This window comes from Vipera berus, assembly GCF_964194415.1.
Source record: "Vipera berus genome assembly, chromosome: 2".
NCBI lineage: Eukaryota > Metazoa > Chordata > Lepidosauria > Squamata > Viperidae > Vipera > Vipera berus.
This window is the reverse complement of record NC_138203.1, coordinates 206,895,863-207,017,758: the sequence shown is the minus strand read 5'-3', so window position 1 is coordinate 207,017,758 and position 121,896 is coordinate 206,895,863. Positions and strand designations below refer to the sequence as shown.

Below are 121,896 nucleotides of genomic sequence, written 5' to 3'. Positions count from 1 at the left end.
ATTGGAATCCTTAATGTAAAAAGAGGTACATTCTCTCAGGCATGTTTCTCTATTCCTTGCTCCATATGGAAGGGATAGGAAGATAAATTGATCTAGTATAGATTTGTGGAAGAAACAACCCGGCTTGACCCAGCTCCTACTTCTTTATTCTTTTTAGTTTGATGGATATTGAGTATGTTTCATGCTTCAGCAACTGAGAACATCAGTTCATGTCAAATCCTATTTGTCAAAATTGTGTGCCTAATAACGATATAATCAAATATTATTAGATCTCAAAGACCAAAAGTCATATTAAAATTTATGGCCCAGGGCCAGGCATGTCAAACTCGTGATGTTGAGCAACACACCATGACTTTTTCCCCATTGCCGACAATGGGGTGGGCACAATTTCGGCATGAAGTATTCGGCCCATGGGCCAGGAGTTTGACATGCCTGGCCCGGGCATTGTTAAACCCATGCTTCCCAATCTTTTCCTTCAGGCAGACCACAGCATTATTAAATATTTTGGAGGTTCACCAGAGACGCCACAGTTGGTATCACAATGATTATGGGTGGTGTAACACATATGAGTTTCTTAGATGATGACAAGCAAGGAGCCAAAAACAAATCTGATTTTTTTTCCAAATAAACAATCTTGGTAGATCCTAAAATTGTATAATCGTTTGTAAGAATTCCTTATAAAATCTGAGGAAGAATTCCTAAATCTCACCATTTTTTCAAGCAAGAAAAGTAAGAGCGACTGCAATCATACCACCTTGCATGTGCAAAATATTCCAATATCATTCCAGGCTGAAGTCCACCTTTAGCCATTAAGGTTTTCTAGGTGACTAGTGTCTTTCCATTTAATCTTCCTGTCAGGGTGATTATGGTAAGGAAGAATAGTTGTGGAGCACTCCAAAGCTGTTGCATAATAAACAGCTGTTATTTCCAGAATCATCTGTTCATGAGCCACAGCAACTTTTGGTTAAATATGTGACAAAATTCACAATATATATATAATTAGAATCTGTGTGTGTGTGTGTGGGTGTGGGTGTGGGTGTGGGTGTATGTGTAATTTTCTTAGCAGGTTAAGTGGCTACACACAGTTTCAAGAAGGCAAGGGACTTGCAGTTCTATCAGTTTTCCCACCTCTCACCTGTTTGGAAGGGCCAAGAGAGGCTTCGCTTTAAAGAATGATTCTCCATAACTTGTGAAAACTTGGCTGAGCATATGTATCATAAATAAAAAAACCAAGGTCACTATAAACAAATATGCTTCCCATCCTCTACTTCCCATTTTCAACTGCTGATAATGCTGAAAAATTGACCCAGGAAGGTGAAGTATGCTATTACCCTGTTTTCATGCCCTTTGTTCCCCATCTTAGCCTTTACTGTCACTAGCAAAAACCTGCAGTTTGCCATAAATCATCTGTGATCCTAAATCAGCCTATATTATCATAGCTCAACCTTCCCACAAACTGCACATTTTATATTATCATATAAGGTAGGGTTGACCTCAACCCTCATTACATATGAAAGCTAAAAGAGGTGCAATCCAATTGTCTTGTGCTGCCAGTTGGAGAAATCTCAGTCAATAGGAAGTAGCCATCCCTGGTCACCACAAAGTTAGTTTGACAGAATAGGCCCCCATAGGCACCCTTGAGGGCCGCATCAGCATTGCAGTTGCCCTCGGGGGGGGGGGCTGGGTGGGTGTGGCTAGGGTGGGCATGGCCTACTGGGTGGGCATAGCTGGAATGCGTATGGCCTACTGGGTGGGCATGGCCAGCTCTACATCATTCACGTCAAGGGTGCCTATGGCGGCCTAGGCAGGAGTAGGACAGATCTGAGGGTCTCTGGCAGAAGGAGATGGGACCAGGACAAGTGCCAAGGCATGGTCCACTGGAGGAGCCTCACTGTTCCTCTCATGCCACATGCGGGGAGGGGCTGAACCGTGGCACGGAGGTGAAATGCTCAGCGCTGAAGCACCTGTGGCACTAAGCCCAGCCCCATTTCCCCAAGGGGGTGCCCAGCTGCACTTACCTCCTCCTCAAGGCTGCTGCTGCTTTGCTTGCTCTCTTAGCCAAGTTGCTCATGATTGGTACGAGGGCAAAGTCAAGAGGGAGGCCCACTCCCTCTCCATGTGAGGAGACCTGGCTTTGTATCCAAAGCTTCCTTAGCAATAGGATGTGAGACCCCCCAGGATAGGCCAGGAGGAGGGGGCAAGGGGATGGTGAAAGGGCAGCAGGGCAGGACTAAAGCAGGACTTCCCTCAGACCCTCTTTCTCCTTCCTTCCTTCCTCCCTCCCTCTCTTCCTAAGAACAGAGTGGTGGGAAAATATTTGAGATGAGGGAGGGAGAAAAACAGGCAAGAAACGCAGCTGGGGAAGCGTCATCCTTCATGAGGAATGAAGAAATGCACCGTTGCCTGGAAGTGGCCAGCACATGGCTCTTGCCTACTTCACATATCCAGCTTGGTGGGCTCTGGGGGAGGGATGCCACGAGCAGCATGAGAGTTGATGTTACCTGCGCACTGCTGTCCAGCCCCCAGCCTGCCCGGTTTTGGCAGGTAGTGGGGTGCTCTCCTCAGTGCCAAGAGGCTGAGCTGGGTGGCACAAATCTAAAGAGAAGTGCAATGCTTCCCAGCCCCTAGCCTGCCTGAAGTAGGCAGGGCCATGTGCGGGCCACTTCCAGGCAACGGTGCATTTCTTCATTCCTCACAAAGGGTCATACCTCCCCAGCGTGTGCCCAGAGGGCAGCACCCTTGCTCTTTCCAGATGGCCTTGTGAAGCTAAGACTGAATGTATTTCAGCATAGATGACTACCAATTGTACATTGGCTCCTGGCCAGCCTGGGTCAGGCCAAGGCAGCCGGGGTTGTTCCCTCACTGTTTCCAGGATGGCTTTGCGGGCCATATGAAACCACTTCACGGGCCGGATCCAGCCCCCAGACCTTGTGTTTGACTTGTCTGGAGTAGAATAACAAAGTAAGAAGGGACCTTGGAGGTCTTCTAGTCCAACCCCTGCTCAAGCAGGACACCCAATACCATTTCAGACAAATAGTTATCACTTCCTGCCACTGAAAAAAAGTGATGGTTTAACTGGGATCAATACTATCAAAGATGGTGTTAGAGGAAGGTTATCCACTCCCAACCTTTGTTAAGTGATAACATCTGGTTTCACTGTTGTTCAAGTAAAGCTTTTGCACAGGCCAAGCTTCTCATGTTTTACCCAACCCATAAAAATGGAGGAAACTACAAAATAGAGTTCATAGAATTTATCTGCGATGGAAGCAGGAAATTCTTGTGTCCTATTTGGACAATGTGGCTGATATTAGAGGATTGTCCACATGTATGATGGAGCAGCTGTTTGCATAGTACAGATCTCTACCATTCCCAAAGATAATTCCTGCATACTATCTAACTTTCCCATTTGGGCAATTTTCATCTCTCTTCACTGGATGCAACTTGTCCAATTCCAGATGGCCCCAGTCCTGATACCTTTTCCACATGGGTCAACTTCAAAGTTGCTACTCCTCATTTCTCTTCAAAAGTCTGGTTTTACTGTGATTCAAGTAGTGTTTTTGTACAGACACAGCTTGCATACCCCGATACTGAACGTCCCATGTTCATTATAATCAAAACTTTCCACTCAAATTCCACCTTTTCTTCTGTGCCCTGGGCACCCTCAGCTTTCCTCTAGCTCAGTGTTTTTCAACCTTTTTTGGGCAAAGGCACACTTGTTTCATGAAAAAAATCACGAGGCACTCCACCGTTTTCCGCACCGTTGGACCTCCCCATGGTCGCTACACGAACGGTCGTAAGTCGAGGATGGCCTGTGTTCTCAAGGGGTTGGATAGTCTAGCTGGCCATGTATGTGAGACAGGTGGCATTTAATTTCAAATAAACACTCACCTAAAGTTGTCATTTCCCTCTATTTTGCTTCCAGAACTGGTTACCAAAATATACCTTATATCAGTGTATCAGCAAACAAGACACCACGTGGTATACACCCTGCTGCAAATTAATCTCTGTCCATTTAATAATAATGTAATGTAATCGTTCCTAGGATTTCCTCAGATTCTCAGGAGGAAGGGGAGGGCAGATTCACCCATATTCATTGAAAAATGATGTAACCACACTAAAAATACCTGAAAATATAAAGTTAAGGGATGATTTTGGGGGGAATCACTATTCTGCATATTTGGGACCTTACTTCAGGCAATATTCTTCACTTTTAGCATTGGCCATTTGTTCCTAAATAACTAAGTTTAATGAATATGAACGAACCTTTATTGTCAAAGTACAACCATGTATACATTGAGATTGGCTGAGCCTCCCTTCATGACCCCCGAATTGTAGTCTTAATGTAGGCCATGTGCCACGGATTTGCCCAGGCAGTGAAAACATCCAAGTACAGCACTAAAATATTAACTTTTTGGGGAGAGAAGGGAGAAATAGCCATAGAAAATTTATTGAGGCACGGTGGTCTATGTATTTATACAGAGTATTTGTACCCCATGATAATCAAAATGCTCCTTAGTAGTTTACAATCCTCATTTCATAATCTACTTTTGCTGCTTTCCATCCTTCTATTCTTTCCTAGGAATTTGAAAAAGGAAAGGAAAAAATGAAGTATAAAAATGTTATGGAACTCTTTTTGTCATCATGTTTTCTATCTCATGAGGGTTACTTGAAGCAGTATGACTTGATTTTACCACAGCATTTTAAAAAAAATTCATATATAGTATATCATTTCATTTGTGCCTTTCTAAATCTCTCTTCTAAACTAGGCTGGTATAAAGCTGAAAAGCTGCACTTGCCAGCTCTGGTAGCTCTGGTCTCAGCCTTCACCTTGCCAAACTTCCACCTGCATTGCAGCCATGTCCACTTATACGATAGATCACGCGCATCAGAGCCCAATGTAGATTTAACCTCAGCATTCCATCACTCCAATGAATGTCAACTATATTCACTTTCCTGCACAGTCATGAAAATTTCAGACCTCTTGAACATGTGTGGTTGCATCAGGACAAGTAGATACAATTGCACATGCTCCCCCCCCCCCCCCCGTGCGCTGCAGATTGTCTCTAGGTGAATGCCTGAAAAGGAGGTGCCATTCACAAATTATCTTTTCTGATTGCAAATGCAAACCAGCACTGTTGGAACGTGATTGAAGCATTCTTTAAAAGAGTATTTTAAATGGGGCCTCCTTGAGCTGTACCTCCTCTCTCCTCCCTTCTATTGAGTGTTCATGACACACTCTTGTTCTTTTTTTGGAGCTAGAAATTTCCTAACTTGTGGTCTTTTCAGAAAACGAGAAGTGTCTTCTTCTCCAACAGGCAACCAGGCACAAAGAATACACAACTGAAGGATTAGCAGCTTTCGTTGCCTCATTCTTTGTTTTCCACTAAGAAAGATTCTCTGGACCAAGACACTGGCATTATTCTCCTATAGCACAGCACAACTGACTTATGCTTGGTGAATACCTTCATTCCAGAGCAAATGGGCTCGCTTTTGGTTCTGATAGCAACAGCTATCTGTCAAGGTAAGTCTTCTTGTTCATTCCATTCACACATCAGTAAACTGTAGCAGCTGGGAAGAATGTCAACTTTTCTAGCTGTGACCAACCAGACAACATAATGGATTATGACTCTCTTCAGCCCCAACCTTAAGGCCACTTGTTCTTAAGGCCATTTGCCATGTTTGTTGTTGTGATGGAAGTTGCAATCCGATATCTCTGGAAGGTTCCAAATAAGGAAAGTTGGGTTTTAAAAGCTTTAAGTGCCCTTTTATATGCCCTGCAAAAGGATAAGAATCGAAAATTTCTGTTGAAGGAATTTGTTGCTTTTTATTGGTATGATGGCCAGTTGGATACATCCAATGTTGCGTTAATGCCTACAGTTTTACTTTTAAAACTCTTGATCATTTTCTTCACTCTTCACTCTTTTTTGAATACATTTACACTTGAATATTCAAGAAACTAGTAATGTTAGCTTTGTTTATACAATGCCCATTTTGGGGGGAAAAATAAGATCTGGGATTGGGTGTTTGTGTTTTGTTTTGTAATCGTTAAGTGATTATTCGAATAGGATACTAATCAATTAAAGAAGCTGAAGCAGGTTCAGTTAGGACAGATATTTCCTGCTCAGAAAATCAGCAATATGTTATTCCATTTGAAAGTGAAGAAAGTTTTTCTCCAAAAAATTCTAATTTTAATTCAGTTTATAATTGATTTTTAAGTGTACATCAGTCCTGTATAGCACCTTCAGCATCTAAATGTAGATTTGATCAAAATATTTTAAAGGATAAATTAGAAACACTTTATATGACCATGGAAAGCGTGGAATGGTTTTTGTTTTTTTTTAAAAGTCTGTAGTCTTTTCTCAAGCTTTAACACGGATAGTTTCTCACTCCACCATAAATGGTACAACTAACTTGTACTATGATTGTCAGTCTGCTTTGTGGTAAATATTTTAACTAAAGGGAAATGGGGGAGTGAGTTTTCATCAAGAATTTAGCATATTTATGCATGGATTATTCATTAATTACAGTTAATATAATGAAGCTACGCTAGTAAATTGGCAGCATTAAAAGTTTACAGCTACAATGGGGTTAAACTGGAAAAGTTCACGCTGTACAAAAAGTGGATTGTACTTCTTTTAGTTTCTAAAAGTCAAGAGGAAGAAGTCTCATGCTTAGGCTTAGTGGAAGAAAAAAATTACATGCTTCAGACTAGAAACCAAAGGTCACTATTATGCAATACCATGATGTGGTAAAGTGGCCAGTGATTACTGAAAATATGAGGGAAGTAGGCCATGATCCATCTTAGCAATGTTCTGAAATTCCATGGAAAACTTCATATATCTCAGCATTGGAACTGGCAAGAAAGTCTTCCATACTTTGAAGAAACTAAAAACTGGCTTTGTATCAGTAGGGTTACATAGTAACACCATAACTAAAAACTAATAGTAAAATTGAATATAAGAGTAGTTGGGTTTGTATAATAGAGACGATTGTTGCACATTTCCCTATGCTGCCACTGATTGTTACAAACTTCATGCATTAGTATCAAGTACCAGTACTTAATTTTACAATGTGCCAATTCTACTGCCCTTTGATCCATTTCTGACTGTTCTTGCACTCAAAACCTCACTTTGAAACTGCTGTACCACTTTTACTTTGCTCCTTTCATCTGGCCTTCACCATTTCCTGCTTAAGTCTTCCAATCTTGTCCCCAATTCAAGAATCCCTTCACATTGTCAAATGTGTAGCTCCTAAAATTTAGTCTATAGGTGTAGGAAATGATACCATGCCTTTATAGGATTATCTCTTGAATATGGAAGTAGTCCATTATTTCTCATGGTGGAAGACTACTATAAACTCTCAGTGTCTTTCCAGTTAAACATGGAGAATTCTGATCACCCATTCACCCTCAGGAATTTACAAGAGGTAGCAACTCTTTCAAATATGATAAAATAGGCTTCCGTTTTATCAAATTGGATTTTATTTGTATCCTGCATTTTTACGAAAAAACTCAGGGTGGTAAACATATCCAACATACCTTCCTCCTACTTTCCCCACAACAACTACCCAGTGAAGTGAGTGGGCTGAGTGTGACTGGTTCAAGGTCACCCAGGTGGGCTTTACACATTTGGTTGATGCACTCTTTAAGCCCATCAGTCCCTTCAACTCATCTCTTCTTGCTTCACTCTTTTCCCATCTTAGTTTATCTTTACTCTCTGCCTCCTTCCAAAGCTGATTCTTTCTCTTTAATTAGCAGAAACATTTCCTTTTGCTGTTGTTTTAATATTAGCGATATTGGTTTAAGTATTTGAGCCTAGCTTCATTTCTGGCTGGTCTATATTTGTTTCAACTACAGGCAAAGGGTGGATACCTTAAGTTTACCAAGGTAGTAGTAGTCTTTTCTAAGGGAGACTCCATCCCTTCTACCTCTGTGTGGTGTAGGTTCTGGTAAGAAGTCTGGTTTCTACAGCCAGGTTGTTGATCATTTCCTGCAAAGTCTGACTTCTGTGAGGACCAAACTCTTTTCCTTTTGTATCTAGGTTTTTTTTTCATGGAATGTTTAATGAACTCTTGAGTTTAAGCCATCTCCATTTGTGTGGTTGCCTATGTTGGCTCTTCCACTTTTTTTTTACAGATATCCAACCCTGCTTCCCCCCTTTTGTCATGGGTTCTTTTCAGTATACCCATTTTGGTGGGCTCCAAATAAGCCAACAACAACACAGGTCCAACACACACAAACATTCATAGGCCATTATGCACTACTCACCCCTATTCCACTCTTTCCCACTTCTACTCCTACAACTCCAACTACTATTCCTTCTGCAAACTACTACTCCTTCTGAGTACTACTAAGGAAAATTACATCTCTCTGGCTGCTTTAATTCCACACGCAGAGACACTTATTCCCTCTCCCCCATATCCTGCCGCTCTGAGCTGGCTCTCAGCACAGCTTTTATAATCAAGGTGGCCACCCTGGCTGGGGAGAGGGCTTAAAGAGACAAGCGGACAGCAGCACAGGTGCAGCCTGTTTCCTCAGACCAGTAAGGAGAAGATGAAAACTCAAAATCCAATTGCCCAATTCCAAGTAAGAAAGTTCCTTCATGCTTAGTTTTGTTGCACAGATGAAACCCATTCTATCTCTGATGCTTTAATTTTCCCCATATTTTACACACTCCCAAAGGATACTTTGGTAGCAAGCCAGCTTTAAAAGCCAACAAGAGGGCTTTAAAAAAGATCTAAATGGGCTTTAAAAAAGATCTAAACGTTTTGTTCCTCTACTCAGTGTTGTAACCCCAAATTTCCGAGCTTTGTCCTTTTAATATCAGAGATAGGAAAGGTGAACCATGGTTTATTGTGTGCCTTGTTTTGAAACGGACTGTGCGGAGACCTCTTTAATGAGAATATCTGAACACTTACTTCAGTGTAAGTGAAGGTCATGGAACTAAATATTGGGAAGGCAGCCCAGTTCAGATCTCACAGCCCATCTTTCCTTCCTCTTCAGATAAGCTCTACTTAATGTCTTTTATGGATACTGCTATTGATAAAACAATGATGAGAATAGATTTGATGGACAGATGGATGGGGAAAGCTGAAGGATGGAAAAGGATATGTTGATCCCATATCAATGTACATGCTGGCAGGAGATCTTCCCATCTTACTTCACCGTCATAAACTAACTCCACAACATTTTTGGACATGATGAAATGATACTGCTTTGTAGCAATCTCCTGTTGCCATACAGTTGATTTGAGCAGGAATAAAAAGCCAGTAGGAAGCCTTCCCTCAAGCCCCGGAGGCAAAAATTCTTACCAGTCTACAACTGCTACTGAATTTGCTAGAGGGATTGTCACCAAAACGTTAGTGTGTGCACCTCTATAATCCTGATCTCTGAATCAAGAATAGTTTTCTAGTAAGCCTTACTTCAGAAAGATTACACAAACTGAATTGATGGATGGATGGGAAAAGTCTGCAACCTATTCCTCCACTTATAAGAATCTGATATTTCATAGTAAGCAACTTCAGTGCTGATAAAAGATTACACATAAATGTATACACACCCCCAAATACAAACACAAACCTGTTCATATTTGACTTCAGATTTGTTATCTGATATTTGTTAAATCAAATATCCTCCCCTATACCAAATTTCTGTGTCTACATGAAGTGGTTCTATATGTTACACTAATACTCATTAACTTAAATGTCAGTGTTCCCTTCTGCTATAACTCTTTTAAAATCATGTTTTATTAGATTTTCTTTAAATCTGAAAGCTTATTTACTTATTACCCTAACCCGGGGACGCGGTGGCTCAGTGGGTTAGGACGCTGAACTTGTCGATCGGAAGGTGGGCAGTTTGGCGGGTCGAATCCCGAGTGCCGCGTAACAGAGTGAGTGCCTGTTACTCGTCCCAGCTTCTGCCCACCTAGCAGTTCGAAAGCACGTAAAAATGCAAGTAGAAAAATAGGGACCACTACAGTGGAAAGGTAACAGCGTTCCGTGCGCCTTTGGCGTCTTTTAAAATCATGTTTTATTAGATTTTCTTTAAATCTGAAAGCTTATTTACTTATTACCCTATTGCTGTCCAAACATGTTCTTAATCCATTAATACCATTGGGATCCTTCAGTCTCGAGAGACTATGATATCGTGCTCTGGAAAGAGGTCCTAAAGGAGCATCTGGTGCGGCTAAAAAGGCCAATTCAAGAGTTGCACACTGAGGGCAAACACAATCTGTCCCATGTGCAGCCCCCAGATTTCGCTGGTTCTGGGACTGCCTCTTTGCCTCAGCCTGCTGCACAAGTGTCTCTTCGAATTGGAGAAGGCTATGGTGTGTCTTTAGCCTCCAGGCTGAACGATCAGAGGTCAAGGTTTCCCAGCTGTTAATGTCAATTCCCAAGGCCTTTAGATCCCTCTTGCAGATATCCTTATATCGCAACTCTGGTCTCCCTCTGGGGCACTTTTCCTGCACTAATTCTCCATACAGGAGATCTTTCGGAATCCAACCATCAGCAATTCTCACGACATGCCCAAGCCAGCGTAGACATCGCTGTTTCAATAGTGTATACATGCTAGAAATTCCAGCACATTCCAGGATTGCGCTATTTGGAACTTTGTCATGCCAGGTGATGTCAAGAATACGTTGGAGACAGCACATATGAAAGGTGTTTAACTTTCTCTCCTGCCGTGCATAAAGGGTCGAAGTCTCACTGCAGTACAAGAATGTGCTCAGGACGCAGGCTCTATAGACCTGGATCTTTGTATGTTCTGTCAGCTTCTTATTAAACCATACTCTCTTTGTAAGTCTGGAAAATGTGGTGGCCACTTAGACAGTTGCAGGAGAAATGCAGGGAACAAAGACAGTCACTTTTCGTAGCCTTCATAGATTTTATGAAGGCTTTTGACTTGGTTAGTAGCGACGGCCTTTATAAAATTATCCCCAAGATTGGATGTCCACCTCAGCTCCTCAACATCATCAGGTCCTTTCATAAAGAAATGAAGGGCACTGTAGTTTTTGATGGCTTAACATCAGATTCCTTTGACATTCGAAGTGGAGTGAAGCAGGGCTGTGTCCTCGCACCAACTTTATTCGGGATCTTTTTTGCTGTCATGCAGAAACATGCTTTTGGAACTGCAAGAGAGGGTATTTATCTCCGGAGCAGATCAGACAGAAAACTCTTTAATCTCTCTAGATTGAGAGCAAAGTCTAAAGTCCAGCTGAAATGCCTACGGGATTTCCTCTTCGCTGATGATGTTGCCGTTAATCCGTTAATAACCCTTTCCAATTATAGCAAATATGACCTGATTTTTTTATCTGTTCTTGATCTCTGCTCTGCTTTATCTACTATACATGATAGCCCTACACATTAATCTGTTGTGTTCTAGGTCTCATTCCTGATCCAAATATTTGGTAGATTTCAAAATTAATCTTTATCTAGATTGTTCAACTCTTTATCAAAGAGTCAACCTAAATTCAGTTTGTTCCGGACTGGACTGAAAACTCAAGAATTCTTTGGAAGCTTAAGAAATTGAGAACAAATTTACCAAAATAAATGATTCTTATAGATGATAAAATCAGCCATTGTGAACTGTTCTGTTCCATTTCAGTTTACCAAGATGACCAGTAGGTCTTTTTGAACAATCCATGGAATCTTCTGTACAAAATGAATTAAGTGTTCCTTGGCAAAATAAATATGCAAAGAAATAAGACTTGAAATAGCTGAATGTCTAGGTACCATTTAGGGTTCTGATTATTACTTGTTCTAAAATGTTATATAATGCATTGGCCTTTGCACTTCTTTCAACTTGCTCACATAAAGATGCTCCTGGGTTATTAAACACTGAGTAATACTAAATGTTTTGTGCCACGATTAATTTATAAATTTAGGGTCAACAATCTATATTAGTTTTGGTTTCATAAAGTCATACTTCAATATCAATTACTATACAATTACTTTTTCTTACTATTTTTTTACAGTTAGCAAGTATGGTGATTATTCTTTAATAATTATTAGTTTTAATTATTTTTAATATTTTATTATTGAAATATGGAAATTTGAGAATGATGCCTTGTTAATCATGTATCAGTTTATATGAATAAGTATGATCTATGTTTAAATTCTTGTCTGAATAGATTATTTTTAACGATTTGATTAGAACTCTACCAAGTATTTGTTGTTTTAATCTGGGATAAAATAACTTTAAATTATGCAAAATATTCTGGTATCCTTCTCCTGAGCATCATCAGTGTTCTGCTTTTCATTTCTTGTCACACTGATCCCAATGAATATAAAAACCAAAAAATTAATATGCAGTTGTCATAGAGATATATCAGAATTGGCTCTGTGATTATATCATGGAAATAAAACAAAGCTGATTGTTAATGTGGTCACCATCAAATACTGGTATATATTTCCAAATTAAGACAGTTCCATTGAGACAACTAAGATAATTCCAAAGCAAAACAATGCCATTAAGACAACTAAGATAATTCCAAATTAAGTCAAACTTGGAAGCCCAGGGAATTGATCTCTGAGATATTAACAGAGAACCCACAATTTTTGGTGTTGAAGATTCTGGGATCTAGGGATCCTGGATCAGGAATTTAGGTACTCCGTAACGATCATAGATGTATCTCAAGTAATCTTGAACCCAACATGTGTAGATGTTCATTTATTGGACCTTGTTTTTGTCTCAAAGAAGATGTTAGATGATGTGGAAATGAAGGGGATTTCTAGCACTCCATTGCCATGGTCAGATCATGCCTTGATCAAGTTGCAATTGTTAGTCACTTGTGATTTCTGCAGAACCATATTCAGATGGTCCACCCCAGATGCCTATTGGATCAAATTGGTTTCCAAAGGGAAATTTTCCAGTGTTCTAGGAAGCCGTTCTGTGAAATAATCTGATAAATAACTGATAATGGGAGGAAAATTGGGTGCTGAACAGTATTGTTCTTCCCCCCTAAGCCACCTCTTTCTGGAAGCCTCTCTCAATTGGTGACTGAAAATTGCAGGCACATGTCAATTGGAACATCCATAGCTTCAAGAAGCAGGGTGTTCAATACCTTAGTAGCTCAGGAAATTATTTCAAGTCTCACAATAAAGCTTCGACCCATTGGTTCTTGACCTCCAAACCATTAAAAGATGTCACAGGGCAGAGGATGTTGATTTATTCTGCAGAGCATCCAAAGGTAAGAATTTTTTTACTGTTCCATCACTGGAAGTTTTTAAGAAAAGACTGGGCAGCCATATGTCCAGGGCAGTAGGAGAATTCTTGCACTGGGGAGGCAGTTGGATTACACCTCCAAGATCCCTTCCAATGCTATGATTCTATGTTGCTTTCAGCAGGCTGAAGAGCAAACAAAAGCTGAAAACAGAGAAGTGTTACTTGCAAACGGGTTGTGATGGGAGCTCCCCGATACTCCCATATTACACCCCTCCTGCGTGAGCTGCATTGGCTACCAGTTGCCCTCCGGGTGAGATTTAAGGTGCTGGTACTTACCTTTAAAGCCCTACATGGCTTAGGTCCGGGATACTTGCAGAACCATCTGCTGCCGGGAACAAATTCCCATCGTCCAGTACGCTCACACAGAGAAGGCCTCCTCAGGGTACCGTCAGCTAGGCAATGTCGGCTGGCGACCCCCAGGGGGAGGGCCTTCTCTGTGGGAGCGCCAACCCTATGGAATCAGCTCCCCCCTGAGCTTCGGATGGCCCAAAACCTCCAATCCTTTCGCCGCGGCCTCAAAACACACCTGTTCCACCAGGCTGACCTAGACTGACAGGCATTTTAATTAATTTATATTTAGTATTTTTAATTCATTTTTTAAATTCTCTAATTTTAATTTACTGCACTGATGTTCTCAATTTCATTTTTATCTTGATTTCTGTACTTATTATATGTTTTGTTGTTAGCCGCCCTGAGTCCTTCGGGAGATAGGGCGGGATATAAATCCCATCAATAAATAAATAAATAAATAAACACATTTAATTAATATTCCAACTCAGATACCAACCAAGCATAATCAGTTAGCCATATAAAGCAGAATAGTAGAATAACAGAGTTGGGAAGGGATCTTGGAGGTCTTCTAGTCCAACCCCCTGCTCAAGCAGAAAACCCTGTACCATTTCAAACAAATGGTTGTCCAATCTCTTCTTTAAAATCTCCAGTGTTGGAGCACCCACAACTTCTGGAGGCAAGTTGTTCCATTGATTAATTATTCTAACTATCAGGAAATTTATCCTTAGTTCTAGGTTGGTTTTTTCCTTGATTAGTTTCCATCTGTTACTTTTGGTCCTACCTTCAGGTACTTTAGAAAACAGGTTGACCCCCTCTTCTATATTGGCAGCCTCTTAGATATTGGAAGACTGCTATCACATCAGCCCTAGTCCTTCTCTTTGTTAGACTAGACATTCCAGCAACCATTCATCATATGTTTTAGCCTCCAGTCCCCTAATCATCTTTGTTGCTCTTCTCTGCACTCTTTCTAGAGTCTCAACATCTTTTTTACATCAGGGTAACCAAAACTGGACATTTTCGCTCTACCTAGAACTATCAGAAAGGGTATTTTTTATTTAATTTTCTTTTCATTTTATAGGTCATCAAATAGTACAGTTAACATTGGTCTGGTTCTAGCAAGACACAAACAGATAAAGGAGTTGTAACATTCACATTAATATATGTTTTCTCCAAGACAGGGGGCATGATTGTGTTCTAGTTATCACTGCTCCAAAAGCTGCCTCACCCAAGTCTACATCCTGTTTCAGAAACACCAAAGTATTTCTTTATTAATCCATCAGCATATTAATCTTTATTAATCCATCAGCATATTTCAGCAAGCTCAATCAATAGGCCAGCTAGCTGCACAGTTTCATCTCAATCCATTGAGTTCACTGGGATTGGTTCAACCTTTAAGCGAGAACAGCAGCCATGGATAGCAGCCATGACACTCTGAGAAGGTTTTTTTTTTTTTGCAGAACTTAAACTAGGGAATTTTGATGTCCTCTTTGACACTATGTGAATCAGAGCTTACACATTGGTCGATGCTTAGGCTTAATCATATGTATATATGTATATATATATATATATATATATATATATATATATATATATATATATATATATATATATATATATATATATATATATATATATATATATATATATATATATATATATATATATGTGTGTGTGTGTGTGTGTGTGTGTGTGTGTGTGTGTGTGTGTGTATACACACATAAATAACAAAAAGTTCCAACTGTTTAAAAAAGGTTATAAAAACATAAAAAGGAAACATCACAAACTAAGAGCTGAAATCTAAGGGGAGTCCTCCCTGAAGTATTAGCAGAATTCACTTCAGGGGGCTGCCATCCCACCCCACTTGCTCCCCCAGTCAAATACTAAAAAGCAGAAGTGAAAGAACAGCAAAACTGAAGAGCTAAAGTGGGGAGGGGAGGATGAGGCAGGGAAGACAACCACAGAAGAGGGACAGAGACCACCAGTCTCAATGTGTTTCCTCTGTTGCTGAAAGGGACTATAAAGTTTGTCTTCTCTGATGCCTTCCTCAGCAGATCTGACTCACAGAAATATTTCTCACTTCCCCATCTTTCCCTTATAAATATATGTGGCAGTCAAAAGAAATCACTGATGTTGCAAAAAAAAAAAAGAAGGTTGGAGGAGAGAATAGTCTTATGGCTCTTCTAAAACTTGAAGCCTTTTTTTTTCTTTTGTTTCCTCCGTGAAAGTCATTAAAGGCTGTCGTTGATCTTTTGGAATCTGATATTTTGTTTCCTTCTTAATGCTCCATACATAATTCCAATTTTCCTTTCTTTATCTTTTCATGGGACATTGTTCCTTAAGACAATGTTTTTCAAACTTGGCCACTATAAGATACGTGGATTTCAACTTGCAGAATTCCCCTGTCCAGCCCACCCCCCAGAACATGGAAGACAGGTCTCTGGAGCCAGAAAGGTTGAGGGGAGGGGACTGCTTTGCAGCACTCTCTGAGGGTTTACCCCCAACAATCTGGGTCCTCATTTTACCAATCTTGGAAGGACAGAAGGCTGAGTCAACCTTGAGCCGCTCAGGATCAAACTTGTGACTGTGAGCAGAGTTTGCCTGAAATACTGCATTCTAACCACTGTGTCACCATGGCATCTTCATCATCATCATCACCACCACCACCATAATATTAAGAACTATTTTTTTTCTTGATTCCCCACTGATCCATCTCTCACTATCAAGCAAGTGAAATCTGTTCAGCTTTTGACCAGGGTTATCCTAGAGTTGTCGTCTAGTCCCCTAGTCCTGGGTAGTAGGGATAGCCAGACCTACAAAGGGAAAGGGCCGGTATAGCCATCAGTTATAAGTCTCTCACCCTTTGCCTGCCCAAATTAGCATGTGCATCATCTCTTTGTCCCTATTTTGAACACCAGGGCAAATGGCAAGACTTAGATAAGGGGGAGGGTCTTCACAGACTGTCCCTGCGTCTGTTTCTCACTGGCCTGTAAATCTGTAAAGGAGTCTCTGTGCTTGAGAAATAAAGGGAACTTCCTGTTTCTTTCTTGCTCTTTCTTAATTTTGCATTGGAGTGTTCTGTTTACTTCTAAAATATTCTTTCAAAACAAATATGTTTATTTCATGCGTATTCATGAGCTTAATCTAGCTGCCAATAAATGTAGAGAAATAAAGTAGGCAATTAGGACTTGTATTTCTTTTTTATGGATTATCTCTATATACATTTGGCCAACAACTTCAAGCAGCCAAGATACCTGTGCACAAAATTATGTGCACCAGACACTTTTTATCTTTGAAAGATTAGGAACATAAAGCCCTTTTTCAGAAATTTTTGAGCTTTGCCAAGTTATTGAAATACAAAGATTCTCTGGACACAGGGAGCGTTTAGGAAGCCCAAACAGAGAAAGTCTGCACACGTATGAGAAATGTGAAAGATTTTTTTTAAAAAAAAAAATCCATTCAGAACCATAGGCTCCATCTATATGTCTGAAACAATGTTCTCTTTAAGAATGTAGGCTAACACAGAGACACCACTCAGACCACCAGAGCAAAATTCGCAATTTAAGAAGGCTGCTGAAAGTAATGAAGTTATTTCAAACTTAGTTGTTTCCTTTCTGATGTCTCTGCCTTCATGAAACGAACACAACTGTTCAAAAAAGCCTGAATTTGGACCAGATATATCCAAAATATATGAGCAGAAATCCCAAATGGGAACACACCAAAAAAATTATCCCAGCAAAGAAAACCCTCTGTTTCACTGTAAAACTGCAAAAGCAAATTATATCTGAGAGCATTCTGTCTCCAAAGAGACCAGCTGGCTGGCCAGGGCTCCAGAGAGGTCAATGGGGGAACAGAGAGGGATCTTCTCTTACTGGAAAGGGAAATGGCCCAAGTGGCAGGAAAAGGCTGGAGACGAAGGTGAGTTTCACCCCAAAGGGAGAGAAACATTGTGTTCTAGGAAAAAGAAGGGGGTACCTCAAAGAAGGGTGATTGCCAGAACCCCTAAAGATAAGGCTTTTCTGAACTCAGTTTGACTGGCCAGGAGAAAATTCCTCCAACATTCAAAAATAAAGATTTCTTTGTTGATCTCTTGGATGAAAAGGGCAGATGAAAAAGAAGAACAAAAGTGGAGGCTAGACACTGCAGAGGCTGTACAGGTCCTCGACTTACAACCATTTACGTAGTGACCGTTTGACGTTACAGTGGCACCGAAAAGTGACAACTGGTCCTCACACTTATGAATTTCACCTCATCCCTATGGTAACATGATCAGAAGTCAGCTGCTTGGTGACGGCGTGTATTTACTACAGTTGCAGCTTTTCGTGGTTACATGGTTGTCATTTGCAACCTTGTCAGCCAGCTTCGACAAGCAAACTCAAAGGAGGAAGTTGGATTCACTGAATGACCTTGTGTGGTTTATATGACAACTTCAGTGATTCACCAGTAGCCCTAGTGGTGCAGTGGTTAGAATGCAGTATTGAAGGCTAACTCTGCCCACTGCCAGGAGTTCGATCCTGGCCAGTCAAGCTTGACTCAGCCTTCCATCCTTCCCAGGTCGGTAAAATGAGGATCCAGATTGTTGGGGGCAATATGTGTGACATTGGTAAACTGCTCAGAGAGTGAGGTAGCGCTATGGAGAGAGAGCTATTGCTATTGCTGATTGTCATTTGCAACCTTATCAGCCAGCTTCAACTAGCAAACTCAAAGGGAGTAGCTGACTTTGCTTAATGACCTTGTGTGATTTACTTAGCAACTGCAGTGATTCACTTAATAACCATGGCAAAAAACGGTTGTAAAATTGGGTTTGACTCAATTAGCAACTGACTTGCGTAGCCATGGAAGTTCTGGTCCCAATTGTAGTTGTAGGTCGAGGACTACTTTGAATAAAATGCACTCTGAATGATGAAGTGACACTTGCTTTGCACCCACTGAATTCTCTCCAGTTTACTGAGTGTTAGTTATGCATGGCAAAAAAGGACATACAGTTGATTTTTCATTGTGGGATTAAGAAAAGGAAGAGAGAAACTGGACTGTAGAACTGAATAGGATATCATGGTTGGTTATGTAACTGTGACCAAAAGGCATGAGATTGTGGGTCCATCCACTGGAAGAATACCAAAAATAACCATGGCTTTCTTTGGTAAAAGATTAAGGCCAGCTGGGGCCCAGCAACCATGAGCAGACAATGTTATTTTGTGATTCCCTCTGTCTTTAATTTCAAACCAGAACTGCTATGAGAGAACTTACGAAGGATAGTGAGTTGATGTAAAGTGCAGAAGTGAAGTCTTGTGGCCCAGAGATTCAGACAGCCCTGATCCTTTTAGCCTTTTGTAAGACTCTGAAGATCTGGCTTTACCCAGATCTTTACAAGCTTGGTTGTTAATGTCATTTCAGGATTAGATGATTTACCTAGGGAATTATGGTGTGTTGTTTTTAACTTTTTTTTAATCTTTGTTTGCTACCCAGAATCACTATTGTGAGAAGGGCAGCCAAATTGTGTGTGTGTGTGTCTCTATGTGAGTACAAAGCAACAGCATTCCAGCCATCCTGACTCACTTTTTAAAAAAATGTTTCTCAGAATGAAGAATTGGAAGATAACAAAAAATAATATTCTTTTTCCTCATTTTAGGCCTAGCTTCTCCCACCATCTACCCTAATCTTGATATTCTGAGTGTGGAGCTAGAAGACTCAGTCAAATTATTTTGCTCAGGGAATTTCCCTGTTGAGTGGATCGGTATCCAGAATGGGTCCACCGTGATCGTGTACGACAATGGCACCCTCTACTTGCCAAATGCTAGTTGCAGCCACATGGGAAGCTACCAGTGTGCTTATATCAACAAGCCAGAAGAGGGGATTAGAACTATATATCTGGCTGTGACAGGTAACCAGATTTCTCCTTATTATCTGTCATATTCTTTGAAAATAAATCATTGCACATGCATAAGTAAACAGTGACTGAGAATTAGGGGAGTAGATGGATTATGTTCCCCATACCTCCATTGTCAGCTGTCAGTGTTTTAACAGAGGATGGAGGGGGTTGTAAAGTGTGGAGTGTTAAGCCTGCTGTGGATATATTAGCGTCTTCCTCCATCAGGGGGCAAAGACAATTGGTGAAGCATGAAAAACTTAGGCCAGCAGGATTAGAAGCTGACCCCCTTTTTGAGTAATTTTTTCAGTAAGGCTTAACTATACCAATATTTTTTCACATTTGAAACAAAGCAATCATGGGGAAACCCTGCTGCAAATTTGTCCAGTTCCACCATGAGAAATTAGCTCATTTGGATGACTCATAGAATGGAATCTCTTCAAGCAAAAAGAGCCAGTTGTTAATTCAGATGACTACAATCCTAGGAGATTATCAACTCTTGGCCAGATTGTGTCCCTAGGAGAATATATGTACCTGCCATTTGGGAGTCTTTTTTTGATTCACAACTGGAATATCTGAAGGATGAGGTTGCCAAGCAAATCATCCTTGGGAAAATATACAGCACTGATGTATTTTTAAGAGTCAAAACTGACTTGATGGCGTATAATAAATGAGTCTGTATTCACAGCTTCTGCTGGGTGAGCAAATGGTGGGCACGGCCAAAATATTTGCCCTTGAAGACCACACAGAAACGTGAGCTGCTTCAAAATGCATTACTGCTACATTGCACTACTGCTTTGAAGCTGTTACCTGTGCATTTCTGAGCATGGTTGAAGGTGCTAGTTATCACATATAAAGCCCTGTAAGTCTTGGAGCCTGGGACCAATTTAGGGCCTATTTATTCAGTGAGGGAGACAGAGACCTGCTGAAGATCCTTTCCTACCATGAGGCACAATGAGAGGAACGACCTGCCCTCCTGAGGCAAGACTGACTTTACAGATATTAGTGGAGTCAACACCAAGCTACTTGATATCGATTAGGTACTATACAGTGTGCATTGTTATTATTTTTGTGAATGAAGGCAATTATACTTATCCCAGGATAATGTTGCAGGATCCAATCTGGATCACCAGAACGTGAGAGATGAGTTCCCTGAGAATGAGCTCCAGCAAGAGTCCATAACCTCAGAAGGCTAAACCTCTGGTCCCGGTGACTGGCCCAGAGTGGATCCTGTTATTACTTCTATTATAATTAATATCTGTACATTGTCTAGAGTGTATGCTGGGTTGAGGCAAAAGATGTATTTCATAAACAAAGATATATCTGATACACCCCCCTACACACACACACACAGTGAGAGAGAGAGAGAGAGGCATACCAGAGGCCTCTACTGACAGAGAATACCTGAGCTCAGAGATTTTGCTCTCACCACCAAGTCAGCGGCAGACAACCTTATTTTAGATTGCTTCCAGCTGTTTTTCTAGGCATGCCAAGCTACCATATGGATTCATAACGTATTTCTTCTACAGATCCTGACTCTGTGTGGTGTGGCCTTCAGAATGCATATTATTCTGTGGAAAAGGGCAGGGATGCCTTGCTTCCATGCCTGATTGCCGACCCAACATTCACAGGCAACATGACCCTCCTTAAAGAGTATTCTCCAGTGGATTCAGAAGTCTCATTCAGACCTAAGGAAGGAATATGGATTCACAAAGTAGAGCTGAGTGATAAAGGGTCCTATGAGTGTAAAGCCCAGGTTCAAGGAGAGTGGGTGATTTCGCCCAGAATTACCCTTTCTATTTATGGTAGGTTGAAACTGCTCTTTTGTAACTACTTGAACATGTGTTTACAAGCCTTTTGGGACAGGTGTTCTGGCAGCAATTAGAAAAAGTGCTCCAGTGCATGTTGTTCGTTTTTTCAACATGGAGAGGTTGATTCCAAATTTTATCTATTCATTCTGCTGTGCAATGCTGGATCAATATCAATCAACAAAGAACAATTGTCCATATTGGCAGGGCAATGAATAGCTGCTTCAGTACATTGGTTGTCCTTTACTGTCATTGCCAAACTGGCTTGAAATAATTTAGGTTGAAATGGGAACACACAAACGAAAAACTGGGATAACTTCTCAATCCATTGTGTCAAAAGGTTGCTGGAAAAGATGCTGAAAAGCTTAAAACAGAAGCTTAACACAATGCAATGTCATTAGGCAGAAATAGCAAAGGGAAGTGTAAAAAAGATGAAGACATTAGGTTTCTTTTACTGACAAGCCTTTCTAGCTCAGTGTGTATTTAACAGGCTTTTCTGACTTTTTCAGACAACCTTCAGCCTTTAACAGTTACTATTGAAGCAAAAATGGACCAAGTGCGGATACAAGGAGAACCTTTCAACATTTCCTGCATTGTACAATATCACTCTTCTGCATATGATGCCAAATGGATCTATCCCCCTACTGCAAACGTAAGCCATTTCTAAGGGTTTTTAATGTGAGCCTTAGCTTGTGTTGACTGTCTTGCATGACCTCAGAGATTCTTGTGGCTTATTTAAGCCCGTTCATGCAAGGACTTAGACCTGTCTTCCAGAGCTGTTGAACGACAATGTCTACCATCCCTAACCAGCAAGTCATTCATGAGTATCTGAAGATCTAATATGTGCTGCAATGTCACAATGAAAACTCTGCCCCTTAGATATTTGGGTGCAATATTGTGACAACAACTAGAAAATGGCAGAGTTTGCAAAATGACACATGTGTCATCATTTTGGCAACATCATGGCTAGGTCCAGGCATCATGAGGTTATTGGCTGGCTCAGGTGATGGGAGTTGTAGTCTTGAGGCAATCAAATTGAAGAAAGCTGCTTCAACTGTATGTTGTACATTAAACTTGCAGATCTCCAGATTGATTTGCTTTAGCATCCTAATCATTTAATCCAGGTTGTTTTTTTAACAATTTCTTTGTGTCTTGAATCTTGCTTTCTACATACTTTAATTAGCTTGTAAAACAATTTATACTTAAGTATATTTTTATATTTAACTAATACAGATGTGAAACCATTATTTCGTAGCCTGTTGTTTAGGAACTAGCATAATATGAAATATATCTGAAGCACTAATTAACATAAACAATTGGGGTTAACAAAATATAAGTGGAGGACCAGTGGTTTCTCAGCCCTATTCAAGGAAAAGCCCTACAGTCTGGAACAGGTTTAATTGAAAATAATGGGGACAAAGAGCTCCTATCTCCAAATCAGCACAATAAAATCTGCCTTTTCTTACTACAGGTCAGCAAGAATACAATAGAACTCGATACTGGATTAGCTAAGTCATACGCAACTGATTTTACCCTAATCATTCCAGCAGTGCAGTTACAAGACAGTGGAAAATATACTTGTGTTGGGGAAATTTTACAAACAGTTGTAAATGCTTCGGTTACTCTCCAGGTATTAGGTAGGTGAAATTATAAGGAAAACCTTCTTCCTCTCACCAATAAAAATAGGTTTTGTGTATCCAAAACACCATTCCAGTTTTCATTCTGTTTCTGTGGAGTTTTTATATTGTGTTAGCTGACTGCAGGGTTTTTATGAACAGAAATATGGAAAATCAGTTAAATCAATCAGAAATGAATAAACACAGTGCATGAGAATAGAACAGAACAGAACAGAATAGAGTAGAATAGAATAGAGCTGGAAGGGACCTTGGAGGTCTTCTAATCCAGCCCCTTGCTCAAGCAGAAGTTCCTCCTTAATTCCAGGTTGCTTCTCTCTTTGATCAGTTTCCAACCATTATTTCTTGTCTTGCCCTCTGATGCTTTGGAGAATAATTTGACCCATCTTCTTTGTGGCAGCCCCTCAAATACTGGAATACTGCTATCATGTCACCCCTATTTCCTCTTTTCTTTAAACTAGCCAAACCCAAGTCCTGCAGTCATTTTCCAGAGAAGAATTATCAAACAGTATATGAAAAGAATGATCAAACATGCATGAGAAGAATTATCAAAGATTGTCTACCATTTAGTATCCTAGTCTCTCAGTAAGGAAGTTACATGATAAAGACAGAAATTCTTAATATTTTCTAAAATACCAATATGTTATATAAGAATCTTTCTTTATGATTCAGGAAAAATATACAGCTATAAAATATCAAAATTCCCAGGTACTTTGGATTAATTAGTATAACTACTACAAAGTTTTCAGATGAAATGTAGCATTGCTTTCTACTCTCTTTTAAAATTCAAGATAGAATACAATTTCTAATACTTTCAAAAATGGATGTTTTAAGGACATAGATATTTTGTTTTCCCACATACCACATTTCCATTAATCATTCCAGCATTTTGAATGACAAGTTTCTGGGGTGATTCAACTACTTTGCTCCTATCGAATTTTGTCCATAAAGTCCAGTATCGGTGGATAAGTCCAATACATTTATGACCAATTTTTCTGCCTTCCAGATACACCTAAAAGAAATCAAAAGCTTAGACATTCCCATCCCAACTCCAGAAACATGAAATTAGTATTGTGTCCTGGTCCTTTCATCAGTTCATGTTCATGTTTGCTTCTTTCATAAGCCCATCAATTGTCTGTCTACTGGATTTTGTAAATCACTTTCAGGGTTAAAGATCAGATCAGAATTCTTTAAATCAGCTTTCCCGAACAGGGTGCCTTCCAGCTGTAGTGGCCCAATCATTCACATGGGATTGTGGAAATAATAATCCAATGTATTTCAAAGCCACCAGAATGGAGACAATGAATTGAATGAAGTCCTTCCTGTGGGATTTTTAAATTCTGCATACAAAAGCAACTATTTGCTGTGGCAGGTAATGAACGATGGGCATGCAATTTGTGCATCATGTAGCATTATGGCTGCTCCTTGTGAATATGGGTTTGGTCTACCCTTCAAAATGACCCTCTGCAATCAAAACAGGCTCATTGGTCATTCCTGAGTAGCTGAAAGGCAGGAACAGCTTTAAGTACTTTATTTTTGCTTTGGAATGTGCTGTTTTTCTGCTGGACTCCTCGGTGGTTATTATCCTCATTATCCATGTGATGAACAACTCTACTAAGAATAAAGCTATTTTCCTCAAGGAAATAGCTTTCTCCCTTCACTTCCCTAGAGATTAACATCCTACTTTGCTTTTCAGAGAAAGGATATCTGCGTTTGTCCACATTACAGAACAGAATTCAGGAGACAAACATGCATCAGAACCTGAACCTTCAAGTGCTCATTGACGCTTATCCTAGACCTTTAACGTATAGATGGATACATTTACACCCATCAGGAAAGTCCACAAACATTGGCCGTATGATTTTTGGTCATCTAAGGTAAAGGCTATGTGACATTTTCCTTTCCTTTAGAGTTGTTTTTTCCCCCAAATCACAGCTTTGGTTCCAGTCCTAATTTTCAGGGAGAGGAAGACTGTCCTATGAGGTTTCCCCATATAATTTCAGCAAAGCCAGCATTTTGTTTTATTGAGTCTTTTCCTGAGAAGATCAGAGATAGATGTTAGACACACCAGAGCCTTTTAGAGCAGAATTGGAGAAAAGGCAGAAACTTGCACATATACCCACCCAAGGAATTTCCCTAACTGGTCCAAGAAGAATTTTAATTTGGACTTCCCCATACTGATGCATGACTTTATGAAAAATCTCAGACATCTAAAACCCATTGAGTCTGTTTATCTTCAAATTTCATGTGATTTGCTGTTTAAAGTTGGTCCACTAATGCATGAACTGGAATGAGCAGATCACAATAATGCATTAAATTACCCCAGTTTAGGAGATGCTTCAAGGGTCAGTCTTGTCTTCTCTGCTTTTTTGCATCTATGTTAAGCCCTGGGAGAGGTAATTCTATGGTTCATTTTGTGGTATCATGCTCATGTGATAATACACAATTGTACATCACTAGCCCCATGAAGAGATGCTATCTATTTCTTTTCCTGGTGCTAGGAAGTTGTCAGGGAGAGAATAAACTGAAGCTGAGTCCTCCCATGTCACCATCCTCTGTCATCACCAAAGGTATTCCTTGATGGTCAAACACTACCCACCAGAAAGCAGGTTTGCAAATTGGGGGTCCTTTTTAACTCAAGGTTCTTGTTGAATAAGCAAATGGAAACTATCCCTACTATGCTCAACTCTGTTTGATGCACCAAGTGTGCTTATCTGGGTTAGGAGGACTTAGCTACTCATGCTGTCATTACCATCTATTTTGACCAAGGCAATCCACTTATACAGAAGAGTGCCCTTAAAGAATATTTAGAAACTACAGCTGGTTCAAAATGTAGTGGCCTGCATAGTTTCAGCTTCAAGACTGGAAGCACATAACATCAGTTTCGCAGTCCCTGCATTGTTTGCCATTTGGTTTTCTTGAATAATTAAAGTACTGGTTTTAAACTACAAATGTTATCCCTGGCTTGCCAGATACTCCCAGGACTTACTTCTCCAGCCAGCTTTGACTCTACCAGTTAGATCTAACCAGGAAGAAGCTGCTGCAAGTTTCAATATAGTGTGCCCTGAATTGAATAGTAGCAGATGAGAAGGTTGTTTTTTTTTAACTGTCTTAGACATAATTTGAAGGATGTTTTTTTTCTTTCCTATTTCTGTTCAATGTATTTTTGAAAGCTAGCTGACCACAAAATAAAACTCCCAAAATATGTCATCTGTCACTGCATTACAATTGCTTCTTAACATTTTTACATGCATATCTGCTCTCTCTTTTGACAGACACATCAATACGCTCAGGCTGAATTTGATGGGGGAAAGAAACAGTGGCGAATATATATTTTTTGCAGACAATGGGGAAGCCAATGCATCCATTCATTTTTACATCTCTGTGAAAAGTATGTTCTGCACTACTCACTTTTTGTAACGACATGTGGGAATGACCTTGGGAACCAGAGATGCAGCCAAGGAGGTGGATAGATAAGTGTTGAGATAAAAGAGAAGCAGCAGAATGTGGATAGGGCAAGGAGCTCAGAAGGGGTCCTCCCTCATTTCTTGGCTGTAAAGGAGATGGGGGAGGGTAGAGGGAGATTTGAGATGTACAGTAAACTTACAAGTAGTGTAGAAGTAGTTCTTCTGGCCATGCTACCTGTCTGGTGTTTCTGGAAAGGCTGACATTTTCCAATCTAGAGTGCTAGGAAACTCAAAAGCTACACCAAAGTCTTTCTAAAGGAAATCCAGTTACCCTTAAAACCAAACATATCCATGGTTGCTCTTAACTATATCAGATCTCAGGGTAGGTAAGCAAAAGGAAATTATCTTCTTTTTTGTGGCAAAACAAACGCCAGCTACACTTCTTCCAAAAATTCATATTTTATGACTGTTGATATTGTCCTAGAAGTGATCCTGAGTTCTTATCAGAAGTAACTTTTCCTAGTCATAATTGAGTCAATTCACTCAGATGGAAAAATAATTTGACTTTATGCCCCTGTATAGAAAAGGTGATGGGGAGCTAAGTTGCAAAGAGCATGGTATTAATCTGATTTGCTGCAATTTCCATTTTTCAGTGTGCTACCATTTTTAGTACTGCTAATGAGATTTGGAATGAAGAAAATACGCTACTGTCTGCTGCCTTTAATGGTTCCTTTGTATTTGCTTTTTAGCTAAACCAGAAATTAAAAGGTTGACCGACAATTCCAGTGATCTTCAATGTGAAGTAACTGGCTATCCTCCTCCACATATTCAGTGGTACAAATTTCCCTCCAACATTCATGGGTAAGTAATAGAATCACAGCACAAGCCAATACATTTCTACTTAAAAAGGCTTGCTGTGACTTAGGGGTATAACAGCACTGCAGCTTTCATATACCACCATTTTAATTATGGAACTGATTCATCTCAGTTCTCAACATGTTGACTCTGTAAACTGTTTAGAGAGAGCTGTAAAACACAGAGAAATGGCATATAAGTCCAAATGCTATTGCTATATTTTATAACTATATTGAAGGAACCCCACTGGGCTGATAGTTTTGATTTTGGTTTCTTTAAAAATGCAACTTCCTATAATGCAATTTCTGGAGCAGTTAATTTACACTATTAAAATTATTATTATTATTATTATTATTATTATTATTATTATTATTATTATTGTTATTATTGTTATTATTATTATTATTAATTTTATTTGTATACCGCCCTTCTCCCGAAGGACTCAGGGCGGTGAACAGGGCAGTACATATTAAAAAACAAGATACAAAAATTAAAAACGATTAAACAAAATGCCCATGAATAAGTTAAAACACATTAAAAAGTAGGTTAAAACAGATTAATAAAACCCAACCCCATCCCATCAATTATATTATATTATAGTTGAGGCAATCAATCAGACAAAAGGGTATAGGGAAAATGGGTTTATGAAGTTGAGTGCCATAAGAAACTATTGCTGATTTGCAAATTGTTCTTATTTCTGAATGATTCTCATCCATTTGTTGTTTCTTTTGGGCTGTTATGTTCATTGCACAATTTTGGAATTTGTGACAATTGCTGCTAATTCAAATTAGCAGCAATTATCTAGACCCGTACCAATCGGGTTTCAGGCCCGGGTACAGCACGGAGACGGCATTGGTCGCGCTGGTGAATGATCTCTGGAGGGCTCGGGACAGGGGGCACTCCTCTGTCCTGGTCCTATTAGACCTCTCAGCGGCTTTCGATACCATCGACCATGGTAACTTGCTGCGGCGTCTCGGGGGATTGGGAGTGGGAGGCACGGTTTTGCAGTGGTTCTCCTCCTATCTCCAGGGACGCTCGCAGTCGGTGTTGGCAGGAGGGCAGAGGTCGACCGCGAGGTCTCTCATTTGTGGAGTTCCTCAGGGGTCGGTCCTCTCGCCTCTCCTGTTCAACATCTATATGAAACCGCTGGGTGAGATCATTCGTGGTTTTGGAGTTGGGTATCATCAGTATGCTGATGATACCCAGCTTTTCTTTTCGACCCCAAACCACCCCAGTGATGCCCTCACCGTGATGTCCCGCTGCCTGGAGGCGGTTCGGGTCTGGATGGGGAGGAACAGACTTCAACTCAACCCCGACAAGACCGAGTGGCTTTGCATACCTTCATCCCGGGTTTATTCGGACATTCCACCTCTCGCTATGGGGGGCGAATTATTACCCCCCGTAGATAGGGCTCGCAACTTGGGAGTCCTCCTAGATTCACGGCTCACCCTGGAAGACCATATAGGAGCTGTGACTAGGGGGGCTTTCGCCCAGGTTCGCCTGGTGCACCAGTTGCGGCCCTATCTAAGCCGGGATGATCTATGCACGGTCACTCACGCGCTCGTGACCTCTCGACTAGACTACTGCAACGCTCTCTACATGGGGCTGCCCTTGAGGACCACCCGGAAGCTCCAACTGGCACAGAATGCAGCCGCGAGAGTTGTGTTGGGAGTCTCCCGATACTCCCATGTCACACCTCTGCTCCGTGAGCTGCATTGGCTGCCAGTTGTCTTCCGGGTGAGATTCAAGGTACTAGTTATGGTATTTAAAGCCCTACATGGCAGGGGGCCGGAGTACCTTAGGGAACACCTGCTGCCGGCGTCAACTTCCCTCCGCCCTGTGCGTTCCCACAGAGAGGGACTCCTCAGGGTGCCACCGGTCAGAAAATATAGATTGGTGGCCCCCAGGGGGAGATCTTTCTCTGTGGGTGCCCCAGAGTTATGGAACCAGTTACCGGTTGAGCTCCGGACGGCGCCCGATCTTCGCTCCTTTCGCCGCGATCTGAAAACATACCTGTTCGAACAAGCCGGCCTGGCCTGAGGGTGGGATTGGTGGGGGTTTTTTATTATCATTTTATTGGGGGTTTTATTAATGTATTTATTGTTTTTATGGGCATGTATTTAATTACTTTTTAATTTTTGTAACTTTTTGTTTTTTATTCTTGCCCTGTACACCGCCCTGAGTCCTTCGGGAGAAGGGCGGTATAGAAATATTTAACAAAACAAAAAAAAAATTATCTAAAAAGATAAAGATCAATGGCAGTGAGATCAGGAATGGTAGCACCTAACCCATGTGTTAGACGAGAGGTCCCCAATTCCTAGATTGCAGACCGGTACCAGTCTGTGGCCCATTAGGAACTGGGCAGCACCAGCAAGCAAAGCTTCATCTGTGCATATACAGCATCTATATACTGCACAAAATCACTCCCCCCACCCCCGCCAGGTCCATGGAAAAATTGTTTTCCATAAAACCAGTCCTTGGTGCCCAAAAGGTTCGTGACCTGGACAGTATCTCTGACAAATTAGCTCTTTCCTCTGTTGTTCTCATCATTTGCACAATGGTAAGAAAAACCTTTGATACATCAATTCCTAGAAATTCCAGCAAATAAAATTCTCATGCACCTGGCATACTAATATCTCTGACATTTTTGTTTGTCTATCAGATGTGGTCAATATGGGTTCCTGATTTTGAATGACTCCAGTTCAGAGATCATGAGTGAAATTCCCTTTGGAAGAGTGTCATTGAAGAGTGTCCTTAAGGTGGAGATGGAGGACAGTATGAACTTTTGCTGTTTCGCAGTTAATAGTGCTGGAAATGACTCCCATATCCTTACAATCCTTCGTAAGGTTACTGGTAAGATAAATCAAAACATTCATTTGATTAAAAAATTAGTTTTCCTGAGGCATTTCAGTAATTTCTCAATGTAATTCTAATTATGTGATTTCATCTCCATCTTTTTTTTAAAAAAAATCTATCATTCTTCCATTCACTTAAAGCGAACATTTACTGCAAAAATTTGAGGGGGTTTGAGCAAATTAAACAAGAGTAGTAGATTTATTCAAAAATTCAAATGTACAAAAAAAAATTAAAGGAAAAAAAAAGAATCCAAAAGGAATGGATTTCTAATATTTCAATTCCTATGTTCAGGGTTTTCTTTGTTTTTTGGTAATTTACTGGAACAAAACTATTGGATGTTTTTAGCAATAAATGCACATTTTTCACCTCTAGTTTCTGCTCCCCAGACTAGTTTTTCATCTTTTTATTATGGACTAGTATTTTCAAAACTTGGGGGAAGAGCTATGTGCTGCATGAATATTTATTTCCACCTTCCTCAACTGTTTTGGAAAATACATCTTGCCACCATCACAAATACGTCTTACTACCTTATTTTAAGTTTAAGTTTAAGTTTATTGAATTTACATATTTTATTGCACCAAAAGGAGTAGGAAGTCAATTATTTTCTTTTCTCCCTTGTCGTACACTTTTCTCTCTTCTCTTTTCCTCCCTTATTTTCCCCTTATTTTCATTTTTCTGCATTTTACATTTTGATTAAACTAATAAAAAATACTATAAAAAAGGAAAATACATCTCATCATCCCCATCAATCTGTGAACTATTGTCCAAAATACCTGGATAAATTTTCAGCATAAATTAACTCAATACCATTCATAAAGATACAAAGCACGAAAGGCTGGTATATGACAAATTTAAGAGTCGTTTGATTCATACATCCTGGCAAATGATGATTTGTTCAATTAACCCCAATAGTCTGGGTTAGCACAACACGCTGTGGCAGAAACCAATCAACTGCCTCACAGCTGAGTTTACTTTGCAAACTCAGCAATATTTCAGAGTGCTAGAGAAAAATTGTGGTGCATACTATTGTCATGTTGTGATTATATTTACCCTAGTTTGACAAACTGACCACAGAACCTGCTCCTGTTACTCTCGAGGAGGTTGGAACTCCCTGCAATTGTTCTCTTCCTTCTGCGTTTTGTTTTTCCAGAAAATAAAAATGAAACCCCCAAACTACTTTTTGCGGCCTTTGGAGGGGCAATGGGTTTTCTTCTTCTGTGTATCGTCTTCTTAATCTATAAATATAAGCAGGTAAGCTTTTATATTTAAGTATGGAAGGAAAACTAATGAAAAATATTGCCCAAGAAACCAAAGAAGCTCTGAAACTCAAATGACTGGTGTCATTTGGATATGTTTTGAACCACAGTCTCCATCATCCCCAATGAATATGGAAGCTGGGTGATCATGGGAGTTGCAATTCAGAGAAATAATGTTACTTAGAAAGCACACATATACCAGTAGGCTGAAGAAAAGAGAAAACAGAATTTTTCAATACGTTTCTTTTCACCACCTCCCCAAAAGGGGTAAAGGAAGAAATATATTCTGTGTGAAACTCAATTAAAACAAACAAACCCCTTAAGATTACAATATAGACAGTTATTAGTACAACACCAGAAGTAAAATACATATGGCATGTTTGCGGCAAAACAGGTTTTACCAAAACTGGCTTAATTTCTTTTACATATGGTCCTTGCTTAACAACCACAATTGGCCCTGGAATTTTGGTCATAAGTCAGGGCACTTGTTAAGCAGGTCACATGTGACTTGATTTTCTGACCATTTTTCCCAATGGTCATAAAGTGAGTCACCATAATTCACAAAAATGTCACAAATCACAGTCATGTGACCATGTGACACTGCAAACAGTTGTAAATGGGAGCTTGTTGCTAAGTGCCCAAAATGTGGTCATATGACTGCGGGAGGTAGCATGATATTTTAGGCTGCTGGAAGTGCTTTACAAATCATAAAACACCCTTTGGGAGGCTGTCATAATATCAACCGGTCATTAAGCAACTGGTTGTTAAGCGAGGAGAATCCGTATATTTATTCTGGGAATCTAAAATCAGAGTGAGCGCCTGTTACTCGTCCCAGCTTCTGGCAACATAGCAGTTCGAAAGCACGTAAAAATGCAAGTAGAAGAATAGGGACCACTACGGTGGGAAGGTAACAGCGTTCCGTGCGCCTTTGGCGTCTAGTCATGCCAACCACATGACCACAGAGACATCCTTCGGCTTTGAAACAGAGATGAGCAGCAGCCCCTAGAGTCGGAAACAACTAGCACGCATGTGCGGGGGAACCTCTACCTTTACCTTTTACTAAAATCAAAATATTTTGAAACAACATATGATTCCTAAATAATTTTTCTTCTCAGAAACCAAAATATCAAGTCCACTGGAAGATTATTGAAGCCTGTGAAGGAAACAATTACATCTTTATTGACCCCACCCAGCTTCCTTACAATGAGAAATGGGAATTTCCTAGAAACAACCTGCAATTTGGTGAGACCACCGCTAAATTTTTATCTCTAACCAAAAACTCTTGAATCCAGTTTTCATTCACCCAACTGCCAACGTCATCAGAGTAAGAATAGGAGATCTGGGAGTTTGCCTATATAGCCGGCTGCTTTTGCACCCTGCTCATTGAGCGGGTCATTGGTCTATAAACTTCAATCGGCCGTAGTGTTTCTAAATGTCCTGCATTTCTTAGCGTGTTTGCAGTATCAAAAGTTGTTTTCTTATTCATGGTCGCTCCCCTGGTGAGCGTATACACATCAGGGAGCCGATTACCCAGCCGCAGTTGCTTTGTACCTCACCCCCTACTCTTTTTTGGTCGACCCTGAGCCTCCATCTCAAGACCTAAAGCCAGGCATGTTGTGGATTCATCCTTCCTGGGGATCATTGTTGTGACCATGCCCTCCAAATCGGGATCTAATACAGGACATGTCCCAGAGTCTGACACAGGGCACATTGAAGATTCATCCTTCCTGGGGATCGCTGTTGTTCTGCCTGTAGCAGCATTGTTCAGGTCCTGCAAAGAGCAGGCTCATTGTGCCCATCGTAAGTCATAGCATCGGTCCTCCCATCCCCTGAGTGTCTGATAAGCAGGTAAGAGGTCTATATGACGGTTAATGGAGTTTTTGTCGGATAGCCAGGCCTCCTTGAGCAACCGGCTGCCCTTGGTGTTATCTCGGGCTATGGCCTCAGTGTTGGCAAAATCAAACATATGGTTGTGACTAGCCATATGTGCCCACACCTGTGAGCGTTGTTCTTGTCTCAGCTATGGCCAATTGAAGTTAATAGACCAGTAACCACTTAATGAGCAGGGTGCAAAAGCAGCCGGCTATGTAGGCAAACTCCCGGATCTCCTATTCTTACTCTGACAATGTCGGCAGTTTGGCTGATGAAAGCTAAGTGTTTTGCATATTAAACAGTTTATTTTTCTATCCTGGTGCTCAATTCTTTTCTTTCTAACATGCACACACCCAGGATTCGTATTTTTAGTCTTATTAAGGATATAAATACATACATATATATATATATATAATGTCCAGATTGTATAACCAAAGCTAGGCATAATGGAAAAATAGAAGTGGCTTTTGAAAATCTCACCTTGGCCATATTGACTTACTCACTATTAAGAGACTTGGCTAAAAAATCTTTTCAAGATCATGCTTTCAAGCACATACTCTCACCCACCCATAGAGAGAATTAAAATCCTATTTATTCTGTTGTGTTTCCATATTTGTTATTTATTTATTAAATTGGTGTTCTGCCCATTTCATCCAGAAGCCACTCTGTGAGGTTTGCAAGCATCAAAACCACTAAACGTTCAAAGGGATAAGACAATAAATAACAACAACAATAATAATTTATCATTAAAAGATGGGGAGGAAAAGAGAATTCAAAGAACATGTGAAAGGTGAGGTCTTTTAATCTAATAGCCACCTCCAGATAAGACCCCCTTGTTGGGCCCCAGGCAAACTGGCAAAGCCAAGTCTTTAGGACTTTGTGGAAGGTCAGGAGGATGTGTGAGGATCTCACCTCAGGGATAAGGGGGTCAGGACCCATGGCTGAAAAGGCTCTTCTCCTAGACCCCACCAGCTGAAATTCCTTGGCTGCTGAAGTCTGTTCTGCTGGCACAAGTGGGGCCAGCCAATCCCAGTGGGGTGAGAAAATTATTCGGAGAGCCTGAATCCATAACATGCAGTGCTTTAAATGTGATAACCAATACCTTGAATTGCACCCGGAAGCAAACCAGCAGTCAGTGCAGCTCGTGCAACAGGAGTACAACATGGGCCAACTTAGGCGCCCTAAGAATTGCCTCTGCCACAGCATTCTGCAACTGTTGTGGCTTTCCAATACACTTCAAGGGCAGCCCCATGTAGAGTGCATTTGCAATAGTGCAATTACGTCAATTAACACCCTAAATGACAACAATTTTTTAAAAAATCACTTCTTGAAAGTGCCGAAGGAGGCATTCTGATTCTTCAAAATGTGATTTTTCCCCCCCTATAAATGTGGACAAATCTGATTTTATCTAAAAGTATTTTTGTTCATTTGAAATTGCCTCAGAGCTATAATAAATGCTGAAACCTGAAATCATTTGAAATGTTTTTTTCATTCTTACAAGTCTGCAGAAGATGAATTGTGGCTCCAACTTCTTTTGGGGTGTTTTTAAAAACACAAGAAGCCAAGGTCATGAATATTTATGACAGAAATCTACTTATATGAGGAAAGAGACAGGAAAAAGCTGCCTCTTTCCCCTTCCTTATTTTGATTGGCATTAGAGTCTCTGGTAAAGAAGGTATGCCAAGAAGAAAAAACTGGAATTAAATTGGAAACTCAGAAACTGAAATAATACACTATTGATGTTGTACTTCATATTGCTCAGCCAAATGTTCTGTGTTAAAATTGATGACAGAATACATATAGCAATATATTTCAATATCAGATTATTTTATCAATAAGGGCAAAGGCTGCCATGGAAGAAAAGCAATATTTGTATCAAGTAACAGGATTGAGTCCCAATACTAAAATAATTAAATACCTGGGAAATTACTAATAAAACTACTAAAGGTTAAATTTGACTAAATTTAAAGGTTTTATGATACAGAGTATTTGCTGGGCCTTATATAGAAATTGTTGATGAAATATAACCCAGACACCAAACAAGTTAAAAACTGTATAATCAAATAGTGCAGAATTTTGGTACAATAACTAATAGGCAACAGTGATTAATTCAGTTGAAGAATAATATTAAATTCACATGGGATATTCTAGTTAGAGAAAACTGGTATGTTTAACTTGTTTTAATACTCCTGTACTGATTGCTAAAATGGACCACTCATTTTGTAAAAACCTGATCGAATCATTTCTCCATATTTGGTAGCAATCTTGTAAAGCTCAACAAAATTTGAAGTTCCTTTCCAACCTATTTGTCTATTAAATGTCATTACTGTAAATGGTACTTTCCCATAAAGTATATAGAATTAAATCTTCACCTGTTTTTTTAAATAATTCTATGATGCCTGTAAATGCCTTGTTTATCTACTTTGTGCTTCTCCACCCACTTTTTTATTTTTTCTCTTTTTTCTTTGTCTATTTCTTTACTTTTCCTGATCTTAAATGTGCATCATTAAAACTACTGCATACAAATGCATATTTTTAATATTAATTTTAATAAAAAAATAAAAAGACAATATTTACTTCACAGGAAAAGTCCTTGGAGCTGGAGCTTTTGGGAAGGTGGTTGAAGCTACAGCTTTTGGGCTAGGAAAGGAGGATTCTGTCTTGAAGGTGGCAGTGAAAATGCTGAAATGTAAGTACCAGATCAGACCAGCTCCTAGGAACCAGACAGGCTTTCTTTTTTCTCTCTTGCCCTACCAATTTCAATTTTTTCATATTTACGGGAAAAAATTCTGATTTCTATCTATGGCACTACCCAGTTCAATTCTTTATTTATATTTACTAAGATTTTTCTGTTTTTTTCTATATGTTTTCTCTTCAGCCTTACTCACTGCATTTTTAATGTATATTTACTAAATATACTAAAGTTTCCTTTCTCTTTTTTCATGCACTCTTCTTTTTTATTTTGATTTGTCTTTTAACATATGAATGTTAATCAAAGTTTCCTTTTTGCTAAGAAATGTATAAGTGATTTTGACCTTTTCAACAGATGATTACACTCTTATTGCCTTAAATATTTTACAACACCCTTTTGGTCCACATCTTTCTTAATCTTCAAATCCATAAATCATCAATTCATTTTTCCTCTTTCAGTAAATATATAAGGTTTTCAGTCTTTCAAAAAAAACCCACCATTTTTCTTGTTTGTTCTCTGAGCAAATAGATTATTCTTGCCATTTCTGCAAGTTCTGACGCTTTCACAATCCATTCCTCCACCGTGGGAATCTCATTTTTCTCCCATTGTTTGACCCACCCACTTCAATGACTCAGAGAGAGCCACAGAAGAATATTCGGGAAGTATGTATCCCTGTTGTAATGTATGTGGATGCCCACAGTCACACTTTCCCAACCATTACTGTTGCAGAAGTGGGCTTCTACACTAGCTAAGGTTTGCAACTGAGTGATTCTAACCTGGAGCCTTTCCATCATCTGGTGCTTTCATTTTAGGTGTCATGTCTATTTCTTATATCCTGCTCCCATATTTGACTTCAAATTAATTGTTCTCATGTTGGATTTCAGCAACTGCGCATACAGATGAGCAAGAAGCTCTTATGTCTGAGCTGAAAATCATGAGCCATTTGGGTCACCATGAGAATATTGTCAATCTTCTAGGAGCATGTACCCATGGAGGTAATTATTCTTCTCAGCATTTCCTTTCTGGTTCACAGAAATGTGTTTCCTTTCTTTCCTATCATTGGTTGAATTATAGGTTTCCAAGTGAAGATGACAGTCACTAGTTCAATAAAAATTTGTTTAAAAATATCAGATTCCCATCAAACTATAAATGCCACCAATGGTTTAATTCAGGAACTTAAAACATATAACGTACCAGAAATTGAACTCAGCTTGAGAGATCCTTTATTTTTATATTCTCCTTCAGAGCTGTCTGAGTTGAATGAATGAGAGATTAAAAAATAATTCCACCTTCACATTTTGAAGTTGCTAAGGCTGAGAAATACTAGTCTAGTGGATCCTATTCTAAATAAAGGATAGAAGTAGGTGACCCATAGGTCATTCTAACTATGTGATTCTTTCAGTGGACAGCACTTCACTGATCAATGCTGCTGTGTAGGAGAAAAATGATTCTACTTTCAAGTGATGTTTCTTTTCTGTTTTCTAGGCCCTGTCCTTGTAATTACTGAATTTTGTCCATTTGGGGACTTGCTGAATTTCCTGAGAGAAAAAGCTGAGCATCTCATAATTGAGGGTTTAAACCTGGAATCCACTCTTGATAGCATGATGGCCGATTACAAAAACATCTACCTTGGAAAAAAGTACGTCCAAAGAAGGTAATAAGTTAGTCATCAGTGACCTCCACTTATATGGGTTGTAAAACTGTGTTAGCAGTTTGTTAATACAGCTGACATTGAGTGACAGCATATTTAAGTGTACAAAAAGTTGCCCAGAGTCACTTTGGAGAATGAGATGGATGGCATATACATTTAATTAATTAAAATAGCAAGAAATTATTCTGTTGCAATCTCCAGTAGAGACTCCAATTTCTATTTTAAGACAGATATGAGGGTATTCTGAAATTCATCTAAACTCATATGTAAAACCCAAATCTCCTTTTTTTAGATGCTAGAGATCATTGCAACCATAACTGACAAAAATCTCCTGGCCTACACCAGGGGTAGGCAACCTGGGCTCTTTTATGACTCATGGACTTCAACTGGCTCAGGAATTCTAGGGGTTGAAGTCCATGAGTCATAAAAGAGCCCAGGTTGCCTACCCCTGGCCTACACCGTTCCCCAACATTTTAAGTCAAGAAACACATGGAAAGTCTAGCCTAAACTTGATCTATGTACAATTCAGAAAGAGTCCTTTACTTACTCCAGGGATGAGAGAGAAACTCTTGCTTGTTCCTGTATGGGAAACTGGCCTATTCACTTCCTCAGTAGACCTTCTAGAATTAAACCAAAACTTAATAACTATTTGGCAGGATAGATCTGCTCTTAAAACTGATAAAAACTATTAATGTTTTTTCCCTCTTTTGATCTCTTTCATTCAGCGATAGTGGATTTGGATGCCAAAGTGTTGACAGTTACTTGGAAATGAAATCGGTCACCACATCTTTGCCTATGCCAGCACAAGGTAATGCTCAAAGATCACTGCCAAGAGAAAATTTAGCAACATTATTAATATTTTAGCTAAATTGCTGTTTGCTTATTACTATGCATTTCTCTCTTTGGAAAAGTCAGTGCAACCTGGCCTTCTTATCTTCATAATCATTATGTAAGGTAGGCTTAACTGGCTGAAAGTTGTTTCTGGCCAGGATCTAATCAGCCAACCAGAAGTTTAGATGTAAACCCTACACTCCCAATCATACTAATGTCTTCTCACTACAGCTGCCAATGATCCCACTGTCTCCCAATTTTCCCAATATCTTCCTGCTGATGCTATCAATTTTTTATCCAGCCTACTCTCTGATCTTTCTAGGGTCTTCTGGCTACTACTGACACACTTACTGCCAATTTGTCTCCTCATCTTCAGTTCTAAAAGTTTCATGTATTATTTTATTCAGCATGGAACAACAAAAGATTAGATATATTTCAGGGGGAAAAATGTGAATCTACTAAATAGCTTGATATCGTGCCTGTCTCAGTGACCAGAGACCCTCATTTTGGAACTGGGGGCAAAACTTCCTAGTTTAAATCTTAACCATCTCACGATTTATTAGTAAAGGTAAAGGTTCCCCCACACATGCGTGCTAGTCGTTTCTGACTCTAGGGGCCGGTGCTCATCTCCGTTTCAAAGCCGAAGAGCCAGCGCTTGTCCGAGGACGTCTGTGGTCATGTGGCCGGCATGACTAGACACCAAAGGCACACGAAATGCTGTTACCTTCCCACCATAGTGGTCCCTATTTTTCTACTTGCATTTTTACATGCTTTCGAACTGCTAGGTTGGCAGAAGCTGGGACGAGTAACAGGTGCTCACTCTGCTACGCGGCACTCGGGATTCAACCCGCCAAACTGCCGACCTTCTGATCGACAAGCTCAGCGTCCTAACCCACTGAGCCACCGTGTCCCTTTTCATGATTTATTAGCTGAACTCAAAAAAAAATTCTGATTTCCGAATAACTCTTTGTAAAACATAAAGATATTTTATGTAGCTTGTCAAGAGAAAACTCCATATATTTAAATGTATGAAATTCAGCAAAATGCATTTTTAAAATCTGGAAATAAGAAATTAAGTTAAACACTAATTTTATTACAAATTTAGTAATTTAGTTCCCTTAACACTGCAGTCTGCACAAGATCTAATATACTAGGGCTCTACTCTGATGTGACCAGAATAACAGATTTGAAAGGGACCGTGGACGTCTTTTAGTCTAACCCACAGGTCTGCAACCTGCGGCTCCGGAGCTGCATGCGGCTCTTTCAGCCGTCTCCTGCGGCTCCCAGTCCTCTGCCACGTGCAGCCCCCCCAAAAAAAAAGTGGGACTAAAAAAGTTCAACCAATCAATTCATATGTGCATATCTCGCCTTGGCTCCACTCTTCAGTCAAACCCTGTTCTGCGCATGTGCGCATGTATGCACGTGCGCACACATTTTTTGCGGCTCCCAGTGTTTCCTTTTGTGAGGGAACCGGTTCCGAGTGGCTCTTTCACTGTTTCAGGTTGCTGACCCCTGGTCTAACCCCTTGCTCAAGCAGGAAACCCTATTTCAGACAAATCCAAACTCAGCTGAATCATTTGAGACAGGACAGATTTCTCTAATTCAAATCTTCTCCCTAATTCAAATTCTTCTGCAGAATTTGGTCTTAGGTGAATCAAGTGTGAACTCTGCAGACTGCAAAGAGCAGCAATGTCTTTCTTTTTTTTAATTATACTATGGGGCCTGCTGGAGTTTGCCTTTGGAGAAAGGCAAATTTAATGCAGGGATAATAATTATGTCCCCAGCTGCCATTTTGTGGATTAGTAACAAAACTGTGGAAGTTGGACAGCCAGAAAGGCATTTATTTGCTGTTCTGGCACTCACCACTTCATTGTTATCCAGACTGTATCTGAATAGTTCAGTTGCTGTGTGGTGATGTGTCTCTTACAAGAGATCTTTTTTTAAAGAAGATCCTTCAGTTTGTCTATCCAACTTTCCATTTCCTTTTTTTCTTCCTAGTTCTTCCCTTACTTAAAACAATATGTTATTTTACAACCTTTTTTGTTCTTTAATTATGTATCAATTGAACTAAGTTTTACTTACTCATTCTGCCTCATTGCTCCTTCCTGCAAATATTTTATAAATTAGCACCTATCTAAACTGTAAATACACCATAGGTCTGCGCATCTAGATTCTCCTTCCCCCTCCCTTTTTTTCCCTTTTGCTTTACAAGCAGTGTTCCCTCACAGCATAAGGTTTTTATAGAACGGCTCCTGCTGGTGGCCCATTCATTGTGGGTTTTGGCCAAGGACCCTTATTAGTGGAATGGCAAGCACTGGATAAATATGTGCCATCTGGAGAACTCTTAAAGCATTACATTTGTCTTCCAAACCATGCCAATTTGGCTGTTCTCTGTTTGGAACACTAAAAGTAGCCGCCTATTCTGAATGATTTATTTCTGGAAATTTTTCAGGCCAGCCAACTCAGTGTGATCCAGGAAAAAGGGAACATTTCATCTCTGGGATGACTGGGAAGTTTAATACTTAGCTACTACCTATAATTGTAATTGTTAAATATTCCCAGTAATGCATATGGACACATAATAATATGTGTATACATTGTACAACAATAATACAGCAGATATAGATGTTAAAATTATATTGCCATAAATAAAGCTTGTGCATTGTTGCAATGTTCTTTGTACAGCTCTACTTAAATTCCTCAATTTCAGACAGGACACAGATTTCAATGTGTGCAGGGTATGCATTAGATCATTGCTCTCAAACCGCTATCAGAAAAGCCAGAACTGGACATGATCCTTCTATATGCTGAGGGAGGGAGTGGGGGGGGGGTATTTTATTACTTTCTTTTTCTTTTATTTTGTAATATTTATAGATTACACCATTCAGTCGGTCTTTACTCGGTTCCTCAAGTTTATTGTAGGATCAGCTTGTTTCATGGAGACTGCATGTCTACCTAAAAAAAATTTTGCTATTTTACATGCTGCATTAACTTTAGTGAGATGTTTTCCTAAAGGGGCTGCAACTTTTTTTTTCAGACTCATGCAGAAAACAATGAATAATGACAAGCTGCTTTAAGGAAGACTGTTCACACAAAATTGGAAGCGCCTTTTCCAAATTCTTTTCGAAGCATGTGTAACCTCACCATTTTCATATGGAAGTCATTTTGCATGCAAATCATTGTTCGTGAATTGCGTCTTTACCCCTTGCACCTTTGTCATTTATATTCTTTAATCATCATTCATTAAAGTGAATTTCACAATTAAAGCTGCTTTGGGTGTATACATTTTCTGGTCCCAAATCCTTTCCAAATATAAAACAGTTCCAATAAAGGAGAATATTTGAAGCTCTGGTTTGAAATGAGGGATCTTTGGTACTCTCTGAGCTTGGTTATTTTCTTACAGACATTTCAATACCCAAACTAGGTAACATCATCAATGCTAGCAAACTCAGAAAGCACCAAACAGCCCTCATAAAGCAATTCTTTATATGTAAAGCCCATAGATAAGCAAAACCAAGCAATTATGGATGAGCAAAGAGAACAGAACTATTAAATCTCCTTCTGCTCAGCAATTTCCAGTTCATTCTTGCAAATGCCTACCACAAATTAATTCCATTAGTTCCTTGGGAGTTACTTATATTTAGTCTCTGGGTAGGTAGGCCTTTGTTATCATGAGTGATTTGAGATTCAGAGTGTTCACTTCTCTTGAGAATTATATTTTTTTGACCTTTCTTATTTTAACAGCTTACTGCTAAATTGCCTTCATGGCCCTCTTTGTGGCTATCGTTATCTATCAAAGGCATACCTTCAGTGACCTCTGTGAACTTTCTCCCAATCCAGGAAGAAGTTTGGTATCAGGTGAAGGAAAAGAAGACCCACGTTCTCTTGATCTCTTTGTTTTGCTGCAGTTCTCCAACCAAGTAGCTCAGGGAATGACTTTCCTGGCTTCCAAAAATGTGAGGACATTCTCCTGACAATGCATATCATCATCCTAAAAGGAGTTCAGGCCCAAGCTTGTTTTCCTGTATTATCGTCCTACCAAGAAGGAATTTTGTTGTTATTACACAGAATAATATACAATCCTATCAGTTCATAGTGCTGTGATTCCTGAGACAATCCTCGTATAATCTAAGAATTTGTTCTTAGGAGAGTATACTACTTTGAAGTATTTTTTGGGATTATATCTTTAAGGCACAACACTGTATGGCTTTTTTTAAAAAATAGGGTCTGTGTGAGAGCGAGTATACAATCCTGTTAAAGATAATATGAACATTTTCTCTCTTTTCTAACCAGCATAAAAAGAAGCATTTTGATTGGTTGGTTGGTTGATTGGCTGACTGATTGATTGATTGATTTTATTGATTGATTGATTGATTGAGAAAAATTATAATGGTTGCCCATTTAATATACAAATTTGGGCATCCATTTGAATATGTGTTTGCTTAAATGTTGTAGGAAGCAAGGGGCAATCTGACATAAACTTTAGTTTTAGCAACAGCTGTCCTTTTTCCTCCCAGTGGGGGGAGAGAGGGGAACCAGCCTGCCACTCGCACAAGTTGAGTGGCCCCCTGCTTACACAAGTCAAGTTGTGTGTGTGTGTGTGTGTGCACTGGCCCACCGCTCGTGCAAATCGAGCTGCATGCATTGCAAGTGTGCCAACCAGCCCCTCACACAGCCCAGTTGCAAACAGGGCATGGCCCCATAGTGGGCCTTGGGCCGGTTTTTGAGGACCCCTGTTATAAATCATGTTGGCAAGAGCACTCTCTTTGGTTCTTTATTACAGCAGAAGTTGTCCAAAAACATTATATTCAACAAAAAATCCAGTGGCTGAGACACAGATTCTATAAAATAATAGATCTTTCCATCTCTTCCTATACAGAGTTTATACAAATGTTGTGTAGCTAAGTACCACTGCCTATGTGGTACCCTAATAACTGTCAACCTTTAAATAATGAATGCACTGAGACAGGAAAAGCTGCAAAGTAACATTTATAAGAAAGGAAAGAACAACCAAGTGTATTTGTATTATTTTGATCTTTTAATATCCACCTCCATTTCAAGAGAAAAAGACAATGGAAGAGTTCACAAAAATAACTTTGCAATAGTTAATTCAAATAGTTGAATTAGCCAAACATATCCACAAATGATTAAATCTTTTATAGATATATTGGCACAATCAGAAAGATGATTTTTTTTGTATGAGGTGTCCTAAATCAGAGATCCCCAACCTTGGCAACTTTAAGACTCATGGACTTCAACTTGGCTGGCTGAGGAATTCTGGGAGTTAAAGTCCACAACTCTTTAAGTTGCCAAGGTTGGAGACCCCTGTCCTAAATGGCACTTCTTTTTCATTTGTTTGTCCTCTGTAAATTTTCAGGATTACTATAGTTTCCCCATTATTCTAGATTGCATTAATTCCAGTAACCTAGACCACATAAAAACATTTGTAAGTACCATACAGTACCCTTGCACTGGCCAAACTGGGCTATATCTGCCTTGCTACTAATCAAGTTGTAGGATCAATAAATTGAAACAAAGAGTTCCCATCCTGCCTTAGGTATGAAAGCTTTTCTGGGTGATCTTGGGCCAATCACTTAGTCTCACCTTACATGGTTGTTTTTGTGGGGGCAATAAGAGGAGGAATGAGAGTTAGGTATGTATGCTGCCTTGAGTTATTTATTTCTTTTTTTTTTAAAAAAAAGGTAAAAATAAATAAGAAGAAAATCAATTTGTCCCTTTCCCCTTTTTTTCTCTCTTTCTTGAATCCAGTGCATCCATCGAGATTTGGCAGCACGGAATGTGCTAGTGGCTGATGGACTAGTGGCCAAGATCTGTGACTTCGGCCTGGCCAGAGATATTGTGAACGACAGCAATTATGTTGTCAAAGGCAATGTAAGTAACTGGAATGAATCTATACATTTACATCCCATAAAGGTTTACCTGGCACTGAAATGCCTGTATTGATTGATAGCCACTGTCTAAGTATCCCTCCCTGGAAATCTCAGGGATCATCTGCATGCAAAGAAGGGGCTCCAATGTTTAACCTCTACAGTCCCGGTGGAGAATGCTAAGCATAAGGGCTTCCTCCTCTCTGAGTTTATATCGTACCATTCCAGGCTCGCCTCCCAGTGAAATGGATGGCACCGGAGAGCATCTTTGAATGTGTCTACACAGGACAGAGCGATGTGTGGTCTTATGGCATCCTCCTATGGGAGATATTCTCCCTAGGTAAGGGAGAACATTTCTTTATTGGTTTGTTTATGCCTGCCTGCGTCTTTCTGTGTGGAAAGGCTTTGTCAAAAATACAGCTTTGGGGTTCATGCCTGTGGACCCACCTCATGATGTAAAAACATGATTAACAGAATAACTGAGTTGGAAGGGACCTTGGAGGTTTTCTAATCCAACCTATACCATGCTGGACAAATGGTTGTCCAATCTCTTCTTAAAAATTTCCAGTGTTTGAGCACCTGAAGGCAAGAGGTTCCACTGGTTTAACTGTTCTGTCAAGAAATTTCTCCTTAGTTCTAGGTTGCTTCTCTCCTTGATTAGTTTCCAGCCATTGCTACTTGTCCTGCCCTCAGGTGCTTTGGAGAATAGGTTGACCCCCTCTTCTATGTGACAGTCCCTCAAATATTGGAACACTGCTATCATATCGCCCCTAGTCCTTCTTTTCATTAAATTAGACATACCAAATTCCTGCAATCTTTCTTCATATGTTTTAGCTTCCAGTCCCCTGTCTGTCATCTTTGTTGCTCTTCCCTGCATTCTTTTCAGAATCTCAACATCTTTTTTATATTGTGGTGCCCAAAACTGAATGCACTATTCCAGGTGTGGCCATACTAAGGCTTTGTAAAGTGTTACTTCACCTGATCTTAATTCTATCCCTCTGTTAATGCAGCCTAGGACTGCATTGGCTTTTTGGCAACACCTACATGCTTGCATTGGAGAGAGAGAGAGAGAGAGAGAGACAGAGAGAGAGAGAGAGAGAGAGAGACAGAGAGAGACAGAGAGAGACAGAGACAGAGACAGAGACAGAGACAGAGACAGAGAGACAGAGACAGAGAGAGACAGAGAGAGAGAGAGAGAGAGAGAGAGAGAGAGAGAGAGAGAGAGAGAGAGAGAGAGAGAGAGAGATGGAGCTCCTGACCTTCGCTCCTTCCGACGTGACCTAAAAACATATTTATTCAAACAAGCCAGCCTGGTCTGATGGGTTTAGGGGTATTTTAACGTTTTGTATTAATCTATTGAATTGGGCTGTTGTATTTAATATTTCTTTTAATTTTTATATATTGTATTTTATTGTATTGCCCTGTACACTGCCCTGAGTCCTCCGGGAGAAGGGCGGTATAAAAATTAAATAAAATAAAATATAGATGAGATATAGATATAGATATAGATATAGATATAGATATAGATATAGATATAGATATAGATATAGATATAGATATAGATATAGATATAGATATAGATGATATAGATATAGATATAGATATAGATATAGATATAGATATAGATATATAGGGATGCCAGTATATCAGAGCAGTTTTGGACCATCACATTACTATATATGTGCTATCATTTCAATGCAGTTTTGGCTTGCTGCAGACAAATAGCAGGGGACACTTCATTCTGAGGAGTCAAGAAAAGTTTTCAGGAATGAAAGGCTTTTATAGCATTCCTTCCAAAATTTCAATCACCTTAAACCAGGAAGATATTTCCACATTGTTGGTGGGTTTTAATGGGGAAAAATCATCCAAAAATTAAATATTTTTACTCTTAAAACAATCAGAAAGGTTCAGCTCCAAGCACTAATCATGACTCCTGCAAAGCCCAAGCAGGATGGAATGAAGAAATATAGCTCCTAGCCTGAAAAATGCTTATCTGTTGTCTTTGTACCTCTGTTTTCTCTGGTCTTGCTCTCAAACTGCCTGCAAAGAATAACCGAGGTGAAACTGGCTCCTAAGAAATTTTAGCTAGTTTTATAGGGAGCATTCTAAAACTGCAGGGTCCTTCCGTCTATACAGGCATTACCTATTTTCTTGTATTTATAGGAAGAAGTCCCTATCCTGGCATGAAAGTGAATAACAAGTTTTACAGCCTTGTGAAACAAGGATATCATATGGGGAAGCCAGATTTTGCTCCGGATGATATGTAAGTAAAAGAAATTCAGCTACAGGTGCCCATCCACCCATCTATCCATCCATCCAAAAAAACCTGAGGGAATCTTGATATCTTTCGAGATATTGCTCAGAATGCTTGTGATGTTTCTCTGCCCACCTGTTTACAGGTTCTTCTGGTCACATGGGAATCATTTGTGTACAATTGAATTCCATTCATTTTTCCACAAACCCTGTGTGAGTGAATCTATAAATGATCCAATCAGGGCTGATTATATGGGATTCCCTCCTTTCCCTCCTTTCAGAAAGGTTGGTGTTTATGCTGACAAAAGACCCCCAGCCATGTCGGTTAGTTGCTTTTGGCAGCACCATAGTACGTCCACTCAGACATTCAACCCATTGAATTTAATGACCACATGCAGGCAGTCTGGAACAGAAGCTTTAGGATACCCACAAATAATCTAACTGCTAATTTCCCATTCATGCATTCATAATATTTTTCAAAATACCCTCAGATGGGTCATGGAGCCTGAACCATGCCGAAGGAGGAATGAGATGGCACAATAGTACCCAAGGAGACCAAAGATGCAGATTCTAAGCCAGAATTATAAGGCCAGGGACCATCCAATATTATCATGCAATTTGCTTCTGAAAGTATCAGACTCAGATTTTTCTTCCTTGCCCATCTCCCGTCTCCAATGCAGGTACAATATAATGACGGCATGCTGGAAATTGGAGCCCACTCAGAGGCCTACTTTCAGTCAGATCTGCACCTTAATTCAGAAACAGCTGGATGCCATTAAGGAACAGGTGAATAGTTTACTTTATAAAAATTCAAAAACAACTAGCTGGTTCAGGCCTCTAAGATTGTTCTTTCACATTTTTTATTTTATCATAAAGGTTGTCATAAACGCCTTATGCTGCTCCTCCTTCTCTCCTTTAAACTTTGTTCTCCACATATACACCCAAACACAGTCATTTATATGCCTGGGGGAAAATGAAAAAAGGAGGTAAAATGATATAAACAACAGCTTGAGTGCTCTGTGTGGATAAATATACAAATAATGCAACACTGATCTCAAGGCCACAGTAAATTAATTTTAATTAATTTAAATTTAATTTACCTTTTTCAAAAGAACACATTTTGTGGAAATGGCCAGTTTTTGGCCTCCCAACCTTCAGCTTTCCCAAACGTCTCTTATCGGCCTCTATGTGAATTACAGTGATGAGCACACTCTCCTGGTTCGCACAGGATGGCATGTGGGAGGTTTGGGAAACGCTATGATAGAGCTTTCACATATATCTTTTAGTATCTTGTTTTTGTAATGATCTCATAGGCACCTGAGAAGTTCTCACTACGTATCCAATTATCACTATGTATCCTATTTTTTTGAGTTTGATGGGGTTTATGTAATGTTGTATTTGGTATTCAGAAAAAGGTGAATAAAAGTTCAGCGGGCAGTTGCTCAGGGTTTTTTGAGAGAGACAAGGCTGCCTGGCTGGTTCAGAGCATCTCTATCGACCCGGGTCTGAATTCTTTTCCCTACACATTTCAGACTCTGAAGTATGTTTGTGTTTTTTCTCTCTCTCTCTTCCTCTCCTCCTTCATATCGTGAAGGATTATACAAACTTACCCAGCCCCAGAGAGGAAGAAGACAGCGGATGTGAGCCCGCCAGCTACTTCGAAGAATCCTGTGAGTTGGGAGAAGTGGAGCAACCCCTTCTTAACAGCAACAATTATCAGTTTTGTTAGGGTGTAGTTCTGGACTTTCTCTGGATGATGAAATGCCATCTGAGATTAGACTTGGATTTCATGCAATCGCATCCCTTTTTGAGGCTTTCAGATCAGAAAACAAGACAGTTATACGTAAGTCACAGACTGGGGCCGTGCCTTGCAATGATAGCAAATTTCTAAATTCTCCATTCTACCTGATTTTAACTACTGACAGGAGGGCTTTATCGCTCTTGATAGCTTAAGGGAGGCTATACTGGACATTGGACAATCGGTGCATCAGATTTGCAGAATGGGAGAGATTGTTAAGCGCAATCGCAGAAAACAAGGCTTAACAAGGCAGACAAATTTTCTTCTCTCGATACACCTTCTTCTACAAACTATCAAACCTATAAAATATGTGAGAGGGAAAAGAAATTACCCACATTTTGAACTAGATGGGGGTTTTGCAGAGAAAGAACAGGGAACAGAAAGAAGCAAAGGCATTCCCATTGTAACCTGCCACTCTAAAGTCTGTAGCTTAGGTGAGCAGGCTAAGATCCACAGCAGATAAACCAAACCAAAAGGGACATCACTGGAAGAGATTTGGCCTTTGGCAGTAGGAGGAATGGTTAAAGATAAGGATGGTTTTGGGAAGATTCCTCGAGACAAACTCATTTTTGAAACAACCTCCAAACCTGGAAAAATAACCAAAATTGTATCATTTTGCCACTAAGATTTGGCACAGGTTGAAGGGATGGGCCAAAGGTTGTCCACCCATCATAGAGAGGAAAATTGCTGGATCTGTAAGAAAGAAAATAAATCTAATTCTCCTAATTTTTTTAAAAAAACCTTCAAAAAGTTTTTTTTAATTATAGGAGAATTAGATTTAGGAGAATTGGATTTATTTTTCAAGAAGTAGCAACTCTATTTTTCTCTTATTTGGCATTACCATTTCAGAACATGTGAATTACTTGGCATTAATTGTTTTGCTATTTGAATATTCTTACTGAAAGAAGGGAATATAAGCTACTCATTGTCCCTCTGTATTGAACTGGCATAAAACCCCCAATAAATAAATCACTGTGATTTTCAGTAAAAACCAGTCTGTTAGCTAAGATTAGATTTAGATATATAGAATAGAATAGAATAGAATAGAATAGAATAGAATAGAATAGAATAGAATAGAATAGAATAGAATAGAATAGAATAGAATAGAATAGAATAGAATAGAATAGAATAGAAGCTGGAAGGGACCTTGGAGGTCTTCTAGTCCAGCCCTCTGCTCAAGCAGGAGAACCTATAACATTTCAGACAAGTGACTGTCTAGTTTCTTCTTAAAAATCTCCTGTGATGGAGCACCCCCATATGTTCACTTGTTACTAATGAATACTTTATAATATAATCTTACATAGACGTTATTTCAAATCAAAGACTGTTAAATGAAATCAAACTTATTTCCAAATGAATGTATTATGATTGTTGCCTTTAAATTTACTGATTTTCAATGTTTATGTGTTAGATGGGCATACGGAATAAGTGCAAATCACTTCGGGGCACATCTTTTTGAGTCTGAAAGATAAAAATAACCCATCTAAATGTGATAGGGAATGGGATAAAATCTCAGACATGCAAGATAACTAGCTTATCTTAAATAGATGTAATTTCTCCTTCAGAAATGCAAATTTTGTTCCTGTGTCTGTTAAGAACATTTTGATCAACGTAACAAAGACAAAATAAGGTATCCCACCTGACTTCCATCATCTCCAACTTGATCTAGGCTGGATTTAGGCTTCCTCTCATTCTTGATATCAAATGTCATTTCAGAAATGAATTATGTGAAAAGAAATGGAGGGAGATAGGAGAAAGGTCATTACTATGTTTTGGCTGTGGCTTTGTCCACGGTTAATTTCTAGCCTGTAGAAGAGTTAATTTTTCTCGTGAGTTAGCAGTACTTCTTGGTTAAAAAGTCACGTTTCCAGATTAGAAAAACCATACCAAGAATTTGGTGAGGTAGAATTAATCTTGTTAATCTCTCTAATCTACTTTTTGGAATTACCCATACCTAGTATGCAAAATAACCCACTAGCCATTATTCTATTGAATGAATCATGTGCAATGCCATGATTATATTGCAAGGCAAGGACTTATTATTCAGTAGAGGGCTTATTGTTCCTCGCTATAATATTACCACCTCATTTTTCACTCCTCTTTTGCCTACACTAAACCTCATAACAGAGACAACTACATCTGCAACAATAGGGGGCACTGAAGTTCACAACATACATTTAAATATGAGATTGAAAGAATTGTTGCAGCTCAGATCATCTAAGGAGCCTCTAACACCAGAATAAAGTTCTGGAAAATTCTGAAATTAAGCTATAATTGTACATCTGTGTTAAGCTCTAGAATAATTGGTGGAAATAAATGGAAACTCTACTGTTCCTTTAGTTTCCATTTTATCAATTATTCTAGAGCTTCATGCATATGTTACAATACTAGGTTAATTTGACAACTAGCTTACTCTGGAAAATATTGTACATCTCTTGATGGATAGTTTATCTGATGGGAACATGATGCCACTCAAGTCTTCCCCCAGGTGCAAGGAGAATCAAATTGTTCACATACTACTAGAGTAATGTGAGTGCTGTAAAATAGAGTAGTACTACCTGAAATTGTAGCTAAGTGAAACTATAGAACTGTAGAACTGAACACTTTTGAGTTAAGAGAATGCACCTACGTTCTATCTTCATATTAGGTTATTGTAACATATTAAGCCAGAAGGCAGCATTCGAAGTCTTAATTAGAACTTCAGTTACACAATACAGCTGCTAAGTTACGAACTGGAAGTGGTCATAAGAATCTTCTTCCCACTTTAATGAGCTACCAAACTGCCATTTCATTTCTGAATATCATTTAACATGCTAGTGTTGTTTTTTTAAGAGCTGAGCAGGATCAGAAGAAGCTTACATGGCAAAATTCTAATATTACTTCAATCTGGCTTTCTAGTGTATTACGTATAGAGGTCTTTATTATTATGTTGGATTTCATCACTCTATCATTCCTTATTCTATGATCAAACTGATCTTTTTATTTCTAATATTTATCTGCCCTTTGCATTATTGAAAGAAGGCATAGCTACCTAGTATTTTGTAAATTCAAAAGAGCAAGCAAAGTATAGTACTGGCAACATAAGACTACTGACATTAGGTATTTTTTCCAAGTTGTTTTATAGAAAATAACTGGTTTTTTAAAAAAAATCCTATTAGAGGACAAATGGGCAATCGATGTGGGACATTTAACAAGTATTTGTTTTGTAGCATGCAGTACACACGGTATACCTGAAACACTGTGGTAATTGTACATATTGCAACTCATATGCACAAGCTGCCAAACATTTTACTGTCTTTGAGCTGCACTTCTATTTGATAAGGCTGTGCAAAGCATCACTCTTTAGAATTGTTAAAGCAGAAAAATTGTTTACAAAGTTCACGAAGCCGCTTCTGCCTTCTTTATCTAGAGCAGGGGTATGCTCATGGACTTCAACTCCCAGCATAGCTGACTCAGGAATTCTGAGAGTTGAAGTCCATGAGTCATAAAAGAGCCGAGGTTGCCTGATCTAGAGGTTCTCCTACACTGCAATCTCTTTCAGATAGCACAGCCCTGTTTGTTTTCCACAGCAATGACTTTAAACTTGCGCTAGACCAGACATGTCAAACACAAAGCCCGGGGGGCAGATCCTGCCCGTGATTTCATGTGGCCCGTGAAGCCATCCTGGAAACAGTGAAGGAACGGCCCCCACTGCCTTGGCCCTGGCCCAGGGACCCTCCTCCTGCCAGAGACCCTCAGATCTGTCCCACTCCTGCCCAGGCCCCCATGGGCACCCTTGATGCGAATGATGCAGAGCTGGCCATGCCCACCCAGTAGGCCATACGCACTCTAGCCACGCCCACCCTGGCCATACCCACCCGGCCCCCTGAGGGCAACCGCAATGCTGATGTGGCCCTCAATGAAATTGACACCCCTGTGCTAGACCCAAACAGCTCCAAATAACTGGAGTGATTTACCCACTGTTTAATAACTGCTCATTTTTACACAGGTTTTACGTAAAAGATTACTCACTTTGCTAAGCAGTTACCTCTGAAGCTCACGCAAATGACAAGAGAATATTCATGATGCTTAGCCACAATTGTCTTTTGCAAGTTATAAAAACCATTGGTGGGTAAGGACACAAGGACAGGGAACATGTTTTTTTTACTGCACAAAACTTCAGCTAAACAAGAATACTAGTGCTCTGTTATTTCCGGATGATTATTTTTTTTAAAAATTAACTGCTGTTTCAAGCATCTTAATGTAGCAATTGCATAAACATGCGTTTATTTGTAATTCAGCTAACATGAAAAATAAATCAATTTGATCAAGTAACCTGCAGTCTTCTTTTTTTTAATCAATTCGTTTTTCCCCCATGTAAACATATGACTTTACAAGGCTGATTTTTACAAGTTCCCAATAGTTATAGATTATATTAATTGCAGCACTAGTTATGTTAATCATGTTAAGAAACAAAAGCTCAGCAACCTGATTGTCTGATTCTATGAACTCTTGTATAATATCGCTCTATTTAATATGGCTGCTAAGATCTGGGCGATGGGAGGGGGGAAGGCGGGGAGAGGGAGAGAGACCCTCCCATTTGTAGTTTTGTGATGGAACTATTATGATGTTTGGTGGTATGAGAAAGTTTTGTATTATTTCTTTACCTGTTAGCCATCCAGAGATACTTTATATAACATAAGCAGCCATACAGATCCTTTAAATCAGGGGTAGGCAACCTTGGCTCTTTTATGACTCGTGGACTTCAACTCCCAGAATTCCTGAGCCAGCCATGAGTCATAAAAGAGCCAAGTTTCCCAAACCCCTGCTTTAAATAAATAACCAAGCATATATAAAGCATTGTTCTATCCTGAATGTTGAAGCGCTGCTATTGCCCCCTCTGCTGTCCAAGCACTGAGAAGGAAAATAACTCAGTACTACAGGGGTGGAATGATTAACAGCTGAAACTCAGAAAATGGTTTCTTTAGTTTAAAAACCATTGAAATTAATAATACTATTTCAGATAGACACAATAAAACAAAACTTTAGAGTAAAAGCACATTTAATTTTTTGAATGGGAGGGAAAAAAAATAGAAGTATAAGCAGCATGCCTGGCCTGTGAAGCTAGATCTGCAAATCATTTGTGGAGTGTATTAACCTGTCATAATAAAATGAGATTTGCAAAATCTAATTGAATATTAAAAAAATAAGATACAAATCATTCATATTCTGTTTTTGTCCTTCATAACATCTAAATGAGCTCGGATTATAAAGTTAAGAAAACAAAACATGCATTTATTCTGGCTCTAATTACCCAATCGTTAAGTGTTATAACGAAAACAATTTAAATTCAGCACCAATGGATTCTGTAGGGGGGTTTCTTCCCAAAGAAAATAAAAGATTAATACTGTTTCAACACATAAAAATTAATTTCTTCCATGCAAACATTTCATAAAGAAACACTTCCACCGTATGGATTGGTAACTCTATTCTTTAGCAACCAGAATGAGATTTCTTTCCCCTGTACCTTTCAATCTCCTGAAGCTACAAAATAAGGAAAACTCATTTGTCCAAACAGTTTTACTCTCCAACACTGGAAGAGATAATTTATTAGTTTACCACTGACTTAAAAACTGCATTTCATAAATTAGCATTTTAAACAGCAAGTGATACGTTTTGCTCTGAACTTTAATAAGTTTCTTTTTTGTTGTTTTTTTACAGCACAGTACACACTAGAACTCTTCACAGAAGAGAGCTTTAAATCCACACCACAAATTTGAAGAAAACATAGTGGGTAACTTTACCTCAGTCAGGGAAAGTTTCTCCATATTTCAGTGGTAGCAGAAATCTATTTTTTTTTTACTTTGTAGATTTATGGATGGCCAAGAATGAACACAAAATCAGTGAACAATGTAGAGCTTACACATCATGGCTCAAAACATTACACAGAAAAAACAATATAATAATTGACTATGACAGTATGAACTCATACAGGTCAGTTTTATAACACTGGAATAGTGGAGCATGTAGTGGTTTCCAAATGGCCCTTAAAAGTAAGTGTTATGTTGCATGCCTAACAATTTCAGCCATAGAAATAATTTGGAAAAAATATCTTATTAGATTGTATTCATGGAACCCAACCATTATTCCACAAATATCTTTAGTAGCATCTGTGGTCACAGGAATAAACCATCAACTCCATTAACTGGATTATAAAGTAAAGTGCCTGAATATCCCCCGCCTACATCCTTTATCCAAAACATATAAACCCCTGAAGAACCTTTGAAATAATCATGCTAGTCAGGGCAATGATGCTTCTAGTAGCTTATAACTTAATATGCAAGCCAGTCTAGCTTTCAACCACTAAATAATGTGTGGTTTTCTCAGATTGATGCAAAAAAAGCTGAAGAAGCACATAAACTCTCAACCTTCCAATGCCAAGTCAAAGTTCAAGTCTTTTCAGAATAGAAACTTAAAAGATCTAGGTTCCAAATATTCTTCAATCTATGATGGCCACTTCAGAATATTGGAGCGGTCACAAATGTTTTATGCTGGGTTTTTTTTTCACTTTTATGCATTTCCAGCAACATGCACTCTTAAAAAAAAAGTGATGTCCTGCATATGTATTTTCTTTCTCTTGTCAGCAATAGAAAATCATTCTGTCTTAGAACAATTATCCTGGGTTGCTTCTGGGTTTACCCAGCCTCTTGAAAAGAGAAATTTGTTCGTCAACAGCTATCTGTCTACAGATCAGAAGCCCAATCAATAGGTCACGATTCTTAGCTTAGCATAGTCCTGTGCTCAACTGGAACTTTCTGTGACAAACTGCTTAGCTATTGTGTCTGATCGTGGTCACCTTGCAATATATTAGACAACACTTTCTTCTTCTTGTATCTCATCTTCATCCATTTCTGTCTTGATCTGGGCAACACCCAGACGATATAGATTGTCCCGGATTACAACTTCACCAGGTTGGCAGCTTTGAACAATTTCATGGATCTGCCTATTCACAACCTCACGACTGGAGAGGAAATCTATCAAACGATTGTAGAGATAATAGTGGGTTGCACTGTCAAATGCTATAGGGTTTTGGCGAACGTTATTGGTTTTGCTGTCATTGATGGCTGTAATGATAGCACCGTAGGGCTCCAGTTCCCGGCATAGAGAGAGGGAACGGTGTCGAGCCATTGGATCACCTTGAGTCTTCTGCTCTGTCCCAGTGTGAACTACAAAGCGAGATGCTGACTTAGTGATTGGATGCTCAACAGAATGTTCCTCAGTGGTTGTATCCACACTGTAGTGCCTGTCAAGGAGTTCTGGGCAAGACACATACTGATGGAAGAAAAAAAGCGAGACAAAAGTGATGTATGCATGACAAAACACTTTGTATTTACAGTCTTCAAAGTTGGCTTAGCAATAAAAAAAGTATGGTCCCAAGTTCAAAACTGTTTGGCTGAAGGCTTTTTGAATAACCTGTACATTCTCATACCATGCATACTTCTATAAAATTAGAATAGTAACTGACCATTCCCAAGGAGTATATATTGAGCATCGACCAAGCAGTCAAGAACAAATGATGATGGTATAAATACACATCTTGAACGTAAGAATTAAATGATGTAATTTTTAAAACTTGGAATTATATTTCTATAGCTTTTTGGTAAAGTGCATTGCAAGAGAAAGAGGCAGTGACCCAATTTTTTAGATGGAAGAAGGCACTGTAATGATCATCCCTGAAAATATTCCTTTATGATTAGTGAAAACAGTTTGTCTTTCTCATTCTTATCAATATATTAAATTTTGAGGATCAATACAGATCCATTCTTGGTGTTCAGGAAAGGTCACATGGTTGGCTGATTTAAAAAATGAATTTTAGAGGGAGACAACAGGCAAAATCCTTGCTTGCTCCAATACTGTGATCTAAATAAATGGGAATAAGTACTGTTAAAGGAGCTACATAAATCATCTAATAGTGTAACTTTTAGTGAATATCATTTAGAGAATTATTACCAAAGTAATCTACAGATCTTTATAAGCCATGATTTTGTCAAAGAAACAGAAAAACTATGCATGGTAACTATTCCAGATAAGTCAAGGTATTGCTAATGATTTTAATCTTCAGAGAAATACATGGCAACTAACCCTTAAAGACTCCATAGGGTCTGAGAAGCAACCCTGGTTTCTTCCCCACATCTGAGCAGTCAAGTCAGGGTAACAGATATCTGCACACAGCGCGACTGAAGTGGCCATATCTACTACATAGACTGGTGGCCAGTGACGCGAAGAAGTTAGTAGATCTACATGGTCTCGGGGACTTTCCCCTCTAACAATATATTTTGAACCACACACAACCTGTAAAGAAAAAAGATCAAGAAAGATTATAGAACAACAAAATAACTGGGACAAACTCATTCAGTTTCCCAAGGTAATTTACACTTGATAATTTACACTTGTATTCAAACTTTAAAACACTCCATGTAACTTTCATCACATAGAAGCTTATTCCCTCACACTCTGTAAAAGGTATACTAATACAACTTTCAAATAATATTTTTCAAGGCAAGCATCAAATTATATCAAAATACTATTAATATCAAATAGGGATATAATAGAAGAGAAAGGCATCGTAGTCGATCCAATATTACAGTAATGTACTTGGCTAAAACAGAAAATATATGATTTGATAAAATACATTTATATTTTAAACCTCTACGATTTCATATATTCAGCTAGGAGGATATAATGGGAGCAAGGATAGAATGGTTGAATAACAATACAATGAATGCCAGTTTTAAAGTAGATTTTGTTAATTTTCTTTTTTCTTTTTCCTTCTCTCCAGACTTAATTATTTTGCTTACTTGTAACACTGTTCACTCCTGGAACAACACAATAGTATATGCCTGTTCCACTAACCTTATAAGTACATTTTATAGTATAGGAATAATCCATACTGTACCTATTCTGGAATGACATATTAGTAACAGATGGGCACTAATTAGAAAATGTTTTTTTGTTTCAAACTCAGATTAAAACAACCCCATTCAACATATTCATTAAAAACATGTGAAATTGATTTTGTTTCATTTAACTAAAACTCAAGTGGCTTGCAGAGTTTTTGTTTTTTTCTCTCTCTCTCTTTTCGAGTACAGAAAACACTGGGGCCTTGGGAGCAGCAATTACTATGACTTTGTTTTATATTTCAGGATAAATAAAGAAGTGTTGTAGTAGCCCATACTGAATGAAAATTACCTTCCAAATGACAGAAAATTCAATTAATTTTTAAGAAAATTGAAAACCTTCAAATAAAACCCCCAAAGAAGCAATGAGAAAACAGATGTGCAATCTTTTAATTTATGTACAAGACAAACAGCAGTTAAACTTAACAACATGCCTTTCAATTATCATCTCTCCTATAAGTGTTTACTAATGTTGTGGTTCTTTAAAAAAATCATTGACCAATTATTTGTAGACAACAGCCTTTTCTTTTTCTTGCAGCATTCCTGTTAGGCTCAAACCCAAGGAAGCAATTGGCATTTTTCCTGATATATGTAATTTTAGGAGCATTAGCAACGTATGTGTGAAGCAAGCATGTGAAGTATCCCTCTGCACAATTGTGAACCAACCCATGTATCCCCATGAACTCTAATTTCTGGATATCAGTTTTTATAAAAATACCATGACTGTAGGGCAGAATAGCAATTATGCAGCTGGGATCATTGTTCCATGTTCCAAACAGAACAGTGGGCTTGGCTTCACGCTTTCAACAAAACTTCTAAAATACATACGTTTGTTTCCACTCTTGGAATATTCACAGTGGCCATTTTCATTATGAACATCCTTAGTGTCATATTTTTTTTTTGGTCAGCCTCACCTGATGTGGACACACTTTGTAGATTTTCCCTCCTGTTAGGAATGCTGGAGGCTGACTGATTTGTGTCCCATTCTGTACAAAATCATAAAGAGCCAGAAGAGAAAGACAGAGCTGCTCCTAAGAAACAAAGAGAAAAAACAGACAACCAAGTTTTTCAAACTGTCTTAGCTTACAAATAGCCAGCGGCATGCAAAATCAAGGAGGATAGACAGACAGGTGGACAACTGCAGTTCATCTAGCAGAGATGATTAAGTAGTGGCCCACAGGTCTTATTTTGCTTCAGAAAAAAAGGGTAGTTTTATGGTGAAGTGCAGGGATGCAGTGGCTAAGTGGGTTAGGACGCTGAGCCTGTCGATCAGAAGGTCGGCAGTTTGGCGGGTCAAATCCCGAGTGCCGCCTAACAGAGTGAGCGTCTGTTACTCATCCCAGCTTCTGCCAACCTAGCAGTTTGAAAGCACGTAAAAATGCAAGTAGAAAAATAGGGACCACTACAGTGGGAAGGTAACAGCGTTCCGTGCGCCGTTGGTGTCTAGTCATGCCGGCCACATGACCACGGAGACGTCCTCGGACAAGCGCTGGCACTTCGGCTTTGAAACGGAGATGAGCACCGGCCCCTAGAGTCGGAAACGACTAGCACGCATGTGCGGGGGAACCTTTACCTTTACCTATGGTGAAGTGCACTTCATCATTATTAGTCATTTGTGAAATTAAAATCATTTAATTTTACAGATTTAATAAACATAGAAAGGACTAGTGCTGGCGCAGTGGTTAGAAGTGGTTAGAAGTGGTTAGTACTGACACAGTGGTTAGTATTTCAGGTTGACTCTGCTCGCAGCCCAGAGTTCAATCCTGATGGGGCTCAAGGTTGACTCAGCTTTCCATACTTCCAGGGGAGTAAATTGGGGACCCAGATTGTTGGGGCCAATATGCTGACATTGTAAACTGCTCGAAGAGGGCTGTAAAGTACTATGGGGTGGTATGTAAGTCTAAGTGCTATTGCTATTGCTATAGAAAGAGGGACATTACATTATGCAGGCACTTGACAGAAGGAGGGCAAGGAAGTAATGCTTCCTTCAAAAGAGAAGCATGGCTATATCCTTGAAGAACATTGTGATTACCTTGGAGTCGCCCTCCTCCCAAGGAATGCTGCACTGTGTCAAGAAATTTTGCAGTTCTTCCTCACTGTAGGAACCAATCTGTTCCACTTTACAAATTTCATCCTGAATCAGCCTCACTAGAACACTTGCATTACCTGAAAAAGCAAGATACAATCCTCAGTAATTGGATGCACCCAGGTCAGCGTCATTTCCACAAGGAAGGACACAGCCTTTAGCCCATGTCTGAAGGCCATGTCTATGTCATGTTCATCAGAATTCACAGAAATAAAACCGTGTCTAATATAAACATAGGAAGTGCTATTATGAGCATGAAAGTGTTGCTCTAAAAGCTGCCCCTACAGCTTTTCATGGGGGAAAAAAGTAACCATTACATATTTATCCCCACAGCCATGCATATCTGGGACTAGCATGCAATCTAATAGGGCACAAACTCGTAAAGGCACACTCCTTTTCAGCAAAGCATACTGAGTTTTCAATCTTAGTGCCACTGTGGATATCATCAAAACTACTGCTTAAAAAGGTAAACAAGAAAACAAATGTGATTGCCACCTGGGATTATATGCGATTCAAGATTCTTCTCCCTTTCTGTGTTGACTACTATGGTGCTCCTCATTAGTGGTGGAAAGAAGGGAGCTATGATGGAGGCATCAAACTTTGTGATAGGTATACTGGAGGGAAAGGCCACTTGCTCTATGACTTCTGTCTCCATGGTTGACCAAAAATCTTCTACATTTACCTCACTAGATGCCAAGAATTCTGGCCAGGTAAACTAGCATTGGAAAAGGAGGAAAGAAAAGTATCAATATTTAATTGTCACTGTATATATTAGTTAATCTTTCTCAAGAAACTGTTATCACTTTTGTTCTTGTTTCTTTCATTGTTGCATTACTTTTTATTTTAAAGGGTGTGTTAATAGAAAGCCAACCCATCAATTTTGCTGAAGTAAAAGCCCACCTTTGTAAATTCTATAGTAGAAAGATGAAGATGTTTGAACAAAATATGCACATCAACACTAACAAACAAGTGCAGCTTTAAAACAATGCATTCCCGGTCTACCTCAATATTTTTTAGTGACAAAACACTTTCCGCGTTCCTCTGAGCTATTTCAACTTTTGGTGCAATGCCACAGACACCACAGATCATATCATTGTAGTCTCGGACAGTAAGGCACTCAAAGGCCCAGTATCCATTGCACAGCAGTTCCTCAACTTGATTCACCTCTTCAGTGCTCAGGTTTCTCTCTTGAGGAAGGAAAAAAAAAGAGCCAATGAGAAAAATTTCTATCAAAAAGGCTCATGCAAATCCCTATCTGTAATGACAAACTACCAACATGGAGTTTCAAACTTTTGCTTCAAATAGAATCAAAGAAATATGAATTTAATTATAACTTTCTGAGACTCAACACTGCTTACTCATTAGGTCAGGGGAGTCAAACTCGCAACGTCATGTGACGTGTCACAATATATCGCGATTTTTTTTTCCATTGCCGGCAATGGGGTGGCAAGTCATACAATTCAGTAACTTTAATATCCGTCTCTTAGAACAGCAGGGAAAAACTGCTTCAAGAAAGGAAGCTTTATATTTCAATAATTCTCTATTCAAGGTTCACAGATTATCCTAAGAAATAAAACTTTCATAATATTATATATTCTATTTTTACTGGCCACAACTTATAGCCTGCCACCTCTTTGCACCAAGCAGTCACAGTGTGAAGGTATTCCATCTTAAATTACATCATACCAACCATCTGTCTTAAATACTGACTTTCTCACTTGGTTAAGGAAAAGGTGGAAGGTGGAAGAGTCAGGATCAGAAAAAGGAAAGAAGGCGAGGTTGTCGGAATACAAGCGAATTTGAGGGCTAATCCACATGGAGCCCCATTTCCATCTGTCCTGTGTGCCATCGTTCACTCCCTAGAGACTAAAATGGACAATGTGAAATTTGAGCGGGCCACGAACAAGAAGTATATTTTTTTATTTATTTTTTAATTCCATTTATATCCCGCCCTTCTCCGAAGACTCAGGGCGGCTTACAAGCTTAGCAGTAGCCTTCATTCTATGCCTGCTTATTAGGGCTTTCACACACACCCCAAGCAGCATTATTACAAAGTCAGCTTAATTGCCCCCAACAATCTGGGTCCTCATTTTACCTACCTCGGAAGGATGGAAGGCTGAGTCAACCTTGAGCCTGGTGGGATGCAAACCTGCACTAATTGCAGGCAGCTGGTGTTACTTAAGGAGGCATTAGCCCACTGCTCCACCAAGGCTCTATATATCGGAGGTGGTGACCCTTTGAGAGCTGTATGCAATGAAATTTCATTTTGATGTATGCCGATTGGTGTACATTCAAAGTGACAATAAAGTTATCATTTAAACAATAATTTTTGCACTCTCTACATTCCACCTTTCATCAATTTTATATTTTAAGGCTTGTTCCTTGCTCTTCAAGGCTGAAATATTAAATGAGAGTTAAATCACAACCTCTGGATAATTTTCTAAATGTAGAAAGAATAGATTCTTTTCTCAAAATCATTAAACAACCAGCATTTTGGACAGATTTGGTTGGAAAAACTATATTAAACTTCACTTATAGCAAAACTAATTTATTACAAAGTAATGTCTGAAAGCTGTAGCAAAGGCAGAAAAAATGTAATATTAATACCTGTGTGTTCCTGCACAGTTTCCAAAATCTTGCTAATTGTCACTTTAGGATCCTCGCCAAGTTTTATATGGTTTCTTATTGTAAACATAAGGTCCAGGCTCACTAAAAGCTTGTTACCAATATTAAACAAACCTATAATTGAAAAACAGAACAGCTGTTATTATGGATTTGAAAGTTACACAGACCATAAAATAACTTGGATCTCAAATTCCAAGTTAATAAATTAAAAAGGCACAACCCAGCTTCACTAGGGAAGTAAAGGAAGAGAATGGACGCCCTAAACCAGGGGTAGGCAACCTCGGCTCTTTTATGACTCATGGATTTCAACTCCCAGAATTCCTGAGTCAGCTATGCTGACTCAGGAATTCTGGGAGTTGAAGTCCATGAGTCATAAAAGAGCCGAGGTTGCCTACCCTTGCCCTAAACGTATTCTGCTCCCCGAAGCTTCCAATTTTATAAATGCCTCCACGCTTTTAACTCACCAGTATAGATATCACTAAAGCTGTGAAGGGCCAAGCACTGCACATTCACACACACTTTGAGCTGGGCGGTGACAACTTGCAGCCGATTAGCTGTTAACAACCAGCATTCCTGAGGGCCTGCAAGAGAGCTATGGAAATGGAAAATTGTATATTGATCCATGAAACACAGAGAAGATGGGTCTTTCTATAATGCTTAACTATGCAGAAGTAAAAGCAAAGCATTTTCAAAGTAGCTATCTTACTGATCAGGCAAGCAAGACTATGTACTGTTAGAACACACTTCCCTTCAGTCCCACTACGGCAGGAGTGTCAAACTGCCAGCCCACAGGCCGGACGCGTCATCCAGAAGCCGCACCCACCCCATTGCCGGCAATGGCAAAACCGTCCCGATACGTTGCGCGATCTCGCGTGACATCGCAAGTTTGACATGTCTGCACTAAGGTAAAACTAATCTTGAGTCCTACATGTATGAATTTTTTTTTTTTGGCAATGCTACAGCACGAGGCCTTTTTTTTTATTCCTCAGTTTTAACAATCTTGGAATTTCCAGGTAGCCCCCTCCCGTTCAAACAATAACCATGGCTAACCCTGCTGAGTTGCTGGTATCAGCCAAGCCTCCCTAGATAGAGTTATCTGCTAAGCTTAGACTAAACACAGTTAAATAACCATCTTGAGCTTTCTCCTGGCAAGCTAAACTGGTAATGATTGATTGAAGACCTAGGACCTCAGATTAATATTATTTATCTGAAAGAAGTTTAGGGTTACAACACAAGAATTCCAGCAAATACTCTATTTTCAAATAAGATACCCATAAATAGTTGTCTTGAAGATAACACAGCCTCTGTCTATTTCCTCATGCTTTTTTAACTTTTAAGGATGGAAATTTGTCTCTTTGGTACCTGTTTTGATAATCATCAGCCTTTTGATCAGCTTAAAAAAAAACCAAACACCTTATCCGGCTAATGCAACTGAAGACCGAAACTGCAAAATAGCAGACATAATCAGATACTAAAATTATCTTCTATTCCTGTCTGAAGAAAAGTGAGCTGTACCTCATAGACGTAATATCTGTTCAGATTATATTTCCTGTATTGTGATTGTATGGGTCTTAAAAGCTTTCTGAATCTCAGTTAACAAAATTAAGACTACCCAGGTAATTTTCTCAAGCTACAGGATTAAAAAAAAAAAAGATTTAATCAGGTCCTGGGATAAGGACATGGGGAAAAGAGCAAATAAACATAATAGCCTATTCTTGATGGGTATGGACAAGTAGTTCTTCCGACAGTTTCATTTCATTTCAGTCATTAATGTGACAAAAATACAAATGCAACATCTTTTCTAAACCATCTTTTTTTAAGTTTGACTGTGGAGAATTTTCAAAAGGGAACACAACATGGTAAAATCAAGAAAAGTGACAATAATTGTAATTTCACTTACTTTGGCCCTCCTTTGAATAAAGGGCTGTTACAGAGAAGGCATTGGGAAGAAGGAAACTCATAATAGTTAGACCAGGAAGTCTGCTCAATGGTAACTGTTTCTTCGTTCATGTTAGACAGGATGAGCCGTGAGCTATTGAGTTCGTGAATCAGTGCAAAAACATCTGAGAGTTCAGATTCATTCTCTGGGATCTGAATTACTTTGCGCAGAAGTTGCAGAGTGGACTGGCGCTGAATCTCTTTTTGGGACTGAATTAGAGGCTCACTGGTATTCAGTACATGTGCAGGGCTAGAGGTGACTTCCTACAAAAAACATATTACCTTTATCTGATTATCTGTTAAGCCACTTGTTGATCTTACTGTTGGCAGGGTAATTTCCGTCATCCTGCTGATGTTTAGAGAAAACCGCTAATGGATACAAAATACAGTCAAGCCACTGGCAGTGGTGCAAGAGATAATACCGGACTAACAAAAACCATTCATCACAATTAAATTTTATTTAATATATAAACTAGATACCTCAGGCCGTATGCTTGATAAAGAGGAAGTTATTATTTCACTATACTATGGCTATATCAAGGAAAACGAATTAAAAAGTATATTAAGAAAAATAAGGATTTAAATCCAGTTGCTGGATAATCGGAATGTCCTACAACCCCACTGCTATTGAATTCTACTGTTAGCCCAATGGAAAAAGGCTTCAAAAACTGAACTGCTTCGGTAGACTGGCTTAAAACACTCAATACTAGAACATTTTAGCAATGATCTGTATGTTGTCACAGATTTCTGAACGTACGTACTGAAAAATCGAAATGAGTCACTAGAAATTTTTTTATAAAAGAGGTGTGAGGTAAGACAAGTTCAAAAGTGAAATAGCTCACATACAAGTCTAAATTCTAAATACAGGTAGTCCTTGACATACAGCAGTACATTTAGTGTCAGTTCAACGTTATAACAGCACTGAAAAAAGTGACTTATGACTGTTTTTCACACTTATGACCTTGCAGCATCCCCAGGGTCAAATGATCAAAAATCCAGAGGCTTGGCAACTGACTCATATTTATGACTGTTGCAGTGTCCTATGGTCATGTGATCACCTTTTGTGACCTTCTGACAAGAAAAGTCAATGGAGAAGTTTCTCTTAACAACTGTGCTACTAATTTAACAACCAGAGATTCATTTAACAACTGTGGCAAGAAAAGTCGCAAAATGGGGCAAAACTCACTTAACAAATGTCTCACTTAGCAACAGAAATTTTGGGCTCAATTGGGGTTGTAAGTCAAGGACTACCTATACATGGTCACCTTTCATTGTTCACAATGATTCCTATAAGTAATAAACTGCAAATTTCCATTCAATTTGTGTATGGGGATGGAGGCAGAAATATCTCCATTAAATCAGTAACTTCTCAGCATTATCAGTTTGATTCTTTCTCTCAATTATTATTTTAAAAGGATGGAATTCAAAACCAACAAAAGTGGCATATCATCAAGTCACATGGGCACAATTAGTCTGAGAAACGTATTACATATCCCTAGCCATAAACTATATGTCATCACAGAAGATATTAAAAATGAGGGGGAAAAGGGAGGGGGAGATTTCAGGACCTCCTGGGCCGCTCGCAGTCGGTGTTGACAGGAGGGCAGAGATCCGCCCCGAGGCCTCTCGTTTGTGGAGTTCCTCAGGGGTCGGTTCTCTCTTCCCCCTTGTTCAACATCTATATGAAGCTGCTGGGTGAGCTCATTCGTGGTTTCGTGGTGGGGTATCATCAGTATGCTGATGATACCCAGCTTTTTCTTTCCACCCCGAACCAACCCAGTGATGCCCTCGACGTGATGTCCCGTTGCCTGGAGGCGGTCCGGGTTTGGATGGGGAGAAACAGGCTTCAACTCAATCCCGCCAAGACTGAGTGGCTGTGCATACCGGCATCTCGGTAGAACCAGTTTTGTCCATCGTTAACTATGGGAGGTGAGGTGTTACACCCCCCCCCCGTTGATAGGGCTCGCAACTTGGGCGTTCTCCTGGATTCACGGCTCAGTTTGGAAGATCATATAGGAGCCGTGACCAGGGGGGCTTTCGCCCAGGTTCGCCTGGTGCGCCAGTTGCGCCCCTATCTGGACCAAGATGCCCTACGCACAGTCACTCATGCGCTCGTGACCTCCCGGCTAGACTACTGCAACGCTCTCTACATGGGGCTGTCCTTGAGGACCACTCGGAGGCTTCAGCTGGTGCAGAATGCGGCCGCGCAAGTTGTGATGGGAGTCTCCCGACACTCCCGTGTAACACCTCTTCTCCGCGAGCTGCATTGGCTTCCAGTTGCCCTCCGGGTGAGATTCAAGGTGCTGGTGATGACCTATAAAGCCCTAAATGGCATGGGCCCGGATTATCTTAGGGAGCACCTGCTGCCAGCATCAACTTCCCATCGTCCTGTGCGCTCCCACAGGGAGGGCCTCCTTAGGGTGCCGCCGGTCAGGGAATGCCGGCGGGTGATCCCCAGAGGGAGGGCATTCTCTGTGGGCGCGCCTGCCCTTTGGAATGATTTACCTGTGGAACTCTGGACTGCCCCCGACCTGCGCTCGTCTCGCCGGGACCTGAAAACCTGGCTTTTCAATCTATCTGGCCTGGACTGACGGGGTTTTTAGTTTCAAGTTTTTTAACATTGTTTTATTGTTGGGCTATTAATTAATTTAATTCTTTTTAATTCTATTTTTATCTTAATTTTATATTGTCTTTTAAATATTGCCCTGTAAACCACCCTGAGTCCTTCGGGAATAGGGCGGTATAGAAAACTAATTAATTAAATAAATAAATGATGTTGTCATAAGAACCAGTAACTGAACAAGAATAGGAAATATTGTTTTCCTCAGGAAATCAGTGCAGACTCTCACATACTGAAAATAAGTTGAGGACTAGTCCTTCCCTGCCTGCAAATTAACGCATCCGTGAGCTAACAATTCTGAGCGATCCAACTGACCGATGAAAGATTGGTTATCATCAACACAGTCATGCTAGATTGGTTATCATCAACACAGTCATGCTAGATCTCTAAATGCCACAGAAGGTCAGGAGAAAATATCCTGTTTCTTTCCCTCATCTTCTTCAGCACCAGTGAAAGGGGAAGACAAACTCTTGCCTACAACAAAGTCAAACCTTGTGGGGAGGCAGAGATTTGCTTTGTCTCTAGGCCTATCTTAGGGGTAGGCAACCTCGGCTCTTTTATGACTCGTGGACTTCAACTCCCAGAATTCCTGAGCCAGCTATGCTCAGGAATTCTGGAAGTTGAAGTCCACGAGTCATAAAAGAGCCGAGGTTGCCTACCCCTGGCCTATCCTATACAGACTTATTCAGAGATAAGGCCTACGGACTTCAAAATCACAGACTCAGTTGAAGGAAGCTTAAAGGAACCGTAACTCACCGCAGATTTTGCCGCTTTCTCAGTTCTGTCTTTGACAAGGTTGTAGCCACAACGGGGACAGACTCTCGGCTTGTGCCGATTAGTGTACACATAAGTGCAGGAAGGGTTCTTGCATTTCCCTCTACCACGTGAGGTTGCCAATCCCAAATCCTATATAGAAAGCTCAAATGTTTTATCCGCTCTTATTTTAACTGTGCTACATTTCCCAGACTATATGTTCAAATATCAGCAGTACAAAACTATGGAATTGGTTGCTATGCTGTCAATCGGTGAAAACTATTCATCTGAAAAGTAATTAACCAGGAGGTGCTCATGCAAACGAATCTGAATTATTAACATTGGTATAGAGAAGTATTAACATTTCATCAAAATGCCAAGAAAAAAACATATTTATTATGGATTAATATCAAGTCAGATAACAATTTCCATTTCACTGCATTATTATGAGACGTAGGCAGGTAAGAAAAACACATCAAACTGACTTTCTTTGTAAGAGGAGTAGTGAATGGTGAATTAGATTGTTACACTTCCTTTTTTTCTTGCTTCACACCTTTAATTTCTTTGGTTTACTATTTCTTATTCTCTTTCAGGCCTTTCCATAAATTAGTCTAAACAGGAAGTGTGTGGTAGGTATTTGTATAGTGCATATCAACATTTATGATGACAGCACACAATCCCCAAGTTCATTTATTAGACAGTATTTAGGTACTCTAATCTTACAGATTTCCAATTGCCAATTATTCTTACCAAGGTTACAGTGCAGCTATATTTATAAGAAGGGAATACATCTGGCTTGACCTCCACCACTTTGACCTGAGATGTTGAACTGTTTGGGCTGCAGTGAAGCTTTAGACAGAGAACAAGAAGGCAAGAGAGAAACATGAAGTGAGATGTACTGTGATGTTTTCTGACAAAAAAACAAAAAACAAAACACATCATCATAGTCAAAGTTCACAATTCTTCATGCTACATTACTTGGCTCCACTCAAAACTGCTAAATCCCAGGATGTGTGGAATTTCACCCAACTAGGTCAAGATTCCATGAAGCATGGAGAATTCAATTCAGCTCTCCCCCATTTGGTAATGTACAGAAGTACCTGAAGTAGAAATCCTTTGAACTGGTTCTAAACGCTTTCCATTAGAAGACTGAATTCAAACTAGTATATTAATTAGTAAACTAAAGAACAGAAAAGGACGCATTTTGGCAAAATCTGATCTTACCTTCTGATCTTCAGCACTGGATGCTTGAACAGGATTCTGACCCAGCTGCTTCAGTGTATTTGGCTTTAATCCTGAGATTCTTATTGGGGAATTGTCTTCTTGGAAAAACATGTAAATGAAAATTTTAACATTAGTAAGCAACACACTGAATTACATCAGGTTTTACAATAAGTGCTCCAAGAAAGATGGAATATGGCAAGTCATCTCTAAATCCCATTTGATTTTCTGTCATCTTCAACACCAAATGAAAACTTTTTTGGGGGGTTCAGTCATTTAGGCACAAATTTTGAACTTTAAATTAACTGATGTTTTTGTACAACTCGACTGTCATTTTTTTATTTTTATTACTTTTATTTTGTTACACTGATTTTTTAGATGTGCACTATTCAGTGATGACGGATTTTTAAAATAACTTTCTGAGACTAAATCTAAACTACATCTAAGCTTACACCCATCAAATATAATGAATCACAGCCTACAATTCAGAAACTGTAGCATAAACTGGACTTATATTTACCACTGTTTCTAAATGACTGTCCGCAAGGGATCTGTTCTTGGTTAGTTTCTCTTGCCAATCTAACAGGAGCAGGCAAAATGGCCCTCATGGGTCTCGCAGCAGCCAGCAAGGAAGTCTTGGGTTTTGCTTTGCTCTTCTGCTCCAGACCCTTAGGGGCAGCACCAACCGCATCACCGCTGAAGAGGAAAGAAATGTAAGTAAGAATCCCACAGGAAACCCCTGCCATAACAATCACAACTTGCTTAAAGGACAAAGTTGCTTGATTCTTACTCTACTTTGTTAGGGGTCAAAGGAAAACATCAAAAATATAGCTCGTTTAAACTCACGGGTATAAATTCAGAACTAAAATTTTATCTGAAAAGATCTTGGAGCACACCAAGTAAAATATTGGCTTATTTTAATCCAAGTTACGAATTGCACTCTAACACCAAGTTAACCTGCACCACATTTTTGGTCCACGTGAAGTTGACTTACCCGGTCGTATTTTTCACAGCAGAAGTTGGGTGTGAAATGGGACTGGGAGCATTTGCTGTCTCAGAGGAATCATTTTCTCTCTCCTTCTGTTCTAACGATGGCTCTATCCGTGCAAGGCTCTCTTGAAGCTGAATAATGGTAGTGGCACCTCCTTGCTCTTCTGACTGTACATTGTTTGCAAGAATATGAGCCTCAGAGATGATCACTTCTTCCCACTCAGCCTCCTGCACTTGCCCCTCAACAGGAGATGCATTGAGAAGCTGGGTAACTGCTTCCGAACTTTCTAACACAGACTGAGCAGGATTATCTTGAACCAATGCCTGTCCAAAAGCTAATGGTAGTTGACTCTTTTTCAGGCCCAAAGTTTTTATCGGTAGCCCAGAACCTTGTTCAGATTTGCCTTTTAGAGGTTTCTCCTGCAAAAAAACAACAACCCCAAAACAACCCAAGTCTCCAAGTTAGTATTACTTACATTTAAGTATATAAGGATGGTCAGCTGAAGAATTCTGGAGTTGAAATCCACACATTTTAAAGATGCCAAAGATGAAAAAACATCAACTATAGTGCAATGAAAACATCAAACTCAAACTCTTCAGAACTCTAAGATTACGACAAATTAAAACAGTTCACTCTTCACAATTTTTAATCAAGAAGCTAGCAAAATAAAAAAAACAAGTAGATATCATAATATTTTAAGCTACTCTAACATCTCAATTTAGCATTAAATATGTAGTATCTGAATCTCCTATAGATACATGACACCCTGTAAAAAATAACTTTATCTTCTGAGAAAAAGACAACTTTAACTTTTAAGAATCAATGACAATTATACTTTCAAACAGGATTTTCTCTATTGCTATGACTTTGATTTTAATTTGTATAAATTGTAACCATTTTGTAAATCATCAGTGAAATACAAAACTTTGAATAAAAAAATCAAATCCATGTTCATAACCCTTTTAAATACCCAAATAATAAGCTGTATTTTTAAAATAAAGCTAAATTTCAAAATAATATTTCATAATTAAATTTAGTTCAGTTAAGGTAGAAGACATCCAATTTTTCCCTTGGAAATTAGCTATATTAGCGATTAAATTTTCAATGCTACTCATCACCATAAGTATATTAAAAAATTACTTGTACAAATAATCATTTTGTAACACAAACATTTTACAGACCCAAACCCAAAACAAACAAAAGTTTCTCTATGCAATGTCATATTTTTAAAATTAATTTCACCATACCTTAGGGATCCATTTCCCTCCCAGAAAGTTTCCACACATGGGGCATTTTGGTGGCTTATGTCTGGTAACGTAAGTAAAGACACAGCCAGGATTGGTGCAATTTCCATGCCCCCTACGAGTGTAAGTAGTTGTCTGAAGTGAAAGGATAGATTACTTTACAAAATTAAATGGCATAAGAAGGCATAAGAAGCTTTGCTCCAATACAGCAGAATATATGTACCTTTGTTTCTACCTCAAAAGTCATTATGAGTTATTGCTCAAGACAAATATATGATCTAGATTCTAGGATGATCTCATATTTAAGTATTGTATTGTTCCTTAGATATAGCAGAAATTAGAATTTTGTTCAAGATTTGGGAGCAGAATAAACAAATACTTCAGACAGCTGCTTTTATTACCTCATATTAATTATACTTGTATCATGCTGACTGGTTTTCATTATCCATATTTTATTTCCAGTTGTATTATGTTTCTTGTGTTTTCAGATGGTTGTATAATTTTTGGACAGAATCTAAAATCAGATGGATTATTCCAGTTTTATTTTTTATGAATACAAATAAGGAATATTTAACTCAAAATATTAAGTCAGCAACTGTAATATAAGTCAAAATTATTTTATTCATGAGAAAGGGAGACAGTATACTTGCTCTGCATGTAAAGCAGTCAAATGCAATGACATAATTATTGTTGAGCCCCAAGGGGGAAAACAGGTTACACTGCATCAGCTATGGAAATCACATTTATTATGGAGGGTGATGGGTTTATATTTAATATCTGAATAGCCAAACTAAATAACAACTTTTTCTTCCTTTTCTAAGGTTTGCACCAGTTTTTAAATGAAACAAATTGTGGATCAGAAAGAAACTCTTATTAATTGCCCATTTTGATTTATAGTTATCATATAGGGTTCTTTTTTAATTATTGTGATTTCATTTCATTTTTATATTGGTTTAAAGTATCAGAATAAGATCACCTTTGTATGCAATACTACAATAACTGAGTGTTAAGAATCTTACTCAAATTAAGCTAGCTTGTAATTTTTTAATTTCTATTTCCTTTTTCTTATATTTTAAAATATGTTAAAATAAAAAAGTAAGAATTTTAATTGATTATAAATCACTTTATTTTTTTTTCTAGATATGTCTTGATTCAGGTTGATTCAAGTCATTCAACAAAAATGTTTTTGTAGTGGTTTAATTCTTTCTTAAAAAATAAACTCATGTTATTCTATAATTTACAGTAACTATTAACAAATCTAGATCTTATCTGGTTCCAGGAAATAGCCTTGCTTTAAAGTCAAACTTGCAATGATGAATGATTAGGATAAAAATGATGGAGAACCACTTTTATCCTACCCAGCACTGCCAAAAAATTAGCCAATGCTACTAGAGAGCAGGAAGGATCTAGGAACAAACAGCAAAGAAAAGTAAAACATTTCTGAGAAAATTTAACTGTATCCTTGGCAGAGTTGATAGATATATTGCTTCTTTCTAGTTTGCTTCTCCCTGCCCAGATTCTATATTAACCAAAGTGAATTCTTTACAAATAAAGCACTTAGAAATATAATGTTAGGCAAAAATATGGACTCCTTTTATGAATTCACCACTGCATTATGAATTGGAGAATAATCTTAAATGGTACTTGGGGTAGGGGAAGAAGCACTCACCATTCTAAAGACTGGATGACAAAACTGACTACAGCTAAGGAAGGAAAGCTACCTTTACCAGGAGCTTGAGATGCTTCATATGGACTATAAAGTCACGTTGCTTCCAGATGACAAAATATAGCCTGACTCTTTAGTAGCAAATTCAGTAAAAGTCATGGATAATTTTGCAGTCCTTTTGGAGTATAACATTAATTAGTGTAAATCGGAAATTATGCTTTTGGAGACGATCAAGATATCAGTCATTTTTTTCTTAGCAGTTCTTTTCTTGGCAGTCATTTTACCTGGTAGCAATAACTTACTTGGATTGCAAGTAACTAGACAGATCAAATTGAAATCAAATGATCAAATTGAATTAAAGCATCAGAAATATCAACAACATGGATTGATGAACTACAGTACCATCAAAATAAATATCTGAAGTAAAATAATTTAAAAATGAACACACACACACACACACACACACACACACACAATCATATGACATTCCTCTCTATAGTCATGTTTTTCCATGTTCATTTTTACTTTAGAACCTAATTTGCAATAAAGAGATGTATGATATAATTAGACATATGATTCTGAACATTTATGTATCAAAGAGTAGGGCTGTTGTATTTGATAGGAAGAATGGAGTGAAGGTTTGCAAGTTACATACAAATGGTACAACACTAAAGCTAATAGATGCAGGCTAACATAGTCCCAAACCATTTTCATTTTATCATCCATTCACCATCTCATGTATATAATTAAATATCATTATTATGTTTAGGACTAAAATTTCCATTCTTTTTTCCTGCAGGAGCTCATGGGAATTAAAATCTAAAATACCTGGACCAAACTATATTGCCTACCCCTTCATTAACACAGTACATGTCTTATGCATTTGAAATGCTTTTGCACTTTATTTGTGAATGTTTCTAGTAAGAGTGGAAATGGAATTCTTGGTTGAACTACATCTCTCCTCAGAAACCTTTAAAACATAAAGCAAGCTGTTCATTTAAACTTAAAAAGATATGGCTTTATATAAAATGAGATATAGCACCAGAGAGTATAGTCCACTAGGTTTGTCTGGTCTGTCAGCTCCTCGGGTAGAAGGAACAGGAGAAAAACAATCCAGGAGGCAGTCTTGCTTAACCTATATTAAGCATTCAGGGAATGCACATTTCAATGTAAATTCAAATATGCTCCTCTTTGTAAAGTTTGGTTTCAAACTCCAAGTTTTCAGGACGTATACGTGGGAAAGTTTGAGACCATATAGAAAAATGCTTCAATTTAGAACAGTGTTCAATTTACCCTCAATGATATGTTAAATACATTATGATTCAGTTACTGAATAATATGCCTTTCTAAGAGGCCTTATTGGAAATATGCATTTCTTTTACTGACCAGTTTGATTGATGTTGGATTTTCCAAAACAGAATGGGCTGTCAGAGGCAGCATAATGAACTGTGCAGTGGGGGTTGCAGAATTACTTTCTTGTCTATCCTGGAAATAGAAGAAAGATATAAGTAAGGAAACTGCTCGTTTTCTACACTGTAGTCAATTTTAAAATTCTGAGGACACTTTGTAGCAAAACAGCTCAGAACAAGTAGTTCATTACAATCTCAAATGCAACTCTTTCCATTTCTGAGCTAATTAGTCAACAATCCTAGGTACCCTATGTACTATTGAAAATGTACTACTGGCATCATTTAGGCATTTACATGCGGCTAAATATAACCTGGATTAGATTTAAGAGGAAGCATTTTACTTACTCTTCTAGTCACCACGGTTACCACAGAAAGGCCATGCGAAGCCTGTGGCTGTGCCACAGTCATGCTCCCGTTTGGTGCTTCTGAGGTGTTAACCAAAGTTTCTTCGATAACCACACTGGTTGCTTGACAGGGATACCCATCTCCTGCTTCTAAAGGGGCCTCCTCATCCAGGAAGATATCGCCAGCCACTTTAGGTGCAGCAGGCCTGACATAATGAGACAAGATCTCTGATGCTACAACTTCTTCTATTGTATCTGCCTGAACAAATGTGGTGGGATCTTCTGATACCCCTTCAATGGCAATGCACTGCTCAGAAATGCCAATTTGGCCGGAGTCCACTGAAAGTATGTTCTGCACAGCACTATGGGAAACACTTGTGACATTAGCAGCAGCTGTTTGTCCTTCCAATGCTGTTTGGCCCTGGGTCACGTGAAGTTCAACGTGCGGCTTATTCCTTTCATCCTGCAGACTTCCTTTAGGAATAATTATGTAATCAGAACGAGGGAGGATTTTACGAAAACCTGGGATATCTGGAACTACAGCAGTCAGGGAAGACAGCTTTGAGTTCTATGAAAAAAAAGATAGAATATGGAGTCATCAGCATGGCAGCACTTCAGGGGTTTCTTTGCCAGTTTTCAAAGGAAAAAAACTCCCTATTCTAAGCAATTTTTTCATCTCACCCTCTCACCTTCTCTAATTTTAACTACATTTATCTGGCCTTCTGTGAGGAAGAATAAGACCCCTCGTTTTACTGTGATTGCCACCTTTTATCTTTTTTTAAAAAAAATATTGTAATTTCTTTATTGTGAGCTGCCCAGTAATATCAAGAGTCAGGCGGCATATATGTTTAATAAATATTAAGTTTACTGTTATTGACACTTCAAGCTATGAAGCTGATGGAATTCCTGAGATATATTATTCATCTCACACATAGTATTCTTCCAGCATTTGTTCTGCTATCTGGTGAAACTTCCTATAGAGAACACACATATGCCAAAATCAATTTTCAATAAATATTGAATTCAAAATATAAAATATTGTTATGAGTTTACTGCTTGCTATTAATAAGCTCTTTGACACTGTAATCAATACTGAGGAATACTAGTGTCCAATATTTCAGGTAGATTCCTATGAACTTGTTATTTTCGATATAGAAACATCTCCTATGACTACAAATCTATAATAGAAATTCATGGAAACGTAATTATCCTCCTGAGTATGTCTAAGAACAGCATTCTATTTGTTTTTGAGCTTTCAATACATGTAGTATATACAATATGCATATACACAGAGACATGCACACAAAAGACCTGCAGACTTTCAAGTATAATTATAAACAAATTAATTACCGGATCTAGACCTTCTTTTTCTAACTTAGCCTTCTCCAAATAATAACTTTTCTCAGCTACACTAAGCAGCCTCCAACTCTCACTGATCTTCTTGTTAATTGCAGACTGAGGAAGGTGTGGGAGCTCCTGTTGAACTTTCAGGTATATATCATAATAATACAGAAGATATGCAGATCTGGAAAACAAGCAAAATACTTCTCTAGTTTCCTCTCAAATTATAATGCAAGCAAATTATCCATCTATTCCTGGTCTGCATTTTCACATGAATTTTCAATAAACATTGATAAAAAAACTTTTTAACAGAATTATGTAAAGATTAGGACTACAAGTTTTGTTCAATGAACATCCCAAACCTATTTGTGCAAGCAAATTCTAAAGAACCATATTTCCTTGCAAGACCTATTGATCTCAGAAAGCCTTATTTTCAACTTATTGGTACATCTTCTTTTCCCCTCCAAAGAATCACAATATGGCATGAAATAAATTGAAACTGACACAAGTAAATGGCATGCATCATTGTTTAGTCCACAGTCCGTGGAACAGGCATTTTGCTTTTAATATATTCTTGTAAACCATCAAATGACAATAGCTTTTTTGTTATCTAGGATGAAAAGCATGGGAGGGGGACTGTTTTCAAGATACTATTGAAAGCAATAAGAATGAGAAACTCTTAAGCAGAATTTCTTGAAAAAGAATGGTGACTTTGGAAACACCCACTTCATCCAAATTCTTCTCTCCTAGTTCTTGATGAGTTCTTGAACACAAACACAAATTGTCCCTCCAATTACATGAAAAGAGTTTCTAGAGCATTCTTAGGCATCTCTCATTCTAAAGAAAAAGGTCAGCTGGCCTAAATTATTTTATTATGATTCACTATGTGTTTAATCCTCCCTTTGTTAATAAGCAATTACTTTGAAATAGCAATTTTTAAAACATCTTTAGACAATTGCATGCAATTCAGGTCCATAGAGACTGTGCTTTTGTAATACAGCAGTCCAACAGAGCAGTCCATTATTTTGCTATAAAGCCAACCCTGTCATTTGACAAGGTATAGTGGCTGCTTCAGACTGTTGATCTGGGGAATTATAAAAGCAGAAGAGTTTTAGATATTTAATGTACTATTACTGCAGTTTTACTAAAGAATAGTATTTATTTATATGTATACCCTGACCGGCTTCTAGTCAAGTAACAAACAGGTGCTATTCAATTAATGTATCTGTCATTACTGGATTGTTTCCAGATGCTTTGCAGTAGTTTTTCCCACTCTTGAAAATGACCATGCTCTGTGAACTGGTTTGAATCTATTCAGTAGCCAAATGGAAACTCTGTGAGAACCCCATCCTGAGAACTGTCATCCTGCTGGAAAGCAGGATAGAAAGCTATACAAATTTTAGAGTGCAAGATGGAAAAAAAAACTTTATAAAAATACTAAGCTATAATTGTTTACTTCACCCTAGCTCTTTTTAAGATTAGGTCAGGCATTTCACACAAAAATACAGAAATATCTACAGTATATAAAGTCATAGACAGTCAATTAGGTGTAGTAGTTAAAGGTACTGGGAAACCATGGCTTCTAGTTCTGTCTTAAGCATGAAGCTGTGTACATTTAGGCCAGCCACTCACTCTCAGCCATAAGAGAAAGGCAGTGGCAAAACAATTCCAAAAAATGTTGCCAAGGAATCTGCAAGGATTTGTCCATGTTGTTGCTGGACAAGATGGGCAGTATGTAAATCCAATAAATAAATAAAACTAAACTCAAACATACAAATATATATACATATCTTCATAAGAATAAAGATACACACACACACACACACACACACACACATATATATATATATATATATATATATATATATATATATATATATATATATATATATATATATATATATATATATATATATATATATATATTAAGCAATTCTCTCAAAAGGTTACTTAAGCAAAAACTATAAGCACAATTTTGAAGTGTAATGCTAAAGCCTCAAGTATTTAAATGCAACACTAAAGCTATTAAGTAATTGAAAGCATAACCAAATTACTAATTTTTTTAAAATGAAACTCTTCAAAGAAACTCATTATTGCCAAGTAAGAATATAAGACTACTCACTTCTCAGTTATGGAACTATACCACAACATTTAAACATTTTGAACAGAGTATCATTTATGAAATTTATTTGCCGCCCAAATGATTTCCAACAACTCTGGGCGTATCTAACAACTCAATCATAATTTCACAACACTGTTCATTAATTCTGTAATGTCATTAGCCATAGAGCACGTTGATTTTTGCCAAGTACGCATATGTGTGAAAGTATCCATTTCTTTATTACAGATTTTAAAATATTTAAGACAAAATAAGAAATGGCAATTCCTAAAAAACTGATGTCAACTGATTACTCAGAAAAATCACTCACCTGGGCTTTTTAGTTTTTTCCCCTTGATCTCCAGGACTTCTATATTTCTTCTTCTTTTTAGATGGCACTGGGGATGAATAAGTGTATGTGCTTTCTATCTCTTCCATGACTACAGTTACTTCACCGCCATCAAATGGAGCATCCATTGCTAGACAGAAACTCTAGGATGTTACATTCTCCAAATCATTATACGTCATAAATCCCAAACAATGAACCTTTTACCTTTGGCAGAAAGATCCAGTACATTTTAATATTGCTAGAATTTAAAGCCCTGATTTCAAAAGCAGTATAGAACTATAATATGTAATTACGTATATAGTATTTTTTCTGCAATTCTCTAGCTTAGAGGTCACTAAATGTATGAAATATGTTTCTTGCAGCTAAATTTCAAAACAAGCTTTAAAATCACGGTATGATTTTTAGCATACATACCTCTAAAGACTTTTCATCAATATTCCTCTATTCTAGTTTCTTTTTATTCTATTCCTTTTTATTTTTATTCTCTTTTTATTCTATTCACAATGGCTGCTTTGTCCCAAAGATGGTTTCTCTCTCTCTCTCTCTCTCTCTCTCTCTCTCTCTCTCTCTCTCTCAAAAGGCAACTGGACTTTGTTTTTCCAGTTGCTTTTTTTTTGGGGGGGGGGGGGAAAGCATCTTTGGGACAACCTGGGTGACTGAGCTGTTTTGAAAAACTAAGTGAAGGACAATGAAGAAGAAAACAATAAACGCTCCCAAACACAAATTATGGAGACGGTTGAAAGATAAAAAGATACTCAAGCTGTCATAAGAAGCAAGTCTAGAATGTAGGCATGACGGAATAAGGGGATGGCGTTGCTATTTGTATCCATACCGTGGGACAGGAGAGCTTTTAAACGCGCCTGAAGCCTTTTTTGTGGTGCGTTTTTTTCCGCCGCAATACACCTCTCCCCGTGACATCTTCGCCCTCTCCCCACAGCAGAATCTCGGAAGTGCTACCAACCTACTTGCTCTCTACTTTTCTATGAGCGCAACTAAGAAACCTGAGGGAAAAGAGCCCTAAGACTTTGATGGATGACACGCCCCGGGACTTACTTGAAAGCGCGGCAAGAGCCGGTCATACTCTGGAAGAAAAGGCCGCCTCTGCCCGAGCATGCCGAGGAGCCAGGCCAGGCCACTCCACGCCTCGCAAAGAAGCTGTAACGGCCGGCGAGGAGAAACAGCTGAAGACTTAACACCTTGCCGGGAACGGTCAGAATGATTCTTAAACAAGGCACAGTACCGGAAGCTTTACCTCGACAACTCCTTCCTGTGCTATAGGTCATCCGGTCTATAAACGTTCGACGGATGGAATCTCTAGGCTGAACTGAGAGACGGGGATGACATAGCAAAGCATAGAGTTTCGATGATCGACGGGGAGGCGATAAAAGCTTATCTAGGAAGAAAATATGATAGAGTTCTATTGCATCTGCAGGGAAGGAGTGTGTTATTCCGCAGCTGAAAGAATTTTGTGGCATCTTAAAAAAAATCTAATAAGTGTATTTTGGCATATGGTTTACGCTAATATCATTTGGGGGAGGAGGGGCAGAAAAAAGAGACGTCATAGGGAAATGGTAGGAAATGCAGACAGTGGCATTTGTAAATTGAAGCCATTTACGGAGCTATTGTTTGGAGACACAGATGTTTCTGCATAGTGGAGCTGATAAGCTTCCTTTTGGGGTGAGGAGGGCATTGGAGTGTTATTCGTGCTCTGGACTGAAGCAGCCCTACGTAGGAGAAAGATAAATGCTTTTAGCTTGCAATAAGATCCTGGTTTTGAATACCTGCTTTTACGTGGACGATTTTTGTACTTTTACAGAAGCAAGAGAAATAATTACCCCATGATTAGTTACACAACAGATTAAACTACAAACTAGCCAATTACCTTAGAGTTTAGGTGTGAACCAAGCCACTGTGGTTAGTTTATTATTACTATTACAGTTCCTTGCTTAATCATTTAGTGACTGTTCAAAGTTATAACTGCACTTAAAAAAATTGACGTATGACAAGGCTTCTCACGACTGTTGCAACATCCCCAGGTTCATCTGATGACAATTCAGATGCTTGACAACCATCGTGTATTTATAACATTTGCTGTATCCTTTGGTCACATGACTGCCATTTGCAACCTTCCCAGCCAGCTTCTGACAAACAAGGTCATTGGAGGAGCTGGCAAGAGGTTGCAAATTGTATTCATGTGATGTCTTGCTTAACAACCACAGCCCATTGTAAATTGAACTGATCATGCAATATTGTGCTTAGTGACAGTTGCTGGTCCCAATTAAAGTCATTAAGCAAGGACCACCTGTTTTATATTCAAAAAAGGAAAAAATGGATCCAGGTAATTACAGACCTATCAGCCTGACCTCAAAACCTGGGAAGATTCTGGAAAAGATAATCAAACAACAAATCAGCGAACACCTTGATGTGAACAAAGTCATTACTAAAAACCAACATGGGTTTGTCAAAAACAGATCATGCCAGACAAATCTTATTGCATTCTTTGACCAGGTGACAATTAGTGGATCAGAGGAATGCTGTGGATATAATTTACTTGGACTTCAGTAAGGCATTTGATAAAGTAGATCACAAACTACTACTTGATAAGATAGAAAAATGTGGGTTAGACAGCATCACCACCAGATGGATTCGTAACTGGCTGACCGTCTGTCCTCAGCATGTGGTCCTCAATGGAACTGCATCTACATGGAGGGAAGTGTGTAGTGGGGTGCCCCAGGGCTCTGCTCTGGGCCCAGTGGTCTTCAACATCTTCATCAATGATTTGGATGAGGGGATAGATGGGGAACTCATCAAATTTGCAAATGACACCAAGCTGGCAGGAGTAGCCAACACTCCAGAAGACAGGCTTAAGATACAAGAGGATCTGGACAGACTTGAACACTGGGTGCTATCTAACAAGATGAAATTCAATGGTGAAAAAGTAAGGTTCTACATTTAGGCAAGAAAAACCAAATGTACAGGTATAGTATAGGGGGTACCTTGCTCAATAGTAGTAACTGTGAGAGGGATCTCGAAGTCCTAGTGGACAATCACTTAAATATGAGCCAGCAGTGTGCTGCAGCTGCCAAAAAAGCCAACACAGTGCTAGACTGCATTAACAGAAGGATAGAATCAAGATCATGTGAAGTATTAATACCACTTTACAAGGCCTTGGTAAGGCCACACTTGGAATACTGCATCCAGTTTTTGTCACCATGATGTAAAAAAGATGTTGAGACTCTGGAAAGGGTACAGAGAAGAGCAGCAAAGATGATTAGAGGTCTGGAGGCTAAAACATATAAGGAACGGCTGCTGGAATTGGGTATGTCTAGTTTAATGAAGAAAAGGGCTAGGGGTGAGATGATAGCAGTGTTCCAATATCTCAGGGGCTGCCACAAAGAGGAGGGACTCAAGCTATTCTCCAAAGCACCCAAAGGCAGGACAAGAAGCAACGGATGGAAACTAATCAAGGAGAGAAGCAACCTAGAACTAAGGAGAAACTTCCTGACAGAACAATTAACCAGTGGAACAACCTGCCTCCAGAAGCTGTGAATGCTCCAACACTGGAAGTTTTTAAGAAGAGACTGGACAGCCATTTGTCTGAAATGGTATAGGGTTTCCTGCCTGAGCAGGGGGTTGGACCAGATGACCTCCAAGGTCCCTTCCAACTTTACTATTATGATTATTATATTTTTATCCTATTTTTAATATTTAATCAACTCAAGATGGCAAACATACTTAATATGTGCACCTTCTATTTTCCCCACAACAGTCCTGTGAAATGACTTCAACTGAGAAAGAACTGAATATTATTTTTCTTTGCTGGAATCTTAATGGCAAAGATTAGGATCAAGAACTCTCTAGGAAACAAGTTTCTATCTTCCCTCCCCCTGCCAAAGGTCACTTCAGACCACTTCTTAAGGATTTTAGAAAATTTAATGTTACAGATAGGAGTGATTTTCCTTTCCATGCATTTCCAAATTCTCTAAAAAAAGACTTAAGTCTTTAATTCTAAAAACCCAGCAAAATCTCCCCAAAATAGGTTGAGATCTAGCCAAGAAGTATCAGGTGATGTGTGTGTGCAAAAGTTTTTTTTTTAGTTTTTTACATTGCCGAATGTAATTGATTGCCCTTAATTGACCCATTTTCTAATTTTCTACATCTTATGAACCAGATAAGCTAAGTTTCCATCACATACTTTGCTAAAATGTGGCTGTGTCATTTATGGTTTTACATATGTTAATCTAGCCAAGAAGACAATAAGTCTAACTCTTCGTTTATTTTACCTCTTTTATACTGGAGGTATCACAGCATAGGATGCTGATGACTGAAAATACAGTTTTTCCTCTACTCACCTGCTCATTTCCTAAGAATCGTGCAGGTGAGAATTAGTCCTCCAAGCTGCAAAAGTACAGTATGAAGGAATATCTTCAAGGAATAAGTGATCCCTTGTACCTCCTAGAGGTCTATTCTTCCTGCTGCATTGCTCAAGAGGATGGGTCACGTATGTAGAAGGGTAAGCAATGTTTTGCATTGATGAAACCCATTCACTTCCACTCATGTTGTATTTTGTTCTTTTTCAGCTGCAAATCACCACAATGGGGAAAAAAAACAGGTGGGGGTTAGAAGAAGCAATGATTACTTATCTGCTCCTTCCTTGGTCAGGAAAAAGACAAATGTGTATCTGGAAAAAGGAGTTTCTGTAACAACCATTAGAACTGTTTCCATTCAGCTACATTCTATCCCTCAAGACACTTTCACATCACTCTGCAAATATCCTTTCTGCTGTTGTCATAATGCCTACTCTTCTGCAATACCAAAGGGTTACAGCCTTTATTTTCCTAGCTGGTCACAAGGAGAAAGAGCTCCAGAGCTTCTCCCATCTCCAGTTTAAAAAGGAAATTATGGTATTCTGGTGGCCTACCAACTTACAGATCAGGAGTCTCCACCAGTGTGAAGCCATTCAATCCGTTCCAAAGGATATCATCGATGTTACAAACTGCATCCACAGCATTTCCTTTTATGCCACTGTTGACCTAGTACACAACTGCCTGCACAAGGACAATTGTGGGTAGTATCAGATCAGCACAAAGTTCACATTCACCCTTGATAGAATGTTTTTCAGTTTTTAATGCTAAATCAACAGTATTTCAACTTTAGTACCTGGCATCTTTAAATTTGTACTCTTAGGATTGTTATGTCTTCTAATTGGGATGGTATAGTATCTAAGAAGAATGAGGACAATATCTTATTTTTTTATTTTTTAAAGTTTAATTTCTGGCATGAATCCATTAGTTTATGGAAGTATCCAAAAAAAAGATGAAGCCAGAGCATCAGTATGTGCTACCATGTATCTGCTGGCTTGATTATATGGCAGTGAAAGTTGTGTAGGCAGTGGAATATGTAGAGGAATGTGTGTACAATAGTAGAACAAGAAGAGATAGGATAAAAAATGGGGAATGAAGGGATGTGTCTTTAGTAGATGAGTATCAAAGTGCCAAATAAAGTAGATTAAGTAAGGTAGTTTAGTCATATGCCTCAGCATTCAGATAAAATCTTTTATAAATATGCTTTAAAATAGTTATTTGGATTTAAATCACTTTCTTTGTGCTTCCTCACTCAAAAAGCTTACTTATTTCTTTTAAATAGTTAACTAAATTATATTTTATTTTGCATTCTAAATCAGAAAAAAAATAAGAATATTTAGATCAGACAGAATAATCTGTATGTATTTTCCAGGTAGGACCTTTCTCTAGGTACCAGCTTATTCTTTCTTTTCTTTTTTCCCACCCTTGCCTTTTCCTTCCAGGCAGTGCCAGGCTGCGAAATAAAAAAATAAATTAATTCCGTAGGTGAAACTTCAAGGATTCTATGGTTCTGATGTCTGCATAGTTTGCTGCTGTTGTTGTTAGCTGCGGTCATGTCCGATTCATCGCGACCCTATGGACAACGTTCCTCCAGGCCTTCCTGTCCTCTACCATCTTCTGGAGTCCATTTAAGCTCACGCCTACTGCTTCAGTGACTCCATCCAGCCACCTCATTCTCTGTCGTCCCCTTCTTCTATTGCCCTCAATCTTTCCCAGCATTAGGCTCTTCTCCAGTGAGTCCTTCCTTCTCATTAGGTGGCCAAAGTATTTGAGTTTCAACTTCAGGATCTGGCCTTCTAAAGAGCAGTCAGGGTTGATCTCCTCTAGGACTGACCAGTTTGATCGCCTTGCAGTCCAAGGGACTCGCAGGAGTCTTCTCCAGCACCATAGTTCAAAGGCCTCAATTCTTTGGCACTCAGCCTTTTTTATGGTCCAGCTTTCACTGCCATAAATTGCAACTGGGAAGGCCATAGCCTTGACTCTACGCACTTTTGCTGACAGGGTGATGTCTCTGCTTTTTAGTGTGCTGTCTAGATTTGCCATTGCTTTCCTCCCCAGGAGCAAGCGTCTTTTAATTTCTTGGCTACAGTCCCCATCTGCAGTGATCTTGGAGCTCAGGAAAATAAAATCTGTCACTACCTCCATTTCTTCCCCATCTATTTGCCAGGAATTAAGAGGCCCGGATGCCATGATCTTGTTTTTCTTAATGTTAAGTTTCAAGCCAACTTTTGCACTCTCCTTCTTCACCCGCAACAAGAGGCTCTTTAGTTCTTCACTTTCTGCCATTAGAGTGGTATCATCTGCATATCTTAGGTTGTTGATATTTCTTCCGGCAATCTTAATTCCAACTTTTGATTCCTCTAACCCTGCCTTTCTCATGATGTGCTCTGCATGTAAGTTAAATAGGCAGGGCGACAGTATACAGCCTTGCCGGACTCCTTTCCCAATTTTGAACTGATCAGTGGTTCCGTGTCCAGTTCTCACTGTTGCTTCTTGGCCCGCATATAGGTTTCTCAAGAGACAAATAAGATGGTCTGGTACGTCCATCTCTTTAAGAACTTGCCACAGTTTATTATGATCCACACAATCAAAGGCTTTAGCATAGTCAATGAAGCAGAAGTAGATGTTTTTCTGGAACTCCCTAGCTTTCTCCATGATCCAATGTATGTTGGCAATTTGATCTCTAGTTCCTCTGCCTCTTCGAAATTCTGCCTGTACTTCTGGTAGTTCTCGATCTACATACTGCTGGAGTCTAGCTTGTAGGATTTTAAGCATAACTTTACTAGCATGAGAAATGAGTGCAATGGTGCGGTAGTTTGAACATTCTTTGGCACTGCCTTTCTTTGGAATTGGAATGTAAACTGATCTTTTCCAATCCTGTGGTCACTGTTGAGTTTTCCAAATTTGCTGGCAAATTGAGTGTAGCACTTTTACTGCATCGTCTTTTAAGATTTTGAATAGCTCAGCTGGAATACTGTCACCTCCACTAGCTTTGTTGTTGCTCAGCTTTTCTAAGGCCCACTTCACTTCACATTCTAGGATGTCTGGCTCGAGGTCAGTGACCACCTCATTGTGATTATCAGTGACATTAAGCTCATTCTTGTATAGTTCATCTGTGTAATTTTGCCACCTCTTCTTAATCTCTTTTGCCTCTGTTAGGTCCCTGCCATTTTGGTCCTTTATCATGCCCATTTTTGCATTAAACGTTCCCTTCATCTCTCCAATTTTCTTGAAAAGATCTCTGGTCCTCCCTATTCTATTGTTTTCTTCTATTTCTTTGCACTGTTCATTTAAGAAGGCATTCTTATCTCTTCTAGCTATTCTCTGGAATTCTGCATTCAATTGGGTGTATCTTTCTTTTTCTCCCTTGCCTTTCACTTCCCTCCTTTCCTCAGCTATTTGCAAAGCTTCCTCAGACAGCCATTTTGCTTTCTTGCATTTCTTTTTCTTTGGGATGGTTTTGGTTGCTACCTGTTGTACAATGTTGTGAACTTCTGTCCATTGTTCTTCAGGCACTCTGTCTATCAGATCTAATTCCTTAAATCTATTTGTCACCTCTACTGTATATTGAACAGGGATATGATTTAATTCATACCTGAGTGGCCTAGTGCTTTTTCCTACATTTTTCAGTTTAAGCCTAAACTTTGCAATGAGAAGCTCATGGTCTGAGCCACAGTCAGCTCCTGGTCTTGTTTTTACTGACTGTATAGAGCTCCTCCACCTTTGGCTGCAGAGCATATAGTCAATCTGATTTCTGTGTTGACCGTCTGGTGATGTCCATATGTAGAGCCGTCTCTTGGGTTGTTGGAAAAGAGTGTTTGCTATGACCATCTTATTCTCTTGACAAAATTCTATCAGCCTGTGCCCTGCTTCATTTTGTACTCCAAGGCCAAACTTGCCTGTTATTCCGGTTATCTTTTGGCTTCCTACTTTAGCATTCCAATCCCCCATGATGATAAGGACATCATTTTTTGGTGTTAGTCCTATAAGGTGCTGTAGGGCTTCATAGAACTGGTCAATTTCATCCTCTTCAGCACTGGTGGTTGGGGCATAGACCTGGACTACTGTGATATTGAATGGTTTGCCTTGGATTCGAACTGAGATCATTCTGTCATTTTGAGGATTGTATCCCAGTATTGCTTTTCCTACTCTTTTATTGACTATGAAGGCTACTCCATTTCTTCTGAGGGATTCTTACCAGCAGTAGTATACCTGATGGTCATATGAATTAAATTCACCCATTCCTGTCCATTTTAGTTCGCTGATACCTAAGATGTCGATGTTCAGTCTTGTCATCTCTTGTTTGACCACGTCCAGCTTTCCTTGATTCATGGATCTTACATTCCAGGTTCCTATGAAGAAAAAATCTTTACAGCATCGGACTTTCCTTTCACCACCAGACACATCCACAGCTGAGCGTCCTTTCGGCTTTGGCCCAGTCACTTCATTCTTTCTGGCCCTACTAGTACTAGCCCTCTGCTCTTCCCCAGTAGCATATTGGATGCCTTCCGACCTGAGGGGCTCATCTTCCAGCGTCGTATTGTTTTGCCTTTTGGTATTGTCCATAGGGTTTTCATGGCAAAGATACTGGAGTGGGTTGCCATTTCCTTCTCCAGTGGATCACGTTTTGTCAGAACTCTCTGCTATGACATGTCCATCTTGGGTGGCCCTGCACGGCATAGCTCATAGCTTCATTGAATTACGCAAGCCCCTTCGCCACGACAAGGCAGTAATCCATGAAGGGGCTGCATGGTTTAGGATCATACAATTTAAGATAATTTAGTTACCTATTTAAAACATTTTTGAAAGAAACTCTATTTGTATTAATGGACTGAAATTAGTTTTCTGCCAGAATGCCCTTCTGTCCTAGATGAGGCAATTGTGGGACTGGTTGTCTAGTTCAAATAAACAATCACAAGCCAAAATTTCCAAGAGAAAATAATGGTAATTTATTTATACTCCTTTGCAAAGGGGGGTGCCCCTTGTGCATGCAAGCACACAGTGGACACACCTTAAATCTTCAATATTCATTCTTTATATTTTCCATTGCTGTTACAAATTTACCTCCCACCTCTTTTTCATTGGCTTAGTAATCATACTGTAATCAACCTATCCAAAGCTGACGTGAATACATTATCTCCGCCCCTGATTACATCCCCCACTCTCCTAATTCTATCGCCCCCAGCCCTTATTTACGAATTACCTTTTATGGTTAGTTCCTAGGGGTTGTCTCTAAAGTTGTGATCATATCAGTAAGTTCTGGTTAGGACCAGTTTTCAGCATAGCAGAGACCTTCCTAGATACAATTCTCAAGCTTCAAGCTAGACTCATGAGATTAAAATATATACAATGTATTTGCTTCACAGGCTAGCATGTCTTCTCACAGTTCTGTAAAAACAATAAGCTCTTTTCCCCATAAATCCCTCTTTTTTCTTTTCACAATCAATATTGATTTTTACACTCATATTTCCCAAATTGTCTCAACATTCTTCCAATCTCTTCACTCTCATCTTAACATTTTCAGAAGCCCAAGATGAAGTTATGGCAGACGAGGCCGCCGGGGGTGCAGTCCAAACAATCCAACCCACCAAAATGACGAAACATGAAGAAACGGTCCACCATGAGGATGCCAAACACTCAGAGGAATCTTCAGAGGAGGAAGATCCTGAAGTCAACAAGCTCCACAAGCAAACGAATGCACAGCATTGCAGCAGCAAACAGCAAGAGAACACTTACAAGGCAGTTCTCTTACCTAGATGTAAAGGGTGCGGCGGCAACCATTTTCACGCCAATTGCACCTTCAATTTTGTGTGCAGGCGCAGTAATAAATGGGCCAAGCTGAGGCCCTCAGACATAATCTTAACTGACTTTCAAAATGCTCAAGTCAAAGTTAAGGGAGAAGCCACCTTGGCTGTAAACTTTAAGGGGTTTTATGGGCACCTGGATGTCATAGTAGTAGGGGGCCAGAGAACGAGTCTCATAGGACTCGATTGGTTTGATACCTTAGGCATTCAAACGTTTTTTTTCAGCCCTTGGAACATACACAGGCCCACCTATCTCATTCAAGCTATACCCCAACATAGTCCCCATTAGGGTTAACCCACAAAGGGTCCCTTTTGCCCTCAAACATAAAATTGACTCAGAAATAGACAAGCTTGTAGAACAGGGCGTTTTACAACCTGTTGATGGTAGGGAGTGGGAAACTCCTATAGTCACCCCACTTAAGGCCAACGGGGAAATTAGGATATGTGCATACTATAAATGTACAATCAATAAAGCCCTTAAGCAACACGCTTACCCTGTCCCTGTGATCAACCACATTTTAGCTTCCTTGCAAGGGGGTACTATTTTCCCTAAATTAGATTTAGCACAGGCCTATTAGCAATTGCCGGTTGATGAGGTCAGAGTGTCAAAACTCGTCCTGCAGCAAGCAGGGCAGAGTGCCGAACACAGGAACGAGAGACTTCCGCTGCGGTCTAGAAGCACTTTATTTTCCAGGGCAACAGCCGCAACAAGAAACAAAGCCAGCGTTGGCCGCTACCTGCAGCCAACGCTACTATATACACACCCGAAAACCCCACCCATACTCCACCCAAACACGCCCACGCCCTCCCATTCCCTATAATTTCCCCACCCCTCCCTACAAGGCCCTTCGCCCGACGCCCAGTCAGGTAAGCCCCCTCCCGTGCTTTGCCACCACCGTGCTCCTCCCCCTCACCCCCTCCCTGCCGCGCCCAACTCCGAACCCCCCTGTCGTCGTCCACGCTCGAGGCCTCCAGCCACCCGGGCACCGCGGCGGGGAGGGACCCGTCCCCTAACGGCCTCGCCAGCTCCCGAACAACACAGTCCCGCGCAGGCATGGCGTCGGCCGGAGGAGACAGCCGTAGCGGCGGGGTCTCCGAAGCTTTCTGCTGCGCGGCCGAAGCTCCCGAAGCCTCCCAGGCCGCCGAGACGCTGGGTTGGTCCGGGCCTCTACCGGACACGCCGTAGGCCGGGGAGCCCTGCGCAGACGCGCCGCCGGGCGAAGACGGCAGCCGCGGCGCGTCTGGGGGCAGCTGAAGCGGCGGCGCGGTCCCCGGAGCCTTTCGAGCCGGGGAGCCCTGCTCAGACGCGCCGCCGGGCGAAGACGGCAGCCGCGGCGCGTCCGGAAGCAGCTGAAGCGGCGGCGCAGCCCCCAGAGCCTTTCGAGCCGGGGAGCCCTGCGCAGACGCGCCGCCGGGCGAAGACGGCAGCCCCGGCGCGTCTGGAGGCGGCTGAAGCGGCGGCGCGGTCCCCGGTGCTTTACGGGTCGCCGATGAGCCAGGTGAGTTCGGCGGCTGGAATGCAGGGGGTGCCGGGGGGTGGAGGGGCCCCCCTCGAGTGTCGGGCTCCCGAGGCCCGACACAGAGTGGCCCCAGGCATTTTCCAGGGGATCATGGAACACACACTTAAAGGCATTCAGGGCATCTGCCCTTATTTTGATGATGTTCTTATTGCTGGGGAATCTAGAGAAGTGTTAGCCAGCAGGCTCAGAGCTGTCCTACAGAGGCTTCGTGAAGCAGGCCTCAAATTAAAAAAGAGCAAATGTAGTATTGGGGTCCCTTCAACAGAATTTCTGGGATTTCGAATTGATGCTAATGGTATTCACCCTGCTGAATCCAAAGTGAAGGCCATTAAAATGGCTCCCAGTCCTAAATCCAAAAGAGAGCTACAAGCATTCTTGGGCCTCCTCAACTTCTACTATGCCTTTCTGCCTAACAAGGCCACATTGGCAGAGCCACTTCACAGGCTCTTAGATAAGAAAGCTCCATGGAATGGACCAGCATTCATGAAAAAAGCTTCCAGGACTTTTTTTTTTATTACATTTATATACCGCCCTTTCCCTGAGGACTCAGGGCGGTTTACAGGGAAATAAAAAATCCAACATACAAAAGTTAAAAACCAGATTAAAAATATTAAATTGACCCTGTACTCTTAAAAACCCCAATTAAAAATTTCTCCTCAGCCTGGGCCCGAGAGCTCAAAGAGCCAGGTCTTCAGGCCCCGGCGGAATGATCGGAGGTCGGGGGCAGTTCTCAGCTCCACCGGCAGCTGGTTCCAGAGGGCAGGCGCTCCCACTGAGAAGGCCCTATCCCTGGGTGTCACCCGCCGGCAATCTCTCACCGGCGGAACCCTGAGCAGACCCTCCCTGTGGGAGCGCACTGGGCGAAGGGCGTTTGATGCCGGCAGCAGGTGTTCCCTCAAATAACCCGGACCCAGGCCATGTAGGGCTTTATAGGTAATAACCAGCACCTTGAATTTCACCCGGAGGGCAACCGGAAGCCAATGCAGCTCGCGGAGTAGAGGTGTTACATGGGAGTATCGGGAAACCCCCATTACAACTCGCGCGGCCGCATTCTGCACCAGTTGAAGCCTCCGTGTGGTCTTCAAGGGCAGCCCCATGTAGAGAGCGTTACAGTAGTCCAAACGGGAGGTCACAAGCGCATGAGTAACTGTGCGTAGGGCGTCTCGGTCCAGATAGGGACGCAACTGGCGCACCAGGCGAACCTGTGCAAAAGCCCCCCTGGTCACGGCTCCTATATGGTCTTCAAAATTGAGCCGTGAGTCCAGGAGGACGCCCAGGTTGCGAGCCCTATCAACGGGGGGTAACACCTCACCCCCCATCATTAAGGATGGAATAACTTGGTTAACCCGAGATGCCGATATGCACAGCCACTCAGTCTTGGCGGGATTGAGACGAAGCCTGTTTCTCCCCATCCAGACCTGAACCGCCTCCAGGCACCGGGACATCACGGAGAGGGCATCACTGGGTTGGTTCGGGGTGGAAAGAAAAAGTTGGGTATCATCAGCGTACTGGTGATACCCCACCCCGAAACCACGAATGATCTCGCCCAGCGGCTTCATATAGATGTTGAACAGGAGAGGCGAGAGAACCGACCCCTGAGGAACTCCACAAATGAGAGACCTCGGGGCGGATCTCTGCCCTCCTGTCAACACCGACTGCGAGCGGCCCTGGAGGTAGGAGGAGAACCACCGTAAAACGGTGCCTCCCACTCCCAGCCCCCTGAGACGCCGCAGCAGGATACCATGGTCGATGGTATCGAACGCCGCTGAGAGATCTAATAGGACCAGGACAGAGGAACAACCCCTGTCCCTAGCCCTCCAGAGATCATTCACCAGCGCGACCAATGCCGTCTCCATGCTGTGTCCGGGCCTGAAGCCCGATTGGTACGGGTCCAGATAATCAGTTTCCTCCAGGAACAGAGGGAGCTGATGCGCCACCACACTCTCAACAACCTTCGCCAGAAAGCGAAGGTTGGAGACTGGACGATAGTTGTTTAAAACAGCCGGGTCCAAAGCAGGCTTCTTGAGAAGGGGTCTCACCACCGCCTCCTTCAAGGCGGCAGGGAAGACACCCTCCTTCAAGGAAGCAGTTATTACTGCATGGAACCAGCCTCGTGTTCCCTCCCGAGCCGCATAAGCTAGCCAGGATCCAACAAACAGGTGGTGGTGCTCAGTCTCCCCATGATCCTGTCCACATCATCAGGGGAAACAGGGTCGAACTCAGTCCAGATAACGTGCTCAAGACCGCCTGATTCCTCCACATCAGACTCTGCCCAGTCAGAGTCCAAGCCGGTCCGGATCCGAGCGATTTTGTCCGCCAGATGATGACTAAACTCCTCGGCTCGTCCCTGCAAGGGATCCTCCCTCACCTCCTGGTTAAGGAGGGAGCGAGTCACCCTAAACAGGGCGGCCGGGGGATTATCTGCGGACGCGATAAGGGCGGCAAAGTAGTTAGACCTCCCTCCTGGATACGGCCAGCCTTCTTTTCTAACATTCCCCTTGATGACGGACCCAACTGCTGGGGTTCCGAGTTGTGGCTGGGCTTAACTAGGGGCCTCGAGTGGAGACGTGCTAAGAGGCCCCTGATAAAATTTTTAGCCGGTTATTTTAAAAGGTTAGGGAGGGGGAGGGAGGGGAGGGGAGGGAGGGAATCTTTAACCGGCACTCAGTCTGGACCTGTTAGAGGTCCTGACGGGACGGGGTCGGGGGAGGTGGCTGCTGGTTCTGGGAATGTGGGGGTGGGGCTTCAAATCCCCACGGCGATAGGGAATGGCAGCAGGTGTTTGCGCGGAGGGCCATATCAACACCTGGGATCGCGCCCCCGCTATCTCCGAGCGGTGGCGCGCTCCGACCCTCTGGTTAGCACCCTCTTACCCGGGGATGAGGGTGATCAGGCCCCTGAGCTCAGGTTGGTCTATTTTAATGCTAGATCCGTAGTTAACAAAGCTCCCCTCATCCATGATCTGATCGAGGAGGAAGGTGCGGATCTAGCGTGCATCACGGAAACTTGGTTGGGTTCGGAGGGAGGGGTGCCTCTCAACGAGTTATGCCCGCCAGGTTTCCGGGTGCTGCACCAGCCACGGGCTCAGGGCAGGGGCGGTGGGGTGGCAGTGGTTATTCGGGAGACTTTGTGTCCCCGGGAGGCCACCATTGTCCAGATGGCCGGGAGTGAATCCCTCCTCTTGAGATGTGGTTCTCGGGTTCAGTTGGGTTTGTTGCTTACATACCTGGCGCCCAGCTGTCTGGCAACAGCCCTGCCTGAGCTGCTCGACATCCTCTCAGGGTTGGCGGTGGAGTTCCCCAGGCTTATAATCCTGGGTGACTTCAACCTGCCGTCACTGGGAGGGTCGTCGGAGTTAGCTCGGGAGTTCATGGCTTCCATGACAGCCATGGGCCTGACCCAGGTTATTGAGGGCCCGACTCATGTGGGGGATCATACTCTCGACCTGGTATTCCTGTCTGGACAGTGGTTGGATGATCTGGGAGGGGGCTCCCCGTCCATCACCCCTCTGTCATGGTCAGATCACCACCTCCTGAGGCTGGTTTTCCGTCATGCCACCCCCCGCCGCTGGGCGGCAGAACCGACCAGGTGGTTCCGCCCCAGGCGCCTAATGGACCCAGATCGGTTCCAGAGGGCGCTTGGGCCTATACCTATCACCCTTACCCATAGCCCAGTCGATGCCCTGGTGGAGGCCTGGGAAACGGCTGCCACCAGGGCACTCGACTGCGTTGTACCCATGCGACCTCTGACCCGTCGCAGATCCCGCTGGGCCCCATGGTTCTCTGTGGAGCTCCGGGAGATGAAGCGTCGGAGACGAGGTCTAGAGAGCGGTTGGAGATCCAGCCGATCCGAATCCGACCGATTGCAGTTAAGAACCTTTATAAGGTCTTATCTTGCGGCGACTTAAAGGCACTGTTGTCAGTTAAATCCACTGTAACTCATTTTAGGGAGTCTAAACCAGTCTGTTTAGCATGTGATGCATCTCTTTATGGGGTGGGAGCAGTCTTGAGTCATTTAGAAAAGAATGGAACACAAGTCCCTATTGCATTTTATTCTAGGACAGTCCTCTGCTAAGTGTAACTCTGCTCAAATTGACAGAGGCCTTAGCCATTGTTGCTGGAATAAAAAAAAATCATGACTAGTTATATGGCAGGGACTTCATGGTCTTTACAGACCACAAACCACTGTTGGGACTCTTCACAACAGACAAACAAACCCCCCACATACTTTCTCCAAGAATGTTGAGATGTTCTATTTTCTTATCTGCATATACATTTAAGCTGGTTCACAAACCTGGTAAAGAAATGGGCCAAGCTGATGGCCTCAGCAGATTCCCACTGCCACTAACAGAACCAGACCCGGCCCCTGTGGCCAGAATTCTGTCCATTCAAGACCTGCCAGAATTTCCCCTCCATGCTGGGGACGTAGCTGCAGAAACAGCTACAGATGGAACACTTAGTAGAGTGCTTTCATGGGTATACATGGGGTGGTTGGATAAAAGCCCAGGCTCTGAGTTTCAGAGTTATTTTGTCAGAAGACATGAGCTATCAGCTCACAAGGGCCTGATGGGGAAACAGAGTCATAATCCCCTCTTCACTAAGAGACAGGGTTTTACAGTCATTACATGAGGGCCATCCAGGCATTGTCAGAATGAAAGCTTTAACAAGAAGCTACCTTTGGTGGCCAGGCCTTGACAAGGACATAGAGGCACAGGTACATGGTTGTTATACATGCCAGCAATCTAGGCCTGAGATGCCACATGCCCCAGTTCACAGGTGGGAAGAAACACACACTCCCTGGTCTAGAATTCACATAGACTACGCTGGGCCCTTTCAGGGACAGCTCTTCCTCATAGTGGTGGACAGCCACTCCAAATGGCTGGAAGTAATCTCAGTTGCAAATATGACTACTTCTAGGACCATCCAGGTGCTGAGAAAACTCTTTGCAACACATGGGTTGCCAGATGTCTTAGTTTCAGACAATGGAGCTCAATTCACTGCTGCTGAATTTCAGACCTTCCTAAGAGCAAATCTTATCAGGCATGCAACATTGGCGCCTTTTCGCCCATCCTCTAATGGTCAAGCTGAACGAATGGTGAGGACCACGAAGGAATCACTCAAATGCATTGTAACAGGTGACTGGCATCATAGACTGGCAGATTTGTTACTCTGCCAACATTCTACGCCCTGCACTGCTACAGGCAAAAGTCCTGCAGAACTTCGTTGGGGGAGGCGACTGATCACTAAACTGGACAGGTTGCATCCAGATAGAGTGGCAGCAGAAGCCTCTCGACCAAAACCCCCAAGGGGGCTACAAGTGGGCAATTGGGTATGGGCCAGAAACTATGGACATGGGAATCTGTGGGTTCCTGGTAAATTACCAAATCATCTGGTCCCCTTTCTTATGAAGTGGGGCTGGAGGGAGGGCGAGTTGTCAGACGCCACATTGATCAACTCAGAAAACGGTTTCCAGAATGGCCACTAAGTGAGGACTGTGTCATAAGTCCCTCCCAAAGTCCTCAAGTGTGCAGCCAAGCCAGCCCATACATGGACTCTCAAGACTTCCTTCTTAAGCAATGAGGAACTGGGTGTAGAGGAGGGGAGTCCAGAAGTGCAACATGGATCCCCTGAAGGAGCAAGCCAACCAGACTTTAACAACCACTGTGCCAACTCTGCTGATCCATCTGACTCTGGGGAGGGCCAACCTGGAGAGGCCAGCCAGAGAGCATCCAATTCCTTTGACTCAGGTGCATCAAAGGACAATGGTCTACCTGGCCCACTGGGTAAGCTGGTAGACCACAAAGTGACTGGAACCCCGAGGCGTTCCACAAGGGCACGCAAGCCTCCTTCTTACCTTGCTGATTACATTGTAAAATAAAGGAACTGTAATGTTGTCTGTTCTGTAACTTGTCACTGTACTAAACAATACTGGAGCTATGATGTTAACTGTCTAGTGTGCTGTCGATGAAAACCTATTCATTCAGATACTATGATGTTAACTGTCAAGTGTATTGCCAATGAAGCCTATTCATTCAGATACTATGAGGTTAACCCTTGTAACTTGTATTATGTTTTTCTAAGGTTGATATGATGTTAAGTCTTGTACTTGTATTGTTTGCCAATTATTGCTATGATGTTTGTCTGATCTAAGAGGGGAGGGGTGTTATGTATTGGGCTCAATTGTAGCATCACGTGGTAAGCTGGAGCAGCTAACGGCTCTCCAGCAACCCAGACTCCAGGTCTCCAGTGCTGCTATTGGCTGCCCCTAGGCGGCAATGGTTGCTTTAAACCCATTGGCTGCCGCCTAGGGGCCTGGCTATAAATTGCTGCAAGCTGCAGCCCAATTCTTAGTTCAGATACTGCAAGCAGTAAACCATGAGCTTTGTTGAACTCACCTGCCTCGTCTCACTTTCTGCGCGAAGAACTCACTACACAACAATTGGAATCTTCATTGTCTTCTCATTCAAATGAGAACACAACTGGAGTGTCCTGATTTCCTAGCATAAAGACATTTCAAAGTTAACCAAACATTAGTTGGTTTGATATCCACAGCTTCCATATCCACATCATAAAATGATTCATTATTTTCTATAATGTCAGTAGCAGGTGGTTCGGCAGAAGCAGCAGGAGTGGCTTGCAAAGCACTTTTTAATTTATTGCCATCTCCGCCTTTCATCCGAATGCAGACCTTAACCTGCTGACTCAATTTATTGCTGGTAATAATAATCGCTTCATCTAGTGGCAGTATATATTAATATATTCTGAGGAGGCCACTCTTCTCAGTTTATTAACTAATTGTTGACTGAAAACTCTAGAAATTAGTACTTTACCTTTAACTTCTGAGCAGCATTTACATTGTGTTCCAGAACTCGCTGGAAGTGTCAAGACTGGATTGAAAAGTAAGCCACACAATGACAATAGCAATATCCACATCTTTCTCTAAGCAAGGAATATTACAACAACTAACACTTCAGGAATTGATGTTTCTTCCGACTTCTTTCTTCTTTCTTCCAAACACACAAGATATTTGGAGCGAAGGAACTGGATGAGGCTGTCGGCAGGCCCAGAGGAAGAGAGAGAGGCCTTTGGAGGAGTTGGTGGCGGCAGCAGCGTGCTCCAGGGGTGAAAAGAAGCAAGGCCTGTTAAAGGAAAAGGTGGAAGAGTCAGGATCAGAAAAAGGAAAGAAGGCGAGGTTGTCAGAATACAAGCGAATTTGAGGGCTAATCCACATGGAGCCCCATTTCCATCTGTCCTGTTTGCCATCGTTCACTCCCTAGAGACTAAAATGGACAATGTGAAATTTGAGCGGGAGGTGGTGACCCTTTGAGAGCTGTATGCAACAAAATTTCATTTTGATGTATGCCGATTGGTGTACATTCAAAGTGACAATAAAGTTATCATCATCATAACGTTATCATCATCATCATGTATTTCTTTCCTGAAACAGTAGAGAATTAGAATTCCAAGTGCAATTAACAAAACCCAAGTTACCCCAAATTGCCAAGATTCCAGCATGTTATGACTTTCTCAATTTAATTCATAGAGGATCTTCAGTTTCTTGTACAGTCCACATGGTTGGTTCTTCTACTGGTTGCTTCACTCGAGTATAATGTGCCCATCCCTTCTTTTGGGTTCTCACAGCAGTTTCAGTGGTTAACAGCACTTGAATGGTCCCTCCCAGTTCAGCTGTAACTTTTCCTCTTTCCAAGTGTTGAAAGAAAACTCTTCAAAAGGGTAGAGTCCAAACTGGGAATAAACAAAATGGAGACTGCTTCAGAAAGAAGGTTATAGTTTATTGGAGAGCAGAGCCAGACAGAAATGTGGCTCTGGGAAAGCTGACTACATGTAGCTGGGAGTGGTGGGTTTTTATAACTTCTTGGGCTTTTGTGTTTGAGGTTGTTTTCCTGAGGCATGAACTTTTACCTGAGCTTTTGAGCATGTCCTTTTTGGTATTGGTGGGTTAATCCTATTATGTCTTAATGGTCATGTCTTCAGAGTTTGGGTGGGGTATGTAGATTTTAGGGGTCTTTGTCTTTCCCTGACTTACTGGACCTTGCATCCCCCCGACCGGCCCCCAACTCCCAGTTCTCACATCCCCACAACCGGCCCCCAACTTGCTGGGCCTTGCATCCCTCCAACTTGCCCTGACTTGCCCTGCCTCACTTTCCCCATGCCAGGCCTCGTGTCCCCCCACCTGGCCCCCGATTTGCTGGGCCTCACATTCCCCTCACCCGGTTTTCGACTTGCTGGGCCTTGCATCCTTCCGACAGGCCACCAACTTGCCTGGTCTTGCAGCCCCCCCACTTGCATCTCTCCAGGCCCCATCTTGCCAGAGCTCATGTTCTCTCCGCCTGTCCTCTGAATTGCTGGACCTCACATCTTCTTGCCTGGCCCCTGACATTCCACCACCCGACCTCCGACAGTGTACCCACTGTGTCCTATGGCTGAAACACTCAATTTCAGTTTTGTTTCAGTGAAATCAAACCATTTATATTGGTTTGAGGGTTTTTTCCTGCTGAAATGTAGTTAACTCAAAACATTTTGCTGGAAGTTTCTAGATGATGGGGAACATTTCATGCTTGGAACAGAGAGCATTTATTGCTTTATGTGTGTCCATATTTACTAATATTGGGAGTGGAAGTAGTTCCTTTTTTGTTGTATTTGGTTCCAGTCAGTTTTGACGGGACAAGAGATCAAGCCTAGGGTGCCTCAGGGCTCATTACTCTCACCCTTTCTGTTTACCTTCTATAGAAACAGCTGGATGAAGTCATCCATCAGTTCAGGGAGTTGATGATGTTGATGATACCCTGTCACATATCAAAACATTGGGCTGTCCAAGCAAGACCATCAATGTCCTGTTCTAGTGCCCTGTCCTCCCTGCAGGCTCTGCTGATCTGAATGGGGAAAAATAGATTCAGGTTCAAATCTGACAAAATTAAGTGGTTATGTTGTTTGCCCTCCCCCCACTTTTGGAATCTCTTCCCTTTTAGAAGCCCTATACTGCACTGTCGCCACCTACTCTACCATCCCCAGATGATCTTCACCATCTTCTTCCTCCCTCTGCTGACCTCGAATCCTGATGCTGGGCAAGGGCAAGGACATTGCCCCAGGACAAGCACGGCAAATGTGGTGCGGTGGGGGAGCCTCATCTGCCAAAGGGAGCTTGCCAGACCCACCTGAGAGAAGATAAAAGGAGATAGAAAGTGGAGGAAACAGGGCGGCACTGCAGGTGACAGTTCTCTGGGGTGAAGGTGGCAGTTGTCGGTACTGTGCAATGTTTAAAGCAATAAATTCCGAGGTCTGCAATCAATAGGGCTGAACAATAATTCCTCACAATTATGGATCAAATCTGCCTATTTGAGAGGACTTCCAGTGCATTCTGAATAGATACATTTCTGAGGTATTAGTTCACTCTGGTCAGCCTTGGGGAACTCAGAAGTCTTCCTCTGATGAAGAACAGTGAGAGAATAAAAATTCTGCTCCTTGAAATCACTGTCAATGGATTATCCTTTCACTGATAAATCAATATATGCTATATGTTACAGATATTAATGGTAAAGACAGTCTCTCCCCAAATCAACTCCTGTGATTTCATGAAAAAACCCGTTTGTGTGTATTTGTGTCTCTGTGTGTGTGTTTCTACTGATTTGCCCTCAGATATAACCATGTATGAAATAGAATTTATATCCTACTGTACTTGCCCTGAAAATATCATAATTTTAAAGTAAAACAATATAGATTTTCTGTCTTTAGCATATTTGGTATTGTGGGAAGAATCCAGAGAAAGAAATATTTTGGGAAATATTAAAAAGGGAGAATATATTTATCCAAAGGAATAATGGAGAAGATCTTAAAGGCAGAAAAGCAAGCCCAGTTTTCTTAATAGCCCCAAGCAGAGGCCAGCTTTTAGAAATGCACATTCAATAATCCATTCAGGAAGATCGGGGCCAGGAAGCTCGGGGCCAGGAAGCTAGAAGCTATGAGATTAGACAAAGACCATTGTTAGATCGTGAGTTCTGGACCGCATGGCCAAGATGGACGACTCAGGACAACAGGGTTCATCATAGTACACTTTATTGCTTCAGCACAGACTAACTCTAACAAAGGGCAACTGCCCCTTTTATATACCTAGCCAGGTATACTTCGAACCAATCCCAATATCCGGATTTCCCGCCAAAGGATGCCCTGCCAATCCTGATAGAGCACCCTGCCACCTGGTGGTGTCAGTGGCTTATCTCTGTGTGACATCCCCTATGTACATAACATCCCTTCCCCCATACAAGAAAATAAAATAATAAACAAAAAAAATAAAAGAAATAAACAAATACAAGACAACACAAATGACACTGATGTACCAACAGTCTGCTACCCAGAGGTGGACAAATTGAATCCTAATTAAAAAAGAAAGAACACCCGCAGTGTGAGGCTTGTTTTGTTACACAATAATAACCCTAACCTCAAGACCTTACATAATCCTTGAGGTACCCGGGAGGCCTATGTACTCTAGTTGACCTTCTCACAACTAGCTCTGTGTCCAGGTCCCCTGGGTCAGTCGTAGAGTCATCAATTGGGTCGCCTGCTAACAAGAAGTCATCAATTGGGTGGCCAGCTAGGTCCTGATTCCTATCATTGTTTTTTCCTGCCTGATTCCGGCCTGAGGACACCGTTTGTGGCTTTTCCGGTTGATGCTTCCTCAACTGGTCAATGTGTCTTCTCACCTCACGGCCCTCCTCCACCTCTACAATGTATGATACAGAACCCGTTTTGTCAACTACCACCCCCTGAACCCAGTGGTGTCCAGGACTATAGTTCTGAACCCAAACCATATCACTGATGTGCAGTTCTCTGGTGGTGTTCATTTGGGTTTGGTCCTCTTGTGCTGCCACTCTGTCAGGGTGAAGTCTGTCCAACTTAGTTATGAGTCGCCGACCCCAACGTAATTCCGCAGGACTCTTTCCTGTTGATGTGCAAGGTGTAGTATGTTGTGCTAAAAGAAACTGAGCCAACCTTTGATGCCAGTCGCCATCAATGATACGCCTCAGTGCATCCTTTGTTGTTCTCACCATTCGTTCTGCTATCCCATTAGACGACAGATGGAAGGGCGCTGATGTGATGTGTCTAATCAAGTTGGCCTTGGTGAATGCCTGGAAATCAGCAGATGTGAATTGTGGGCCATTGTCGGAGACCAACACATCAGGCAACCCATGAATGGCAAATAGCCCCCTCAGTACTTGAACAGTCTTTGCAGTAGTCATGCTAGAGACTGGAACTACTTCTAGCCATTTAGAGTGACTGTCAACTACCACTAGGAACAATTGTCCCTGAAAAGGTCCAGCAAAGTCAATATGCAACCTAGACCATGGGGGGGGTGTTGCTTCCCATTTGTGAATGGGGGCCTGAGGCTGATCTGGCCTTGTTCTCTGACACGTGTAATACCCCGCTACCTGCTCCTCTATGGCTTTCTCCAGACCAGACCACCATAAATAGCTTCTAGCTAGTGCCTTCATCCTTACAATGCCTGGGTGACCCTCATGCAAAGAATGCAAAACCCTTTCCCTCAATTTCTCAGGAATAATGACCCTACTACCCCACAACAGACATCCTTTATGGGAAGACAACGCATGTCTCCTCATGAAATATGCCTGGAATTCTGGACCCGGGCTCTTATCCTGCCACCCAGACACTACCCAAGTGGTGACCCTGCTCAGTACCTTGTCCGCAGTGGTGCCAGCAGCAATATTTCTCACCTGGAGTGAGCATTCTGGAAGATCTTGGATGAGTAGGATCTGCTCCGCCAGTGCTGGGTCAGGATCGATGCTCATTAAAGGCAATCTACTTAATGCATCAGCATGGCCCATGTCCTTCCCCGGTCTGTGGACCAGTTTACAAGCGTAGGCAGATAGGAAGATGGACCACCTGAGCATTCTTGGGGAAAGAATTTGTGGTGTTTGTTTATCAGTAGTGAACAACCCCAACAATGGTTTGTGGTCAGTAAAAATTGTGAACTCTCTACCATATAGGTAGTCATGGAATTTTTTGGCTCCTGACACAATTGCCAGGGCTTCCTTGTCAATTTGTGCATAATTTCTTTCCGCTTTTGACAGTGTCCGGGAGTAGTATGCAATTGGTCTTTGTTCCCCATTGTCCTCAATGTGACTTAATACAGCGCCCACTCCATAAGAGGATGCATCACACGCAATGCAAATGGGCTTATCCTCAATAAAATGTGTGATGGTTGAGTCACTGGACAGTAGTAGTTTGAGGCTAGTAAAACTCTGTTAGTGGACCTTGGTCCAATTCCATGGGGTTTTTTATCTAACAGTCTGTGTAAAGGTTCTGCGATTGCAGCTTTGTGGGGCAAAAATGCATGATAAAAATTAAGTAACCCCAGGAAAGCCTGTAATTCTGCCTTGTTGGTGGGCGTGGGAGCCAATTTAATTGCCTTTACCTTGGAGTCAGTAGGGTGAATTCCCTTGGCATCAATCCTGAACCCTAAAAATTCAGTGGAGGCAACTCCAATACTGCACTTACTTTTTTTAAGCTTGAGCCCAGCATAGCGAAATCTGCTTAAAACAGCATGCAGCCTGTCAGCCAGGATCTCCTCAGATTCCCCAGCAATGAGGACATCGTCAAAATAAAGACACACACCAGGAATACCCTTCAGAGTCCTCTCCATGACTTCTTGGAAAATTCCAGGAGCTACTGAAATGTCAAACTGTAAACGGTTAATGAGAAAAGCTCCTCTATGTGTCACTATAGTTTGAGCATCCGCTGTTTCTTTGGAGACAGTCAGCTGCTGGTACGCTTGCGCCAAATCAAGTTTAGCAAAAACCCCGCCACCTTGGACAGCGGAGAGAACCTGCTGGACTGTCGGAACCGGGTAAGCATGCGGATTCAAGGGTCAGTTGATTGTAGCCTTATAATCAGCACATATTCTAATTTCCCCATTTGCCTTTAACGGCGTCACGATAGGGGTTTCCCAGTCTCCCCCATCCACAGGCTCTAAAACTCCTTGTTCCACCAGTTTGTCTAATTCACGCTCAATCAAGAGCCTTGGTGGAGCAGTGGGCTAATGCCTCCTTAAGTAACACCAGCTGCCTGCAATTAGTGCAGGTTCGCATCCCACCAGGCTCAAGGTTGACTCAGCCTTCCATCCTTCTGAGGTAGGTAAAATGAGGACCCAGATTGTTGGGGGCAATTAAGCTGACTTTGTAATAATGCCGCTTGGGGTGTGTGTGAAAGCCCTAATAAGCAGGCATATACATAGAATGAAGGCTACTGCTAAGCTTGTAAGCTGCCCTGAGTCTTCGGAGAAGGGCGGGATATAAATGGAATTTTTAAAAAAATCCTCTGCTTGAGAGCGAATGGAACCCTCCGAGGCTTGATGCGCACCGGTGAGACCGTCGGATTTAATTTCAACTTGATGGGGGGACCCGTGTACTTTCCCAGCCTGTCATCGAACACATCTGCAAATTCATTGCAGACAGATTCGAGACGCTTGGGCTGGATGCTATTCACTCCCCCCAACCAAATACCCAGGGCATTAAACCAATCCAACCCCACTAAACTAGTTCTCCGCCCATCAGTCACCAAGATGTCAAAGGGACCCTGAAAATCCTTAAACCCCACGGACACGGTGGCCTTTCCCCTGAGTTTAATGGGAGCGTGTTGGAAATCTGACAGTTTTAATGTTGTGGGCTTCAAAAGAACCCTCTGTCTGCTCCTATCGCAAATTCCTTTAAATGTCTCATAAGAAATGATTGAGACTGCGGAACCAGAGTCCAGCTCCATCGTGCAAGGTACCCCTTGCAGATGGACCTGTATTGTTATTTTTGGCTTGAGTAGCTGATGGGCTTCCGTGTGAGACACGGACTGCATGCTCTTTCCAGGATTGGGGGGGGGGGTTGAGCCAGCTTTTGCGCTGAGGGGTAACAGTACCTTCGAGTGCTGATGCCATCGCTTGTAACTCATTGAGGCTGTCCCGGCTTCAGTTCCGGCAGACGGTTGCGATGTGACCCGTTTTGCCACAGGAGCAACACTTTGCGGATCTGAACCTGCAAGTTGCCCGCGGATGATTTCCCCCATAGCTGGCACACTTCTGGTTGGGAAAGTTGGCTCTCTTTTGTTCCTTGCCACTGTAACCACCCACTGAGCCTCTGCTGGTCGGTGCATGTCTCCTGTGACCTCCGTCTTTCTCTTGCCGATGGATGTTTCACCGATCTTTGCTGTACCTCATCTAGCTCAGCCTCTCCATCCGTGTCGCCACTTCCACTGCTCGAAATGCCTTCATGATGGATTGTCGCACCTGAGCTGCCGCTGGAGCGGTGTGTGGGCTTGTCAGGTTCCATGGCTGCCTCGTAAGCCCTCACCTCGGCCAAAACCTCCTTTAGAGTCATCTGCGGTTTGGTGAGCAGCATCTGTCGGCACTGCTGGTCCCTCAGTCCGAATACCACCCGGTCTCTGAGTCTATCATTGAGATCCGGGAATTCACACTGGCGGGCAGCCAGTCTCAGTGCTGTGATGAAGTGCAAAGTGCAAAGTCGACTCACTGGGCTGCTGGATGCGCTGGATGAATTGATACCAAGAGCTTTGGTGGAGCAGTGGGCTAATGCCTCCTTAAGTAACACCAGCTGCCTGCAATTAGTGCAGGTTCGAGTCCCACCAGGCTCAAGTTTGACTCAGCCTTCCATCCTTCCGAGGTAGGTAAAATGAGGACCCAGATTGTTGGGGGCAATAAGCTGACTTTGTAATAATGCCACTTGGGGGGGGCGAAAGCCCTAATAAGCAGGCATATACATAGAATGAAGGCTATTTCTAAGCACATTGATTTGTGCTTTAGATTGTAAGCCGCCCTGAGTCTTCGGAGAAGGGCGGGATATAAATGGGATTTAAAAAAACCCTCCAATAAATCGGGGCTCTCTCTGGCATGAAATGCTCAAACAATTTGGCCTTGAGGTCATTATACGAGACGTTCTCAACTGGCGTCTGTGAGCACAGACCCACGGCCGCATCATATACGTCTTGACCGCTGAGACCGCAGAAGTGCCACCGCTTTCATCTTGTCTTCTGTGATCTTGTTGAGCATTAAGAACCCTTTGATCCATCCAAGATGTGCTTCCCATCGCTCTGGTTCATCGATGTTGAAGCGGAATTCGCTGGTCCCAAATTTGGCCATGTTGCTGGTCCTTGAATGCTGCTTCGTTAGGGATGTTCGGAAGTTTTTTCTGCTCCGCGCGTCTGCAGCGTTAGGAGGTTTCCCTGGGAAAGATTTGCCTTTCCCTCCTTCCTGGACTTCCACGCTATTTGAAACAGCATCCCACCTTCATCGCCAGTGTTAGATCGTGAGTTCTGGACCGCATGGCCAAGATGGATGACTCAGGACAACAGGGTTCATCATAGTACATTTTATTGCTTCAGCACAAACTAACTCTAACAAAGGGCAACTGCCCCTTTTATATACCTAGCCAGGTATACTTGGTATACAATCCCAATATCTGGATTTCCTGCCAAAGGATGCCCTGCCAATCCTGATAGAGCACCCTGCCACCTGGTGGTGTCAGTGGCTTATCTCTGTGTGACATCCCCTATGTGTGTGACATCCCCTATGTACATAACAACCTCTAAAATCTACATACCCCACCCAAGCTCTAAAAGACATGACCTTTGGGGACATAATAGGATTAACCCACCAATACCAGAAAGGCACACTCAGATTCAGGTCCACGTTCATGCCACAGGAACAATTCCAAACAAAAGCTCAAGAAGGTATAAAAACCCACCACTCCCCACTATATGTGGTCAGCTTTCCCAGAGCCATCTTTCTGTCGGGCTTTCCTCTTCAATAAACTACAACCTTCTTTCTAAAGCAGTCTCCATTTTGATTATTCCCAGCTTGGACTGAACCCTGATGAAGACTTTTCTTTCAACAGTATCATCAGCAGTTCTCAGACAAAAATATGCTTTATAATAAGTAGAATAATTTATTCTTAAGGCTTAATTAAAGCGTTGTTCCACTCTTCTTTTTCATTCAGATAAAAGGATAAATTCATATCGCTTCTTTTCTACAAGAAATACCTCTTCTTTTATTTTTGCAAGAATAGTCATACTCCAGATAAGAAAAATTATGTCAGATTATAGAAAAGATCCTGTATAAATTTTTAAAAATATTTTTAACCAATGATTCACAGAGCAACTAATCAGTGGAGAAGTGTAAAATCCAAGACCTTTTCCAACTGGTTGCAAGAAATAACCAGTATCTTGCGTATTTTTTCCCCATAGAGCAAATCTTGTAATAAAAAGGTGCTATTTGTACTATTTCCTAAATTTCTAATATTTTTAAACTGTTTGGCTTGTTGAAATTCATCAACATCAATACATTCTTTATTGGCATAAAAGTAAATAATGGACAATCTAGTTCCATACTGTCAAAGTTCAGTTTGCTCTTTAAAAACTGAATTGTAGCAATTTTCACATAGTTGTAAAGATTCTTTTATTTAGGATCTTTTTGTTTGCTTGTTTATTTTATTTGTTTCTTACATCTTTGTTTTGTTTTACTTGAACTAATACATTTTGTTTTTCATTTACATTGCTGTAAAAAGTATTAAAATTGGACTACAAATGGAATACAGGATCTTTTGGGGACCCTCCCCCATAATAATTAAAGTCATTGAAAATTAAAGTGAATATAATAAAAGGTTTCTATATGAAGACCAGTCCTTCAAGGACTTTGCCCTACCTCTATTACAATACTGCATTGTTCCACTCATACTGGATTGTTCCAATCATACTGTTAGCTTCTTTAAACTAGTTGTGAGTCATAGCACGATAATGTGTTTAAGATTAAAACAGACAATAAAAAGCAGAACAATTTTATGGAAATTGTAATGTATTGGGCTTTGTCTTGCTAAAGGAATATCACGCGGGTTAATTGCTGGAAGGTTGCTCAAGCAGGGAAGCTGGCTAACAGCTCCCAGCTCCTCAGACAACCCATCACCAGCACTGCCATTAGCTGCCTCTAGGGCAGCAATAGGTTGCTTTAAACCTATTGGCCACCACCTAGAGGCCAGGATATAAATTGCTGCATTCGCAGCCCTGTTTCTCAGTTCAGTTCCTGCAAGCAATAAACAATGATCATTGCTGAACTCACTCGCCTTGTCTTGTCATTGAAGCAACGAACCCAGTATCTAACAGAAATGAAGACAGGGAAAGGGCTATCAAAGCACTTCCAGCAGATTGAAAGAATTTAAGCATAACAGTAATGAAATGATTTCAGATTCTTCAGGAGAAAATCTATGTGGTCCCAAAGAGTCCACACCAACTTGATGGCATATAATCAGTTAGTGATATATTGAAGAGTAGAATTTGTGGGCGGGGGGAGGGGAAACTCATGCTATAAAAAAATACATCCAAGAAAATAAAATGAAAAGAAAGGCATAACCAATGTAAAAGTGTTGAAAAATAATAAAGCAGCGGGTAGAGACAATGTAATTGGAATGATCCTAAAATTTGAATGGTTATATTCATATACTGTAAGAAGACACTTTATTCCATAATTTAACCTGAGTTCAAATTCCAACTCTTTTGCAGAGAAAAATATCTCCCAACTCTCCACAAGTATTTGAATGTAGTATGAATGGGTTCCTTAAGAGGTTAATGTGAATAATAAGAAATAGGATCAAGATTTTTTTTAAGTGTTGAATGAATGAAAGTGAGTTAAAACACAAGAATGGGTTTCGTTTCTGCTCATGTTAAAAATTAGCAGCATGGTTGTGAAATAAGTAAGGCAGCTGCAGGGGATGGAGAAATCACTGCTTTTTGAAAAGCTCATTTGGTGGCCATATTCTGAGGTAGCAAATGTTGGAGTATTTATCTTGTCTTTCCATTTAGATAAAAATGTGACAGGAGTGGATGACCTTCCCAGACATCCATCTTATGCCTGCTCACATTTTTATTCCTAACTTTCCTTCTGCTAGCAACATTGGACATCAAAGTTGACTTTCCTTATCACTTTATTCAGCTGGAAATTGATTAAAATAAGTCCTCAAAGGTTTATAGGCACTCTGCTCTGCCAAGTCAGCTAAAGGCTCCCAAAGGACAATAGTCTAGCAAGACTATAATATAACAGACCGATTTCTCTTCAGATTAGCTTGGAGGCATCTAGGGAATGGAACAATTAATTTTTTTAATATGTGTACAATCCTCTTAAGGTAAAGGCTAATTTATTACAGTAGTCAGAGTGATATCTGTCATTCCTGAAAGTCTCTTAAAATGAGTTATATTTCATTGCAGCCACACAAATGACATCACTGGCATGGAAAGTCATCACAGAGCTATCATTTTTGTAATGTCATTAGGCCGGGCACATCAAACTCACAACATCACGTGACGTCACGCAACGTATCACAACTTTTTCCCCATTGCTGGCAATGGGGTGGATGCAGTTTTGGCGTGACACATCCGGCCTGCAGACCAGCAGTTTGACATGCCTGCATTAGGCAAATGGCACAAATTACATCATTTTCATAATATCATCATGGTAGCGACACACAAATTCCAACCACATCACCTGTTGTTTGTTTGTTTGTTTGTTTGTTTAAGAAATTTATATGGCTGTCCAGATCAAACAGTTGCAAGTCTGGCTAGTGTCTAATCTGATCTGATGGTTCATTTGCCCACCCATCAGATGCCACAGAAGAGTTATGTTTCTGGTTCCATTTGTTAAAGAGCTATATCCAACAGGATTCAAAGACAGAATTTTTCTGCCATGGTGCTTGCCTTATGAAATATCATCTCTATCTACCCTCCCCTGCTCTGCCCCCCCTGAGGTGAGGTTGGCTTCATCCTTGTTAGCATTCCATAATTCCCTCTGTTGGTTATGTCATCAGGCCTGGGGGGGTGTCCCATGGGAATAGTGAGTTTCTGAGTAGTTTTACTGTAATTACTATAAAATTGCTTTCTCCTTGCCTTTCAATATTTTAAAAACTGTTTGTTGTGTTTTATATCACTGTTTTTAATTCTTATTGCATGAAATCAGAGCCACATTTTGTGAGATGGGCAGCTATACAAATATGATGAATACAACAATAAGTAAAATAATAAACAGGATGAAAACAACACAGTTGAAAACAACAAGAAAAATGTCTAGGTATTTAGAAGACAAGCTTCTATTGCAGCCTTCCAGGTGGGAATGGCAATCAACTTGGCCCCAGTACCCAAGGAGGAAAAAATGTTTTAGCACCTTGGTGAAGATTCAGACTAGACTAAGCTGCTAGTCTTGCAGATCTCAAAGGGAGATTATTCATGAGGACACAAATGGATGTTAAATAAAAGTGGGGAGAAGGCAGAGCCCCAAGACAAAAGGAGCAGAACCAGTGGTGGGATTCAGCCAATTCGCAGCACTTCGACAGAACCGGTACCTAATTTTTTGTTGCCCAGGCCCAGAATGGACTTCCGGAAGCAGTATCTACACAGAAAACCTGTTATTTGTATATTTGAATCCCACCATAACACTGAGCTTCCCACTCTCAAACTCCTGAGATGGTCCAGAAGAATATCGTGGTTGACGGTACTGAGGGCTGTTCAGAGGGCAGAATGGATGCGCTGCCCCAGAGATCATCAGCAGATACAACCAATATTCTTCCAGCATTGTGCCATGGTCTGAAATCTGACTGGAAGGAATCCAGAGAATGTGGAATCCAGAAGATTGAGGATTCATTATACACCTGACATTCATAGACATTTTCTTGAAACATCTATAACAAAGAGTAAGCAAAAGCCTTAATACTGTAGGTTTTCCAAGTGTCTTTCTCCTGTGCAAGCCAATTGCAGGACATACACCTGCCCATTCCTTTTGTCTTGTAGGTGGCAAAAAGACCAATTAATCACTTGCTTCCACCGCAGGATGTTCTGATCCCCATTAAAGCCATTCACCAGAATTTCAGCTGCTTTTTAACTGTTTTTAGGAGGCAAATGGCACCCATAGTGTGACAACTCAACTCACCAAACTTTTAAGGATTAACATTTATAGAGCTGGAGTATTATAGTACAATGTTAGATTACAAAATTGCAAACCTGTAGCATTATGTCTCAAAAATGTTTCTTGAGTAGGTGAAGAGATGCATTGGGGAAATACTAAGTGTCTTTCAAGCTTTTGGTTTCATCTGAAATGCTACCCATCAGCTTGCTACTTTTCAGCACTCCACTTTTTAAGAGGATTTATGGATCATGAAATCATGAGTGAATCATAAAAAAATTCATCATAAACATCCCATCTAACATAATGTCACTTCAGCTAATTTTTATAAGATGTTGCAAAAAAAAAGAAGTTAAACTTTGCTTATGAGACTTGTGAAACTAGTGCTACAACTAAAAGATATTAATCCCATACTTTTCAGAAAACTCAGGAATATACAAAATTTAGTATAGTTTTATTATTGCATGTACTACTTCTGTGTTCCATCTAGAAGAACTGTTTTCCTGAATATTTTTGCCAGTATCCTGAGACCCAAAATTAATATTAGACAATTACTTTCTATTACTTTCTCATTTTTTTCTGTCCAATAATTGGGCAGAATGAAAATAAGGAAGTCTACATCAGCTTGCTAGTCAAGTAGTCTGGGTAAATTCTCCTTAGCAAGGAAAACCTTGCATGACAGAATCTTGGAATTCAAGTTATCTTGATGATCATCTAATCCAATCCCATGTCCAATGTAAAGTCCACTAGCAGTCCATTTATTCTCAACTGAAAGCCATCCAGGCAGAATCTGAAATAAATAAATAAATCCACACAACAACAAAGATCATTTTAAAATATGTATATTTTAATAGCATTTTTTAATCTACACATTTGCAAAGCTAAGAACTGCAATAATAATAATAATAATAATAATAATAATAATAATAATAATAATAATAATAATAATAAGAAGAAGAAGAAGAAGAAGAAGAAGAAGAAGAAGAAGAAGAAGAAGAAGAAGAAGAAGAAGAAGAAGAAGTTGGAAGGGACCTTAGAGGTCATCTAGTCCAACCCCCTGCTCAGGCAGGAAACCCTATACCATTTCAGGCAAATGGCTGTCCAGTCTCTTCTTAAAAACCTCCAGTGTTGGAGCATTCACCACCTCTGGAGGCAGGTTGTTCCACTGGTTAATTGTTGTAACTGTTAGGAAGTTTCTCCTTAGTTCTAGGTTGCTTCTCTCCTTGACTAGTTTCCATCTGTTGCTTCTTGTCCTGCTTTCAGGTGCTTTGGAGAATAGCTTGGCTCCCTCTTCTTTGTGGCAGCCCCTGAGATAGTGGAACACTGCTATCATGTCACCCCTCACTCTTCTCTTCATTAAACTACACATACCCAATTCCAGCAACCGTTCCTGATATGTTTTATCCTCCAGTCCCCCAATCATCTTTGTTGCTCTTCTCTGTACCCTTTCTAGAGTCTCGACATCTTTTTCCTAATAAAAAAGGGAATTCCTAATCTTCCCTTTTTATTTTCTTCCACAGCCTCCGAAACTCATTTATTTCTGTCCTCTAATCAGCCATCAAACTTATATTTCACCTTCTCCTCCCTACCATCTTTTGCTGCCCTCATTATCTCATTTTTTCCTATGTCAACAGGCAGCAACCAAGGAGATAGATCGAAAGGCCATGAACCAATAACCCTGCTCATAAAAACAGAGGCACAGCTGTCGGCCTTCCAGCAAGCTAATCTGGACATGATTAATGTTACTCTTCATAAGGTCACCTATCGTCTGCCTCTAAATTTCATTTTCCATCATTGCTGATTGCCAAGATATGTTTCTGCCATTATAAGCTGTCTTTATAACAAGACTGCTCCATTTCTCTTCCCCAGGCCTTCCGTTCAGAAGTCCACGAGTTAACATGTATGTTCACAGTGATTTCATTTACAAATATCTTTCATTCAACAAAGTTGTGCTCTTAAAATTAGTGATGCAAGAAATGAAAAAGAAAAGTAAGACTACTAAATCATTCTGATAGGACTCAATGTTATTTTTTAAAAAAAATAGGCAGGTATTTATTTATTTTATTTTTATTTTAATTCCATTTATATCCCGCCCTTCTCCGAAGACTCAGGGCGGCTTACAAGCTTAGCAGTAGCCTTCATTCTATGTATATGCCTGCTTATTAGGGCTTTCACACACACACCAAGCAGCATTATTACAAAGTCAGCTTAATTGCCCCCAACAATCTGGGTCCTCATTTTACCTACCTCGGAAGAATGGAAGGCTGAGACAACCTTGAGCCTGGTGGGTATCTTAGAACGTTAGAGCCATTTAATCTAAAAAGTGACACAAATATTGCAATTGCTTTTATTCTTCTAGCAAAAACTTAATTTAACTGTTCCATCAATAAACATGAAGCTGAGTTATCAAAATAAGCATACTAGCATTCTTTACAAGATGTTCATATAACTGTTTCAGCTTAAACATATGAACATCTAATATGTGAGTCTTCATAGACAAAAATTGCAGGTGGCACTAAAAGCAAGCAATATATGATAAACTATCAGTATAAACAAAACAATAAAGTTATGTTGGGTGTGTTAATCTACAGGAGACTAAGACTTTGATATTGGAAATTTATGTCCCAAATGAAGATAAACCAGCATTTTACAAAGGAGTTGTGTATAATCTATTGGATTTTACATATGGAAATTGGTGTCTTCTGGGGGATTGTAATGGATAATTTGGAGCATGTGATTCATGGAAACATAAACGTGGCAATTCAAAAGAATATACTTATTTTTCTGAAAAACATAGATCTTTTTCAAGAATAGATACATGAATTTCTAAGACTTATCTTATTAATATTAGTGTTTATAAAGTGGATATACTACCAAAGACATTTTCAGATCATAATCCAGTGATTTTAACTTTTAAAAAGAAAAATGGAACTTTTAGGTGGAGATTGAATGAGTTGTTAATACAAAAAGAAATGGTGCTGGAGTGCTATTAAAATAAGTTAAAGGAATTTTTTAACGACAATCTTATCAAAGGTACAGAATTAAGGATGGTTTGGGATGCAAGTAGAGCTTTTGTAATAGGATATTTTATACTATGTAATAATGAATTTCCTCTACATATTCTGGAAGAGAGAAGTTCTCTGAAGTCCAGCATGACTCCAAAAGGTCGGAAGACTAAACCTCTGGTCCCGGTGACCGATCCAAATTGGATCCTTCAAAATAATTTTATTAAGACCTGGACTGAAATTAAAAATAAGTTAAAATGGGAGAAATTAAAATTGTCACTGTTGGGGAGAATTTCTATAATAAAAATGAACATTTTGCCAAGAATGATGTTTTTGTTTCAACACCAGATGTACCATTTACACTATGGCACACACACCCCTTATTTAAATTTGGCATGGTGGGGGGGGAACAAACACGAGTTAAATATAAAGTGTTGCAAGTTGCAAAGGAAAGAGAAGGATTGAGTTTACTGGATTTGAAATTGTATTTTGCTGTTTGTTCTTGGTCTGGATCAAAAAGGAGAAAAAACTTGTGTCTGTGCCTTTGCTCTGGGTAAGATTCAGAGGATTATGAATACGCTATGGAAGATTATGATTTGCCACATTAGTGCAGAAAGAGCTATTTAAGGACTTATTATCAAGATCTCCATTAGGCGCTCAGCTTGTTTGACAAGAGTCTTTACCTGTTTTCATCCTTTTCACAATAACTTGGGTTGCATTTTCCATCTAGCAGCCCTTGGCATGAACTATTGTAGGGAAGTCCTACTTCTTTTATTGCTTTGTGTGTCAGAGTATAGAAATATTTTAGCTTGCAGCCTAAAAAAAGACCATAGTTCCTGCAGAGATTAGTTGTCATTCTTTGGGGGGGGGGAGTAGCTATCATTTTTCTCTTAACTGAACCAATTATTTTGTTAATGTTAGAAAAAAAAATACTACTTTTTTTCCAGTATGGACCACAAACAGAGCAGGTATATCTCAGAGGGGGCTGACACTACTCAGGGCACATCATACTGTTTAATATTTTGAAGTATAGAAAGTACACGGAGAATATGTCTCTAATATAGTAAAATCTCACTTTAATGGGCCATTTGGGGGAAAGAATGCATATTAAATCCAAATGTGCATTAAATGTGACATTTTAGTCATTTTATACTTACACAATTGACATATATTTATGCAAATAACATAAGTTGTGTGAATTGTCCATCAGCTGTCCAGTTATTTGGCAATGAGGTCTACAGAGAGTTGGTGTTTTATTGTAATTCTATAAAACAACCAGCAATTTTTTCAACAGAGTTAAAAAAATATATATCAAAAAATAGGACACTGAAAGTGCTATGCTATACTGGTTAATTTGCAAAAGTTTCTGTTCAAAAACATACCAGAGAGCCTCCTTTAATACTTCACATGCTTCTACAAAAACTGTAAACTCAAATGAACTTTGTTCAGGGCCTCTTGGTTGGATAGTGTGCTATAGTGACCTCTCGTTTAGACTACTGCAATGCTCTCTACATGGGGCTGCCCTTGAGGACCACGCGGAGGCTTCAGCTGGTGCAGAATGCAGCCGCGCGAGTGGTGTTGGGGGTTTCCCGATACTCCCATGTAACACCTCTACTCTGTGAGCTGCATTGGCTTCCGGTTGCCCTTTGGGTGAGATTCAAGGTGCTGGTGATGACCTATAAAGCCCTAAATGGCATGGGTCCAGTTTACTTACGGGAGCACCTGCTGCTGGCATCAACTTCCCTTCGTCCAGTGCACTCCCACAGAGAGGGCCTCCTCAGGGTGCCGTTGGTCAGAGAGTGTCGACTGGTGACCCTCAGGGGGAGGGCGTTCTCTGTGGGCGTGCCAGACCTTTGGAACCGTTTACCGGTTGAGCTCCAGATGGCTCCTGACCTTCGCTCCTTCTGCCATGATCTAAAAACTTATTTATTTGAATCAGCTGGCCTGGTCTGATGGGTTTGGGGATTTTAATATTAATTTTAATGAAAATTGGGCTTAATATTTAATTCTATCTTAACTTTTGTACACTGTATTTTTATTGTATTTATAGCCCTGTACACCACGGCCCCCAGGGGGAGGGCCTTCTCTGTGGGCGCTCCGGCTTTATGGAACCAGCTGCCGGTCGAGCTCTGGATGGCACCGGACAAGCTGGCCTGGCCTGATGGGGGGATTTTAGGGTTTTTAATTGGTTTTTATACTGTATTGTTTTACTGGGCGATTATTTAATTCTCTTTTTAATTTTTGTATTTGCTATTTATATGTGCCCTGTTCACCGCCCTGAGTCCCTCGGGAGAAGGGCGGTATATAAATTTAATAAATAATAATAATAATAATAATTATTATTATTATTGTTTACACTGCATTTGATGAGACATCAGGCATAGCACCCTTTCATAATGCTTTTCGTGGTTTCTCATTTTCATTAACAATCTGAGAAAAGACAAGAATTGTTTTCCTTGGTCAGTTCAACATCCATGTATTCCATACAGTTGATTTCCAACTACATGCAGTCAAAATATTTTATTCCTCTCTCTATGGATTTTGTTTGGAGCACAAATTTTGGTATTTGGAAGTGCTACTCTTCTTGTTCAGTGAATGTCAACTGATGATGATGGGTGGAAAGGTACATAGGTACATAGTGGGAAATACAATGGTGGGAATATAATATAATGTGGGAAATTTCATCCGTCAGATGAAATGACACAATGGGGATGATTAATAAGAGATGGCCTATCAGCCCTGACAGAATATATGTAAGCAATTCAGGCTGATACATGTATTTGAGAATGCATTGATGGTTGGAAGATAACTGAAGCCAATTCCAAAAAGTAGCATGAAGGATTTCTGCACAATTTTGTGATATTTGAATGGTTGAACATTTCTTCATTTATGAAGGCAATTCAGAAATAAACCTCCATTTGGTTATCAATGACAAACACTCGCAGATACCGAACTTTTATTGTACACATTAGAAAACTACAACATTACATTACTTTTTGACGTCATTGCCATTCAAATTGAGGCACTTGCCATAACATCTTACATGGTTTGAAATTCCTTAGTGGTAGTCACTCGGTGCCAAATCTGGGCTATGCAGGGGGTAATCAAAAAACATCCCAATGAAACTGCTTTAAAAGTTCTTGGATGCATTTAGCAGTGTGCGGGCGAGCATTATTGTGAACCAACACCACACTGGAAGTGGTGCCATAGAAAATCCTGCCAAATGTGAAGATGACAAAGGAGTACTGCTAGTAAAGTTCATGGAGCATTGTTCGGCCATCAATTCAGAAGTCTACAGTGAAACATTACAAAACATTACAAAACGTATAGCCCAGATTTGGCACTGAGCGACTACCACAAAGAAATTTCAAAACTTGTAAGACACTGTGACAAGTGCCTCAATTTGAATGGAGACTATGTCAAAAAGTAATGTAACGTTGTAGTTTTCTAATGTGTATAATAAAAGTTCTGTATCTGCGAGTGTCTGTCATTGATAACCAAACAGAGGTTTATTTCCGAATTGCCCTCATATATAAAATTAGTAAGCAAGGTTATTGAAAAGTTTGGAGTGTGACCCTGATATGCAAACTCTTTCTGCATAGAATTTAGCATGAAGTTCTCCTTGAAGATAATTCAGATAATTTACTTAGTGTGGAATTTTATGACTAGATGTCTTGCTACTTTAGATAGGAAGCAACCTGTTATAAAATTTTGGAGGGTTTAAAATATTTAAGCTTTAATTTCCAGTGTGTGATGTTTTTATTTTGTCAAGGACTGAATTATTGGTTCTTCTTGCAGTCCAGGTTATTCTCAATAGTTTTCTTCAGCAGCAGAATTCAAAGGCATCCATTTTTTAATTTATTTGGCTTTTCGAATGGCCCTTTTCCCAGACGTATGTAATGACAGAGAACACCAGGGCCTTGACTATGTGTACTGTTCTTGTCAATGTTTCTGTACTTTTATATTTTGCCTCTACCTACCACAGTTTTTCTCCCAAGTATAACCCAGTTCTTTAGTTCATGGCTTCAGTCACCATTCCTGTAAATTCATGAGCCTACAAAGCTGTATCAATGAGAAGGGCAGCATAAAAAATGAACAAATAAAAATAAGTCAAAATATATAGACATAAGCTAAACTACAAGATACCTTTATGGGCAATTCCGAAACATGCAATCGAAAACATAAATGTTGGCTTCAAACATGATGTGACTACATACAAGGAGATCTTAAGTTTGGAGAGGAACGTATGGTGTTTGAAGCCGTATAATTTTTTACGAGATGAGAAGATTGTTCAAACTTGGTTTCAATATGGTCAATTACGGGCCAGGTGGAAAGAAGACCAGAAAATCGGTTTCTCAATGACTGATGAAAATTTGGTAAAGCAAATTAGAAATCAGGGTCCAGCACATATCAAACGGATATATCTTGCACTGATAGAAATTGATTCAGAGACAGAACTTGTTAAAGATTCTATGATAAAGTGGGCTCAGAATATTCAAGAAGTTATCACAATGGACACTTGGGAAAAGATTTGGGTGAGGAACGTAAAATTTACACAAGCTCAAAACTTAAGAGAGAACTTTTACAAAATGTTTTATAGGTGGCATTTAGATCCTAAAAAGCTTGCAAGTATGTATCCGAACTATCAACCTAAATGTTGGAGATGTGGTAGCGAAGACGCAACGTATTTTCATATATGGTGGACCTGTAAAAAGGTTAAAGCTTTTTGGATTAAAATCTGGTGGAATATGCAGAAGATATTTAAGCAAAGGATAAAGTTTTGTCCGCAATTGTTCTTATTGGGCATAATTACAGATACTACTGTTGTGGACACCAAGTTGATTTTGAACTTAATTACGGCAGCAAGACTTTTAGTAGGTCAATATTGGAAGAAGGAGGAACTGCCGACTATAGAAGAATGGACTCTAAAAGTTTCTGACCTGGCGGAAATGGCAAAGATTTCGGCTCATTTGAAGGATCATTCGCAACAACGTTATATTATGGAGTGGAAAAAGTGGATTGATTATATCCAGAACAAATATAGAACCAAAAAGTTTCATTTAGCATTTGTATAAGTTTTTTTATGTGATATTAGTATTGCTTGTAGTCATTTTATACGAGCTAGAGTGCGATAGACTTAATAGTTTATTGTTGTTAACATATGGTTGTTTATGATTGTTTCTACTTTTATACCTTGTATTTAGCTCTGGGAAGTCGGGGAGGGGGGAGGGGGGAAGGGGGAGAGGGTTAGGGAGGGTTAGGAAGGGTTGGGTGGAGGGAGGGGGGGAGGGATTGTTAAAGATAAAATGTATTGTAAAACTTTTCAATAAAAAAAATAAGTCAAAATAAATTTTTAAAAAGTCAGTCATCACTTCATCTTCTTTTTTGCTTTGCATTTGGTGGACGTTGGCCAAATTAAAGGTTACCATTTGTCAAAGTGCTTTAAAGTTGTCTATGGAGATTTTCAATCATCCACTTCATGGTTGTCCCAAAGGTCCTTTTCAAAAAGCAGCTGAACTTTCTTGGCTTTTTTCCTTAAAACTTCAGTTCTGAAGAAGCTTCTTGGATGAGAAGTGAAACATTTACAAGAAAAAGAAAGAAAGCAAGAAAGTCCAGATGCTTTTTGAAATGCACCTTTGGACTCTTTAAAGTTCTTCAGGTTTGGAACTCATATATGGCCCTGGAGTTTTCGGTTACACCAAAGTAAGTTCTTCTTCAAGTGAGATTAATTTCTGTTGATTTGTTAAGACAAAGTCTCCTTGGTATCTGTAGGGAAGCAATTTGCCACCGTCTTCCCAGTTTAACTTACAAACCTTGTGTTCCCTAGAGTTGTCTCTTCCACACCAAGTTTAAACAAGCATGGCCTTCCTGTGAATTAAATGGTTGTGTGAAAAACTTATTCTTTCTACCATCTGTAATCTGGAGATCTTTGGAACAAATGAAATGCAACTTTTTTAAAAAAAAACCAACTGTTATCTGGAGATGCAAGGAGCAATGCTATGTTTCAATGAATAGGTCTGCTTGGAAGCTTGGTATATTTTGCTAAATTAATACTTTTAAAAATGCATTATGACTGCAAGCTTTACTGAATAAAATTGTAATATCCAAATGCAAGAGAGCTAATCTATGCTTTTTCGTCATACCATGGACAGTGTGCAACATCTATGCTTTTCTATTCTGATCATTACAGAGAAATATATTCTATTAAAACAGGCTTAACAACATTTTTTCTAATGTACTGTAGAGCAACATGAGCATAAATATATTATGAGTATTGAAGGGCAAATGGTTTCCTCCTACAGATTTATGGTCTATTTCTATGTATCATATATGTAATCGCTCTGAGAGTTAAAAATATGGTGCAAAGTAAATTAATGTAATGATGCACGTGCTAAAATAAAGCTGATCTATTTCTTTGGGGTTGATATGTGATGCAAGGATTCTAACTGTAAGCCAACATATGCCTCTATGTTTTTCTTTCAAGGAGATCATTTAAATGTGCAAATGAACATGGGTTATGTGGTTTATAAAAGCATGATTATGAATCTGCAATTATTTTCATCATAATTAGTGCTCTATATCAGAAAAAAATTGTCTAAAAATGCAAAAGTCAGAAAGTTTAATTGCAGATTTTCCATTTCTCCTATAATTTGGAAGTCGACAGAGGTTAGTGGCCCCAGTCCATCAAAAACTGGCTGAAGATTTTTGTTTTCAGCTGCTTTAATTCCCAAATTGCATACTGAATTGTCACCCATTGGCTGGTCTCAGGAATATTTTGAAGGCAACTGTTTATAGATTGGAAGCTCTATCGGTCATTTATCATGTAACACATACAGTATTAAGATTTAGAAAGAGCTAAACTCTTTATCCTGTCCTTTGCCAAGTCTCTTTTCATTCTATAATCTCAAGGGAAAGATTAATATTCTGACAAGTGTTGCAATATTGTATCTGGTGTCTAGAGATTCTTAAAATAAATACAGGATACACTGAAAGGAGAAACTATAGTTCAAAATTTTTTTTCTCAGTTGAAGGCCAGTTTTCAAAAGTTTCTCTCTGTGATACCCAAATTTGGCAAAAATGCATTTTTTCCTCCAAAGGAGGGCATCAACTCACGCCAATGTCATCTGCATTGTTTGTCAAGCAAGATAATCCCATATAGATAAGATGCTGAAATAATCACATGTCTTGCCCAGTCAAAAATGTATTGCCTTGGCTTAAATTAGTAATAATAATAATAAAATGATGTATGCCCGGTCTTGTGGAAAGCTGGTGGCCAACTGTGACCTCCGCTTGGCAAAATTCTTTAATTAATTTATATTAGATGAACAGATCTCGTCTTCTGATATGGTATTCATATTACTTCCCCCTTTTTTGTTATTATTACATCAGCCATATATCTTGTAAGATGTCAGCTAGGAAGTCTCTACATTTTTGCAAAACTTAATAACTTTAAAAAAAATGTGTGAGACTATTTTGAGCATCACTACAAAATGACTGCCATAGGGGGAATAATCTACTAAAAAATGGCTGTATTCCAGTGACTCACTTATCACTGGTTAACTTGACCATGGTTTATAGAATAAGCCTTCCCTTCATTTGCATAGTGAATTAAGCATGTGATTGATGCACTATTGATGCAAAACTTTAAACTAAAATTTGACCTCTGGTCTGTGGTTCAGTAGGTGAGAAGTTGTTATTATACCACTGCAAAAGACAGAATCTGCAGCATTATTGTACTGTTCCTACTACCCATAAATGCCAAGTTATTACAAGTGGTCCTCAAATTACAGTCATAATTGGGACCAGAATTTCAGTCACTAAATGAGGCAGTCTTTAAGTAATTATGTGACCGAACCCGATTTTATGGTTCATGATTGTTAAGAGACTTATGTGACTGAGTGTATTCAGATTCCCCTGTTGATTTGGTTTGTTGGACGCAAGCTGGAAAAGTCACAAATCACAATCAGGTGACTGTGGACTGCAACCATTGTAAATGTGAACTGGTTGCCAAGCACCCAAATCCTGATCACATGACTGAAAGGGTGTCACAATAGTTGTAACTTTGAAAAGGGGTTGCAAGTCACTTTTTTCAGGGCAGTTTTAATTTGCAACCATTGTAAAATGAGTGGTCACACATGGAGAATTAACTGTACTGTCTTCTGTTAGGGGAACCCTTGGGAGGATTCAGCTGGGGGAGATTAATAGGTGCTCGATGGGTCAATCTGCACAGCCCTGAAATGAGGTTGCAAAGAGGCATCCTAACTGCACTACAAAGTCACCTGGTCATCACTTTTTCATGCCATGTCCTCATGCCATTGCTTTTCATCTCATCCTCAGTCCACAGCTAATGGACTGCCTAATTGTGCCTAACTGCTCCAGTTTTAAAGTAGTGTTTTTCCTGCTGTGAATATTATCTAATATTTTATTATGGATGGCACAGGAGTGAGATCTGTCCAGTACCTACTGACTTCTTTAGCCTTCTGCAGACATGGCCACTCCCCTGAAGGTTGGTAGGTGTAATTCTGATGGCATTTTTCACTGCAGGAAGGACTAGACACCTGGCTTCGATAGAGGAACCTGCTCACATCCCCAAATATTGGCAGTTCTTGGGTAGACTCCTTAAAAACATAGGTTTAGTGTTGTTTTGAAAGGGTACTAGATTTGTCCTTTAGTGCCCTCCTGAGAGAATATTAATTCTGCGAATAAATGAATAAAACAAAGGGATGTTTTAAAGAGAAAAAGGTGAGAATGACAATAAAAAGGTAGAACTCACAAAATGGTTAGGATTTCCTATGCTACTGTATAAACTAAACAATGACAAAGGAAAATATATATATATATCAACTAAATCATGACAAACTCTTGAGTTGGGCAGCCAATACATTTAAATGAATAAATAATAAAACTTAAGAGTCTTTCAAAACAGTTTTCAATATGGTCCTTGACCATTTGAAAAAAATATGCACCTTCCCTTTCTCCCCACTTTTCACTTCAGTTTGGGAAATCATGAGGCAAAAGAAAGAGAAAGGTGCTTCTCCACAAAGTTCAGCCTGTATGAAAGCATTTTCTCAACAGAGATGGAAAAAAAATGTCATAGCTTTTCAAAACAATAACCTTAGGAATTTAAATATAGATGTTATCTTTCTCCATTTGGAAGGCTTAAAAACATTAAAAACAATGTTATTGTATGGAAGGTGATAAGATACACAAAGTAGATGGTAATTGATTCCATATAAAGATTTCCTCAAAATAGCCCAAATATTTTCTCATGTCAGGATTTTGGAATTCGCTCTTCCCATTGTGCCTACATGTCTTCCACACTCTGGCGATGGAAGATGAATATATAGTTCCTCTTTTATTTAACCGGGCACTCCTTACAGGAGTTCACAGGAGCTCACTTCTTTTGAGAAGTGTTAAAGGTAAAGGTAAAGGTT

General features: G+C 40.3%; 2 protein-coding genes and 2 long non-coding RNA genes across 6 annotated transcripts; 2 read left to right on the top strand and 2 right to left on the bottom strand.

The window, feature by feature from the left end:
* Positions 1-5,343: 5,343 nt before the first annotated feature.
* Positions 5,344-48,189, top strand: CSF1R (colony stimulating factor 1 receptor). Of its 2 annotated transcripts, XM_081320435.1 has the most exons (21): positions 5,344-5,521; positions 19,140-19,391; positions 20,906-21,181; positions 21,694-21,836; positions 22,656-22,821; positions 24,515-24,695; positions 26,094-26,209; positions 26,975-27,086; positions 29,743-29,933; positions 31,087-31,187; positions 32,308-32,434; positions 35,649-35,753; positions 36,641-36,751; positions 37,242-37,410; positions 38,133-38,215; positions 42,079-42,194; positions 44,008-44,130; positions 44,355-44,466; positions 46,290-46,389; positions 47,060-47,165; positions 47,974-48,189. In XM_081320435.1, exons 1-21 carry the CDS (start codon positions 5,479-5,481, stop codon positions 48,106-48,108), a joined length of 2,868 nt encoding a protein of 955 aa, XP_081176561.1. In that variant the 5' UTR covers positions 5,344-5,478; the 3' UTR covers positions 48,109-48,189. The 2 variants fall into 2 exon arrangements, 1 of the variants encoding a protein (XP_081176561.1); XR_014025488.1 differs by lacking the exons at positions 44,355-44,466; positions 47,974-48,189 and having other exon boundaries at positions 47,060-47,106.
* LOC308663764 lies at positions 41,107-48,127 on the bottom strand. The gene is made up of 3 exons (XR_014025489.1): positions 47,990-48,127; positions 42,044-42,273; positions 41,107-41,193 (listed from the first exon to the last, which is right to left on the bottom strand). It is a non-coding gene; the product is annotated as an uncharacterized lncRNA (long non-coding RNA).
* Positions 48,190-53,200: 5,011 nt separating the features above from the next.
* HMGXB3 (HMG-box containing 3) lies at positions 53,201-79,006 on the bottom strand. 2 transcript variants are annotated; one of them, XM_081317348.1, is made up of 20 exons: positions 78,852-79,006; positions 77,781-77,928; positions 75,361-75,535; positions 74,012-74,578; positions 73,644-73,742; positions 70,595-70,726; positions 69,351-69,766; positions 68,877-69,052; positions 68,360-68,457; positions 67,886-67,984; positions 67,139-67,288; positions 63,725-64,026; positions 62,289-62,416; positions 61,807-61,938; positions 60,202-60,386; positions 59,695-59,914; positions 59,146-59,279; positions 58,028-58,144; positions 56,299-56,508; positions 53,201-55,488 (listed from the first exon to the last, which is right to left on the bottom strand). In XM_081317348.1, exons 2-20 carry the CDS (start codon positions 77,924-77,926, stop codon positions 55,024-55,026), a joined length of 3,951 nt encoding a protein of 1,316 aa, XP_081173474.1. In that variant the 5' UTR covers positions 77,927-77,928; positions 78,852-79,006; the 3' UTR covers positions 53,201-55,023. The 2 variants fall into 2 exon arrangements, with proteins under 2 accessions (XP_081173474.1, XP_081173475.1); XM_081317349.1 differs by lacking the exon at positions 67,886-67,984.
* Positions 79,007-79,532: 526 nt separating this feature from the next.
* LOC308661519 lies at positions 79,533-87,915 on the top strand. Its single transcript, XR_014024960.1, has 3 exons — positions 79,533-79,712; positions 82,379-82,410; positions 87,687-87,915. It is a non-coding gene; the product is annotated as an uncharacterized lncRNA (long non-coding RNA).
* Positions 87,916-121,896: the final 33,981 nt, after the last annotated feature.

Coding starts and splice junctions, on each gene's coding strand:
- CSF1R (XM_081320435.1), top strand. CDS start 5,479: ATGGGCTCGCTTTTGGTTCTGATAGCAACAGCTATCTGTCAAG. Junction 5,522..19,139: donor AGCAACAGCTATCTGTCAAG/GTAAGTCTTCTT, acceptor TCCTCATTTTAG/GCCTAGCTTCTCCCACCATC. Junction 46,390..47,059: donor GATTTTGCTCCGGATGATAT/GTAAGTAAAAGA, acceptor TCTCCAATGCAG/GTACAATATAATGACGGCAT.
- HMGXB3 (XM_081317348.1), bottom strand. CDS start 77,926: ATGGATGCTCCATTTGATGGCGGTGAAGTAACTGTAGTCATGGAAGAG. Junction 69,767..70,594: donor GAGGGAAATGGATCCCTAAG/GTATGGTGAAAT, acceptor GTTTTTTTGCAG/GAGAAACCTCTAAAAGGCAA. Junction 60,387..61,806: donor AACTGTGCAGGAACACACAG/GTATTAATATTA, acceptor TCCTTCCTCAAG/AGAGAAACCTGAGCACTGAA.